At 37.1% G+C, this 144,179-nt stretch overlaps 2 protein-coding genes across 3 annotated transcripts; one reads left to right on the plus strand and one right to left on the minus strand.

Moving 5' to 3' along the window:
- Positions 1–7,676: 7,676 nt before the first annotated feature.
- On the plus strand, positions 7,677–54,213 carry CCDC39 (coiled-coil domain 39 molecular ruler complex subunit; the record flags this gene model as incomplete). Its single annotated transcript, XM_079705550.1, has 20 exons — positions 7,677–7,766; positions 13,899–14,018; positions 15,675–15,821; positions 16,969–17,127; positions 17,890–17,982; positions 18,078–18,206; positions 20,770–20,961; positions 23,560–23,663; positions 24,004–24,136; positions 27,410–27,604; positions 28,687–28,851; positions 31,400–31,537; positions 33,361–33,569; positions 46,286–46,409; positions 50,835–50,994; positions 51,420–51,526; positions 52,205–52,345; positions 52,492–52,671; positions 52,813–52,898; positions 54,060–54,213. The coding sequence occupies 20 exons, from the start codon at positions 7,677–7,679 to the stop codon at positions 54,211–54,213; spliced, it is 2,826 nt and encodes a 941-aa protein (XP_079561676.1).
- A 3,217-nt stretch (positions 54,214–57,430) lies between these two features.
- On the minus strand, positions 57,431–67,482 carry TTC14 (tetratricopeptide repeat domain 14; the record flags this gene model as incomplete). 2 transcript variants are annotated; one of them, XM_079705552.1, is made up of 12 exons in its annotated part: positions 57,431–58,735; positions 59,548–59,657; positions 60,584–60,701; positions 63,245–63,367; positions 63,472–63,591; positions 64,000–64,071; positions 64,461–64,616; positions 64,940–65,069; positions 65,168–65,252; positions 66,423–66,622; positions 66,722–66,846; positions 67,322–67,482. In XM_079705552.1, the coding sequence occupies 12 exons, from the start codon at positions 67,480–67,482 to the stop codon at positions 57,817–57,819; spliced, it is 2,319 nt and encodes a 772-aa protein (XP_079561678.1). In that variant the 3' UTR covers positions 57,431–57,816. The 2 variants fall into 2 exon arrangements, with proteins under 2 accessions (XP_079561678.1, XP_079561677.1); XM_079705551.1 differs by having other exon boundaries at positions 66,722–66,873.
- Positions 67,483–144,179: the final 76,697 nt, after the last annotated feature.

Raw genomic sequence — 144,179 nt, forward strand, 5'->3', positions numbered from 1 at the left:
AAGCTTTCCTTAGTGAGATGCAAAACAAAAGTTATCAAGGAAAAGACTGACAGATTTAACCATTAAAAAATTTAAAACTCCTCTTTTCATTTATATATTTATTCTCTCAGCAGATTTTTATTGAGCATTACCATGTGCAGGTATTGTTCTAGTTTCTGAATACAGTGTGAACAAAATGCATATGGTTCCTACCGTCATGCATATTATAGTCTAGTGGCAAAGATAGAAAATAAGTAAACAAAATAAAAACATAAGTACTAATTATGGTGAATTAGTCTCAATGTAATTACTAAATGTGAAAATTTTGCTATAAGACAGAGTAACAGGTAAAAGCTATATTTGATTGAATGGGCAAGGAAGGCCTCTCTAAGGAGGTTATATATAAACTGAAGAATATAGAGCCCTGCAGAATACTCTAGAACTAGACATTATGGAAGAAAAATATTCCAGGCAGAGGGATCAGTATATATGAAGACCCAAAGGCTGGGAGACTCCTTGGCTTTTTGAAGCTCTAATGAAATAATTAAAAGAATTCAAGGTGACTGAAACATAGTGAATAAGGGGAAAGATGGCAAGAGATGAGCTTGGAAAAAATTTGTCAGAGATAAGATCACATAGGATTTTGTAGACCAGATTAAGGATTTTGGATTTAATTCCAACTAAACCAGGAATCCACTGAAGAGTTTTAACTTGGAAGAAATCTGATTTAAGTTTAAAAAAGCCCCTAAAATGGTACAACTACTTTGGAAAAGGTCTGGCATGTTTTATAAAACTAAACATACACCTACCCTGCTGTCAGCAATTGTACTCCTTGGTATGTATCCAAGAGAAATAAAAACATATGTCCTTGAAAAGGCTTGTACTGAGAGTACACATTAATAATTCTGAAACACATTTAAATGTACTTTGGGGTTGAAAAAATAAGTAAATGGCTGATGGATAGTGGGAGCAAGGTTTCTCACTGTCAGGAGGGAAGTTTCAAATAAATAAGGGAAGGTTAGAATAAATTCTGTGGTACTGGATTGGAGTCAGAGACATCAGTATGTACTAATGTTTAGCGTATACAGATAGACACAAAGATGATTATAGATTTGTATGAATTCTTGGGTTAGTATACATACGTATATTATCTAGTTTTGTCTGCTGAGAGGGCCCAGAAGCACTGACAACCCAGTAACAGCAAACATGCCCAGAGCCCAGATCTTGATTTCTAAATGCCATTCTCCAATAAAAGGAATCAGAGCTCCTTGGAGAAATGGCTAATTCTCAGGCTGTGTAAGGGAAAATATAAGATGGCCTAGAGCACTTTGTAGGCCAGAAAGTAAGGAGGTGCTCAAAAAACAAAAAGATGAAGGCATGTCAAACATACAGGGGCCAATGGCCAGAGCTGGAACAAATTGGGTAACAAAATAGCATAGTTTGGATTATAATCCAAAGTATAAAATATATATGAGTCCACAGTAATATAAATAAATAATTGAATAAAGAAATAAATAATTGAATAAAGAAATAAATAAATGGAGAGGATAGACTCCTACTTACAGAAAAATTTCAAATAATCCATGTAGATACTCTCTTTTTGGGAGGTAGAGTGTAATCTTTCTCCTCGAAGGCAGACAGAACTCAGTGAATCATTTAGAGTATGGAAGGGGAAATAGTAGCTTTACAATGGAGAAACCTGGCAAATGCTATCTTCACAAAATGATCACAGGTAAAGTCACCAGTAATGCCATGATGACATCATGAGCCCTCTGATAAGATGTGATGAGAAGTGTATTTCACCTCTGTGGTTTTCTTCCCCCAAACCCATAACTCCAGACTAATTATGAGAAAGCCATCAGATAAAACATTGAGACATTTAGAGAACTTCTATATGAAATAACTGATCAGTACTTCTCAATACTGTTCAGGTTACAAAAAACAAGAAAAAACCGAGAACTTGTTACAGAGCAAGGAAGACTATGGAGACATGATAACAAAATGCAATGTGGTATGCTAGATTATATCCTGAAACAGATAAAACATGGATGGAAAGACTGGAAATCTGGAGTTTAGTTTATAGTAATGGGCCAATGTTGGCTTCTTTCTTTTGTCAAATGTACCATGGTAATGTGTGATGATCATATTAGAGGAAACTGAAACTACATGAGGGATATATGGGATATTATCTTGGCAAGTTTTCTGTAAATCAAACTTATTCTAAAATAAAAAGTGTATTAAAAATCTTATACAGGAATGTTTATAATCGCTCTATTCATAGTTTCCCCAAACTGAATACAGTCCAGGTGTTCATCATTAGGAGAAGAGATAAACAGAGTGTGTTATATTTACATAAGGGAATACTATTCAGCAATAAAAAGAAATGAACCATTGATACTGCACTATGGATGAATATCAAAAACGTGAAGCTGAGTGAAAAAAAGCCTAACATCAAAAAGTACATATTTTTATCAGTCTGAGTGCAATCAGGAGAGAGAAACCACACAGCAATTTAATAGGGAAGGCTCAATATAAAGACTTGTTAATTGTAACAGAGGATGGGGTAACAAGCAGTTGGCTGTTAAGAAGTAAAGAAAACTCTAAAGAATGGAGATATAGCAGAAATAAGGAGCAGTTACTATCCTTAAAGCTGAGACAGTGTGCCCAGGGAAGAGGCTTCCCACCCTGTCCCTCAGCTAAATGAATGGCAGAGAGATCATTGTGCTGGTCGAACTTGCTGGAAATCTGTTCTCTGTGGTGCCAGGGAAATCTATTAAGGGGGTGATGTCTCACTGGGGGCACTCTGTTGCCAAACTACCCAAGTTGGGGTGGAGGTGAGTGCTAAGGGAAGCTGCTGCACACAGCAGGAGCTGGGAATGGAGAAGCCACAAGTGCTGCAGGAGCCTGATGCTGGAAGAACTGCCTGAGATGCAGGAACTGGACACTGAAGAAGCTGTGCGTGCTGCCAGGTGAGCACACTGGAATCAGGGAGAAAAAAAGGTTTTTCTCTTCCTGCAATGTCTCTCCTGTGCCCTTATTGATAAAGCTTGATGTTGTGCCAGCTGTTGAAAGAGAAATATTTAAAGGGCCCATATCTGTTTTCACAGAGCAGGCAAAATGGGTGAATTTGGAGCTGAGAGGCAATAAATGGTAAATTTAGGAAATATAGCACAATACAGTGCCTTTTCATTGATTTGAAGTTTTAAAAGAGAGGAAACTAATGTATGATAGAGAAAATTTCAGAACAGGAAGTTGCCTCTGGGGGGTTAGGGGATGTGAGAGCAGGGATTGACTGCAAAGAAGCAGGCAGAAACTTTTTGGGGAAGTGGTGATGTTCCATATCTTGAGCATAGTTTAGGTTAACCTGGTGTTTGCATTTGTCCAAACTCAAGATTTGTGTATTTGTTTGTATATAAATTTTACCTATAGAGGGAAAAATGTAAACAAAAGTAAACATATGCATAGTGAAGTCTTTAGGGGGGAAGTGTACTGATTACTGCAATTTACTTTGAAATGCATCAATAAATAACATGAATTGATGAGTGGATGGATAGATGGGTATGTAACAGCAAGAATAGTCCAACATTCACGGTAGGACCTAGGAAACATCTAGATCAGGGGAATAATGGTGCTCACTGTAAAATTATTTCAGCTTTTCTATATGTGGGAAATATTTCAAAATTACATGTTGGAAGTAAAAGATTACCTTAACTGTTGAGGGAGAATGGATTTTGGGGGAACAAGAGTAGAAGCAGATTGTTGAGGATGCCATTGCAGTAGTGCAGTGAGAGATGATTGTTTGGAGTGGTGGCAGTGGACTTGGAAGGGAGTCATAAAAGCAAAGAGAAGAGGGCTTCCCTGGTGGCGCAGTGGTTGAGAGTCCGTCTGCTGATGCAGGGGACACGGGTTCGTGCCCCGGTCCGGGAAGATCCCACATGCCGCGGAGCGGCTGGGCCCGTGAGCCATGGCCGCTGAGCCTGCGCGTCAGGAGCCTGTGCTCCGCAACGGGAGAGGCCACAGCAGTGAGAGGCCCCCGTACCGCAAAAAAAAAAAAAAAAAAAAAAAAAAAAAAAAAAAGCCAAGAGAAGAAAATGTTTTAATAGGGAAGGAATAGTTGAGCTGAATGCAGCCCATATATCAGGTAAGTTGATGATGAACATATCCAGTGGAATATGAAGCATACTGATGACAATGAGAGCAGTTTCTGAGGTGTTGTATAGCAAAATACACTAAACAAAGTTTAAAAAATACCCCAAAAAAACATTAGGAGAAAAATACTCATACACACACACAAACATGCACAAAGAAACTATAACATAAAAAACACTGCCTTAATACAATAAGAAGAGATAACCTAATGGGAAAAAATGGACGAAGGATATGACAAAGAAATTCTTAGCAGAAGAAATGTGATGCTCAGTCTCACTCATAATTATATAATTGTCAATAAACAATGAAAAACCATATTTTACTCTTTAGGTTGTAAAATATTTGATACTTCATAAGAATACTGTCATATTTTGTAGGTATGCAAAGACATTTTGAAAGATAATTTAGTGGTATCTATCAAAATAAAATTGCTTATACCTGTTTTCCATTAATTTTACTTCTAAGAAAATGTCATGCAGAAATACTTACAAAGGTGTTCAAGATTATATCTTATTCACCAAATATAACACTAACTGAAAGATGCATTCCAGTTTTGGAGATATTAAAATGTGAAAATAAGTATAGTCTAGAATTGATGAAATACAGTATTACAAAGGTGTTCATTATAGCATTGTTTATAAAGTTAAAATTGATTGATGATACTGAATTTTAAGCTGCCATTAAAAGACCAAAGATCTAATATACTGACACAGAAACATAGCCACTATTGTTAAGTGAAAAAATGAATTTGCAAAAGAATATTTATGGTTTTATTTCTATAGGAAAAATTAATATATGTATATACTTATAGCTTCATTTTAAAAAATGCTGGTAGGATAAACACCAAAATGGGGCAAATTTTTGAGAATGAGATTGGCATGGAGCTGAGGATATCTTTTCCTTTTACTTCATACCTATATGTATTTTTCTTTCTTATAAAACAAAGATCACGTTATTTTTGCAAAACCCAAAATCTCTTCATATTTTAGCCTTAACAACCTGATCTGGATGAAGTTATCTATTTGGGAATGAGATAGTAAAAGGGTAACATCTACCTTAGCATTTGGGGATTAAATTGATTATTTCATGGTTAGTGACAAGGCTTGTAAAACTTTGGGCTTTATTTCTAAATCTGAATGAATAATGATAGGGTTAGAATCTGGAAGCTGTAGAATTATAAAAGTGGGAAATGGATGATAGGAATACTGTGGTGATGAGGGAGAGAAGCAGGGATATTGTTTAAAGGCAGAAAGGTAGAATTTAGAGGATGCATGGACATTTTGTCCAAAATTCAACATTGTATAATCATTACCCTGAAATTCAGGAAATAGAAGCCTTGAGATATGGGAAATGGGATTCTTTGCAGGGATTTGGCTGCCAAAGTTCTTATGTCCTTGGGGCCTAGAGAAGTACCCAGCAAAGACAGCTGCAGTCATACATTTGGCAGCTACAGCTGACACTAAGAGAGGTGGATCAACAGATTGGCACAGGTGAAGGCAGCTGCCTCAGTATTCACATTTTAAAATAATCATTAAAAAAGGGACATTGCCATAACAATTTTTAAATATAAATAACTATATGTCATCTTAATATATGCTGGATATTAACAATTTCATTAGTAGTGTTGAATAAACTATTATAAAATAAAAGATGATCTCTATTAAGGTTATTTAAGCTGTAAAAGTCCATTATTCCATATAGGTCAACATTCCCTCTACAAGCTGTCTTTCTCTTGACCACCTTGGAAATTTAGGCATTGTAGAACTGGAGAATAAAATGCCTTGCTAACTCTAGCCTTTGAAGACACTATTTCTAAGTCCATAATGCTAAATATATGGAAAACCATGTAAGCACAAAGAGACAAAGCTACAAAAGAAGATTTCAAAAGTATAGCGACAAAGCAAGGGTAAAAAAAGACATTTTCAAGACATTTGAGGAAATATGAATATGAAAAGATACTGGTCATGAAGAGTTACTTTGATACTGTTAATTTTGTCAGATGTGATAATGATATTGTGTTTATGTTATAAAACATTAAACGTTAAACATTAGTGATGCATGCTCCAGTAGTTATGGTGACATGTTATGTTTGTGATTTACTTTAAAATGCTTCAGCAAAAGATATAGATGAAACTAATATGGCAAAAAAAAAAAAGAATGTTAAGTCAAGGTGATGAGTATATAGGGGTTCATTATACCCTGCTCTCTATTCTTACATATATTTAAACTTTTTATAATAAAAAGGTTAACAACGAACAGGTAAAATAAAATTCAAAAGGGCAAAAAAAGCTACATATAGTTGACTATTGGATAAGCAAAATTAATTGATCCTCATGATGCAGTGAGTATTCCAGCCAAGAACACCTCTCATTGCAGACAGCATAGTTTGAGACCTGTTTCCTAGTTTAGGTCCTGCTTACTTTACCCGCTTCACCTCAGGGAGCTTCAGTTCATATATCTAGGAAATGAAAGGATTAGGTTAGTTCACTGTTTTGTGCTTTCCAGTTCTGAGAAGCGGGTACATAAAACACGGGTCATAAACTCAAACTCCTACCGGGGCCAAGCAGTTAATTCAAATGAGTGAATTAGTAAAGTGCTTGCCAGTCTAAAGCGGTTAGACTTTTTCGAGTTTAGGAAGAAATATAGGTGTTTGTGTGGAATTAAAGATGTGTAAATGCTAACAAATGAAAATGTAAAGAAAATAAGGACTTCCCTGGCGGTCCAGTGGTTGAGACACTGCGCTTCCATTGCAGGGGGCACGGGTTTGATCCCTGGTGGGGGAACTAAGATCCCACATGCTGCCTGGACAAAAAAAAAAAAAAAAAAAAAAGGAAATAAAGGTGTGGGAACTCTGCGCTGCAGGTTTGCCATCTCGGGGCAGTTCACGACTGCGGTCAACTAGGACTCTGCAACCGGGCGGAAGAACATTGGGTGGGAGACCAGAAGTTAAAACAGACGAAGATCAAAACATCCAGCAATGATTCTAGGGAGTGAATTGTGCTCAAAATACCTGTCCACTTCAGCCTACAAGATTTCATCTACTAATGAAACTCAACAAACGCCACTTGAAAGGAAAGCTAGGTTTAGTCTTTTCGTTAGCGCTCATCTTCCGCCCGCGATCGCAGCTGCGTAGCGCAATGCAGGTCCGGTGCCCTGTGGTCCCCCGGAGACTGCAGGCGCCACCGATTTTATACCTCCCGGGAGCGCCGAAGGGGCTAACCGGAGCCGCACATTGAAGGACTGTTGTGCCGGTACCTGGCAATCCCAAGGAACCTCTGGAGGAGTAAGTTGATTCGCTTCTCTGGGTGCCCAAGAAGAAAAAGTTGCACTGGATCCTGGGAAGGAGTTCTCAACCGGAAGATTTGCCGGGGGACCTGAGCGCTTCCTGTTTGGTAACTAAGGGCGCGAAACGGTTGTTAGAGCTCCAGTAGCAACTACCCCGGAGCTTTGCGAGTTCCTGGGGTTGCCTCAGGTGCCGCTCACGGGCGATACGAGAAGGTGGATCTTACCTCTGCACCTTTTCTGAGGCCCCCTATCTGTTTGTCATCATGAGTAGTGAATTCCTGGCGGAGCTGAATTGGGAGGAAGGGTTCGCCATCCCGGTGGCGAACGAGGAGAACAAGATACTGGAAGATCTGGTAAGGATCAGGTGAAGAAGGCGGGGGAAGAAGGGGTCTGTTGGGGGACGTTTTCTAGTTGGCAGAAATACCCCAACACTTTTATTTCTCTCCGTTCTTTCCCTAATCCCATCTCTTCTCGGTCTACCTCTCTCCGGCAGCATCTCCTTCCTCCCTCACCTGCTAGTCCTTTTCGGTACTTGCTAAAGCATTAAAATCAATCAATCAATCAAACTGAAACTATAATTGATATTCACAACTATAAAGCTTGAATCTTTACTCCCTCCTCCTCTTCCACTCCTTGCACTCATTTCTAGCCCCCTGAGCAGTAGAGGGAAGGCTGGTTCTCGCGCCCGCTTTTTCCTTCCTCAGAATTAAGAGCAGTTTGCAAAGGGACTTCTGAGGTTTGCGTAGCAACAGTTATTTGCGGATGTTTGTAAACAAAACATGTTATGGTTGACATTTCTTTTTGAGTTACTGCCTATGATGTTTAAAGTGACTCGAAGAAATGTTTTCAAGAGGGATGTTCTAGTAAGTATGTATAATGTGCAATTTACAGCTTTTCAAAGTGAGGATTAAGTTGTCACAGAAATATATAAAATATTTTTGTAAGGAGTACTTTACACCAGCTTGCAACCAATGCATGGTCGTTGTTAAAAATAAAATTGCAACCAGCTCAGGAAACTTTGAAAACCAGTTAGCAGTCAGTCTAAAGTTCCATCACATGGCAATGTGTCGTGCGGAAGAGGGTCCAAGAAGACCGATGATGTTTACCCTATTTTAGAGAATGGAAGAGAAGGTCTTCTCTCCTCTGAGAAATGAAAATGAAAATCCTCCACTTTGTTTTTCGAAAATATGTTTTTCAAACTCTTCTGACTTATTTACTTATATCTAATGTAGATGGCTTCAGATTTTGGTTTTTGTTTTAAGTGAAGGACAGCATTAGGAAATATAAGAGATCTAGCACTGAGTACTGAGGACTAATAATAAGTATCCAGTCTTGGGTTCTGATCCTGCGTACCAGCACTGAGTCCACTTCTTCTTCTGTAAGCTGGAGATAAGTAAAATAATTATCTCACAGGGTTGTTATACAGCTCTAAGGACTTTAATATAGGTTAAGTTCCATTCAAACGTTAGTTTTTGGTATTATTGCCATAATATTTGTCTCACAGGACTTTATATACATATTACTTGTATTAGCTATTTAAAAAAAATATCAAAGAGCAATAAAAAGAATAATGAGGGCCATAATCACTTCACCTGAATAAACTCCAATATTAAAAAAGCAACTCTTGAAAGTTTAAGATATTCAAACAGAAGAGAAGGGTATAAAATAAAAAATTCAAGGTATTCCCTCCCCAAAGTACTCACTATTGACCGTAGAAGTGGCTATCATGGCTTTAAACAAATATCCCAGACATCATGGTCTACAGGTATACACACAGAAAAGACAGGAGTATTATAAAACTGGGATCCTATTACATGTGCTGCTTTTAACATAGAAATTTAAATTTAATTTTACTTGTGTTTAAAAGGAGAAAATGATGGAATTGTTGAATTTCAGTGAGCATTACTTGGTTATAAGAGATAGTGGTTGCTGAAAGATTTCTTTAACATTAAGAAAAGCTAAATGGTTAAATTAATTGTTTTAAAAAAACTTCTTTGCTTCATTTGTAGACAGTATGGGTTGACTCCCTGATCTTTCATTTCTCATCTTTGAAATGAAGAAATTAGCTCTCTTACCCTTCCTGCCACCTTCTTTTCCCCGTTAAAAATAGTGGTTTTATTATTTTTATAGTATCAAGGTTTATTTTATTTTCATTCTATTCAGTGTCCTTAATTTACTCCAAGTGTTTAGTCTTAGTTTTATATTTGAAATGATTTAATGGTTGTTCATGAAGCCACTTTTACTAAGTTTACCTTTTTTTGAATTTTTCACTTTGATTCATCTTTTGACTGGTTGGGTACTATCCATGTGTGGGTTTCAAGAAGGACCCACAGTACTGTGCTTTCAATTCCTCACATCCCTTGCTGCCAGTCTGGTTCCTTGCATTGCCGATTTTACATTTATATTCCTTAAATCGTAGTATCAGATCTTCAAGATACTTTCTCTCTCCCCCTACTCCTTCCTCCTGGAGTCCTGTGTTTCCCAGTATGGACTATTTTCCCACAGGCCTATTTCCCAGATGTTAACTTGAGAATTCCCTTTCCTTTACTGGGTTGATGCTCTATTTCCTACATCACATAGCTTCTTTTTTCTCAGATTATTATTCCCTTATTTTATTTATTTATTTATTTATTATTTTTTTTTGCGGTACGCGGGCCTCTCACTGTTGTGGCCTCTCCCGTTGCGGAGCACAGGCTCCGGACGCGCAGGCCCAGCGGCCATGGCTCACGGGCCCAGCCGCTCCGCGGCATGTGGGATCCTCCCGGACCGGGTCACAAACCCGCGTCCCCTGCATCGGCAGGCGGACTCTCAACCACTGCGCCACCAGGGAAGCCCCTATTCCCTTATTTTAATGAAATACTTTCTTGTGTCTCCCTAAGAAGGGTCTATGGGAGGTAAACACTGTGACTATCTTCACATATGATGGTAATTTGGCTGGGTAGAAGATCCTAGAATAAAAATAATTTTTCCACAGAATCTGGAAAGTATTGCCCTATTATCTTTCAGCAGTGTTGTTGGTGAGTAATATGATATTAAAATGATTTTCATTTCTTTGTAGCTTACTTTTTTAATCTCTGGAAGCTTTTAGGGTTTTATTTCATCTTTACATAGAAATTTTAATTTTGTCAACTATATCAATCATATTTTTAATTTTCAGGTTATTTGCTTATTGCTTTTTTGTATCACATGGTCTTGTTTTAGGAGTACATTATCATTTACAATCTCTCTGAGTGTGTGTGTCTGTGTGTGTGTGTTTAGTTCTTGTCTTTTGTGTCCTGAATTATCTGTTTTCTTTGGGATCTTTTTGTTTGTTTATCTTGATGTCCCTCACATTATGTAAGTTTTCATTATATATCTGGTGGTCCTTGCATGTCCTTTTATATTGAAGAAAGAGGCAATAAAATGTTATTTGGGAACTCTATGGGGAAGGAATTATCAAGTTGTGGAGAGTTAATCATTATGCTTTCATTTAAAAAGCAGATGCTTTTACTCTGGGTTCATTATGCAATGATAAAAATCATAATGAAGAAAATAATCTTGATGAAGAAAATAAAAGTGATAAAGCACCAAACAACACAACAGCTAAATATGTAAAAGTAAAAGCTATTATAAATGCAAGTAGGCCTTGACAAAAATATGTAGTGAGATACTTCAATATTTACTTCCTCAGAATTAGACAACTCTAATAGACAAAAATAAAGATATAAAAAATATGACTAATACAACAAAAATAAGAACATAGAGAACACATATCCCTTAAGTAGAATATGTTCATAAAGCATTTACAAAGGTAGATTATGTACTAGACCAGAACAAAAACCTAAAAATGAGTGATCAACCTTAAATACAGTAGGCTAAGTGAAATAAGCTGGACACAAAAGGACATACTGTATGGTTCCACTTATACGAGATAACCTAGAGTAGTCAAATTTGTAGAAACACAAAGGAGAATGGTGATTTCCAGGGGCTGGGGTAAGGGGAATGGGGAGTTGGTATTTAATGGGTACAGAGTTTCAGTTTGGGAAGATAAAAGATTTCTGGAAATGGATGGTGGTGATGGTTGTACAACATGTGGATGTACGTAATGCCACTGTACTTAACGTACACTGAGAAAGGATTAAAATGGTAAATTTTATGTTTTATATATTTTATAACAATTTAAAAATGAGTGATGGAAAATTTATACGTCACATTTTCTGATCATAAGCCAATAGAATTTATAATAAACAATTTAAAAAATTATCCGCCATTGTTAGGAACTGAATACTTGCGTGCCTTCCCCCCCCACCCCTGCCCCATTCATATGTTGAAGTCCTAACCCCCCTGCCCCACCCCCGTGTGATGGTATTTAGAGGTGGGGCCTTTGGGAGGTAATTAGGCTTACATGAGGTCATGATGACGGGGAAGGGGGAGCATGGGATTACTGTCCTTATGAGAAGAAGAAGAGAGACCAGGGCTCTTTCTGTCATATGAGGTCTTTGCGAAGGCAGCCATCTGCAAGTCAGGAAGAGAAGTTTCACTGGAACGGAATTATCTGGCATCTTGATTTTGGACCCCCTAGCCTCCAGAACTGTGAGAAATAAATTTCCATGTTTTAGCCACCTAGTCTATGATATTTTGTTATGGCAGCCTGAGCTGACTAAGAGACCCATCTTAAATATTGATACTTAGGTGAGTTTCTCAGAAATATATTTCTGGATAGCTTTATATCAAAGAGAAATTGAAAGGAAAAAATCACCTTTTAGAAAACAATAAAAGGGAACTGCTTCATATCCACACCCACGGGAAACGGCAAAAATCTTAGAGAAAACTTATAGCCTTAACTGCCTTTATTTTAGATCAGTGTCTTAGCTTGGGTTACTACACCAGAGTAACATAGACTGAGTGACTTAAAAAGCAGACATTTATTTCTCACAATTATGAAGGCTAGAAGTCAGGATCAGGGTGCCATCATAGCTGAGTACCTATGAGAGCCCTCTTTCTGGCTTGTAGATGGCTGCCTTCTGGCTCTGTTCTCACATGGCTAAGAGAGAGAGTGAGCTCTGGTCTCTCTTCCTCTTCTTATAAGGACACTAATCCCATTATGAGGGTCTTACCCTCATGTCATAGTTTAAACCTACTTACCTCCCAAGGGCTCCACCTCCAGATAATATCACATTGGGGATTAGGGTTTCAATATATGAATTTGGGGGTGACAAATATTTAGGTCATAAAAATTAATAAGACAAAAAGTAAAGAAACTAAGAACTCCTCTTAATAAGTTTTAAAAAAGAACAATAAAGTAAAAAAAAAGAATAAAAACTGAAATTAATGAAATAAAAATACATATTTATTATTGCAGTTGACCTTGAACAGTGTGAAGGTTAGGGGGTGCTACCTGCCCTCCCCGCCCCCCCCCCCCCGGCAGTGGAAAATTTGAGTACTGCTATCTCTGTCTCAAAAACAGGGAATTGATAAATGACTCACCCAAGGGCAGGAAGCTGAAACAGTTTGGATAGAATCAGGAATCAAACCTTAGTTCTTTTGATTCCCCATATTGTGATCTCTAAGCAAACACAAACTTTTCCCCACACTTAGTTAAAGATCTGTAAAATGAAAATATAGGTACTATATTTATTGAAAAAAAAATCCCCATATAAGTGAAACCACAGTTCAAACCCAGGTTGTTCAAGGGTCAACTGTACTTAGTAAGTTTAATAAAATATAGGACATAACAAATGAGTAAATTAGTATTTATTTTTTTTCTTCCTTCATTAAAAATTCAAATATTTCTTCTGCATTTTAGTGGATGGTGTTGTGTACCTCCTGGGTTGTAGCCCCAACATGGGGAACCACAGCTCCAAACACTAAGGAAGCATATTTTTTGTTGTTGAGCTTTTATACTGCTTCGAGGGGTGACATACTCTAGTGGTCCTGAGAATCTGTGTTATAATTTCCTAAAGGTTTGTTTGTTTGCTTGCATTTACAATGTTTTGTTTCTACTCAGGGTTCTTATTCAAAAGGCACACAAAATTTATTAAGAAACAGGTTTTAAGCATGTGAGAGTTAGTTGTTCTGTTCTGTTAAGCTTAGCCTAAGTCTGTTGGTTTTGAATAGGAGTTCAGGGAGGAGCTATTATGCTGCATGTACAGCTACTTTTCAAATTTATGTTTCATGCTGTGTGTTTTTGTTACATCTTGTTGCTATGCTCTGTCTACTTTAGCTGTCTTGTGGTTTACAGAATAGAATCTTATTAAAGTGCATTTTAGCAGTGGACCTGCTAACGCTGTAAATCTGAGAGAGATTCCTATTCTCTTTTAATATGGTGCTAATTTTCCCACAGAGCTATTTTATAATATTTAAAAGATTAGTAGATATTAGAAGTTTAAATGGATATTGCAAGAAGTGAAGTAAATGAGGATTTAATTTTCTTTTGATTTTAGATCCTTTTAATATGGTAAAAACTTACTAGGACTTTGGTTAATCATAGAATTTATTATTTACAGTTGTCAAAGCTGCGGGATGAAAGGTCAAGCTTTCAAGATCAGCTACGTGACTATGAAGATCGAATTAATGCTATGACTTCTCACTTCAAAAATGTTAAGCAAGAGTTCTTATTTACCCAGGTACAATAATGTTGAAATTCACATTGATTATATCATGTGTAGTCATGGAACATTTCACATTGCATTTACATCTATGATTTGATTTTAGAGATATTATAGGAAACTTTCGCATAACTCAATAATTATAAACATAACCTTGAACCTGAAAGTAGGTAGAAAAAAGACTTTCAGGAACTCTACTGCCACCAAATTCAAGGAATAATTAGTTCATTTGAAAAGAGAAATCATCATTCAAACAGTCTGATATAATATTAGTCAGCTGATTTTATGAGAAGGATACAGTGATGGCAGTGAGAAACTATGGCGTTAAGTGGAAGCAGACCTAATAAAACACATAATAGAGTTTCTGTCTACTTTTAAATTTTTCAGCACAACACCCTGGAGCCATTTTGAGTGGAGGCAAATAGTCCACACACTTCAGTAGCCCTTAGGACACGACGGTATTTTAGCATAGTTTAAGAATTGAATTTTATAATGATGATTCTGAGGTAATAGAAAAGTAAAATTATATTCAGGAAACTAAGGTAACTGGGAACAGTACAATGCATTTTAGAAATATTAACACAAATAATAAAAAAACAGAGTGATTAATTAAGTAAACATCTGTTTTATGGACAATCTATTCATGTGTAGAATCTCTTTCCCTGATGATGCCCAGGAAATCAGAAAGCTCTGTAAATCAGCATTGGAGAGTTTACTAACTTCCATCTGAAACTATTTTTTAAAAAATGCATCAACTTTCCTTTGAAGAAGTATGTACTTCATAAAAATGAAAAAAGTCATGTTTTAAATACCAATTTATACTTAATATAGGTAAGTAACTGTTTTATGGGTTTTTACAAGTCTTATTAGAAAGTTATAAATTTAATGAACTTTCAAAAACAATCTCAAGATTTTTGTATCCTGATGTGATTTAGTAACTAATAAGCAGTTTGGAACAACATCTTTTCTTCAAGTTGTTAAACCACTGAGTTGGGGAATTGAGAAATGGAGATTTTCTGTAGGTGTATTTCATTATAGCCAAACCTCAATTAAGTAGGACAATAGAGACAAAAGACAGTAAACTTCCTTCAACACTAACAGCCTTAATAATGTAAAAATAATACAAATGGTGATAACTTTGAAGCCCTACAAGATCAGTAGTCAACAAATATGATTTTATTAAGTAAAACTTAACACAAAGGCATCATTGTATATTAATATACTCTAGGACATATTTATAACCATCACTGTTTACATAATAACTTTAAAATTATCTCTGTTAAATAGAATATATGATCAATTCTTATAAACATACCATTTTCTAAGTATTTTTAGTTTCATTTTTTATTTTTAAATAAATGAATTATATCTTTTAAAGTCTCAGTATATAAATTTTGGTTTTCAGCAGTTTCCCTAGACCAACATAATAACTGAAAACTGCTGACAACATTTTTTCCTAGCATATTCCATGAACTGACTTCTTACAACTAGTAAGCAATACTGACTACACTGAATCACAAAGTCTAATGTGGTGTAGGTTTCAGAGAAGTGGAATTAATAGTACTTGATCTAAGCATTTTGTGGGAACTTTGTTATTTTCTGTCTAGTGGATTATTATGAATATTTTATAATATTAAAATTTAAAAAGTTTCTGTCTTGTATATTATTCTGTAGTCTCTTTGCAAAGCCAGGGAGCATGAGATTGAAAGTGAAGAACATTTTAAGATGATTGCTGAAAGAGAACTGGGCCGAGTGAAGGATGAAATGCAACGACTGGAAAATGAGATAACTTCAATACGGGAAAAGAAAAGTGATAAGGAAGTATGTGTTGAAATGTTACTTAAAATTGTGTGCTATTGTTCCTTCTTCCCTCACCAAATAAACTTTTTTTTTTCCCATACGGCAAAGGCATTCTTTAGTTTCCTGACATTCACTTACATTGTTTTTTGGACAATGAAACTCACGTGGAGCTGTAATTTGAATCAACAGTGACAGAATGTTACATTTATTTTCTCAATATTCATTTACCAAAATAGTCATTGAGCCTTACTATGTGCAAACTACCATGCCAGCTGCCTGTTATATACCACACTAGGCATAATTTATAAGTGCTCCATTTTTAACAGCTACATTTAAAAAAGCCACTTGTAATTTTGAATTTCATTGTTCAGTTAAAATTTTTACTTTTCATATTATCAGCTGGTGATTCTAATATTAAACTACTGTAACCTATTTTTTTCTTTCTTAGTTTTTAGTTACAGGGCTGGGAGCTCTTTCCAAATTCAATTCTTATCTTTACATATGTATATACTTATGGAAATGTATATATCTGTATCTCTATATGTATACATGTATGTATACATATGCATACATATATTAATTTGTATGTGTTTGCATATTGATCTGTTTTCTTCTTGTAAACCTAGATTTGTTAAATGAATACATTGACAGAAATATTTTTATCTGCTTAACTACTGTATTTATTTTAAATAGACATGCTTCCAAAATTTCTATATAAGAAGTCTTTTAGAGGCAGCAATCTGATTGGAAATGGGGCTGAAGGGGACTTGTCTTGGGCTTGAGTTAGCATATCAAGTACATTATTTTTATTAAGGTTGTGTATCAGCTTGGGGTAGTTTTGGTGGAGTGACTAATGAGATTGCTCTAGGGGAGCTACCCTGAAGCCTTTTTTTTTTTTTTTTTTGGCGGTACGCAGGCCTCTCACTGCTGTGGCCCCTCCCGCCGCGGAGCACAGGCTCCGGACGCGCAGGCCCAGCGGCCATGGCTCACGGGCCCAGCCGCTCCGCGGCACGCGGGATCCTCCCAGACTGGGGCACAAACCCACGTCCCCTGCATCGGCAGGCGGACCCCCAACCACTGCGCCACCAGGGAAGCCCATGTTTTATTTTAATTTGTACAGTAAATAATGTTTTGTAATTTCCCCATGCCCCCTCTCTTTGGAAATTAGAATTACATATTTAAAACTACTCAAAAACTGGATGGTTTGAAATGTCAGATGAACTGGGACCAGCAAGCACTGGAGGCATGGCTGGAAGAATCGGCTCATAAAGATAGTGATGCCCTCACTCTTCAGAAGTATGCACGACAGGATGATAATAAAATTAGGGTAAGATATTATAAATTGTAGTGTTAGATTTTCTCTGAATCTGTAATATATCAACCATTTAATCTAAATTGTACTTATAATTTTAAAGTAGTTCTTAAACGTTTTGGGTCTAATAAAGCCAATTATCCTGTCTCTAGAAAAATGACTATACTCAAATATCCACAAAATTTTGCTGCAAGTTTTACAGATCCTCTGAAGCCCTTTGTCCATTTAGGGATCTCTGGACTCCCGGTTAAGAATCCTGATTGACAAGGTTTCTCAAAAGCATTTCAGAAAAGAAAGTTTTGTACTAGAACTATGTATAAGTATTTTAACTTCTATTAGTTTGAATGTTACAGATAGTTTTTGCTGATTTGAGACTATAGTGCTATTGATTATTTAATATATTATAACCGTTACTTAAAAATCTACTTGTAATTAAATCTGGTAATATTTTAGTATCATGAAACATGCTATTTTCTAATAGATTAATACCACATGCATTAGTTAAAATAATTTTAGGTGGCAAATTATTGTTTAATCTTTTTTCTAACTTACTTTAAAAAGTATTAAAAGTCTTTTTAGAAACAGTTGGGTTATCATTGCAGCACTATGGGTCTAGAAGATAAAGAATATATGTATTATTTTGTAGTTATTTTAGATGTCAAATAAATATGTATAATATAATATGTATATGTATAATACTTAATGTGAGATATGCTAACAGCTTTTATGTTAATAAAATGATAATTATGAATATTTTTGCATGTAATTACATCATAGGCACTGACCCTGCAATTAGAAAGACTGACTGTGGAATGTAATCAGAGAAGAAAGGTACTTGACAATGAACTCGCAGAGACTCTAAGTGCACAGGTTGGTTTAGTAAAGATTTTTATTTCTTAGTTGTCAAAGTGATGTTTAAAAAGCACTTAAATTCACAGAAATACTATTTGGTCTTCATTTGACAGTTAGAATTGGATAAAGCAGCCCAAGATTTTCGTAAGATTCATAATGAAAGGCAAGAACTCATTCAACAGTGGGAGAACACAATAGAACAGATGCAGAAGAGAGATAGAGACATCGATAACTGTGCCTTGGTAAAGTAGTTGTTTGGTCCTTGCAAGTTCAGCTGTATTTATCTCTTTTGTATTTAACTCATTCATTTCAAATGTAAATCACACTGTTATTTGAAAGTCACTTTTGTAGCAGGATTCAATAGTTTTGGTAAATGTTTTTCAAAGCTGACCCTGTATCCATTTAGAAATGAGATTTTATGAAGATTATTTACTTATGGATATAATGCCGAAGACTGGATCCTGACATCTCTGAAATGTGGGACAAGAGAAGATCAACAGATAATGTTATTGCAGTAAAACAAATGCCCTGACTTATACATGGTTGTCCAAGGTGCCTTGGATTTAACATGTGTGCTATTTGTCTGCTAATCAAAGGTGTAGGGAAAGGAGCCTCATGGATAGCCAAGAAAGAAGGACTGCAATAAATTTTCCCTTTTGAAACTGAGGTACCCATGATGGGGTGAAAGCTCAGAAAGGGAGGAACACCACACTGATTAAACACAGACCTAGTGTTATCTTTTGCTACTTTCAGAGGTAATTTAGGAGAACTTCTTTGGGAAATCATTAAGGGGTAAAATAGTGGTGAGTGAAAATAGGAAGATGATGGAAAGTTGGGAAGGAGAAGGAATTGAGGAGGAAAGAAGGCAGATGAGAAAATGGGCGAACTTCCATTCTGAATATACTCCATGGAAAGGCATTGGCAAGCAGCTCAGGTCACTGGGAGTTTGGAACTCTGATATCTGGATGTGGTTTACTTGTTAAATGTATAACTTACATGTAAAATGTGATTTCTTTATTTTAAACTTCTGTAAGTAATCAACATTTTGTCAATAAAATGGCCTACACCTCCCTAAGGAGGGACTTGGGAGACCCAATCTTAACTATGAGTTCCTCTTATTTCTTAATGCTGATGTTGGTTTCTCTTTCTTGGCTTCATACTGCTTTCAAACATCAAGTCCTGACTGCTTCCTCTGTGTAAATTAAATGTGTCAGATCTAAGACTGCAGATCCATAATCAAATTCTCATACAACCCTGCAGCTAAATTGACTCAGCCTGCTGATTTGGCGGAATCCACAGCTTGTAGCTCTCAGGTCATATCCTCAGTGGTTCCTTATTTATGGGGTGACATTTCCTGGCTGTATGTATTGAAAAAGACTAGGGAGGGAAACAAGAAATTGTTCCATAGGTAGTGGGATGCTTCTAAGTGCTTAACAACTGGCTCTCAACTTGTGGTATTTCTGATTTCGGTGGCATCACCTGTATGAAAACTTAACTCTGAATAGATTGCCCTGTTAAAAAATGTGAACGCTGAAGTAGGAATTAAAACATCTGATTAAGTGGTAGAAAAATTAATATAAGGCAAGAAATTCTAGAATAATCATTTGACACATATAAACTTAGGAAGTTTTGACCTCCTAAGGTTGAATGAACGTAGTAGATAGATGGAATGTTACAATTATAGAATGTTAATTGTTATATAGATGGGAATACTAGATTAAACAAATTTAAAATGTTTTTTAAAATGCAGTAAATCTCAGATATATATTGATTTAATATGCTAATATGTACAATATTGTATGCAGCATTTCTAAAACTTACTGATTTTAGAACACATACTCTCCCCTGACCCAATCTCCTGGGATTAGTTGTTTGATGGGACCCTATTCCAGAAAACTTGGAAGAAATATATTTTAGGGTAAATTTTCCTTCTCCCTCCAATTCAGTTAACATATTGCCATCAGAATCACCCGTAAAAACCACATATGATCTTTTATTCCCCAGCTCTAAAATCTTTATTCCATGTTGCTTAAAAGCTGACCCTCTTTAACATGGCAATTGAAAAGTTGAATTCTTCACCATTTGGCCTTAACCTCTACCTTTCCAGCCTAATCCCTATCATCTGTCTCCAACCTTTCTTATTATGTCCCCATTCCATCCCCGCCCTCCCACCCTGCACCTTAACCATGTTAGAGTATTTATGCATCCCCATTTATCTTTTTAGGCCCGATTCAAATGAAGGCTCTTAGGTAAAGCCTTTTAATGATTTCTCTTGGGTAGATTTCATTATCTCTTTGCTCCCATAGTATTAATACTTTGTCCATACCTCAGTTACCACGTTGTATATTCTAGTTATTTTGTATCCCCAAGACTAGCAAAAAGCCTGCATGAAGACATTCCTACTGAAATCAATAACAAAAATAAAATTCTCAAAAAATGAAAGAAACTGGTCTTGTGAAATATTTGGAAAATTTCATTGAAATCCAACTTTCCATGTGAAAACTATTCAATACTGTTATATTTTTTACATGTCACCTTTTGTTGATGAAAAATTGACATTTTTCTCATCCCTTCAGCAAAGTACCAGATGGATGAAATAAAATACAGAGATCTTTAAAAAATGAGCTTATAGACATTAGTGTGTGGCATATTAATATTTTATTTTATTCATATAAATTAGTCTGTCTTTAAAAAACATTTTCTTAAGTTTTGGTAAAATAAATGCTATAGAAAAACTAAATTCCTTTTAGTTTTAGTTTTGTTTGTTATATTAAATATATATTTAACATGTATTTTAAATCCTAGGCATTAGCAAAGATAAAGCAGGAAATAAGAGAAAAAGAAAATTTGGTGAAGGAAAAGATCAAGTTTTTGGAAAGTGAGACTGGGAATAACACAGAGTATGAGAAAAAAATTTCTGTTGCTGATCGTAAAGTTTTAAAATGTAGAACGGAATATCAATGTCATGAAACTAAGAGAATTCAGCTGAAGGATGAGGTATGTCAACTAAAAAGACTGGTTTGTGTGTTTATAACAACTTACTATACAAATAAGCATAAAGCCTTTCCTTTGATTAAGAAACTGCCTTCTAGTTCTTTTTGTTACATCCCTTCATGTTGTGGCACTTCTAGGATACTCTAATGAGACCTTGCTTGGATGAAGGCAACAGGGGGCTGTCATTCACATCACGGGTGGTGTGAAGGGCTACTCCTGGAGTTGTGCAGTGCCCAACTTGACTGTCACACATAGTGTTCTGTAAGTGACCCAAGGCAAAAGGCTCCTGAAAGGTCTAGGCTGGAAATCATAATTATAAGATAACCGGCAAATGAGCAAATGTGAAGATGAATTATTGACATCGGTGATAACTTGAAGTGTCCTTCCAGTGCTACATGTGTATGGTGGTTTTAACTCTCAAATTCTAGGTGGAACTACCTGCTGAAGTTCAGTTTCTTACCTTGTTAAGAGAAAATATTTCAATGTGGTAGTGGGACAATGTAGTGGTATAATGTCTTTAAACAGACTAAGAGAGAATAAAATTCTCCTGCTTTGTTCTTTTCTTTTTTTTGAGCATACATGCCAACTAGATTATTCCATAGGGAGAGTTAGCAATCCCCTTAGTTAGCAATAAAGGGATATTTATGAAATTTGTGCCTTGAGGCCATGTTATCTGAAGTTACTGCTATTTGGGTGGGAAACTGGAATATTGCAGAGCATTTTATTATATAAGTTGTTATACTTTATATTCCTGATAAAGACGGAAAGATTTTTTTCTGTCTGAAGAAAATAATTAAGATCTTGAAAAAGTAAAATAAGTGAATTTCTTACATAAATTAAATGTCACTGCTAATAGCTCATTCTCAAAAATTTTTAAGTTTAAACCAATTACAGAAAAGAATGCAGGTATTCATTCATTTATAATTTGCTTATTGAGATAGAATTCACATATCAAATACACCCTTTTGAAGTGTACAATTCATTGGTTTTTAGTATTTCACAGAGTTGTGAAACCATTACCACTAATTTTAGAGTATTTTTGTCTTTCAAAAAGAAATCCCATACCCATTAGCAATCACTTTCCTTTCTTCCCTCCTACCAGGCCCTGGCAACTCCTGATCTACTTTCTGTCTCTATGATTTGCCTATTTTGGACATCATACAATATGGTGCATTTTGTGTCATGATTCTTTTACTTACACAATGCTTTCAAGGTTCATACAAGCTGTAGCATATAAGAGTACTTCTTTTTTTTTTCTCAAAATTTTTTTATTGTGGTGAAATACATATAATATAACACACATTTACCATCTTACCTGTTTTCAGGTATACAGTGGTATTAAATACATTCCTAATGTTTTACAACTATCACCATCACTCATCTTCATAACTCTTTTCTTGTAAAGCTGAAACTCTGTACCCATTAAACAATAATTTCCCATTTCCCCCTCCTCCCAGCCCCTGGAAACCACCATTCTACATTCTGTCTCTGTGATTTTGACTACTCTAAGTGCCTCATATAAATGGAATCATAAAGTATTTGTCTTTTTGTGACTGGCCTATTTCACTTATTTTACTTAGCATAATGTCCTCAAGGGTCATCCCTGTTATAGTATATGTCAAAATCTTGTTCCTTTTTAAGGCTGAATACTATTCTGTTGTGTGTATGTACCACATTTTGCTTATCCATTCATCTGTCAATAGCCTTGGGTTGCTTCCATGTTTTAGCTATTATGAATAATGCTGCTGTGAACATGGGTGAACAATTATTTCAGAACTGCTGATCATATGGTAATTATATTTTTAATTTCTTGAGGAACTGCCATACTGTTTTCCACAGTGGCTGTACCAGTTTACATTCCCACTAACAGTGCACAAGTGTTCCAATTTCTCCACATCCTGGTCCATACTTGTTATTTTGGGGGTTTTTGATAGTAGCTGTATTAATTGGTGTGAGGTAGTATTTCACTGTAGTTTTGATTTGCATTTCCCTAATGATTAATGATGTTGAATGTCTTTTCATGTGCTTATTTGCCTTTTGCATCTCTTCTTTAGAGAAATATCTATTCAAGGTCTTTGCCCATTTTTGAGTCAGGCTGGGTTTTTGTTGTTGTTGTTGTTGTTGTTGAGTTTTAGAAGTTCTCTATATATTCTGGATATTAATCCCTTATCAGATATATAATTCACAAATATTTTCTGCCATTCTTTGGGTTGCCATTTTACTCTGTTATTGTTTTTGTTGTACAAAAGTTTTAAATTTAACGAAGCCCAATTTGTCTACTTTTTCTTTTGTTGTCTGTGCCTCTGGTGTCATATCGAAGAAATCATTGCCACATACAATGCTGTGAAGCTTTTGTTCTATGCACTTTTAACTCATATATGTAGGTCTCTATAATATGCCAGGATTTACAAGTTATTTAAAATTTAATATCAGATCAAAAAGAAAAATTGTTAAATATGTATTACAGCAACATGGTTATTATGTTTGTGGTTGTGATGTAGGTTAGAAATTAATGTATTCATAATAGAACTTCTCAGAAATGATATTAATTTATAAGATATAGAGTAAATATTTAATTTCTCTTTGTTAACTAATAAATAGCTAGATACTTTAAAAGCCACTGTGAATAGAAGTTCCAGTGATTTAGAAGCTCTGAGGAAAAATACTTCCAAAATAAAGAAGGACATTAATGAAGAAACAACAAAGTAAGAAAAAAGTTATTTAAATATGTTTATAGTGTTTGACTATTTCTAGAAAAATTATTGAATATTTGATTTTTTGGTTAAATAACTGTAAAATTATAGCTAAATTATTATAATAATACTAAATTATTAAACTTAAAAAAATTTTCCTGGGTTTCTCAGTACAAAGGCTTAGGAGCAATATTTTTATGGCTTATTAAATACACATTGGTAATAAAAAGATTTATGGCAAAAGAAACTTTCAAGTTATATGAAGAAATCTTAGGATAAACTGTTCCTTATGTGTTTGCATTAAATATGTTTTAGACATGTTTTCTATTTTTTCCTTATAAATTCTCTATAGATTACACAAAATTAAAAATCATAATCAGATTGTAAGAAAAAAATTAAAGCAGATAACTGAGAAAACTACGTCTGTAGAGGAGAAAGCTACCAACTTGGAAGACATGCTAAAGGAGGAAGAAAGAGGTGTGAAAGTAAGTTTAGTTTCTTTTTTTTTAAAAAAATCACAGCAGGGCTTCCCTGGTGGCACAGCAGTTAAGAATCCGCCTACCAATTCAGGGGACACAGGTTCGAGCCCTGGCCCGGGAAGATCCCACGTGCCGTGGAGCAGCTAAGCCTGTGCACCACAACTACTGAAGCCTGCGTGCCTAGAGCTGGTGCTCCGCAGCAAGAGAAGCCACCACAATGAGAAGCCTGCGCACTGCAACGAAGACCCAACGCAGCCAAAAATAAATAAATTTTAAAAAAATCACAGCAAATTTAGTAATAGTGAATAAATTAGACTCTTGAGATCAGAGGAGAAGGAGGTCTTTTAAGAGGCTCTGATTTCTGGGGTGATTGCATTTGTAATTAGATTGTTGAGTTGTTGGACCTCTTTTTATCTTCAGCTCCTAATTCTCCATTTGCTTCACTTTCAGCATTTAACTTTGTCTTCTTTTAGAGGTATAGCCCTTCTATCTTAAATTCCATGTCTTCTCAATGCCTACTGTGTCCCTGTCCCTGTTTGCCATTCCTATACTTTTCTTTTTTTTTTTTTTTTTTTTTTTGGCTGCATTGGGTCTTTGTTGCTGCATGTGGGCTTTCTCTAGTTGCTGCGAGCAGGGGCTACTCTTCATTGCGGTGCTCGGGTTTCTCATTGCAGTGGCTTCTCTTGCTGTGGAGCATGGGCTCTAGGCACACGGGCTTCAGTAGTTGAGGCTCATGGTCTGTAGAGCACAGGCTCAGTAGTTGTGGCGCACAGGCTTAGTTGCTCCGCAGCATGTGGGATCTTCCGGACCAGGGATCAAACCCATGTGTCCCTGAACTGGCAGGTGGATTCTTAACCACTGCGCCACCAGGGAAGTCCCTGTATATATGTTCTTATATTGCAAATGCATCTTGAAAAATGCCCGTGTTTTATAACTTATTTCCACCTGATTATCATCTTTTTTGTTTGTGATCAAGTTCCCCCTAGTGGTCTACATTCATTGCATGTATTTCTTCATCATCTGCTATCTCTTTAACCTCTTCCAGTCTGACACCATTTATTGGTAAACAGGCTTTTAAATGCTAACACTTTTACTAACTTCACTGGCATACCCCTTCTAGCTTAACCTCTTTGGCATTCTGGTAGAATTAAAGCCGAATTTTGAGGAACTGGAAAAGGCTCGTTCACCGTTCCCTCTTTGAAAACTTCAAAATGATTTGTGTGACCTATCACTGTAGGCACTACTTTCTGCTTTTACTTTTTTTTTTTTTTTTTTGCGGTACGCGGGCCTCTCACTGTTGTGGCCTCTCCCGTTGCGGAGCACAGGCTCCGGACGCGCAGGCTCAGCGGCCATGGCTCACGGGCCCAGCCGCTCCGCGGCATGTGGGATCTTCCCAGACCGGGGCACGAACTCGTGTCCCCTGCATCGGCAGGCGGACTCTCAACCACTGTGCCACCAGGGAAGCCCTTACTCTTTTTTTTGATGGGGGAAGAGGAGGGGTAGCTGAAGATGGTGGTAAAATCCCCCATTTGCTGAGGCTTATATCAAGTATGGTTTCATTTATATTTGGATAGAATCCAGCTTCCTCAGTGTGCTGTTGTATGTTTAAAATTCCTGAGTAGTGAAGTCGTGCAACAATCTTGACTTGAGTGGTATTTGAGTCCAAATCATACAACATTATTAAAAAAAAAAAAAGTTGTGGATTTTTTTCCCCCTAAGAGCATGATTTTCTGTAGTACATGGAACGGGATAGTATTAGAACTTATTAGAAGTCTGTAAAGACTGTGAAGTTTATATGAAATACACCTTCTGAAGACATAATTAAAAAGTAGTGATATTTTTAAAGAAATTAGCTGAATTAGAAAACAGTAAGATTGGCAGCATGTGTACTGATTGTGCTGTAGCAGGGCTGGGTTCATAATCTTGCTTTTTGTAGTTATTGGGGTTTTTTGTTTGTTTGAAAAAAATCTCAACTCTATATGTTTTGCTGTGTTATTCACCACCAAGCACTGACTTTAAAACTCCGCCAAGCAGTCTCAGAAGGTCTTAAACCCAGTGAAAATTGTCTATTATATGAAAAATAATGTATTTTATAAGGTTATATCAGATTATATTTCTTGATTTGTGAAAATTTAAATGTGCCAGTCACAGACTTCTTTTGTTTCATATTGAGGTTCATTGGATGCCAAAGGGAAATATGCTTATCTGGGTGTAAGAACACAGAGGGAAATTATTTCAACATTTTAAAATGAGAGCTTTCAACAGAGAGCTTGGCATGGGAGATCTGTTTGAAACCTAGAATACATTGATGTGACACTGTGAGATCAAGACGGACCTGCCTCCTGAGAAAGGAGAAGTGGGAATGGGGTACTGGTTTCTATTTCCTAGAGGGCTGCACATGTAGGGAAGTCAACTGCAGGCAAGGTGTGAGTAAGGGATAGTGACAGTGCCAGTAGTGTGTTGGGGCCAGCTCTCACCAGCTCACAAGAGCTGATAGTTAAATATTCTGGAATTTTTTAAGTCAGCTGCTAAATATAGCTACTATTAAAAATCAAATTATATAGACTTACAATTAAATAAATTATATTAAAAATAAAAGTAATATATACTCAGCACATATCACTTCCAAATTATTTTACTGCATTTTACTGTTATCTATGCTTTTAAGGTTACTTAAGACTATTAACATCTGTTAAATCTGTCTAGTAGATATACTGCATAATGGTCTGCTACGGCATATCTCTTCCTAGCTCTGCATTTTAGAGGAATCATGTTAGTAGCTTGAAACTGGCCATAGTGGGAATAAAATAATCATAGAGATCAGCCTCTTCCCCGTAACCTCCCATCTACTAGAAAGCTGATGGTTAAACATTTATCTGCTCACCACTGGATAGTGCCAAAAAGAAGGTGGGAGATTTCTTCCCTAAAGACTCTCAAGACTTTAGTAAACTTTGTGAGCTTAGAAGCTGTGTGTCTTCAGTATATTTTATGTTCTAAGGAAACCAGTGGAATGGTCAAGTTCTAAGGCTAAGGTGACATAGGATAGAATTAAGATGACAGATCAAGGTGCACGACACAGGAATAGAAAACTACTATTCTAGTCTACTAGACTAGAGTAGACTACAAGCAATGTTGGGGATTTGTTGAAACTGTGGGAAGGGCTTTATATTCTTAAGGGCTAAAATGAGGGTTCATTTATGACCCCCAAATTATAATATTCATGCAATAAAACATTACAAGGTATTATATTTCATTAATCATTGTTATTCTTATTATCAGGAAGTAGAAGTTCAGTTGAGCATAGTGAAGGATGTGCTATTTAAGAAAGTTCAGGAATTACAGACTGCGACAATGAAAGAAAAAGCTGTTGTATCTGAAATTGAAGGAACCCGTTCTTCTCTAAAGCACCTCAACCATCGGTTACATAAACTGGACTTGGAAACCTTACAGCAGCAAGAAATTATGTACAATCAGGTAGATGTTACTCTTATGAATGTCTTCATATTGATTTGTTATAATTGTGATGGTCAAGATACTGCAGTGTCCTAAGAAAACAAAGAATTCTAAGAACTCTTGGGTTGGGGGGATAGACAGATGCTGAAGATGGGATATCATGTTAGGTCAGCGAAGGGTGAGGGGGCCTTAAAAGCTATTTTTTTTCTTGATCTGAAATAAATAGAGAAGAGGATTGACAGCTCTAGTGAGGGAAACATGCTTTAAAGGAACCTGGAGCAATTGGACCTGGAGTAAAACAAAACAAGGAATGGGATGTCTGAAACCTAGAAAAACTGTATGTTGGGAATTCCCTGTCAGTCCAGCGGTTAAGACTCCACGCTTCCACTGCAGGTGGTGTGGGTTCAATCCCTGATCAGGGCACTAAGATCCCGCATGCCACACAGCGTGACCAAACAAACAAACAAAAAAAACCCCAAGCCCCTAAGACTGTATGTTGTGCAAACATCGGCATCCCCATCCCCACCCCCACCCCCGGACCAAAAAATGTTTTTAAATTTTTTCCTTTTTTGTTCTATTTATATATTCTGTCTCATGTTAATTTCTTAATGTCCTCCCTCTCTACATCTTAATTTCCCCATCTAATGTGTTCTTAGTTTCTCAAAATTAGACGCTAAAGTATAATTTTCAGAATAATTCTTTAGAAGTTCATCATACTTGAGACCTTCATGGCTAACAGTTTGTGATTCTTTTTTTGTACTCCTTAGAAAATGTACCCTCAAAAAATCCATGTCCATGTAAATCCAGTGGATTTACTGATGTTCCCTCATGGGAGTATGATAAATGACCACCTAGCTGCTTTATTATATTTTCGGACTAGTTCTGTGTTATTATCATGTACTCTGGTTGTTGAAGAATAGTTTCCTCTTTCTCCCCTTACAGTAAGAAGGATTTCATCCTATAAATCACTGAAGGGTGAAAGTGACTTTAGTAAATGGTGACATCAGGCCAAATTCATAAGAAAGTATTTACAGTGTTTTTGCATTTATAGAAGTGGTTTTAACTGTTTCTCCTTACTAACTTATCTTTAAAACCTGTAACAGGATTTTTACATTCAACAAGTGGAATGCCGAATGTCACGGTTAAAGGGAGAAATTAACTCAGAAGAAAAACAAGCCCTTGAAGCAAAAACTGTTGAACTTCAAAAGACATTGGAAGAGAAAAAATCTACATTTAACCTTTTGGAAACAGAGATCAAGAAGCTTCATGTAACTTAGTTAAAATACTTTTTATGCTTCAAATATCCTAGTCATCATTTTGTTTTAAGTCAACATGTTCCTAGGACTTGACTTTGGATAGGATAATTGCCAAGCTACCCATATATATAACAAATGTATGAGCTAATGCTTATATTTCTATACTGACTATGAGAATGTAACATTACCATTGATTATGCGTTTACTGTATGCTAAGTATATGCCTTTAGTTTTTTATTTCATTTAATCCTTATAAATGCCTTGTGATGAAGATATTAATACTTGTTTTACAGATTAAGTAACTTGTTCATGATTACAGCTAGGATTTGATCCGTGGTCCATGTGACTTAAAAATAGTCTTAAATAGTACATGATTTAAAAAATTGATAAATTCCAGTTTTCTACTATGTATCAGCCATAATAACTTGATTGCTTTTTATCTCTGAAGTGGCATCTAAAAGCAGCTGCTCTTTTATTGGTCATCTATTGTTATTCAAATATTTACTTAGTTACATATTTCAGATGACTCAGTTTTGTTAATACGGTAAAAATGCTCTTCATCTTTAGGTACTTTAATGTTTATGGCAATATAAAACCTGTGTTAGGGGAACCTATGTAATATAAAACCTATGTTAAAGTTTAACTGGGAAATAAGAGTGAAGGAGTGAAAACATGGACCTGAATAGGGGGAGAACTCCAAAGGTTTTAAATGTTAAACAGCTGGAAAGGCTAGTGATGAGTGTCCTCTAGTGGTTTTAAGAAGAATTGCCCTGAATTCCTTCAGGGCTACAAAGGTGAAAGGGAGCTACTACTTTTTTAAATTAGGGGGAAAAAAAATTAACATGACAAAATATTGGTTTGGAGTGGTTTGTAGCCTGATTAAATTTTTAAAAGACTGTTTCCTTGGTTTAGTGGAAAAGAGCAGAACCGGTTTTGAATGTCAAGGTTACACCACTAACTGCTATTTTAACTTTTCTGAGTCCTAGTTTACTCATTTTAAAATGGAAAACAATATTTAATATTATTTTAGGGCATTTGGGAGAATTAGAAGCAATATATGTCTTAACACAGTGCTTTTAGTAGGTACTCAATAAATGGTATTGTTTTAATTACATAGAATATGAGAATATTAGTGCTACAGAATAATAGGAGAGTGACATTTATATCTGGACATGTTTTTTGACCCTAGCCTGAATTGTCTGTTTTCCTGTGTGAGGATGGTTCTAGTGTGCCTCCTTTTAGCTACCCTGGGGCTCTGTCCATTATGCAGTAGGCTAGTACTTATGCCTACCTATCCCAGCTGGTTTTGACAGAGAGGTAAATAAATTAATAGAAATGCAAGTGAATTTTTAAAGATATTAAAGCTAGTTAAGCTTCTAATGAAGGTTTTCTCTTCTCAGTAGTAGCATTAGATTGTAAAGTCATTCTGCATTCTCTTTCCCATGCCACTCCATCTATTATTTTGAATAGTAGAGACAAATTTCTTCTGGTTGAAAATTACCTTAAATTAAAAATTTCATTTTAAAAGTTAATTTTATGAAATCACATCTTTATGTGAAAAAAAAATCTTAATGTCTTGCTTCAATCTTAAGTCCTGATAGTTCAGAGAAATACAGGCAGGGAGAAGGGCAGGGGAGGGAAGAAGGAAGGGACAGAGGAAGAGAGAGAGAGGAAGAGAGAGAGAGAAGGGAGACAGATCTTGGCAATAGAAACTTTTTGCTTTATGTCCCCTAAGAGGGACTAAGGGGGGACAAAGGGAACAAATCTTGTTCTGGTTCTGAGTGGGAGGGAGGATAGAAACTGGTATGAAGATAGAAAACTAATATCTGAGTATGTATGACCCATTTATTCATTCAGTGGAATTAGATCTTATCTAGCATTTTTCTCTCCAGCAGTATGTGATTATATATGTAATAATAATAATAATAATAATAGACACTTCCATGTGTCAAACATTGTTGCACATATTCTTTGACAGTAAATTCTTTAACCCTCACAACAACCCAGGTAGGTAGGTATTGTTATCATCTCCATTTTGGAAATGAGGAAACTGAGGAAGAGTATGTTGCCCACTGGGTTTGGTTGGCTAATATATAATTAAGGCTGTCTGATTCCAGAGCTTGTAGTTAACCAAGACCCTATGCTTTCTCAGACTGTTAATGTTTTTACCTTCTGAGACTTGGGTTGAATCAAATAATGAACTCCAGAGGGTGAACCATGTATTTAACCAAAGCTTGAACTCCACCCTCCCATTTCTCCCCATAAATGGCAACCACCTAATAATTCAGTTTGAACTGTAATCATACATAATATTTCCTAGAATTATTGAACTCAAACTGAACCCAAACATCAATAGATAATAAAAATGAAAATGCTTCTATGTGAATATCCATGTATATTCTATTAGAGACATAAGAGCATGAAGGGTGAGATTTATAATATTATATTATTATAAATATTTAATGGAGCATATAGTTTAACGTAAGTCATGTTTAGTAGTATGTATTTAATATTGTTATTTAAAATATATATTTATGTACCTTTTTTTCCCTCTTTACAGAATGATCTTTACTTTATCAAGAAGTCAAATAGTAAAAATCGTGATGAAAAACAGTCCCTCATGACCAAAATAAATGAACTAAACCTCTTCAATGATAGATCAGAGAAAGAACTTAATAAAGCCAAAGCTTTGAAACAGGTGCAATAAAATCATATGTATATATAATATTAAAAACCACATATTTTCATGCTAATTGTAGAAAAATTTTAAATACCAAATTATAAAGAAGAAAATAAGTCACTATAATCACTGTACAGAAGATAAACAGTGTTACATTATATTATTTTCTTTCAGTCTTTTAAAGAAAATTGGCTTTATATATTGTATTCAAAAATTTATAAGTATATTACACATCTCCTAAACATTATCTTTAAAGGCTTCCTACAGTCCATTGCATGAAGTTACCGTAATTTATTTAACCATCTCTTATTTTTGGATATGTGTTTCTAGTGTTTGGCTATTCTAAATGGTGCTATCATGTACTGTGCACATATTTCGTTGTACAGTTGTTCATGTATCTCCTTAGGCTAAATTTCTAGCTGTATAATTATGGTTCAAAAAGAATGAATATTTTTGGTGTCTTGAAACTATTTTCAAGCCAAATTGCCTTCTAGAGGGTTCAGTTAATACTCCTACCAGCAGTGTGTAAGCATTCTATTTTACTCACCACCACCAGGGCTGGATAATATAATTTATAAAATTATTGTTAATTTGATGGGCAAACATGGTATCTCATTGTTTTTAGTCTGCACTTTAGAAATTGGTGACATTTTAAAACATTTTATGTTTAAACATAAAATTTTAAATATTTATGTTTCAATTAAAATGTTTAAACATTTTTTTCTATTATGTTATGTTCCATAATTTTTCTTTTGGATTTCTAGTTCATTTTCTTGCCCATATTTCCATTAGGAGGTTTATATGTTTATTTATTTATTTGGTTGTGCTGGGTCTTAGTGGCGGCAGGCGGGCTCCTTAGTTGTGGCTCGTGGGCTCCTTAGTTGTGGTATGTGAACTCTTAGTTGTGGCACACATGTGGGATCTAGTTCCCTGATGAGGGATTGAACCCGGGCCCCCTGCATTGGGAGCGCAGAGTCTTATCCACTGCGCCACCAGGGAAGTCCCCAGGTGGTTTATATTTTTAAAATGCTTGGCAAAAGATCTTCGTATGTTAAAATATTAACTCATAAATATTTGTCCCATTGTCTTTAAATTTCTATTCAGTTTTTTTGACATAAAAACTTTTTTTAAACATTATATATTTAAGTGTTTTTCCCTGTATAATTTTTATGCTTAGAAACTCTTTCATCACACTAAAAATCAAACAGATATTTACTGTTTCTAGTGGCTGCACTGGTTTAATCTCTTACATTAAGTTCTTTCATTCATCTGGCATTTATTTTTTGTACATATGAGATATGGGGATCTAATCTTTTCTCCAGCTAACAAGCTTTGTTTTGAATTAGTAAAATCTTATATTCTGGAGTGTTTTTTCTGGGCTTTCTATTCTGAAAATTGATCTATTAGTGTGATCTTGTGTCAGCACTCTACTCATGACTGAACTGTTTTAATAAAATGTATTTATACATTATTTTGTAAGATTTAGTTTAGAATATAAAAATGCTCATCCATTGGGCTTCATATATTTGCTGGACATTGTAACTTTCAATTTTAGGAATAAGTTCTTCTTTTTATTTTTTTAGTAAACTTGAATTTAAAATTGAATAATAATAAAAGACTTGGAATAACCATAAACCCTTTCCTTAAAATAAAAATAAAAGGAAAATCAGTCATGACTCAGAGCAATCTAAATTTAACCCTAATTAATATCTTGGTCAATGGTCAAATTAGAAAAAGTTATATTTTCAAGTTTGACTTTTGTAGCAATAAAAAGGAAACATATTTTGGTTTGGATACGCAAATGATTATTTCAAAATTTGACGATTTTGTTATGTTGATAGGATTTGATGATAGAAGACAATCTTTTAAAACTTGAGGTTAAACGTATTCGAGAAATGCTTCACAGTAAGGCAGAAGAAGTTCTTTCTCTGGAAGAAAGAAAACAGCAATTACACACTGCTATGGAAAAACGGACCGAAGAAATTAAAATTCACAAAAAAATGCTTGCATCACAAATAAGATGTGTTGATCAAGAACGGCAAAATATAAGGTAACAATTAGAGTTTTAAAATCCTGCTCACGAATTTTGAAAACGTTACGAGTAATGTCAGAAGAACTGACTGCTCCCTCCACCACCCTGGATGTCCATCTTTTTCTTATTTGTTTGAAAAAGCTTTTAATATAATACATAGGCCATATTTTAGCTACAAATCTATGCTTTTCCCTCTCTTTTTCCTTAGGCTAACTCCTCATTCTTTAGATTTATCTTTTTACCTTAAGATCATTAATCCCCTTGGAACTGATTTTTGTGTATGGTTTGTGGTAAGGGTCCAATAACATGCTTTCCCTTATGGATACCTGACAGCTGCATTTATTGAAGCAATTTTCCCCTAGAGATTTCGCATATCTTTTATAAGATTTATTCCTGGACACATGCTATTTTTTCTTAATGTTACTGTCAGTGTTATCTCCTTTTCAAGCATTTCATTTTCGGTTTGTTGCTGGTGTATAGAAATGCAGTTGATTTCTGTGTATTAACTATTCAGCAGCCTTGCTTAAATTTTTATTAATTCTAACAATTGATCTGTAGATTCTACTTTCTAGGTATTTCACTCACATCATTTGCAAATAACAGTTTTGTGTCTTCCTTTTCAATCTTTATAACTTTTCTTGTTCTTACTTTATTGTCCTTGTTATCTAACCTCCAGTTCAATGCTGAATAGCAGTCGTGATTGCAGGTACCCTTGTCTTGCAGGTGGTTGATCTTAAAGGGAAAGTTTTAATTGTTTCATCTTTAAGTATCAAGTTTACTATAGTGTTTTTTTGAGATTCTCTTTATAATATTAAGTGAGTTCCCATCTATTTCCATTCTTTGCTAAGAGGTTGTTTTAATTTGTTTAATCAGGAATGAATGTTGACTATTATATGCTTTTTTTGTACTCACTGATATGATGTAGCTTCTTCAATCTGTTAATATAATTGAATATATTGATTGCTTTTTCAAAGTTAAAACAAACTTACATTCCTGTAATAAATACAGCTGTTTGTTACATATTACATTTTGTATGTATCTAGATTTTGTTTGCTAATATTTTTATACAATTTTTGCACCTATGCTTATAATTCTCTTTTTCTCTCCTGCCCTCGTCAAATTATCAGGTTATTATGGTTACATCTACTTTTATAAAATGATCTTTGTGCTTCTTATTTTTCTACACTCTGCATAAGCTTGTAAAAGAGCAGAATTATATCTTTCTTGAATTTTCAAATACCTCACCAGTAAAGCCATTGGACATCTGGAGTTTTCTGAGGAGGATTTTCAACTGTTGGTTCAATCAATTTATTGGTTATAGGACAATGAAGATCTTGTATTTTTTTCTTGAGTCTGTTTTAGTAAGTTATATATTTTTTCCTAGGAAAAATTTTCCATTTCATCTAAATTTTCAAAGTTATTACCATAAAGTTGTTCACAATATCATTTTATTATATGTTTAATAGCTGCAGTGTTTGTAGCTTTTCATTCCTGATATTGGTTATTGTGACTTCTCTTTTTTGGGTGGGATAAGTCCTGCCAGTAGTTAATGAATTTTATTACTCTTTGAAAAGAATAAACTCTTGCTGATTTTTTTCTATTGCGAATTCATTTTCTATTTTAATTAATATTGCTGCTCTCACATTTACTATTTCTTTCTTCTATTTTTGTGGATTTATTTTGATGTTCTTTTCCTAACTTCTTGAGATAAGATGCTTAGCTAATTAGTTTTCAACTTTGAAGGCTAAAGCAATTCCCTGAAGTATTACCTAGCTGTATCCCACACAATTCTCTGTAACGGCCAGATAGTAAATATTATAGGTTTTGCTGGCCATACAGTCTCTGTTGCAACAACTTGACTCTGCCACTGTGGAGTGTAAGCAGCCCTAGACAATATGCAAATAAATGAGTGTGGCTGTGTTCCACTTTATGGACACTGAAATTTGAATTTCATAGAATTTTCATATTTCATGAAATAGAAACTTTCTCTTGATTTTTCAACCACTTTACATTAGAAAATGTAAAAGCCATTCTTTTCTCGTGGGCTGTACAGAAACAAGTAGCAGGTATAGGATGGTTTGCTGACCTTGGCTTTTTATCTCTAAGTGGTACTATTCCATTGTATGTGTCTACCCCAATTTATATATATGTTTACCTGTTGATGAATATTTCAGTTGTTTCCAGTTTGGGGCTATTACAGATAAAGCTGCTATGAACATATGTGTTCTTGGTATGGACATATGCTTTCTTTTCTCTAGAGTAGATACCTAGAAGTGGAATAGCTGGATCATATGGTAGGTATTCTATTTGTCTTTCTGTTCTTTCATTGGTTTTACTGAATTTTTTCCCTTTTTTCCTCTTTGTTTGTAGTATGTATATTCTAAGTTAAATTATTTTGTTTATTTTGAAATTCAAAAGAAATTCTAATCTTCCTATCTCTCTGAATACTGAAGATTAGTTACTATTATTTTTTCCTTCCTAAAATAGTTACGACTTTTAGCATGTTTTACTGCTGTATTTCCTTTCTCCATCTTTCATTTATTATTGAAATCACAGATTATAGTTTCGGGTTGTTATTTGTTTTTAATATTATGTCTCTACTTTGAAAAGAACTCCTTTCTTATAACTTGCATTAAACTGTACAGCCAATTGCCAGCAATAATTTCAACCTAGCTACGTGTTTTACTTGTTTCTTGGTTTAATATTCTTTCATGTATCTTTTGTTATTCTATTTCCTTGGATTCTTATTTCATTTCTCTGGAATATGTTTTGAAACTTTTTCTCAAGAACTGATGTTTTCTGAAATTTTCGAGTCCTTGTATGCTTAAAACATATTTATTCTTCCCCATATTTGAATTACAGTCGAAGTTTGAAAGCGTTGTTTCATATTCTTCAAGATTAAAGTGTCGTTTATGAGAGGTCTGGTTCCAGATAGGGAACCTGGTTTTTGCTTTCTTTCTGGAAGCTTTGGGACAATGTTTTTATTTGGGGGCTTTCAGAACTTTCATGTGTGCGTCTGGGTGTTTTATCCTTTTTCATTTTTCTTGTTTGACCCTTGGTGAGCTCCTTCAATTATTTCATTCAAGTCTTTCTTCATATCAGGAAAATATTTTTCTGTTAGTTTTTCAATTTTTTTTCTCACACCACTCTCCGCATCTGTTGCTCATTTTTAGTGGACGCTTAGTCTTCCAGATTTCTTAACTTTTCTCTCATTTTAATTTTTTATTCTTTTTATTCCACTTTTTAAGATATTCTCTCTCTCCCCATTACCATCCTTTCTGTCTTCTCCCCATCCCCTGCCCCTGTCTTTCTCCTCTCTCTATATCATTGATTCAGTCTTTCGACCTGCTTCGTTTCCGACCTGGGCCGGTTCACCCTTCCTTAGGCAATCTGGTGGTCACCCTCTCCTGGGAGGTCACCACATTGAGGCCCAACTTAGTGCGGACACCTGATTGGCATAGCGCACTACAGTACAGAGCTCGTGGGCTCAAGAGATCCTCCTGCCTTAGCCTCCTGAGTGGCTGTCACTACAGGCGTGTGCCCACCATGCCCAGTATTCTTCACTACTTTTAAATTAAAAAGTGGAGATTATTTGAGAGAACTCTTATTCTTTCATTGTTTCTTTCTTTTCATAGCAGTCCATTCTTTTTTTTTTTTTTTTTTTTTGTGGTACGCAGGCCTCTCACTGTTGTGGCCTCTCCCGTTGTGGAGCACAGGCTCCGGATGCGCAGGCTCAGCGGCCATGGCTCACGGGCCCAGCCGCTCTATGGCATGTGGGATCTTCCCGGACCGGGGCACGAACCCGTGTCCCCTGCATCGGCAGGCGGACTCTCAACAACTGCGCCACCAGGGAAGCCCCATTCTTGTTTTATGGGCATTTTTGGATGTAATATCCTTTCATGTTTTAGAAGATACTAATTAGAATACTTTGAAGGTTTTTTTCTATCCCATACATTATCTTTGTTTCTCCTAGGGTCTATTCTGTCTTCGCTCATTTTGTTCTTTTCATTCATACCGTTAGCTTTTCATAAATGCCAATAATCTTTGGCTCTCTGTTATATTTATTAACAAATGCTTAATAATCATGGTGATTGGTATAGCTGGCTGGTATGGGTTTCTTCTGCAATTAGGTAGATTGCTTTTTCTAACAGGTCTCTCCCTTAACTGGGAGGGCTGACTGTAAGCTCTGGGCTAGTCTGTCGTGTAAGGAGCATAAGGGGCTTATTTTGGGCAATGAAAGGTTTCATTTCTGGCTGGCACTGCCTTTCTTTTTTATTAACCTCCACTGTTGTGGAGGCCTGGAATTACTTCATTCCTGGAAGCTTTTCTCTCCAGTTTCAAGAAAAACCTGGAAGCTTTTCTCTCCAGCTTCAACATACAATGTTAGGAACTCTGGTAATTTTGAGGGTTATCACTAGAACATAAATAATTCCTGCCAACATTTCTATGTACTTTGAGGGGTTGAGGAGAGTGGCCCAGAAGTTCTATAGGAAATGCTTTTATTAATTACCTTTACAGTAGCCTCAGAGATCACTCTTGCTCTTTTTATTTCTTATTACTGAGTTTGGATTTTCTCCAGACTTCTTTGGTGAAAAATGGCCCTTATTTCTATATAATCTTCTGAATCTCCATTTTTTTCATCCTGTCAGTCATATCCCATTTGTTTTCCATTTTTCATGAATTCATGAAAAAAATTATCATTCTTTTCCCAGAGCTGTGGTGGGTTTTTTTATTTTATTTTAATATTTTCCATTTTAGGAAGGAGGAGAGAGATGCTTGTGCTCAGTCTACCATCTTAAGCTAGAAGGCCAACAAGACTTGTCTTTCAAAATCCCATAAAGGATGAGTAAATATTTTCTGATGAAACAATAACACTTAAAAATAAGCAAAGCTGTAACTTCTGATACTTAATATATACTACCATCAACTTTCTTTAGGAGTAGGAACCTGGTATGTTGAAGATTTCTTTTCACCATGATTGGAAAGCTTATTTTCATGAAGTTGTAGGAGGCAAACAAGTCACTGTCCATGTTGCTGTGCCTATATTAACATTCTTAGTATTATTATTAAATAAGTTAAAAAATAGTTTAAAAATATAAATTTACTGGAATAGAAGGAAAAAAGTAACCAGCAGATTTAAAAATCAAAATCTTAGGAAACAATTCTCCAAAGGTTTCTCATATTTCTGCATGCCTTGCAAGGAGAGGCACTGGCTTTCCTGTTCTGGAAAGACAAAGGAGCAAGGTAAAAACTTACAAGACCAAATAAATGAAGATGAAATAGGCAACCTACCTGAAAAAGAGTTCAAAATAATGATAGTAAAGATTATCCAAAATCTCGGAAACAGAATGGAGAAAATACAAGAAACATTTAACAAGGATCTAGAAGAACTAAAGAGCAAACAAACAGTGGCAAACAACACAACTACTGAAATTAAAAATACTTTAGAAGGAAACAATAGCAGAATAACTGAGGCAGAAGAATGGATAAGTGACCTGGAAGATAAAATGGTGGAAATAACTGCCAGGGAGCAGAATAAAGAAAAAAGAATGAAAAGAATTGAGGACAGTCTCAGAGACCTCTGGGACACCATTAAATGCACCAACATTCGAATTATAGGGGTCCCACAAGAAGAAGAGGAAAAGAAAGGGTCTGAGAAAATATTTGAAGAGATTATGGTTGAAAACTCCCCTAACATGGGAAAGAAAATAGTCAATCAAGTCCAGGAGGCACAGAGAGTACCATACAGGAAAAACCCAAAGAGAAACACGCCAAGATACGTGTTAATCCAACTATCAAAAATTAAATACAAAGAAAAACTATTAAAAGCAGCAAGGGAAAAGCAACAAATAACATACAAGGGAGTCCCCATAAGGTTAACAGCTGATCTTTCAGCAGAAAAGCCACAAGCCAGAAGGAGTGGGAGGATATATTTAAAGTGATGAAAGGGAAAAGCCTACAACCAAGATTACCCAGCAAGGATCTCATTCAGATTCAATGGAGAAATTAAAACCTTTACAGATAAGCAAAGTTTAACAGAATTAAGCACCACCAAACCAGCTTTACAACAAATGTTACAGGAACTTCTCTAGGCAGGAAACACAAGAGAAGGAAAAGATATACAAAAACAAATCCCAAACAATTAAGAAAATGGTAATAAGAACATACATATCAATAATTACCTTAAAGGTAAATGGATTAAATGCTCCAACCAAAAGATACAGAATGACTGAAAGGATACAGAAACAAGACTCATACATATGCTGTCTACAAGAGACCCACTTCAGACGTAGGGACACATACAGACTGAAAGTGAGGGGATGGAAAAAGTTATTCCATGCAAATGGAAATCAAAAGAAAGCTGGAGTAGCAATTCTCATATCAGACAAAATAGACTTTAAAATAAAGACTATTACAAGAGACAAAGAAGGACACTACATAATGATTAAGGGATCAATCCAAGAAGAAGATATAACAATTGTAAATATTTATGCACCCAACATAGGAGTAACTAATACATAAGGCAAATGATAACAGCCATAAAAGGGAAAATCGACAGTAACATAAAAACAGTACGGGATTTTAACATCTCACTTTCACCAATGGACAGATCATCCAAAAGAAAATAAATAAGGAAACACAAGCTTTAAAGGACACATTAAACAAGATGGACTTAATTGATATTTACCGGACATTCCATCCAAAAACAACAGAATACACTCTCTTCTCAAGTGCTCATGGAACATTCTCCAGGATAGACCATATCTTGGGTGACAAATCAAGCGTTGGTAAATTTAAGAAAACTGAAATTGAATCAAGTATCTTTTCTGACCACAATGCTATGAGTCTAGATATCAATTACAGGAAAAAATCTGTAAAAAATACAAACACATGGAGGCTAAACAATACACTACTAAATAACCAAGAAATCACTGAGGAAATCAAACAGGAAATCAAAAAATATCTAGAAACAAATGACAATGAAAACACAATGACCCACAACCTATGGGATGCAGCAAAAGCAGTTCTAAGAGGGAACTTTATAGCAACACAACCCTACCTCAAGAAACAAGAAACATCTTGAATAAACAATCTAACCTTACACCTAAAGCAATTAGAGAAAGAAGAACAAAAAAACCCAAAGTTAGCAGAAGGAAAGAAATCTTAAAGATCAGATCAGAAATAAATGAAAAAGAAATAAAGGAAACGATAGCAAAGATCAATAAAACTAAAAGCTAGTTCTTTGAGAAGATAAACTAAATTGATAAACCATTAGGCACACTCATCAAGAAAAAAAGGGAGAAGACTGAAATCAATAGAATTAGATATGAAAAAGGGGAAGTAACAACTGACACTGCAGAAATACAAGGGATCATGAGAGATTACTACAAGCAACTATATGCCAATAAAATGAACAATCTGGAAGAAATGAACAAATTCTTAGAAAAGCACAACCTTCTGAGACGGAACCAGGAAGAACTAGAAAATATAAACAGACCAATCTCAAGCACTGAAATTGAAACTGTGATTAAAACTCTTCCAACAAACAAAAGCCCAGGACCAGATGGCTTCACAGGCGAATTCTATGAAACATTTAAAGAAGAGCTAACACCTATCCTTCTCAAACTCTTCCAAAATATAGCACAGGGAGGAATACTCCCAAACTCATTCTACGAGGCCACCATCACCTTGATACCAAAACCAGGCAAGGATGTCACAAAGAAAGAAAACTACAGGCCAATATCACTGATGAACATAGATGCAAAAATCCTCAACAAAATACTAGCAAACAGAATCCAACAGCACATTAAAAGGATCATACACCATGATCAAGTGGGGTTTATTCCAGGAATGCAAGGAGTCTTCAATATACGCAAATCAATCAATGTGATACACCATATTAATAAACTGAAGGAGAAAAACCATATGATCATCTCAGTAGATGCAGAGAAAGCTTTCGACAAAATTCAACACCCATTTATGATAAAAACCCTGCAGAAAGTAGGCATAGAGGGAACTTTCCTCAACATAATAAAGGCCATATATGACAAAGCCACAGCCAACATCATCCTCAGTGGTGAACAACTGAAACTATTTCCACTAAGATCAGGAACAAGACAAGGCTGCCCACTCTCACCACTCTTTTTCAACATAGTTTTGTAAGTTTTAGCCACAGCAATCAGAGAAGAAAAGGAAATGAAAGGAATCCAAATTGGAAAAGAAGAAGTAAAGCTGTCACTGTTTGCAGATGACATGATACTATACATAGAGAATCCTAAAGATGCTACCAGAAAACTACTAGAGCTAATCAATGAATTTGGTAAAGTAGCAGGATACAAAATTAATGCACAGAAATCTCTGGCATTCCTGTACACTAATGATGAAAAATCTGAAACTGAAATCAAGAAATCACTCCCATTTACCATTGCAACAAAAAGAATAAAATATCTAGGAATAAACCTACCTGAGGAGACAAAAGACCTGTATGCAGAAAATTATAAGACCCTGATGAAAGAAATTAAAGATGATGCAAAGAGATGGAGAGATATACCATGTTCCTGGATTGGAAGAATCAATATTGTGAAAATGACTCTACTACCCAAAGCAATCTACAGATTCAATGCAATCCCTATCAATCTACCACTGGCATTTTTCACAGAACTAGAACAAAAAATTTCAAAATTTGTTTGGAAAAACAAAAGATCCCGAATAGCCAAAGCAATCTTGAGAACGAAAAACGGAGCTGGAGGAATCAGGCTCCCTGTCTTCAGACTATACTACAAAGCTACAGTAATCAAGACAGTGTGGTACTGGCACAAAAACAGAAAGATAGATCAATGGGATAGGATAGAAAGCCCAGAGATAAACCCACGCACATATGGTCAACTTATCTTTTATAAAGGAGGCAGGAATGTACAGTGGAGAAAGGACAGCCTCTTCAATAAGTGGTGCTGGGAAAACTGGACAGGGACATGTAAAAGTATGAGATTAGATCACTCCCTAACACCATACACAAAAATAAGCTCAAAATGGATTAAAGACCTAAATGTAAGGCCAGAAACTATCAAACTCTTAGAGGAAAACATAGGCAGAACACTCTATGACATAAATCACAGCAAGATCCTTTTGGACCCACCTCCTAGAGAAATGGAAATGAAAACAAAGATAAACAAATGGGACCTAATGAAACTTCAAACCTTTTGCACAGCAAAGGAAACCATAAACAAGACCAAAAGACAACCCTCAGAATGGGAGAAAATATTTGCAAATGAAGCAACTGACAAAGGATTAGTCTCCAAAATGTATAAGCAGCTCATGCAGCTCAATAGCAAAAAAATAAACAACCCAATCCAAAAATGGGCAGAAGACTGAAATAGGCATTTCTCCAAAGAAGATATACAGACTGCCAACAAACACACGAAAGAATGCTCAACATCATTAATCATTAGAGAAATGCAAATCAAAACTACAATGAGATATCATCTCACACAAGTCAGAATGGCCATCATCAAAAAATCTAGAAACAATAAATGCTGGAGAGGGTGTGGAGAAAAGGGAACACTCTTGCACTGCTGGTGGGAATGTGAATTGATACAGCCACTATGGAAAACAGTATGGAGGTTCCTTAAAAAACTACAAATAGTACTACCATATGACCCAGCAATCCCACTTCTATGCATATACCCTGAGAAAACCATAATTCAAAAAGAGACATGTACCAAAATGTTCATTGCGGCTCTATTCACAATAGCCTGGAGATGGAAACAACCTAAGTGTCCATCATCAGATGAATGGATAAAGAAGATGTGGCACATATATACAATGGAATATTACTCAGCCATAAAAAGAAACGAAACTGAGCTATATGTAATGAGGTGGATAGACCTAGAGTCTGTCATACAGAGTGAAGTAAGTCAGAAAGAGAAAGACAAATACCGTATGCTAACACATATATATGGAATTTAAGAAAAAAAAATGTCATGAAGAACCTAGGGGTAAAACAGGAATAAAGACACAGACCTACTTGAGAATGGACTTGAGGATATGGGGAGGGGGAAGGGTAAGCTGTGACAAAGAGAGAGAGAGGCATGGACATATATACAGTACCAAACGTAAGGTAGATAGCTAGTGGGAAGCAGCCGCCTAGCACAGGGAGATCAGCTCGGTGCTTTGTGACCGCCTGGAGGGGTGGGATAGGGAGGGTGGGTGGGAGGGAGATTCAAGAGGGAAGGGATGTGGGAACAGATGTATATGTATGACTGATTCACTTTGTTATAAAGCACAAACTAATAATAATAAAAAAATAAAAAAATTAAAATTCTATTTTTCCCCACATAAAAAAACAAAAACAAAAATGGGCAGAAGTCCTAAATAGATATTTCTCCAAAGAAGATATACAGATTGCCAACAAACACAGGAAATGATGCTCAACATTACTTATCATTAGGGAAATGATGAGTGATGTTGAGCAGATCAAACAAATCTAAATTATAATGAGGTATCACCTCACACCAGTCAGAATGGCCATCATCAAAAATTTACAAACAATAAATGCTGAAGAGGGTGTGGATAAAAGGGAACCCTCTTGCACTGTTGGTGGGAATGTAAATTGTATAGCCACTATGGAGAATAGTATGCAGATTGTCTAAAAAACTAAAAATAGAACTACCGTATGATCCAGCAATCCCAATACTGGGCATATACCCTGAGAAAACAATAATTCAAAAAGAGTCAGGTACCACAGTGTTCTTTGCAGCAGTATTTACAATAGCCAGGACATGGAAGCAACTTAAGTGTCCATTGACAGGTGAATGGATATAGAAGATGTGGCACGTATATACAATGGAATATTACTCAGCCATAAAGAGAAATGAAATTGAGTTATTTTTAGTGAGGTGGATGGACCTAGAGTGTCATACAGTGAAGTAAGTCAGAAAGAGAAGAACAAATACCATGTGCTAACACATATATATGGAATCTAAAAAAAAAAAAAAAGGTTCTGATGAACCTAGGGGCAGGACAGGAATAAAGACACAGACGTAGAGAATGGACTTGAGGACATGGGCTGGTGAAGGGTAAGCTGGGATAAAGTGAGAGAGTAGTGTTGAGATATATACAGTAGCAAATGTAAAATAGCTAGTGGGAGGCAGCTGCATAGCACAGGGAGATCAGCTCGGTGCTTTGCAACCACCTAGAGGGGTGGGATAAGGAGGGTGAGAGGGAGACGCAAGAGGGAGGGGAGATGGGGATATATGCATGCATATAGCTGATTCACTGTTATACAGCAGAAACTAACACAACACTGTAAAGCAATTATACTCCAATAAAGATGTTAAAAAACTTTTTTTTGGTAAAAAAGAAAATTTTATCATCTTAACCATTTTAAAATATACAGTTAGTAGTGTTAGTATTTTCACATTTTTGAGCAATAGATCTCCAGAACTTTTTCATCTTATAAAACTGAATCTTTTAAAACTTTTTGGTAAAAAACACATAAAATTTACCATCTTAACAATTTTACAATGTACAGTTAGTAGTGTTATATATTTTCACATTGTTGAGCAACGGATGTCCAGAACTTTTTCATCTTGTAAAACTGAAACTCTATACCCATTAAATATTAACTTCCCATTTCCCCCTTCCCCCAGCCCTTAGTAGTCACTATTCTTTCTGTATGAATTTGACTACTTTAGATACCTCACATAAGTGGAATCATGTAGTATTTGTCTTTTTGTGACTGGTTTATTTCACTTAGCATAATGTCCTCAAGTTTCACCATGTAGCATGTGACAGAATTTCTTCTTTAAGGCTGAATAATATTCCATTTTATGTATCTTATTCATTCGTCTGTCCATGGGCATTTGGCTTGCTTCCGCATCTTGGCTTTTGTGAAAAACACATGAACATTGGTGTGCATATATCTCTTTGAGAACCTGCTTTAAATTCTTTAGGATATATACCCAGAAGTGGGATTGCTGGATCATATGGCTCTTCTATTTTTAATTTTTTGAGGAACTGCCATGCTTTCCGTAGCATTTGCACCATTTTACTGTCCCACTAATAGTGCTTAAAGGTTCCGTTTCTCCACTTCCTCACCAATACTATGTTGTTGTTTTTTTGTTTTGTTTTGTTTTTTTGTCTTTTTGATAGTAGCCATTCTCATGGGTGTGTGGTGACATCTCATTGTGGTTTTGATTTGCACTGGACCATCTTTTAAAAGATGTTTGGATAGTGAGCAGCCTTGGGAGCTAGAGATAGTATCTCCCTCTGCAGAAAAGGTTAGGTATGTTTGCTTATTTTCCATTATAAAATATTTGGATGAACTAAGCTTGAGGTTCTTCAGTTGTGTCATAGACCTGCTGTATGTGCAGCATCCATTTGAGCTCCTCCTCACCTGTGGGACACTTTGGGAGCGAGGGGAACTAATGCAAATAGGAGGCTCATGCTACTTGGTATGCCATGAGTGATAAAGGCCTTTTCCTCTGACCCAGAAATCTCGTGTTTTTTGCCAGCATCCATGAAACTGTGGCAGGCTAACTTGTTAGCTTTCAAATTGGGTGAAATCTGAGACCCTTCACACTGAATTATAAAATTGTAATGTGAGAATATATTTAAACTGTTTGAGTTCAGTAGTAACACAGTTCAGTAGTAACACAAAACTTCTGTAAGAACAGTAGTCCTTTAAAAGTATATTGTTTTTAAGTGTTTAATTTTTCTTTTCCTTTTCATACTAGTGCTGAGTTTCATGAGCGGCTAAGTAAAATTGATAAGCTGAAGAATAGATATGAAATTCTTACTGTTGTTATGCTGCCTCCTGAGGGAGAAGAGGAGAAAACGCAGGCCTATTATGTAATAAAGGTAATCTTAATGGATTTACAGTTGTGATAGAATGAAGTATTCATTCTTTCTTAGCTCTTTGTTAAAAACCAAAATGGCAAATTTTTTTTGCCATGAAATTTCAAATTTCATAGCACTCCAGTAGCTATTACACTTAATTAGGTCATAAAACATGAGTTGCTAGATGGAGGTACTGAAGCATTATTAGTTTTATACATGAGGTCAAAGAGAGGTCTGGACCACTCTGACACTATTTTTTTTTTTTTTTTGCTATCATTTGTGTCATGTCTTTTTCCCTCATTTATTCAAGGTTCATAATCTCTTTTACTCCAAGACCCACTATCACTCTGGATGTCCTTAACATGTTGTGACAACCTGTTCAAAACCTCAGGCTCAAAGCTTTACTTCACTGTAGTCATGCACTCATATGACCACAGCCTAGACTTTATTGTCACCTAGAGCTACACCATCTCTGAATCTTACACTCCAGTTTATTATTGCTGTCCTGGTATGGCAGAGAGCCAGAGAGGAAGAGGGCTGTTCCTTTGCTTTCGTTTTAGGTGGGAGACAAACAGATCAGGTGAATCTACTCTGTTTTTTTCTGATGTTTTGAGAGTTGTCTGCCATCTCGTGATTATCTGTACCTTGTAACCCTAAAGGGAAATTTAGAAGTGATCAGGAGTTGGATGCAATTTCCTTCCTGACTACTGCTATATTCATCTTTCCCTTGTAGAAAATACCGTGAACAGGTGTGATTTCCTTTGCAGAGACGTCTGGGAAGTTACTCAAAACAGTTCAAAGAAGGAATGGAGGTTGTAACTTTAGGTCATTTTTCCTGTATCATACATGGATAGGAGTGGGAAAGAGATCTCCAATTCACACCTTTAGAGGATGGCCCTTGTGGATGCACCCCCCATTTGAACTTCTACTTAATCTTCTAAGTTTCCTTCTGTAGCCCTTCTTTAAGGCTGCCCCTAACATACTACACTGTGTGATATGTCTGCCACTTTGCCTCAGGAAATTCCACCAAACCTATATGAGAAATGAGTCCCAGCTCTCAAACCCTTCTTATAACTCATCAGTATTTAGTACGCAAGGCTTCTGCCCACTATTAACAGGACTTTCCTCCTCTCAGGTTTTGAAGGTTCCCAAGGGGTGAATTGTAGGCTCTAGTCTGTTAAATGATGGGAAGTAGATAGATGTTGCAATTCCAGCTAAGTTTCTCTACCAACAAGGGCTCTGATGAGTTACATAAAAGCACGGGTGTTACAGTGCTTTTGTCCATGCATGCCTTGGTTCTATCACTGATTAGGTAGGTGACCTTGAATAAGTTATTTAACCGTTTGGGGTCTTAGTTTCCTCACTTGCAAAATTAGGGTAATATTGTTACTTTTGTTGTAAGAAGTAAATGAGAAAATATATGTAAAGCCCTTAAAACAGTGCCTGGAACAAAATGAGCTCTCAATGAATATTAGCTATCATTACCGTTATTGGTGTTATGATGATGATGTTGATGAAGTAACCACTTCTCAGGAAAACAGGCAAATTTTATGAGGAAGAGTATTCCTTCTATGCCACTATAGTGAATATGTGAAATTAATCGTGGCTATCAGTTGCCTTTCTTAATTTCCTGATGTCATACTTCACTTTCCTCCAGGGTCCATAGCTTGCCACACAGTTATTCCCATTTTTTGTTGTCAGCATATTTAAATGTTTTACTCATAACACTTCACATGTGCCAGATGTGTAAAATTGAAACATTTCTTTATAACTAAAGTCAATCTGGCTTATGTTGAGAAAAATTATCCATGGTCTGAAAATGGGCAAAAGCAATCAGTGGGTGTACAACGATGCCACTGCATGGTGACACCAAAGACTTGGCATTTTCTAGTGGGCCCTCCAGGGATTATCTGATTCTACAGGAGTGCACACCTCTGACTGATTTTCTGTTTACCACTGTTTAGAAGTCTAAGGTTTTTATGGAATTAGATCAGGATTTTGTATAAATGAACAAATTCAACCCATTTATTTGACAAACAAACTGACCTTGGAGTAGGGAAGTAAATGACTTAATGTTACTCAGCTTACTAGTAGGAAATCCACAACTAAAATCTAGCTGTTTTGATTCATTCTAGATCTTTCTCCCACTATATTTTGAATGAAATGTTTGCTAATTCTAGACTCAACTCGAAAGAATTAGATGTAATTTACCTAAGAACGTTATTTTCTTTGCTAAGCTTAATTTATTATGTATTATTTGCTATAAAAATGTGTAACATATCTTGAAGCATAATAAAATAACTGAAAATGTTAAGAACTGAAACATTACCAAAAAAAAATTCCAGTGACCACATTCTGGTTTAAATACAGATACTTGGGATTAAATAAATTTACCAATGAAATTATTAGTTGATTTTGACTAAAAATGGGTTTTGGCACTTCCATTATTTTTTGAAATTTTATTGAAGTATAGTTGATTTACAATGTTAATTTCTTCTGTATAGCAAAGTGATTCAGCTATACATATATATATTCTTTTTCAAATATTCTTTCCCATTATGGTTTATCACAGGATATTGAATATAGTTCCCTGTGTTATACAGGACTTTGTTTATCCATCCTATATGTAATAGTTTGCATCTGCTAATCCCAAACTCCCACTCCTTCCATCCCCCACCCCCCTCCCCCTTGGCAACCACAAGTTTGTTCTCTATATCTGTGGGTCTGTTTCATAGATATGTGTCATACTTTAGATTCCACATATATGTGATATATGATATTTAGCTTTCTCTTTCTGACTTACTTCACTTAGTATGATAATCTCTAGGTCCATCCATGTTGTTGCAAATTGCACTATTTCATTCTCTTTTATGGCTGAGTAATATTCCATTGTATACATGTACCACATCTTCTTTATCCTTTCATCTGTTGCTGGACACTTAGGTTGTTTCCATGTCTTGGCTATTGTGAAAACTGCTGCTATGAACATAGGGGTGCATGTATCTTTTTGAATTATAGTTTTGTCTGGATATATGCCCAGGAATGGGATTGCTGGATCATACGGTAGCTCTATTTTTTTTTTTGCAGTACGCGGGCCTCTCACTGTTGTGGCCTCTCCCGTTGCGGAGCACAGGCTCCGGACACGCAGGCTCAGCGGCCATGGCTCACAGGCCCAGCCGCTCCGCGGCATGTGGGATCTGCCCGGACCGGGGCACGAACCCGTGTCCCCTGCATCGGCAGGCGGACTCTCAACCACTGCGCCACCAGGGAAGCCCTGGTAGCTCTATTTTTAGTTTTTTGAGGAACCTCCATACTGTTCTCCATAGTGGCTGCACCAATTTACATTACCAGCAACAGTGTAGGAGGGTTCCTTTTTCTTCAAACCCCCTCCAGCATTTGTTATTTTTAGACTTTTTGATGATGGCCATTCTGACTGGTGTGAGGTGGTACCTCACTGCAGTTCTGATTTGCATTTCTCTAATGATTAGCGATGCTGAGCATCTTTTCATGGGAGCGCTTTTAAATATATATGCATGCTATCCCTCTCAACCCTTAACTGGAGTTCTTTGGAACTGTTTGGGTACAATTCTAGAAGGCCTAGCCCAGTGACACAGTTAAGCTGGAAAAAGTCACTGAGTATGTTCACTCACTGAGGAATTTTTGGTTTTCAGCAATTTACAGACTTCACTTTTTCTAGCCATATTTATCACAATTATCTAATTAAAACTTTTAAAAATGTGATAATATATACATAAAATTTGCTGTTTTAATAATTTTTAAGTGTACAGTTCAGTGGTATTAAGTATATTCATATTGTTGTACAGTCAACACAGGAGCCATTCCCAGAACTTTTTTTTATCTTTCAAAACTGAAACTGTACCCATTGAACAATAACTCCCCATTTCTCCCTCTCCAAAACTCCTGGCAACCACCAATCTTTGTTTTTGTGAATCTGACTACTCTAGGTACCTCATGTAAGTCGGATCATGCAGTATTTTTCTTTTAAAAAACATGCAACACTTTATGGGTATACTTTTTTCACCTCTTTTACCACTAAGACTTAAAACGAGAGCGTGCCAAGCCACTTTCAGGTGAGAAACATACATTCTATTTAATATCTAGTTTGAAACCTCTTCTAGCTAACCTTCTCTTCTCAGTAAAGTTTATACTTGCTTAACTTTTCATTCATTTTTGTTGGAGAGTTTTCATGTAAGCTTTGGTTGGTTACTACATTGTCATCATGCTTTTGTATCCTATGTGCTATATTTGGAAGGCCTTGAGGATTTGGTCTTTTACTTTAAATCAGGTGCAAGAAATAAATGCTTGGTGCTGCATGTAGGCCCCACGGCAAAGGCAAATTGGCATTGTTGTGTTAACTATTTCCTGCCCTGAAAACAGACATTCTTCCCCATGATACTTTTAACCAATCTATTCCATTTTTCATAGGCTGCTCAAGAAAAAGAAGAACTTCAAAGGGAAGGTGACAGTTTGGATGCTAAGATCAACAAAGCTGAAAAAGAAATCTATGCTCTAGGAAACACCTTGCAAGTGCTGAACAGCTGCAACAACAATTACAAACAATCTTTTAAGAAAGTGACTCCATCTAGTATGTAGGAATTATTAAAACTTTTAAAATATACATGCAATGAAAGCTGTACAATTATTTATCTTAAAAAGAGGAACACTATGAGACAAGGAAAACCAAAGTGTATTATGTTTGATTCAGTTGGAAAAACTAATCATCCCCCTCGTTTAAAATAAGTGCTAAGGTGTTATTTCCATTATTACTGCTAGTGATATGGCATATCACTTCTCTAGGGAATTAATTTCAAATCTGAAGAGAACAGCATATTGGCTGCTCTATGTTGAAAAAATAAAAATAGTTATTTCATGCCCTGTTTTTCAACAACTAGACATAAGGAATTTAACCTTTCATTAAAAAAATGTTAGAAGTTTAACTTATGTAAGACTTTAAGCTTGCTTTCTACACAGCATGTTAAAAATTTAAAGCAAAAATTCTTTAATTTCTAGGTGCTGAGTATGAGGTAAAAATTCAACTAGAAGAACAAAAGAGAGCTGTTGATGAAAAACACAGATACAAACAAAGACAAATCAGAGAACTACAGGAAGATATCCAGGTAAATTCTACAGGCTTTAGTAACAAGACCTTAGTAAAAGTTAACTATCATTATTCTTTCTTGTTATCTTGTACAAAGACAATGTTTTAGAGAATTAGATAGTGAGAGATGTCTCATTTAAATGAGAAAAAAATAAGTGATCAAAGTATTAACTAAATTAGTTAAAATCCCAGTGCTAAAGTGTAGGTTAGACTCCTGATAATTACTTGTAGATTAGCTGATGAATCATAGCTAGCTAATTATGATCTATCCACTAACCTTTTAATGAACTTTATTTCACTTAAATCCTTTAAGATCACCTTAAAGATTGTTCCTTAAAAGTCTGAAAGATAAGAAAACAACGTGCTTGGTAATAAGCAGGCTCTATAAACATTTAGGTTTTTTTTTTTGACTAATAAAGTTGAAGGAACAGGTGATATGAATTAGGAATCTTTGAAAATTGTATGCTTTCAACAGTCATTGTTTGAATTGTTTATTTTTCTCCCAAATACCATAAAAATACTTTCCAGTGGAATTATATATAAAACTTAATCCATAAAGCCATTATACTTATTATCTACCAACAGAATGTACATTGCATACAAAAATAAATGAATCGAAATTAAATGCATACTTGGAAGTTATAAAAGTTATTTCTGATCCTAACCAATAAGTATGTTAACACTTTATTTTCTGCAGAGCATGGAAAATACTTTAAAAGTTATAGAACATTTAACAAATAATGTCAAAGAAAAAATATCAGAGAAGCAAGCTTACACACTTCAACTAAGGAGAGCAACTGAGGAGCAGAAGCCAAAATTAGAGAGAGTAACTAAACAGGTATTGATAACTTTTAAAAACTGACCTGTCATATTTATATTTTTTTGGAGTTCCAAATGGTAACCCCAAACCCTCCTTCACCCATTAAAAAATATTAAGTTCTAGAAAACAGGTTTAAATAATAACTGACTACTGTTGACCAACAGTGTGCAAAACTCATCAAGGAAATCCGTCTTTTGAAAGACACGAAAGATGAAACACTAGAAGAACAAGACATCAAACTTCGTGAAGTGAAACAGTTTCACAAGATCATTGATGAAATGTTAGTTGATATCACAGAAGAAAATGCTGAGATTGGTATTATCCTTCAAACATACTTTCAACAGGTAATAAGAGTATCTTCTAGTTAAATATAAATATTTCTTAAACATTTCACAAAAAAATTTATGGTATTCATCATAAAGTGAAGTTTAATGAAAAATATTCTAAAATGCAGTGGTACTGATTGCTATTGACTATCCTTCCAGAGTGGTTTAGCACTGCCTACAGCTAGTACTAAAGGGAGTCGTCACAGTTCTAGATCTCCTTCCCAGACTTCACTGGTATCAGCAAGGTAAGTGGAAGGACAAAACACCATCTCCTTACTTACCTACAACTCTCACAGCTTCCATCCTAAGTGAACTCAGCTACTTCCACATGCCACAGCTATGGCATATGTCAGTGTCACATACACAGAAAACAGCCAGCAGGGCAAGACTCTTTCCTTCTGACTTCTGTCTGGTGTTATTTTCATTTTGGCATAAGTGCTTTGTGACTAGCAGCTATCTCAGTAGGATAAAGCAGGGTGAGATTTTGGAGGGTACATTTAGCATGGTCATCCCTGAGTATGGGGAGAATTTATTAAACCATAAAAGGGCAACTTGGTTGTACAGACTTATTATTAAAATCCACTGTAAAATCTTCAGGAGTCAGAAATTTATGCTGCTTAATTTTGCTAAAAAGGAAATTATTCTTTACTTCTGCAGTTTAGTTTTATACAGAATTCTATCATCAAGTAGACATTTAGTCAACACTCTTGTGCTTTGCTGACAAAATAATAATTATTAATGATGATCCTAATTTTAAAATTCCCCATCTCCCACATTCAGCAGCCATATTACTTTTCATTACTCTGCGAAGAGATGTCATGAAAGGATTTCCTAAGATAGTGCTTAAGTAAAACAAAACAAAAACACTTTCTATGTAAACACGGTGAGCAGCCACTTGAACATCCCAGTACTTTCATAAAAAGATATATTTAAAAATCTTAGTATTTACAATTGTATGGATAGTTACCACCACTTTATCTTGTCAATAGGCCCTTCACTTTCTTCTTTTTGGTTTAAATTATATAACCTATCATTTTAATCACTCCTGCCAGCACCCAACTTCCCATGCCTGTTGTTACCTTTTAATGATTTTTGCAAACTTTTAATACCTAATGATTTTATCTCTAAATTGGTTATAGTTGAAAACATTTTTCATATATCAATAGAAAGATATTTGTCGAACTATTTTTCTACTGGGTTGAAACTTTATCAGCTTTTCCTTTTTAAACTAATTTCTTGATATACTAATGGTGATGCTTTTAAAATTATTAGCACTATTAATAGTATATCTTTTTTTGATCTCTTTAATTACTTGTGGGATTATGGCATCTTTTGCCATTAATGAGGGGGTCTCTACTAAAATAAAAATTTTGAATTAAATTACAGTAATTCTGGTTTTATTCTAGGTCATCTAAGAGTACAAGTACTTCTGCTTCTCAGACTTCAATTAAAGTATTAGAGCTGAACTTCCCAGCCTCTTCACTAACTGGCAGCACTTCTAGACCAACTAGTGCTAGCAGTGGCTCCAGTAATGGTAAAAGCAAAAAGAGCAGCAAATAAACATTTTAATCTCTCTTTTGAACAAGTTGTAAACACAAAACCAAAAATCTCATAATTTTAAAATAGTATATCCCACTCTATGCTTTTGGGTGCCTTATACTGATATACAGGCCTACTGAAATAGTGTTAGAAATACAATATGACCAGACAAAAGTTTTATCCAGTGGAAAATATAAAAACTGTTAAAAAAAAAAAAAAGTCAAGCTATTTGGGTCCAAATAAGCCAAAGAAATGTTTAATTTTCTTAGCTCTTTTCCTACTATTTTTTTCACAGAGGGAAAGCAGTAAGAACAGATTCTTAACAAGGATACGTGTTATACAAGCATAGGGTTATGATATTTCCCACTTTTGTTTGTTGTATCTCTTTTACCCTGGAAGATCCTGAAATTAGGTTTTATTAAAAGAAACATACTTCCCAGACTTTGGGGGAAGAAATCTGTTAGTTTCTTCCTTTAGTATAATTAAAAAATTTTTAGTCAAAAAATGGCATTACCTCTCCCCCTCCCCCCAACGAGAGAACAACTGATAGGAAAGAGAACCACTGTATCGATAAAAGTGCAGCTTCAATTTCTAGGAAGTAGTCCATTCTGATCTTGAAGGAAGTCACACATTAAAGATTTTGCTCTCAAGATACAACCAAGAATGTGTTTTCAAGATTTCCTTGATTTAATAAACAATTTAAAGAAAGCTAAGCGCAATTAGATTTGCAATAGGAATTCCATAAATTTGCAGTGAAGGTAGACTACCAGATTAAGAATTAGTTATTTCAGTCAATACTCTATCATAACATGTGCCCAACAGTTGGAATTCCTGAAGTATGACTATGATGTTATAAAACTGTTTTCAAATAAATTTATCAGGATCTATGTACCTAAATGAGTACTGTCTCCTTCAAACCTTGGAAAAAAATATTTGTTATGACAATTGTCATTGTTTAGAACTGTCACTTGCAATTCCTTCTGAAAGGCAGTAGTTTCTCCTGACCACTAGAGTATTTTATTATCATTTTTAGTAATAGCCAGCAAAAGGCATGGCCAAGTCCAATGAATAAGATGGGTAAAAAGCTGAATATTGTTTCGTAAAACACTGTTCTGCTAAGTGAGATTTATAAGATCTAAAAACTGATTAATCTTATGGTCACTTCAAATGTTCAGAGTTCTCATTCTCTGCCCTATTTTACTTTGTAAATTATTTGGAAGTTGAAATATTAAACACTGTATTCTATGAAGGCAGGAATTGTATCTTACTAGTTCTCTGACCTTGGGAAAGTTACTTTATGCTTTTTTCCTCATTTGTAATATAGAGACAGTAAGAGTTATCTGTATCAAAAGTTTATTGAAATAATCAGATAATATATACAAAGTGCACAGGGCCTGATACATCGGAATTGCACAGTAACTTCTACCTATTATTGAGTCACCAACCAAAGCCTAGCACAGTATTTGTGGAATGGTTAGGTTCTCAAGCCAGCATGCAAGTCTACATTTAACTCTTAAATAAAGTAATAGTTCCAAGTTCAGTGTAATAATATTAAATGGTGAAACAAGGGATCAACCCCATTATCTCCAAATCTAGAGTTATCCTAACATTCACCTGCTGTGTTAGAAAGTCATCTACTTATGCAAACCAAGATACTGCCTGGGTACGTACAAACTATAGACATAATGTTCAGGGAAAAAAAGTGCTGAAGATACCACTAGAGATTCTTCACAAGTCAGTCTCCAATAATATATTTTTTTTTCTGTGATGGGCTTCCTGAATATATCCTTATAAATTGTCTTATATAATCTGCTTAATATATCCCAGGAAAGAAGCTTTGGGGAAGATGGAATTTCTAAATTCAGGCAGGCTGTGGTATAAGATACTATCCTAATTTTTTGTAACTGAATGTAACATTAAGCCACAAAAACGCTTTGGAAAATGACAATGCTGGTTGATAGTGATGCTCAAAGAGATTTTATTAAAAAAGTGTGTGTAAAATCCTGAAGCTGTGCTAGCAATTCCTAAAGGTCAAGGTGTAGTATGTCAAAAGAGTTTCCACTCTAAAAACACCACTATGTAGGACTACATAGGGATGATACCAGAACTATTAATACACAGAAAGAACTAGGGACTCTTTTCAGATAAATTTCTTGGTGCAAAGACTAATGCCCAAGTGACTGACTGATTTCTACTGCCATTACCTATTGTTTTTGACCAGTTTCTTTTTCTGTTCCATTGTAAAACAAATTTGAGCTTTTTCATTAGGCTCCCATCACTGAAGTCTGAAGGTCACAAATAGTCCACATCCAGTTATACTAACTTTTGGTATTTTACTGTTGGCAGAAACTCCAAGACAGAACAAGGACTGTCTTCTTCCTCTATCATTCTCTGTCACTTAGACCTTTGTAGATGGATACTCACTACCCTCCAACCCACCCATCCAGTGTCATCATGAGTTGGAAAGATTCTAAAGCCCATTATAAACACCTATGACTTCTATTTATATCTATCTCTATCCCTATCTATACTGTTTTCAATAATTTGGGGAGGATCCTTATGATCCAAGTCCATTCCTTCTTCAGCTCTAGTTGCTGAAATTTATTCTAAGCCCAGGCTCTGTCAGCCTGGTCATTTATTCAGACTCTAAGAAAGGAGGTATCAGAGGAGAAGTGTTAAGGAAGAAAAGCAGAAATGCAGGCCAGCTCTAGGCTATTTAGAAACAGGCCCAGTGCCTTCCCAACTGGACATCTGCAATACTAGGACAGTTTCCTAACTTCCTTTCCCATAGTGGAAGACCAGATTTATAGTGTGTTTCACTTGCCGCTGCTGTTTTGCTAAAAGAACTCTTTCCTACTCTGATCTATTTTTGCCTGGAATGTAGTCTCTTAGGGTCCTGCCAATATTTAAAGAAATTTCTTAGTGCTATATTGCTAGCAAGAAGGGGGGAGAAAAAGAGAAATAAGAAAAATGGGCCCCTAGTCAACTTTCATGGTTTTATTCCTAAGGTACCTGTTAAACAGCTGATACATAAACCATTTTAATTAAATCAGGGTTTAGAGGTCAATTAGACAAGACAGATAATCTACCATTTTAAGATAAAAGTTATGCAAAAAACTTAATATTTAAACAATGAATATAAAATGGTACTTAAGAAACATTCAAATATATTTGTTTCAAAAGTCAAGAGCTTTTAATTTAACAGAGGAGAGAATGAAATAATTTTTGATAAAAACGATCCAAGTGTTCACTGCACAAATTTAATATTCTCTCAAACAGCAGGATAAGGTGGACCCAAGAAATTCTCACACACCGTAATACAATGAAGAGACAATACTTTGAGAGTGTTATCTTCAGGTGAAGAAGTTTAAATCATCAGAGTAAGAAATAACTGTACATAAACATACACAAGAAAAGCCTGAAAAAAATCAAGCTATGAAAAGGGGACCTACAACTGAAACAAATATACTTTGAGGATCGCTATAAAAAGCACTTGATTTCTGTCGTCTCTACAAATAAAATAACTGCAGGAGCAGATATTTCTGCACTGGACTGTTATTACTAAAAGACCAAAACCTTTTATTAAAAGCCTTTAGTGTTAATGGTGCTGATCGCCTTGACATATTAATTTTTTGGCTTATTTCCTTTTTCTTTCTCAAATGCAGCTATCTGATTAAATATATTGAGTAAATTTTGAGGTAAATTTTTTTTAACTCCACTTTCTGAATGCTCTTTGCTACTCAGTCCCTCTTCTGGAACCTCTGTTTTAATATCCTCCTCATAATTACCCTCTCTTTCATATTCTCCTTGGTTTTTATTTAATTGATATCTTTGCTCATGTCTACTGAAATTACGTGATCCAGAATAAGTGTATTTTTTATATTTTTCAACTGACTTCCAAGAGTTGTCTGAGCTTGCTGGTGAAGTGGAATATCTCATGGAACCTGGCTCCCACCTTCTGTAGTGTTCTTTTCTTCCTTCTGTATCTTTCTCAAATCTTCTATAACCATAAATTTTTATCTTGTCCTCTGAATTCCTATAGAAGGAATCTGAGGAATCCCTTCTACTGGAAAAATGTCTTTCTGATTTATGTGGCTTTTCTGTTTTGCTACTACCTGTCTGAGTTTTATAGCTATTATAAAAATCTCTTGGATCTTCAGACCTACCTCCAAAATCATCCGGAATTTCAACTGAAGATGAAGAAAGAGGGCATCTATCTTTTTCTTTTACCTGTTTCTTTTGATATGGTAACCTATCCTGCTTTTCCAGTAGTTTTTCCACTTCTTGTTTTTGGTTAAGAAAAGATGCTGAAGTATTGGCTGGAACTGGGAAGCACTCATCTTTCTTATTCTGATCTACCTGATTTGAGGATGCCTTAGCTGAATGCCTTTTGGAACTTCGAGAAGACTCTGAGCGATTCCTCTTATGTTTCTTATGCCTTTTGTGACCAGAAGAGGAAGAGGATGAAGAAGAAGAAACTGATTCATCAGCAGAAGAAACACTTGAAGAGGAAGAAGTTGATTTTCTTCTTTTTTTCTTTAGCCTAAAAAAATGTAGTTAACTCATCAGATATGTTGAGTATAAAAATGTTTAATTATCCATAAAGATTTTAGTTCTATTTTATTCTAAATATTTTCATAGAAGTTGTGGCTTAGATAAGGAATTATAATAATAATCCTAGTTACTACAAGATCCAATTTTACCATGTCATGACTTTTGGAAAAAAATACTTGTGTAGACAGTTGTCACTGTAAGCAAATACATCATTTCTGAAAGACACAGTGACATTTCCCATATTACCTTAAAAATTTAAGACCATATGAATACATAAAGGAGAGAATTGAGGTTTTATATTTGGCTACCTCTAGTTCTTAGTTTTTCCACCTCAGTACTATTAACATTTTTGGCCCAATAATTCTTTGCTGGGAGGGTAGGGTGGTGGTGGGGGAATCCTACATCATTGTAGAAAGTTTAGCAGCATCTCTGACCTCTACCCTCTAGATGCCAATAGCACTCTACCAGTTATGACAACCAAAAATGTCCTCTGGGGGACAAAACCGCTCCCAGTTGAAAATTACTGCTCTAGTTCTAAACCATTTCTCCCTAAAATACAGATAATTAAAATGACTTACATATTTTAATTCTAAGACTAATTTTTTTTTTTTTTGCAGAATTCTAGCCTTCCATTCTACTTTATCTCTTTTATAGAAAAATTTATGGTATACATACTTGCTAAGAATCATTGATTACGACTTGAAACACTTTTATGTTTTACTTACTTTACCTCCCATATGGCACTTTGGTTCAACTCAGTACTTGCTTTTAAGTTTAAGAATACTGAATATCATAGTTTACCTTTTCTCCTCTTTTAAAAGCTTACGTAACTTTTCTGCACTTGTTTCTATTTTCCTTGTTTTCTGCTTTTCTTCCTTTTCAGCTTGTTTTTCTCTTAATTCCAAAGATTTCTTTTAGAACCCAGGTATCGGAAAAAACCACACGTTAAAAATAGCAGAACATATAAAACCCAGTTTTCAAAAGACCAACCCCCCAACCAGAAACCAAATGTGGTATACCCAAATCACCATATATCCAGCATTAAACAAATATTTTTAACATATAAAAATTAATCACACAGGTGTTTGGCATTAATCATTGGAACAGCCAGAACAGTATTGAGGACCAATTGCAGTTGGTATTCCATGAAAAAAGGGGAAGCCATTGCATCGAAACCCATGACCCAGAGTGCAAGAAAGGGAAAAAATAAAATACATGAAAAATTATTAAAAACCATTAAAAATTTAAACAGGACACAAATTTTATAAATAAAATTCAAATAAAGAAATTCCATTAAGGTGAATTGAGGGGGAAATCACCATGTTCAAATACAAACCATTTAAAAAATAGCACAGCCCAGTTGGATGCATGATTATATAAGAAATCATTTTCCAGTTTGAGGATGGGGATGAGCAGCACCAGATGTCACAGACACAGCAGCAATGGTCCAATTCAGAAGAAAATGCATGAGAAAACATCATCATCAGTATTACAGGAAAAGACAGTTTAAAATATTTCTCAAAAAGGTTTTTTAAAATTAGCTCAATTACAGTAACAATACTGAATTCTGTAACCACCAGGAAAGCTCACTATAAGGACAGTTCTCAAATCCACATACCAAATTTAGGCAATGGGAATTTTTTCACAGGGCTATTTTTACTTTTGAGTATTAACAAAACTATGAAGCAATGTCAAACCCAATTAAGAAAAGCTCTATCTAAAAAACTTTTCATAATGCCTTAATTAAATGATCTAGAATAGTTTTCCCTAGAAGAAAGTTAAGTTTTGGCATTAATTTCAAATCTCATTAAATTTCTAAGAGGAAATAAAGAATCACCTGCATATATTTATGAAGCTTCTGCAAAGCATCCTCTGCATCTTTAAAAGTTTCATCCAAAGCCAAAGCTTTCTTATAGTAACTTTCAGCATTTAAAAACTTTTCTTCTTCTTCTAACCTAAATTAGAAAGGAAAATTTAGCTTTTTTGGGGGTAAAAATTAGAAGTCCTCAAATATGCATATACGGCAGAGGTGTATATGAGAGAATTTATTAGGGGAAAAACCATGTTCAGCAAATTACTTTTTTTAAAAATAAATTATTTATTTTACTTTTGACTGTGTTGGGTCTTCACTGCTGTGTCGGGCTTTCTCTAGTTGTGGTGAGCAGGGGCTACTCTTTGTTGCGGTGCGTGGACTTCTCATCGCGGTGGCTTCTGTTGTTGCAGAGCACGGACTCTAGGCTCGCAGGCTCTAGAGTGCAGGCTCAGTGTTGTGGCACACGGGCTTAGTTGCTCCGCGGCATGTGGGATCTTCCCGGACCAGGGCTTGAACCCATATCCCCTGCATTGGCAGGCAGATTCTTAACCACTGAGCCACCAGGGAAGCCCAGCAAATTATTTTCAAATTGAACAATACTTAAATATTGTACTTTTACAGCTATTTTTTTTTTTGGTAAAAAGACAATATAAAACCACATAAAACAAATCAGAAAAACTGAACTCAAAGATACAGAGAACAGACTGGTGGTTGCCAGACGTCGGGGTGTGGGGGGTGTGGGCAAAGTAGATGAAAGTGGTTTATCTTATAAACTTCCAGTTATAAGATAAAGTCCTGGGGATGTAATGTACATCATGGTGATTATAGTTAATACTATATTGTATATCTGAAAGTTTCAAAGAGAGTACATCTTAAAGTTCTCATCACAAGAAAAAAAAATTTAACTATGTATGATGATGGAAGTTAACCAGACTTACTGTGGTCAATACTTCATGATATTTACATATATCTAATCACATACTGCACATAACCTGAAACTAATATAAAGTTATGCATTAATTATATCTTAAACAAACAAAAAAATGAATAGGAATCTATTACTGATAACTAAAGCCATACCGTAGGTCAAGCATTGGCATTTTAGTACAATACGTGAAAACACATGATCAACTGATATCCTCTGTAAATTTACTATGATCTTGAGCTTTAGTACAGAATTATATAGGCTGGCTTTTCCTAGTAATTTATGAAGAATTTTCCTTTCTACAGAAAAATTTTCCCAGAAAATTCACTGCTAAAGTTGGAAATACCAAGGCATACGTGTATATCACAACCAGCCTGTAGATAGGATAATTATTAGATGATGTTCACAAGTCTATGTTGTGAAAAATGAGAATTAGAAAGTTTAGATACACAACGGTGAAAGGATTTTGCAAAATATTTTCAGGTTTTAGAAAGTACGAAAAATTACTATAAAACAAATTTAAAAACCAGTGGGTTCAATGGAATCACTTGTGTCAGACTGGATGAGGGGGAGTAAGGGACCAAAGACGATCAACATTTTCAGCCTGGATGATGGAATAGATGGTGTTGTCATTCACTGAGCTAAAAATCACCAATATGTGAATAATAAGACAACCACATTTAAGTAGGTACTAGCTTATGTACCTAGTGAGAAAGTAAAAAGCTGCTCCAAACACTTGGGTCCAACTAGAAGTTCGTATCAGTTAAAAACAAATATTATAAAACTTTATTTATATGGAGTTCCGGAATGATCATACAAACTGGAATGATCAGGCAAATTCATGAAACAGAAAAGAGATGATTCTATTTAAAAAATTAACAGCAAAAAGATGCTATTAATCATAAACTGGTCTTTAATTATTAAAGCAGACTGTTAGCAAATTATTTATATTTAAAGTATTATGTTTCTTCAAAATATTTTATAAATTAGACTAGTCTATTAGTCATTAAATATTTATGATAAAACTACTATGCCAAGTATTATGCCAGTATCTCAGGACAGTAAGATAGGTTATAGGGTTTGTTCTTAATGTTTTGCTCTTCGTTTAATCTAAGTTTTGTGGATTTCACTGGACAAAGTAGAGCAATAAGCTGAATACAACAGTGAAATCTTATTCACCATTGACTATAGAGTTCTCAACTTATACTTCTGGCATTATAATTACTAAAATGATGAAATGAATTAGAAATTTCTGTCTATTAAACAAAAACTTCTAGTGTATGTCCAGGAAAAGAATATTTACCTAATTTCTTATTTTATTTTATTTTATTTTACTAGTTTCTGCTTTATAACAAATTGAATCAGTTATACATATACATCTGTTCCCATATCCCTTCCCTCTTGCATCTCCCTCCCTCCCACCCTCCCTATCCCACCCCTCCAGTCGGTCACAAAGCACCGATCTGATCTACCTAATTTCTTGTATCTTTACATTTATATTTCTGTGTAATGAAAATATTCAGAACAGTGAAGTCAAGACACTAAAACATTTCCAATCTTAAAGAACCTAAGTAATAAAGAAGGAAAAAAAGAACTAGAAAATGTATAGAGGACTATATTTAAAAAACATTTTCAACCAAAATTGAAACTAAGAGTGTCTGAACTGAGTTACAGATGCTATTTCCTTATGTTAAGTCCAAGATTTTATAGTAGCTGGTTGAATATTAGATCTCTGCTGTTAAACAAAATCTGACACTTACTGCCCTCCTCTTTCTACAAGGGTCTGGCAGAGATATTTTCTTGCATTCCTGTGAGTTGGACAGTTTTCCAATGCAAGCTCAAAATCTTCTATTGCTTTGTTCAGACTTCCTTTTGTTGCATATCTATAGATATGAGACAAAATTAGAGGAATTAATCTTGTGAGCTATTCATAAATCTTATACACATTTACCTTGTAAATATTCCTTAAAACCCATTATCCACTTACAATGCTCCACGAGCTACCAAAGCTTCCACATTTTGTTTATCTATTTCCAGAGCCTTATTGTATTCATTCATAGCATCCACATGGCGTCCAACCTTAAAATAATCAACTCCAATCTTCACACTAAAAAGGTGTTTGTAAAGCATACATAATAAATATTTCACAGAATATCCAAACAAAATGCCAGCACGAATAAAATTTTAAAGCAAATCAAATTTGTTTAATATGTAGTCTTTGATATTCTCAACATAACTAAGAAGTATTCTGTCTTTGGATAATTTCATAACAAATACTTATGAAATCCAGATATCGATATACTAATTCCTTTTTTAAAAAATTAAAAATATTGGCTAAAATTTAAATCTTTAAAGTTTACAACATAACACCATTTACACCTTTAAAAAAGCTAATGTCAAAAAGGTATCATTTAAATTCATTTATAAACAAATTTGGTCTTAAAGATGACATAAGCATGCTTGCCTTAACCTAACCTTTTAGACTAATGCAAGTGTTGAAAGACAGTCTTCATACCATTTTAAAGCCCAAGATGCAGACTGCTTCTTTCTTAATGCAGAAGCAAAATCGTCTTCAGAGAAATTTTTGCTATTAAAGAAAATAAAAGTCAAACTGTAAATACTTTTTAGGGTAACTATATTTCTCCACCTGATAGATGAAAACTGAATCCCAAGCAAGAAATTTGTATTCTATTTACAAAGCAAAATTCTTGAACTCTCAGGAATGACTATTATTGTTAAATATTATTTTTTTCTGCATCTTTTTCTGCACCTTATAAATTTTTTCTGCATCTACCTGGTCAAATGGCACACATCAATCACTGATAAAAGACTCCATTCCAGAAAGAGGGGATCACCTAGTTCATTCAAACTTTGGCAGCAAGCTTAGGATAATCGAGTATTTTCTTCAGTTATGCAGCTTTTGACTTCAGCACCACTGACCTCACCACTTAATAGAATAATACTGATTTACTATACCTTTGCAGGCCTCGCATTAAAGATGGTGGATTAGATTCATCTATTCCTAGTTTTCCTAAAAGGAATTCAACTACTCCTGGATTAACAAATCCCAAAGAACTCTGCATGATATTCTCATAGGATTCTGAAGAATTGCTATTTAGTTCAACGCTTCTCCTTAAAAAAAAAAAAAAAAAAAAGTCACAACAAAAATATAAAAATGATTAACACGATTAGCATGTCCCATTTTCATTAAGGAAATAACATTATCACATGGGATTTAAATACTCAGACCATTTTTGTACATGAAGGTGTGGCAATAATGACTTGGTTCCTTTTGCCAAGTTTGAAGAAATTTAAGGGTTATAAAAATAAAACTGGCATATTTGGAAATAAGAGAAACTAGAATTCTACTTTGTTAGAAGTTGGGCAAAATTTGCTATTTTTTAGCAAAGAAATTGTTTTCCAATTAACTCGTTGAGACAACGTGGATAAATTACCTGTAGTACAAAGGAAGTTCTTCGGAACTAATTACACCTAATTTAATACCAGATAGGTGTGGTGGAAGAGATGAGCTATATAGAGATACAGCAAGCTTTTCATGATATCTGTCAATATCCTTGATTCCAGCTTAAAAAATAAGAAAATTGAGTTTATTAACAAGGCAATGCAAACTAACATAAATATGACAACTGTTACTTTTTTATTAATATGATGAAACTGATTACCTCGAATGATGTCACCAGTTTGGTAATATGATAAAGGATCCCCGTGGTTACTGAGAGAAGGCACGTCTCTTAGTGGACATAGAGCCTGCAATGAGAAGTATTGTAAAACACCAGACATTCTATTCTTTGGTGAGAAGTATCTTCTTTTATTCTAGCTGTTCAGTATAAACAGCTAATAGTTGACAGGAACATTAAGAAAACAACTAGCACCCAAGAGTCTAAATTTAAATAAGGATTTTCATAATTTCTGTGCCTAAATAAAACAAGTTTTCTGATTCAGGTCAAAAACTAAAATCTCATGAAATTTGCAATTAGTTTTAGGAACCACATATAAGTATGGATGATGAAACAAAAAGTTATTTTGTGCTTGTTAAATATAAAACTAAAAGCTTGTAGACCGGCTTTCATCGCCCAATCGGGTCCGTCCTAAGCTCGTGGCCATACATCCTCCGAAAAAAAACCCAAGGATTCCCTCACTCGCCGGTCTGTAGGTGGAGGGCGAGGAAACTTAAAAAGGGACAGCCGCGGCAGATACACAAGCCAAAGGGATTTTAGCTAAAGAATCCGCGCCTCTGAGTTCCAAAGAAAATGAAATGTGAATTCTTCAAAGTTTAGGTCTGTTATCCAGTTTGTGATACCTTCTGCTTTTCTTCCCTTTCTATCTGCCTTAACACACAGTAAATATCTAACCTTTTAAATTAAAGTGACATACTATTTCAAATTTAGGTCTATTCACCTTGGGCAAAGCATCTTATTATAATGTACAAACCACTTAATTTAATTATTGTAAATACATATTGAATAAATAAAACAAGAATTTGTTTCTAAATTGTCCACATACAAGTATCTAATGCTAAATACGAAATAATTAAAGACATGTTCAACTAGAAGACATAACCCCAGGCTACTAATCAATCTCACCATCTCCACTGATATCTCTTTGAGTGTTTAAAAAAGGACCCCACCCCTGCCACCCAAAGGGAGCAAAACCCCCCAAAACTAGAAATGGTGCCGGAAACTGTAAGTAACTCTATTACTGCTGATTATTTTTTAAAAAGAAAAGGTGCTTTATATTTATATTTTTTACTTACTACTTATTTAATTAATTGTTACAAATTAATACTTTTTTAATTCTCAAAACTATGTCTGTAGGGTACACTTGATTACAACTGGATGCAAAGACGTAAGTTTTGCATTGAGATGACATTTTATCCAAAACAGAAACAATCAAATAACTGAAAAGTGAATAACTTACTGTGATTTCTAAGTGGGATATATCTCTCATAATGCCACTGCCTAAACAAATCAACACCATGAAAAACCCAAATTCCCGAATGGAACTAATTCTTCCAATCACTATATCACCACGCTCAATATCTCGAAAAAAGAGCTCTCTCCGGTCCATACTAGGTATCTCCATGAATTGCTCTAAAGGTGGCATGACTGCATAATGCTCTGAAAAAATAATTAACAAAATTACTAACAATAGTTTTGTGTTCATCTGAAGTGCTGTTAAACCAAACCGCAATCAAACGATTTTAAGATTAAACTCACCTTCATCGTCTTCATTAACTTCAGAAGTTGTAGGTGCATCTGATTTCCAGGAAAGTGCAAAAAGCAGATCCGCTTTTTTGGAAATGAATTTTTGTATTTCAACGTTTTCAACTCTCTTCTCTTTTCTTAAAAAGAAACAAAATTTGTGAAAACTGGTTTACCTGCAAAACCTTTTAGTAAGTCCAAGCTTCTGCTCACGGCTTTCATCGCCCAGTCGGGTCCGTCCTAAGCTCTTGGCCGTACATCCTCCGAAAAAAAGTTTTAACCAAGGATTCCCTCATTCTCCGGTCTGTAGGTGGAGGGCGCGGAAACTTAAAAAGGGACAGCCGCGGCAGATACACAAGCCCAAGGGATTTTAGCTAAAGAATCCGCGCCTCTGGTAGTGCAGTACCAGATTTAAAAAGTTCAGCCCGCATCCTGCATTGCCCTCACACCAGGAGTGGGCACCCTCCCCCATCCTGCCCTCGGAACTAGCGCCGCAGTTCTCACGGGCTCACGGCCTCGGCTCTGCTCCTTCAGGACTCAGCCGCCCGACTGCGATAGTGGAGCCCGGAGCTGCCTCCCCTCCCCCGTCTCGCAGCGGCGCCGCCGTCCCATTACCTGCCCTGTAACTGCTGCTGGGGCGGCGGGCCCCGGGCAGGCTCGACCACCGACCCCAGGAGGCTCCGGAAGTGCGGATTGTCCTGCTGTTCGCTCCTGAGCAGGGAGAGCAATGACGGCCCGTGGAAATTCAGTGACTGCCGCATAAGGTCCCGGTCCATGGCTAGAGACTGACGGGCCCAACGACCGGGGGCTGCCAGACCCCGTTCCGTGCCCACTACTTCAGCCCGAAGGTCCGGGAGGCTGAGGAAGCAGCCAGGAAGCCGCCGGAAGCAGACACCCAGACACTTCCCCACAGGAGCCTCCCGGAAGTGTTCTGGAGCCGCCCCCAGCGGCAGTGCCGCGGAACTCAGCCTTAGTCTCGCGGAGCTCAGCCTTAGTCTCGCGAAATTGAGCGAGGTTACGGAAGCCGAAAGGATTGGGCCAAGCTTCTCTGGAGCTAAGGGACGACTGCGGCTTTGAGGTAGTGATGTGTGAAGCAAGTTTGCTTTGTAAAATTTCCGAGGTATTAGTACATTGAAATGGCCCGAGCTCTAATCTGTGGTAGATAATAATTCATCGTCTTATTTAGTGAGGCACTTCTAAGTGCGAGTGTTAGGAGAACTCCAAACGGGTTACAAAGTTTCTTCCCACCAAGTATTCGCTGCATAAGTCACTACCTGCGCCTCAGGCATAATCACGTTAAAACGACTGCTCTGGGAGATTTCCTGGTAGGCTAAAGGGCAGAAGAAAGGCAGGACACTAACATTTACTAAACTCTGGAGCTGTGTTCTCTAGCCATACCCTGTTCACTATTAGTGATTTTAGAGTTAAAACCAGAATGGCCTTAATGCCTACATGTACGCATATATACATTCTTTTTTATTTCTTCAGTTTAAGTGGTTTCTCAAATTTTAGTGCCCATAAGGTTTACTGTATAGTGTGTATACTAAAGTCAATATGCTATACTTAAGGGTAATTCAAGTGATTTTTCAAAGGTAATTGTGACAGGCCTCCCCCCCCCCCCCCCCCCCACACACACACCTTACTTACTGACTTGGGAACCTAACCACTGTACCTCATCGTATTCTCATTTTGGAGATTGAGGAAACAGGCCCAGAGACTCTCAATATATTTGCTCAATATCACCAGCTGGCAAAAGGCTAGTCTGAATTTCAACCTACGACGGAATAGATCTTCACTGGCAGAGTTGCTGGAGGAAGTATTTTTATCATATAGAAGGTCTAACTTACTCTAATATTGAAATAATGTGGCTTTGTTTTATTACAATATATTAAAGTCTGTATTACTTAAGTTGTGTAGTTTAGCCTAGTCCTCTTGAACAAAAATAAATAGGAGCAGTTATTCTGCCACCTTCTGTAGCTTTGCATATTTGGGCAGATTAGTTTGCCTTTCATTGTCTCACCACCCAGCCAGAGTATAGTGAATGCCTTCACACTATTTTGGTTTACAATTACAGGTGTATTTGAATTCATTTTCTGCTGGGATGGGTACCTTTGACTTTGAAGGGGACAGGGTATGGGATCTTTGAGGTAGGACTGGAGGGAGAGAGGAGAGAAAGTGAGGAACTAGTTTTGCTTCTTATCTTGGAGAAACCAGTCCCACAGATGGAGGACATCAAGGTGGACATAGAAAGAAGACACTTTTATTTTCACTTCTTGATTTAAGTTTTTTGGTTATTGGTTTGACTGTTAAAATTATTTAAAAAATATTTTCCAAGTCATTTTTCCACATTAAGCAGTACGAGTGATTAAGTGAATATATGGGAGGTAAGAGAGGGCAGGGCATTCAAGACAATCATATCCTTGGTGTCTTCACCCTGGGCCTATTTTTACTGTGATGTCAAATTCCATTTCTAAATAAACATATATGTACATCTTTTAACAAATGCTCTCTAGGCCCTGGAGATATAAAGATAAACAGAACAAAACGAAACAAAAAAAAAACCTGGTTCTTGCCTGGCACACAGTTCAATGGAGGAGTAGACATAAGAAACAAATACGGCACAGTGGTAAGTACTATTGTTGTGGATACCTGCTATGTGTCTGCTTAGTTCCCTTTTTTTTTTTTTTCTGGGAAATGAGGTAGTGGGAACTGATGAAGGTAAGAGAGAAGAGGAGGAGGCAAGGCAAGTATGTGCACTTCAGGATGAGGGAGCAATAGGATTAAAGGAGTAGAGATGTGAAAAAGCAAAATGCTTTCTGGAGACTGCAAGATTGAAATTGAGTTAGGGATATTTTAGTTATGGACATTTTGGTTGTTTAAGTGTGTCATTTCAGATATTTTTCCTATAACGAGGCCACTTGGTTTCTTCATAAGTACGAGGTGCAAGAGGTTTAGATTACAGCTTTGTTACCGTATAAGGTAGCTTTGTTCTATTCAAAGTTCTATTCGAGGGACTTCCCTGGCGGTCCAGTGGTAAGACTCTGAGCTTCCACTGCAGAGGACGCGGGTTTGATCCCCGGTCAGGGAACTAAGATCCTAAATGCCTTGCGGTGCAGCCAAAAAAAAAAAAAAACTAAACACCCTCTCCCCCAAAAATCCCAAAGTTCTATTCAAAGTCCCCCTAAATTAACTCAAGAAAGAGTGAAGAATAGTAAATGGAAAGTATGGCTAGACCAGCCAAAAATCCATCCTCGTTATTAAAGAAATAATTTAAACTACAAGCCCTGTGATTAGGGTTGGTACATCTGCATTCATTCAGTAATCTTTGTTTCCACCACCTTCTCTTTTCATTTTTTTCTATCACAGACCAAGACATCTCTTTAAGAAAAACATTGCTAGTCTAGTATTTATCCACTTGAGTGTGCTCTAAGATCATTATGAGTATCAGATTTTCTACCCTTTACCAGAAAACCAACTGCCAATTAAACAAAGATTCAGGGATGGGAAACTGTGACCTATCATATAAAGTCATTTTAAGATAGTTGTGTCTCTAACACCTTCTCCATTTTTTAGTTACTGGTAAATGTTTTGAGGATATTATTTTAATGTAAATCAGTTCATATATCATTGTCTAAGATTGATTAGCTCAGTCATTTTGAATTACTTTTTCCAAGAGGAAAGATCATTGGTTTTAGTTCCAGTCTGCGCTGGTTAGATTGAACAGACCCATGGGTGAATACTGCACAACTCTAGGGAAGGGTGGTGGTGGTGGTACTGGTGCATTTACATCATAATCCATGTACAATACACATGGCACTTACAGAGATGTGCAATGCTTGACCATACACAGTGGCCACCTGCATTGCTATTCCCAGCCAGCTATTTATCCATGTTGTTTACGAAAAGGACTTGGAAATAGAATGAGGATATTTAAGAAAAAATCCATCATGATTGTTGAAAAAACAAACCAGTTGAAAGATGTGTAGAATACTTGCATGGAATAGATAGGTCAGTATGCTTACTCTCAGGTACTTTGTCATGACTGCTTATAAAGATACGTGCGCACACACACACACTTCTTAGATTCTCATTTTGTGGCAATTTCTCATAATACTGTGCAAGAGAACATGTCAAGGTTATAACCAAGAAAAATTGACAGCTTAATTGATGCTAAATAAATAGTATTCCTTGTCAATACATTCTGGGTTGGTTTGATACTCATTTTTAATGCATTTGGGTGTTTCTTTGAAAAAGAGTAGTTGATCATCTTTTTATTAATTTTTTTTTCTTTTTGGCCCCACTGTGCAGCTTGTGTGATTTTAGGTCCCTGACCAGGGACTGAACCTGCGCCCTTGGCAGGGAGAGTGCAGAGTCCTAACCACTGGACCTCCAGGGAATTCCCTGATCTTTTTTTTTTTTTTTTTAATTGCGGTACACGGGCCTCTCACTGTTGTGGCCTCTCCCGTTGCGGAGCACAGGCTCCGGACGTGCAGGCTCAGTGGCCATGGCTCATGGGCCTAGCTGCTCCGCGGCATGTGGGATCTTCCCAGACCGGGGCATGAACCCATGTCCCCTGCATCGTCAGGCGGACTCTCAACCACTGTGCCACCAGGGAAGCCCCCTGATCATCTTTTTTTTTAAATTTATTTTATTTATTAAACTATAGTTGATTTACAATATTGTATTAGTTTCAGGTGTACAGCTTCAGATTCTTTTCCATTATAGGTTTTTACAAGATATTGAATATAGTTCCATGTGCTATACAGTAAATCCTTGTTGTGATCATCTTTTAATTATTAAACAGTAACTCCTTTTCATTTTATTGATGGTAACACCAAAGAAGAATTTCAGAGACTAGAAATGTATTATTGCGTTAGTATATTTCCCTCCTTAATGGAATCCATTGGAAGAGCCAACCTATCTGGGTAAAGATTCAACTTTGATCCTACTCACTTTAGATATGACATTTTATTATTGGTAGACATAAAGTGGTCAATTTTCCAAATGCAATTAATTGAATGAATGAATTAATTCATCCAGCAAATATTTTTTGAGGGTTAGGCAGTCTTTCAAATGTTAGGGATATAATAGTGGAAAAATACACCAAGATTCCTGCCTTCATGGAGCTTACATTCTGGTGGAAAGACACAGACAATGAATAATAAACATAATAAGTGAATGTTAGATGGTGTTAAATCCTATAGAAAAAGAAGAAAGTCAGGGTTAGGGGCATTGGAAGTGAAGACGGTTGGGTGTAGTACTTTTAAATAGAATGGTCAGGGCAGGTCTCATTGAGAAGATGACATCTGAGCAAAGACTTGAAGGAGATGAAGGAATTAGTCATTCAGCTTATTTGGGAGAAGAAAGTTCCAGGCAGAGGGAACAGCCAGCACACAGGTCCTAAGGCAGGTGAGTACTTGGTATATTGGGGACAGCAAGGAAGACAGTGTGGTAGGAACAGGGTGAGAATGGAGGTGGAGGATTTGTAGGCTATTGGAAGAACTGGCTTTTACTCTTTGTGGAATAGGAGTTGTTTCAGGGTTTTAAGCAGAAAGGTATTATGACTTTCATTATAAAAGGATCATTTTGGCTGCCATATAGGCTGAAGTTAACTAAATACCTATTGCTTTTAATGGAAAGGAAAAAGTTTTATAGAAGGCTATCTTTGATTTCTTGGAAAACATAATTTCTTTTTAAAGTTTATCCATGATTGCATAGAATGAGAATATGAAGTTTTAATGGCTGCAAGAAGATTAAAAGTGTGAGCAACTATTACCACGATGTAGGGAGTTATCATAGTGGGAACAGTTTAGCCCAAGAGTCCTGGTTGTATTTTGGGAGCAGACCATCTAATCTCCCAAGCCTCTCTTGTCACCTTTAAAACTCAGGGATTGGACACAATGAACTTTCAGATCTAACCTTTAACATTCTCTGTCTGTGATAAAAACAGTCCAAGTGCTAAAACTGCATGTGTGTCTTTAAGCCACTATGCTTCTTTTTATATGAAGAAGGTAGGAAGTTCTTTTCCTATCATATTGCATTGCTGGTAAGTGTGGGTTCCTACTGTGGATAGTCCCTTTAAATGGATGAGATTCTCTAGTTTCAATTGGTTGTGGATAGAAAAGAGACCAGCCACAGAAGTCACAGACATTGGTTAGTCACTCTCAGGAAGCCTGAGTGTGACAGTTCCATGAGGTAGTCATTGCACTGGGGGATCCTGGTTTTCAAGTGCAGAAATTAATTAGACACTGATTTAGAAACCTCATGGATGATGTTTAATGGTGAAATATAAATGTCATGTACACCAGAAACTCATGGAGTATCAATATATTCTCCCATGAGAAGCCAGCTCTTGTCAGTAGAAGTTTGTTTGTGAGCCTGGAATCAGAGCAAAAGCAGGCTGTTGGGTGATTTTAATGACTAATTCCATCAAACTATGTAGTCTTATGCATTTATTTCCTCTATATGAGTATCCTGCTAAGGCTGTCCGATACTCTGCTCACCTAGGAACCCCCTCTGTCTCTCCCTCTTTCTCTCTCCCCCACCCTCTTTCTCTTTCCTTCTCTCCCTGTCTTTCTCTCCCTCTCTCTCTCTCTCTTCCTGCCTCATATATATATATATACATATTTATATAGTGTCCATATATATAATATATATTAGTTATATTCTCCATATATGTCATTATACATATGTAATTATAGTTTCTGTTTTTGAAACAAAGATATTTTTTAACCTTTTTTGAAATGGAAGCCCAATGTACAAAACAGGTAACAACATAACTATCTTTGTTGGAACATTGACAGGAAGATATTGAGCAATCTATTAACACCTCCCCCATTTCTCCCTGCCCTGCCATGGCTGGAGAGGTACCTTTAAGGAATATCTCAGACTTGTTAGCAGATTACTCCTTCAGGCAGGGTTCAATATCATTGATTATGTTTCAGCTTAAGTTATACTCATATTCTACTCATTGTTCTCTATGTCTATACTGTAGTCTCTCTGGAATTGTATATTTTTCAAAGTTTCCAGCCATACACACACTTTCTTTTCTGCTTGTAACCACTTCCACAGGTGGTGATTCTTGTTCGTTGTGCTTTGATTCTTCCTGGTTTCACTTTTTAGAAAGTAATCTGGTTTCCAAGTTCAGGAGGGTTCCATTCTGTGCCCTAATAAATTTCACTATGAAACCCTTTATGATCTGGTCTCTGCCTACGTATCTTACCTCATTTTCAATCCTCTCCATCATCATCGGGATTCAACCACATGGATTTTCTGATATTTTCTAAACACTCCAAGTTTTTCCCAGTTCAGAGCTTTTGTACTTGCTGTTTTGAAATGCTCTTCCCTTACTTTTCTTTATTTTATTTTTTTAAATATTCAGGTCTTAGTTTGAAGGAGACCTCTTCTGTCTTACAGCACTCCATTTATTTCCATCATAACAGTTATTATAATTTATTTTCTTACTGATTATTTGTCTTTTCCACTAAAATATAAGTCCATGAGGACAGGACCATATCTATCTTGTTCATGACTGTGTGCTCAATAGCTAGATCAGTGCCTGGCACATATATTTGAGTGAATGAATGACAATATACAAATATTTACATGCAGATATCACACTCAGAGTAAGGGATTAGACATAGTATGTCATATATGTCACATATATGGCTGAGCAAGGCTTAATTAATCAGGTTGCTGAAGGGGACCTGGAAATAATTTCCAATTCTGGGCCATGGGACCACCTTTTGCTTTGGGAGGTAGTTATGGCAAGCAAAACATGTCATCTGGAAATTATAGCAACAGACAAAAGGTGGTATTCCAAAAAAGTGGTTCATATTATTGGTTCAGCATGGAATAAAAGTGTTTCCTGGACAGGTGAAGGGAGCATGGTAACTGGATACTCCAGAAGCAGTTGGGTTGATTTTTTTAAAAAACTTCAAACGAGTTCTTTTCTCCTTTTGCTCAGTTATGAGTTAAGCGGTGTGATAGCTAAAAAAGCAAATGTAATTTTCTTTCTTCCTCCCTTTATATTTTTCTTCTCCCTGGTTTACATTTGGTTATTGTCTTTTATCTTGTAATAATCTTTGTTGATTTCATTGTATCTGTGATTAAGGACTGCCCTCTCTGAGGTGTGACTAGGAATAATCTCTCTGCAGTATTCTGTGCATATAGGACAAATATCTGCATGTGTGTTGTATTAGTCAGGGTTCTCCAGAGAAACAGAAACAGTAGGATGTATGTATATATATAGAAAGTGATTTATTTTAAGGAATTGCCTCATGTGATTATGGCGTCTGACAAGTCCAAAATATGCAGGGTGGGCTGGCAGGAGAGCTGATGCTGCAGTTCAAGTCTAAAGGCAGAATTCTCTGCTGGCAGAATTCTCTCTTGATTGAGGGAGGTCAGTCTACAGTGCTAGTCTGGCCTTCAACTGATTGGATGAAGCCCACCCATATTATGGAGGGCATTCTGTTTTACTCAAAAATCCACCAACTTAAATGTTAATTTCATCCCAAAGCACCCTCACAGAAATATCCAGAATGTTTGGCTACATATCCAGGCACCATGGCCCAGCCAAATTGACACATAAAATAACTATCACAAATGTGTTGTACTTCAGTGCCACATTTTAAGACAATGATGCTTAATTGGAATAGTACAACTCCATGATGGCAAAGCATCTAGAGACCATGTTATGTGAAGAACAGCTGAAGAGATTGGGAATGGTTAGAAACTCGGCATCTAATAAAGAAAAAAGAGTGAAGAGAATTGAGGACAGTCTCAGAGACCTCTGGGACAACATTAAACACACCAACATTCAAATTATAGATGTCGTAGAAGAAAAAGAGAGGGTCTGAGAAAATATTTGAAGAGATTACAGTTGAAAACTTTCCTAACATGGGAAAGGAAATAGTCAATCAAGTCCGGTAAGTGCAGAGAGTCCCATACAGGATAAATCCAAAAGAAACATGCCAAGACACATATTAATCAAACTATCAGAAATTAAATACAAAGAAAAAATGTTAAAAGCAGAAAGGAAAAAGAAACAAATAACATACAATGGAATCCCCATAAGGTTAACAGCTGATCTTTCAGCAGAAACTCTGCAAGCCAGAAAGGAGTGGCAGGACATATTTAAAGTGATGAAAGGGAAAAACCTACAACCAAGATTACTCTACCCAGCAAGGATCTCATTCAGGTTCGAGGGAGACATTAAAACCTTTACAGATAAACAAAGGTTAAGAGAATTCAGTACCACCAAACCAGCTTTACAACAAATGCTAAAGGAACTTCTCTAGGCAGGAAACACAAGAGAAGGAAAAGACCTACAAATAACAAACATAAAACAATTAAGAAAATGGTAATAGGAACATACATATTGATAATTACTTTAAATGTAAATGGATTAAATGCTCCAACAAAAACACAGACTGGCTTAATGGATACAAAAACAAGACTCGTATATATGCTGTCTACAAGAGACCACTTCAGACCTAGGGACACATACAGACTGAAAGTGAGGGGATGGGAAAAGATATTCCATGCAAATGGAAATCAAAAGAAAGTGGAGTAGCAATTCTCATATCAGACAAAATAGACTTTAAAATAAAGACTATTATAAGAGAAAAAGAAGGACACTATATAATGATCAACGGATCATTCCAAGAAGAAGATATAATAGCTATAAATATTTATGCACCCAACATAGGAGCACCTCAATACATAAGGCAATTGCTAACAGCCATAAAAGGGGAAATCAGCAGTAACACAATCAGAGTAGGGAACTGTAACACCCCACATTCATGGATGGACAGATCATCCAAAATGAAAATAAGGAAACACAAGCTTTAAATGACACATTAAACAAGATGGACTTAATTGATATTTATGGGACTTTCCATCCAAAAACAATAGAATACAATTTCTTCTCAAGTGCTCATGGCACATTCTCCAGGATAGATCATATCTTGAGTCACAAATCAAGCCTTGGTAAATTTAAGAAAATTGTAATCGTATCAAGTATCTTTTCCGACCACAACGCTATGAGACTAGATATCAATTACAGGAAAAAAACTGTAAAAAATACAAACACATGGAGGCTAAAGAATATGCTACTAAATAACCAGGAGATAACTGAAGAAATCAAAGAGAAAATAAAAAAATAAATAGAAACAAATGCAATGAAAACACAATGACCCAAAACCTATGGGATTCAGCAAATGCAGTTCTAAGAGGGAAGTTTAGAGCAATGCAATCCTACCTCAAAAAACAAGAAAAATCTCAAATAAACCTAACCTTGCCCCTAAAGCAATTAGAGAAAGAAGAACAAAAAAACCCAAAGTTAGCAGAAGGAAAGAAATCATAAAGAGCAGATCAGAAATAAATGAAAAAGAAATGAAGGAAACGATAGCAAAGATCAATAAAACTAAAAGCTGGTTCTTTGAGAAAAAGAAAAAGTCTCACAACCTTCTGAGACTGAACCAGGAAGAACTAGAAAATATAAACAGACCAATCACAAGCACTGAAATTGAAACTGTGATTAAAACTTCCAACAAACAAAAGCCCAGGACCAGATGGCTTCACAGGCGAATTCTATCAAACGTTTAGAGAAGAGCTAACACCTATCCTTCTCAAACTCTCCCAAAATATAACAGAGGGCGGAACACTCCCAAACTCATTCTAAGGCCACCATCACCCTGATACCAAAACCAGACAAAGATGTCACAAAGAAAGAAAACTACAGGCCAGTATCTCTGATGAACATAGCTGCAAAAATCCGCAACAAAATACTAGCAAGCAGAATCCAACAGCACATTAAAAGGATCATACACCATGATCAAGTGGGGTTTATTCCAGGAATGCAAGGATTCTTCAATATACGCAAATCAATGTGCTACAGCATATTAACAAACTTAAGGGGAAAACCATATGATCATCTCAATAGATGCAGAAAAATCTTTCGACAAAATTCAACACCTATTGATAAAAGCCCTCCAGAAAGTAGGCATAGAGGTAACTTACCTGAACATACTAAAGGCCATATATGACAAACCCACAGCCTACATCATTCTCAATGGTGAAAAACAAACCCTTTCCTCTACGATCAGGAACAAGACAAGGTTGCCCACTCTCACCACTCTTATTCAACCTAGTTTTGGAAGTTTTAGCCACAGCAATCAGAGAAGAAAAGGAAATAAAAGGAATCCAAATCGGAAAAGAAGAAGTAAAGCTGTCACTCTTTGCAGACGACATGATACTATACATAGAGAATCCTAAAGATGCTACCAGATAACTACTAGAGCTAATCAATGAATTTGGTAAAGTAGCAGGATACAAAATTAACGCACAGAAATCTCTTGCATTCCTATACACTAATGATGAAAAACCTGAAAGCGAAATCAAGGAAACACTCCCATTTACCATTGGAACATGAGAATAAAATAAGTAGGAATAAACCTACCTAAGGAGACAAAAGACCTGCATGCAGAAAACCCTAAGACACTGATGCAAGAAATTAAAGATGATACAAATAGATGGAGAGATAGACCATGTTCTTGGATTGGAAAAATCAAGATTGTGAAAATGCCTATACCCAAAGCAATCTCCGATTCAGTGCAGTCCCTATCAAACTACCAATGGCATTTTTCACAGAACTAGAACAAAAAATTGCATAATTTGTATGGAAACACAGAAGACCCCAAATAGCCAAAGAAATCTTGAGAAGAAAAACGGAGCTGGAGGAATCAGGCTCCTTGACTTTAGACTATACTACAAAGCTTCACTAATCAAGACAGTATGATACTTGCACAAAAACAGAAATATAGATCAATGGAACAGGATAGAAGGCCCAGAGATAAACTCACGCAGATATGGTCACCTTATTTTTGATAAAGGAAGCAAGAGTATACAGTGGAGAAAAGACAGCCTTTTCAGTAAGTGGTGCTGGGAAAACTGGACAGCTACATTTTAAAGAATGAAATTAGAAAACTCCCTAACACCATAACCAAAAATAAACTCAAAATGGATTAAAGACCTGAATGTAAGGCCAGGTATTTTAAAAACTCTTAGAGGAAAACATAGAACACTCTATGATATTAATCACAGCAAGATCCGTTTTGACCCACCTCCTAGAGAAATGGAAATAAAAACAAAGATAAACAAATGGGACCTAATGAAACTTAAATGCTTTTGCACAGCAAAGGAAACCATAAACAAGATGAAAAGACAACCCTCAGAATGGGAGAAAATATTTGCAAACGAAGCAACTGACAAAGGATTAATCTCCAAAATATCCAAGCAGCTCATGCAGCTCAATATCAAAAAAACAAGCAGCCCAATCCAGAAATGGGCAGAAGATCTAAATAGACGTTTCTCCAAAGAAGATATACAGATTGCCAACAAGCACATGAAAGGATGCTCAACATCACTAATCATTAGAGAAATGCAAATCAAAACTACAATGAGGTATCACTTCACAATGGTTAGAATGGCCATCATCAAAAAATCTACAAAGGGGCTTCCCTGGTGGCGTAGTGGTTGGGAGTCTGCCTGGTGATGCGGGGGATGCGGGTTCATGCCCCGGTCCGGGAAGATCCCACATGCTGCGGAGCAGCTAGGCCCGTGAGCCATGGCCACTGAGCCTGCGCGTCCGGAGCCTGTGCCCCGCAATGGGAGAGGCCACAACAGTGAGAGGCCCGCGTACCACAAGAAAAAAAAAAAAAAAAAAAAAGAAGAAGCCTTATTGCCGAAAAAATGCTTACCATCATCTGACAATGCAGAATTGTAACAAACCATAGTATCTGTGAAGCACAATAAAGTGAAATGTAGTAAAACAAGGTATGCCTGTAAATTAATTGCCTACCAGAACAAAACTCAATTCCCTTTAATGAAACACAAAAATCACTCAACAATAAAATTCTTCATATTCAACATTCATCAAAAATTGCTAGACACGTGGAAAATGATGAAAATGTGACCCGTAGCCAGGTGAAAAAATCCATCAATAGAACAAGACCAAGAAATGACATAGATGATGGAATTAACAGACAAGGACGCTTAAAGCAGTTATTATAAATATATATAAAGATTTGTAATGGTAATGGAGATAGAGGAAAGAAAAGGGAGCTTTGTCATTTTCTATGTAAATGAAATGAATTCCCTTGGGATGAATTCTGGGGCAAGTATAGGGAGAGGAGAGAATGGTGGTAAATCCTTCTTCCTGTCTTCCTCCGATGGGTTTACTGTCTGTGAATCACCCTTTCTTTCTGGGACTTTGGTAGGTTTGCTGAGGTTCACCACACTATGACAACTGGAGAGCAATGGAACAGAGAATTCTGAAGAGATGGTATGGCACAGCAAGTGCCTGCTGACAACCATAGAACCTTTGTGGTCCAAGAGGTATATGAAAAAACAGTGAATTTCTTTGTGCCCACAAGAAAGAAAGGGCCCAGAATATAGGTGAGAAAGACAGACTTGGCAGACTTGCAGGAGGTTTACCAGTCTTTCAGCCTGGGTGAGAAGAATCCCAGGGAGATGGGAGAAGGTAAGAAGAGGATGCTGCCACATCCCAATGGATTATCAACAACACAGTGGTGAAACATGATCTCCAAGGATACCAGTTTCCAAAAATGAGACCAATTAAAATACAAAGTGGATAACCCTTCTACCCAGATGTCACAGTGGCATATTAAGTTCCCCAGCTCAGCAACAATCAGGGTAGAGGAGGAGGACAAAGGGAAAGTAATCTTAAATAGGAATGAGTTTTCATTTTGGTACATCTTAGTTTTTTGTTAAGCAGGCTAAAAAAATGATTTCCTGCTCCCCAGTTGCTTTTCTAATCATCTAGCTTTAGATTTGTCACTGGATAATTTTAGAGATGTACTCATTTCTGTAGAGGAATAAATGTGAAGCCAGCCTATAAACCTATGAGAAGTTAATGTGCTTTGTGTAGATAAGTGATTTAAAAACTAATATGTAGGTACATTATTGAGAGGAAAGGTAAAAGGGCACAGTAGAAAGCTAAAAATAGATGATTTTCTGTATCATTTTCGAGATGTGATGATTAAGTACTTGCATTCTTTGCTTTGTCTTATCAGCAAATACACAGCTGCAAAAAAAAAAAAAAACTCCATTTACCCTATAAATGTGATCTGAAAGAACTAAATCCTGTGTCTACCTGGTTAAAGCTTTTCTTCCTTAAAACAGGATGATTTAAGGGGAATATACATCTAGGCTCAGCCTTAGTAGTCCCTTGCCACTCACATGATTAAATTTACTGTGGGTTGCAAGTTCATGTAGTGTCCCTGGCTAAAATATAGAAGCTCTACTAATATTACCTCATCATACTATAATTTCTCTGGGACATAGACTTTCATTTCTTCAAGATTTGATTTTAAAATGTTATCTAGTTTTTAGGTCACTTGAACTTTGTTGGTTCTCAGTTTCTAAAATAATCCAGGCCTTTCCAGCTTTAAATTTCTGTGATAGTGTGATTTATGTTTGAAAATAAAAATACTTCCCTTTCAAAGAAAAATACCCCAAAGTATAATTTTATCATTATTAGCACCAAATTGAGACTTCCCTGGTGGCACAATGGTTAAGAATCCGCCTGCCAGTGCAGGGGACACAGGTTCGAGCCCTGGTTCTGGTAGATCCCACATGCCGCGGAGCAACTAAGCCCGTGCGCCACAACTACTGAAGCCCACGTGCCTAGAGCCTGTGCTCCACAACAAGAGAAGCCACCGCGGTGAGAAGCCCTTGCACCGCAATGAAGAGTAGCTCCTGCTTGGCACAACTGGAGAAAGCCTGCACACAGCAACGAAGACCCAACGCAGCCAAAAATAAATAAATAATTAAACAAAAACAAAAACACCGGGCTTCCCTGGTGGCGCAGTGGTTGAGAGTCCGCCTGCTGATGCAGGGGACACGGGTTCGTGCCCCCGTCTGGGAAGATCCCACATGCCGCAGAGTGGCTGGGCCCGTGAGCCATGGCCGTTGAGCCTGCGCATCCGGAGCCTGTGCTCCGCAACGGGAGAGGCCACAGCAGTGAGAGGCCCGCGTAACGCAAAACAAAAACAAAAACAAAAAACAAACAAACAAACACACCATATTGACTCATTAATTCGTCTTTCTATGCCAATAGTTTGGAAAGAAGTGACACTAACAACTAAAAAAGAAATGGCTCCCTTTTGTTCAAGAACTGGTGACCTAAAGAGAATGCTTATGTTGTGCACTACTTATAGATCTAGAAAGCTAATATAAATGTTTAATAGCACAACAAATCAAATTATTGCAAGATGAGAAGTTTTATATACATACTTACATGGATAGCAGTATCTACATATATGTTCATATAAATATATATATATGAATAAGTGTGTCATGGCTTCATTGGCATAAAATGTGGAAATTGGAAGAAAGGTGGAAGTTTTTACCATATTTTTCTAATGCTATGTGGTCAACCTAAACTGGTGGATTCATATATTCCTGAACATCATGATAATTAGAGCTGAGAAGTGAATTAGATTACCAAATAGGCCTCAGTAGTCATTTGTTTTCTTTTGGCTGCCTAACATCCATTTTTCCTAATTTTGGTAACAGTACCCACTTTTTCCCCACCCTCTGTCCTTGGGCTTTGTGTGGCCTAAACAACTGAGTCTAAGAATGGCATGTGATTCAGTACAGGCCAATCATCATGTTTCATTCCTCTGATTAAATTGATTGGTTTAGGAATGGGCAGGTGACTTGATTTAGTCCACTGAGAGTTAAGCCCAGGAACTCTGATTAAACTGTTGAAAGGACCTTGTGTTTTTTACTTTATTATTTTTATTTTATTTTATTATTCTTTTAGTATTTTTTCTGGACTTCAACCTGAAACTGCTATCAGATATCTTGCCACTTCGAATAAAGTCTACACATAAAAGAACAGAGCTGAGAGATGGAAAGATGCTGAATCCCAATGACATCCTTTGAAATGCTGGGTGAAGCTAGGCCTGAAGATAGAGCTACCTCTATAGTTTTCAGATACTTAAGTCAATAAATACTCTTGTTTGCTTAGATAACCTTGAGTTAGATTTTTTTTTTTTTTTTTTTGCGGTATGCGGGCCTCTCACTGCTGTGGCCTCTCCCGTTGCGGAGCACAGGCTCCGGACACGCAGGCTCAGCGGCCATGGCTCACAGGCCCAGCCGCTCCGCGGCATGTGGGATCTTCCTGGACCGGGGCACAAACCCGTGTCCTCTGCATCAGCAGGCGGACTCTCAACCACTGCACCACCAGGGAAGCCCTTGAGTTAGATTTTATATTACCTCCAAAAGAGTACTATATTGGATATTTTCCATTTGCCCTCCAAATTCACTCTCTACTCTTCTCTACCCTCTCTGTGCCCCAGGGGACTAACCTATCTGAATTGCATCAAAGAGTTCTGTTGCCCTCTGGTTTCTGGTTGTGTTCAGCCAATGGAAGTCTCTCTGGAGACTGAAGTCAGGGCAATTATTCCCCATTTATTCCTAGGGGCTCTCACTGGTAGATACAAATAGGTTGGCTGGTCCTTCTTGCAGAGGCTGTAGATCCTGTCAAGCGTCCTTCTCTCTCCAGATTTGAGTAGCTTTTTTCTCCCTTCACACCATCGATGTAGGGGAGTAGTACCTCCCTACAATTGCTAGTGCTGGATTAAAACATTATGCTTAATTGATTTCCTGTAACCCTTCCCATACTTTTGTAGTCTCTCTATTAAATTCTCCTCAGTTACCCAGTTTGAGGCAAATCCAGAGCCATCTCTTTCTGCCAGAACCTGAGTGATACATACTCCATTTGGTCTTCAAAATAGAGGAAAATGAGGTAGTTTTAAAAGACATAATCAGATTTGCCATTTGAATAATTTATTGCTTGGTGGTGAATGCTCGGTTGAGTATCACAACAAGGCTTTAGACTTTTTGCAATGCATTAAAGGAAGTCTTTGGTAAAGGGAAATGAGGCCTGTTGGCATCTATATGAGCTAGGACTTACCTTAAGATTTTGGATTCTTTTCCAGTCTGTCACTCCCAGAAACTACCTTTTAGTGCAACCATGGTGGGATTCTTCTTTGTTATCCATAGTAGCTCTAAGTAAGCATCACAATGCTCTCACAAACTTACATTTTCACTTCTGCAGGTCTAAAAAGAGGGCTACTTGAATTTCTGTGAATAAATGAATAAAGAAATAATCTAGAAATGCACACCAAATTAAATGGCAGCAATCTATATGCAAGTAAAGCATTCATTTACATTCATTGAATTTATGTCCTGTGATTATTTGCTTTAATTTTTTTAGTACTGTCTCTGTAAAAAGGGTTTCCTGAGAAAATTAACAATATTAATAAAACTAGCAGGTTTATGTTAAAAACTACTCAGGAAAACAAACCTTCCATGGGTCTTTATATACTTCAGAAGGACATAGCTGTAAATATGCCAATTTCAAATTATTCATTGAAGTAATTTCTCAACTAGGTATCATATAATTACTGCATATATTTTAAGTAGTAAGTTTACTTTAATGTAATTTATCTTTTAAACTTTTTGCCACATTAGCCTTTTCTTCAGTTAGTCTGAATATGAGCACTGATGAGCTTTTTTAGTGATAAAGTGTTAAAAGAATTAACCATACTGAATATACATAATAGAATTATAGCAGGTAGCTATTCAGTATTAACCTGAGGGTATGGAGTATATTCAGTAGTCAAGATGAAGCAAAATATTATTTATACTTTAAGTTGAGAATACTTTACTAAGTCAGTCAAGATACTTTCCACCTCATCTAGGTTTTCCTGACTCTTCACTTACAGCACAATTTTTACACTGGACAGCAGTTCGAACTAATAATAAGTATATGGTTGCTATATTTTTTCGAACTATAACATCTGTTTATGGTGATAATGGAACAAAATATTTGAAATTGCCTCAACCTAAGGAAAAAAAATCTAAGCCATAAGGTTGCTATGTGTACAATGTTTTATGTGTAACACATTTCCTCTCAATCTCTTTTGTGAAAGGAAAATCAAAATGGAGTCAGTATTGCTAAGAGAGCTTTCTAAAATGTAGCTGGGAGACCACTGAGGAAGTGTGACTTATGTGCATCTCAGCCCAGATGGAATCTCACCTTTTGAACACTTATTGTCCTACTCAAGATACTTATCCGTCATGTACCCTAAAATAACTTGTGACAACCTATCTGCTTATTGAATCCTTACCCTAAAACGACTCATGATTCCTTAAGGACAAATATCCCCTGACTTGCATCAGAGTCGATCACAATTCTCTCGCAAGTTAACAATCTTGTGGCTTTTGTCTTTTTAAACTCCTGACTGCTTTTCTTCGGAGCAGTCTTTCGGTTTCATCCGAATCGAATCTGTGTCTCCCAAATTGCAATTCTTAAGACTCCAAAGCTCTTTGTTCTTTGCAGCCTCAATACTGATTATTGTTTGACATTTTCAACAGCACAACTGCTTTAGAAGTATGTACCAGTCTCCACAGAAATCTAATAGATTTAAGAAAATATGTGTTATAATAATAGTTAATAATACCCAAGAGTTCTGTAGCATGAATTAGTGCTTCACTGTGCTAGGCACCCTTGTTGATTAAAGGATACAATAAAATACGGTCCCTGCTTTTAAGGAGAATAAAATTTAAGAGAAGTGAGCTATTGACACTAGGCAGTATAAGAAGCCTTGACATTTCAAAGGACAGACTTGCTGAGGACTATTAGATGAAGAAAGGCAGTGTGTGCAGACTGCTGGCTATGGTGGTAATCTGGGCTTTAGTCCTGGCTACATGATATGCTAGTTATATGACCTTGACTAAATATCCTGAGACAAGGTTCTCAAAATGAAGATGGTTACTTACCTGACTACCCCACAAAATCACTGCGAAGATCTGTCTTACACCCTCAATTTTTCCCCACTAAATCCTTTTTTTCTTTAGTTTCCTTTGATATATTATCTAGAATTCCATCCTCAGCTGTCTTATCTTTTCAATTCCGTAATGTCTTCCAAAGAAACAGCCTGGATATACCAAAGGTCCCTTAAGCCCCACATACCCAAAAACTATATCAATAATCAGATTTATTAGACAGAGCATGTTTAAGATGATAGCAGAATTTTCCCCGTTGTAATTTTCACACCTACAACTTCAATTACCAGTACATTTAAGTTGGGAAAATAAATAAAATTGTGATCATATTTTCATTTTCAAAAAAGTAACACTCCAGCATCAGAGTGCAGGAAAAAAATAGAGGGAAAAGGAATGGAGCATCCAGGCAAAAGATTATGAGCTCAGGCAATGGTAGTGGGCATGGATCATAGTTAAAAAGGTATTTAGGAGGAGGATAGGCAGATTTTCTCCCTCTGTGTTTTGGAACATAGAAGCATTGGGATAATCTGATCTTCGAAGGTTTGCTAGAATTCCCTCGTGAAACCATTTTGGCCTTGTGCTTTTTGTGGGCTAGTGTTTTGAAAAACTGTCTCTATTTTATGAAAATTAGTTTGTTTCACATTTTATATACACCAGGGTTAATATTCTGAATGTATATATTTCATCTAGGTGTTACAATTTATTAGCAGAGCTGTACCATGCAAACTCTCATGATTTTTTTAAAAAATCCTGTTTTTATGGTTGTTTACTTGTCATTTCTTATTTTGTATATGTGTTTCTTTTTTGCTTGGTTAATTAGCTAGTGGATTCTGTATTTTGCTAATATTTCCAAAAAACCAGCATTTTAACTTTTTAATTAAATCTTTTTTTCTGTTTATAACTCATTATTTTTGCCTTGTTTTTAAAAGATTTTTTTGAGGTGGACCATTTTTAAAGTTTTTATTGAATTTGTTACAATATTGCTTCTGTTTTATGTTTTGGTTTTTTGGCTGCGAGGTATGTGGGATCTTAGTTCCCCAACCAGGGATTGAACCCGCACCCCCTGCCTTGGAAGGCAAAGTCTTAACCCCTGGACCACCAGGGAAGTCCCTTTTTGCTATTATTTTTAATATTCCAATTTTTTCTGTTTTCTGGTTATTTTTGACTGCTCCCCAGTAAAATTTTATATATTTGTGAAGAATTGACATCTTTGTGATATTAAATAAGTCCTATTTAAGAACAAGGAATGTCTATTAATTCAAGTGGATATTTATTTATTGTCATCCTTTCATTTTTTTCTGTATAACCATTTAAGGCTTTTTTTTTTTTTAATGTAAAAGGACATTTTATTTATTTATTTTTTTGAATTTTATTAAATTTATTTTTTATACAGCAGGTTCTTATTAGTTATCTATTTTATACATATCAGTGTGTATACATTAATCCCAATCTCCCAAGTTGTCCCACCCCCCCGCCCCCCCACTTTCCCCCCTTGGTGTCCATACGTTTGTTCTAGGCTATGATTTTTTTCTCTGATCTTCATTCATTAATACTGACAAATAGTGTCATCTTTTCCATTATTTTTACAAATAATTCTGAAATTTCAGTTCCCCTTTGCCTTGAGAGTTGTCTAATAGAGAGTTAATTAACTTTAGAAAGGCCTATTTATGTTTTAATTTTGCTATTAATTTCTATATTTTTTATATGAGAGAATTATTTTTGTATCATTTCTACTTTGTTAAGCTCATTGAGATTTTCTTTGGACCATAATATATTGTCTATCTTCATGAATGTTTATGTGCTCTTGGAAAGAAAATGTATCAATATTTGGGATGCAAAGTCTGATGTATATTCACATACTTTATTGCTTATGTTGTTTAGGGCTTCTATATCTTTATTTTTTGTCGACTCCTCTTGGACTGAGAGTGATATATTAAAATTGTGCATTACTGTGTGCTTCTGGCTATTTCTCCTTACAGCTCTTGTAGTTTCTGCTTTATAAAGTGATTGCTATGAAATTTGGTGCATAAATATTCAAAACTATTAATTTTTTTTACATAATGACATGTCCTTTATTGTCACTTTTTTTAATGCTTAAGGTACTGAATTCTAGCTTGTCAGATATTAAGATCGCAACTCCTTCCTTCTTTTTGTGTGCTGTTTTTTTTGTGTGTGTGTACCTTTGCCCATCTTTTTATATTTAAACTTTCTGAATAACTTTTAGGGATTTCTCTTATATATGGTATAGCATTGGTTTTTACCCTGTAAACTAATGTAACTTTTTCTTTTAATATATGAGTTTGAATTTGTTAATGTCATTGATAATTTTGGTCTCTGTCATTCACATTATATTATGTTTTCTTTGTTCTTTCTTTATATTGCTTTTGGTATGTAGGAAGGTTTGTATTTTTATTCCAGTGGTTACCTTTATACTAATTCTAATAATTTTCTTTATATAATGCCCTTAGTACCACTTTTTCTTACTTAAGCTTCTGTTTTGTTTATGAGTTTCAGATGCCATTCTTTGATTCTCACCTATTGCCTGTGTTGGTGCATAGACATCTTGTAATTTAGTTTTAATTGTTGACATACTTTTTTTCCCCAATTTTTCCCATTGTTTGGCTAACTATGACTTCACATTTCTCTGTTCCTTGTTCATTTCTAGACTTAGTTTTAATATTTTTTATATCTACAATTTCTTGTTTAATTATATTTAATTTATATTGAAGCATTGTTAGTTTGCTCTGTGGTTGGCGTCTTCCTTCCTTTTTTCTTTCTGCCTTCCTTTTGTATTTTCTGCAGCTGAAAACTTTTGATATCTCTTCAGTTTTGGATGAGAAAATTGGAGGTACAGAAAAGTTAATGATGAGTTTGCGGACACAATACTAATTGTGAAAGAATAGAGATTATGACTCAGGTCTTTTGACTTCTAACATTCCTGAGCTACACTAGATCCAAAAGTACAGTCTTACAATGAATAACAGAAGCAAGGCTACTGAGAGACTGAATATACAAATGGATGATGGCCAGATGATATATATGAATAGATCTCTGACCCACAGTTTGCAGCAACCTGCCCAGAAAACTGACTCATTATCTATAGTAATCAGCCCAGGAAGCCAGTTTGCTATAAATCAGACTGGTAGGAAGTCAGGGGCTGTAACTAGTAAAAAACAAAAAAAGCAAAAAAACAAAAAAACACACAACCAAACAATAACCCCTGTTACAATCTGCCCAGAATGCCCAGAACTTGATTAATAATTGACAGCTTCCCTAATTTTTGCCCCTGATTCCAATTTAGGACCAACCAGAAAAAACCAAATATGTACCTCTAACGAATCACATAGGATGCCCCACTTCTAGTTAGCCAGCCTACAACCTCCCCATGCCAACAGCCTCCATTCAAGGCATACCTGAAGCCTTCCCCTTTTTCTGCTACAAAGCTTTCCCCACTCCTTTGCCTGCTTTGAGTCTCAGCCAAAATGCAAGTAGCAGTGGCTAACTCCTTTTCTATAGCAAGCTCTGAATAATAGCCTTTGCTTGTCTTAATTTGGCTGATCTTTATTTCCACACTGCTGTTCCTCATAATCAAATATTCCCTTCAACATAACTCAAATATGACTCTCTCCTGATAGGACTACCTTCCCCTTAACCCTCTTACAGTGGACTCATCCTCATTTCTCATTCTCCTCCTAGTGTATTGAACATGACGGAGGTGGGCTTCTAGCTTCCAAATGTCATTTCTAGGACCTTTATCGGCCACTGTCATCCCACTTCTCATCTGAGGTTCAGATAATCCATTTAGGATACCTTATCCCCACTTGAAATTTTGGTTACTGGCTTCCAGAACCCATTCCTGTCTTCACTGTGTTACATGGGGCATATTTACATTCTCTGACTCTGTTGTCCAATAAGGAAGCCACTATTCATATGTGGCTATTAAGCACTTAAAATATAGCAACTAACTTGATATGTGATGCAAGTGTAAAATACACACTAATTTTTTTATTAGTTTCTGCTTTATAACAAAGTGAATCAGTCATACATATACATCTGTTCCCACATCCCTTCCCTCATGCATCTCCCTCCCTCCTACCCTCCCCATCCCACCCCTCCAGGCAGTCACAAAGCACCGAGCTGATCTCCCTGTGCTCTGCTGCTGCTTCCCCCTATCTATCTACCTTACGTTTGGTAGTGTACATATGTCCATGCCTCTCTTTCACTTTGTCACAGCTTACCCTTCCCCCTCCCCATATCCTCAAGTCCATTCTCAAGTAGGTCTGTGTCTTTATTCCTGTTTTACCCCTAGGTTCTTCATGACATTTTTTAAAAAATTCCATATATATGTGTTAGCATACGGTATTTGTCTTTCTCTTTCTGACTTACTTCACTCTGTATGACAGACTCTAGGTCTATCCACCTCATTACAAATAGCTCAGATTCGTTTCTTTTTATGGCTGAGTAATATTCCATTGTATATATGTGCCACATCTTCTTTATCCATTCATCCGTTGATGGACACTTAGGTTGTTTCCATCTCCGGGCTATTGTGAATAGAGCTGTGATGAACATTTTGGTACATGTCTCTTTTTGAATTATGGTTTTCTCAGGGTATATGCCTAGTAGTGGGATTGCTGGGTCATATGGTAGTTCTATTTGTAGTTTTTTAAGGAACCTCCATACTGTTCTCCATAGTGGCTGTACCAATTCACATTCCCACCAGCAGTGCAAGAGTGTTCCCTTTTCTCCACACCCTCTCCAGCATTTATTGTTTCTAGATTTCTTGATGATGGCCATTCTGACTGGTGTGAGATGATATCTCATTGTAGTTTTGATTTGCATTTCTCTAATGATTAATGATGTTGAGCATTCTTTCATGTGTTTGTTGGCAGTCTGTATATCTTCTTTGGAGAAATGCCTATTTAAGTCTTCTGCGCATTTTTGGATTGGGTTGTTTGCTTTTTTGCTATTGAGCTGCATGAGCTGTTTATAAATTTTGGAGATTAATCCTTTGTCAGTTGCTTCATTTGCAAATATTTTCTCCTATTCTGAGGGTTGTCTTTTGGTCTTGTTTATGGTTTCCTTTGCTGTGCAAAAGCTTTGAAGTTTCATTAGGTCCCATTTGTTTATCTTTATTTTTATTTCCATTTCTCTAGGAGGTGGGTCCAAAAGGATCTTGCTGTGATTTATGTCATAGAGTGTTCTGCCTATGTTTTCCTTTAAGAGCTTGATAGTTTCTGGCCTTACATTTAGGTCTTAAATCCATTTTGAGCTTATTTTTGTGTATGGTGTTAGGGAGTGATCTAATCTCATACTTTTACATGTCCCTGTCCAGTTTTCCCAGCACCACTTATTGAAGAGGCTGTCCTTTCTCCACTGTACATTCCTGCCTCCTTTATCAAAGATAAGGTGACCATATGTGCGTGGGTTTATCTCTGGGCTTTCTATCCTGTTCCATTGATCTATCTTTCTGTTTTTGTGCCAGTACCACACTGTCTTGATTACTGTAGCTTTGTAGTATAGTCTGAAGTCAGGGAGCCTGATTCCTCCAGCTCCGTTTTTCGTTCTCAAGATTGCTTTGGCTATTCGGGATCTTTTGTTTTTCCAAACAAATTTTGAAATTTTTTGTTCTAGTTCTGTGAAAAATGCCAGTGGTAGTTTGATAGGGATGGCATTGAATCTGTAGATTGCTTTGGGTAGTAGAGTCATTTTCAGAATATTGATTCTTCCAATCCAGGAACATGGTATATCTCTCCATCTATTTGTATCATCTTTAATTTATTTCATCAGTGTCTTATAATTTTCTGCATACAGGTCTTTTGTCTCCTCAGGTAGGTTTATTCCTAGATATTTTATTCTTTTTGTTGCAATGGTAAATGGGAGTGTTTTCTTGATTTCATTTTCAGATTTTTCATCATAGTGTACAGGAATGCCAGAGATTTCTGTGCATTAATTTAGTATCCTGCTACTTTACCAAATTCATTGATTAGCTCTAGTAGTTTCCTGGTAGCATCTTTAGGATTCTCTATGTATAGTATCATGTCATCTGCAAACAGTGACAGCTTTACTTCTTCTTTTCCAATTTGGATTCCTTTTATTTCCTTTTCTTCTCTGATTGCTGTGGCTAAAACTTCCAAAACTAAGTTGAATAAGAGTGGTGAGAGTGGGCAACCTTGTCTTGTTCCTGATCTTGGTGGAAATGGTTTCAGTTTTTCACCATTGAGGACAATGTTGGCTGTGGGTTTGTCATATATGCCCTTTATTATGTTGAGGAAAGTTCCCTCTATGCCTACTTTCTGCAGGGTTTTTATCATAAATGGGTGTTGAATTTTGTCAAAAGCTTCCTCTGCATCTATTGAGATGATCATATGGTTTTTCACCTTCAATTTGTTAAAATGGTGTATCACATTGATTGATTTGCGTATATTGAAGAATCCTTGCATTCCTGGAATAAACCCCACTTGATCATGGTGTATGATCCTTTTAATATGCTGTTGCATTCTGTTTGCTAGTATTTTGTTGAGGATTTTTGCATCTATGTTCATCAGTGATATTGGCCTGTAGTTTTCTTTCTTTGTGACATCCCTGCCTGGTTTTGGTATCAAGGTGATGGTGGCCTCGTAGAATGAGTTTGGGAGTGTTCCTTCCTCTGAAATTGTTTGGAAGAGTTTGAGAAGGATGGGTGTTAGCTCTTCTCTAAATGTTTGATAGAATTCGCCTGTGAAGCCATCTGGTCCTGGGCTTTTGTTTGTTGGAAGATTTTTAATCACAGTTTCAATTTCAGTGCTTGTGATTGGTTTGTTCATATTTTCTATTTCTTCCTGATTCAGTCTTGGCAGGTTGTGCATTTCTAAGGATTTGTCCATTTCTTCCAGGTTGTCCATTTTATTGGCATAGAGTTGCTTGTAGTAATCTCTCATGATCTTTTGTATTTCTCCAGTGTCAGTTGTTACTTCTCCTTTTTCATTTCTAATTCTATTGATTTGAGTCTTCTCCCTTTTTTTCTTGATGAGTCTGGCTAATGGTTTGTCAATTTTGTTTATCTTCTCAAAGAATCAGCTTTTAGTTTTATTGATCTTTGCTATCGTTTCCTTCATTTCTTTTTCATTATTTCTGATCTGATCTTTATGATTTCTTTCCTTCTGCTATTTTTGGGGGTTTTTTTTCTTCTTTCTCTAATTGCTTTAGGTGCAGGATCAGGTTGTTTACTTGAGATGTTTCCTGTTTCTTAAGGTGGGATTGTATTGCTATAAACTTCCCCCTTAGAACTGCTTTTGCTGCGTCCCATAGGTTTTGGGTCGTGGTGTCTCCATTGTCATTTGTTTCTAGGTATTTTTTTATTTCCTCTTTGGTTTTTTCAGGGATCACTTCGTTATTAAGTAGTGTATTGTTTAGCCTCCATGTGTTTGTATTTTTTACAGATCTTTTCCTGTAATTGATATCTAGTCTCATAGCATTGTTGTCAGAAAAGATACTTCATACAATTTCAATTTTCTTAAATTTACCAAGGGTTGATTTGTGACCCAAGATATGATCTATCCTGGAGAATGTTCCATGAGCACTTGAGAAAAATGTGTATTCTGTTTTTTTTGGATGGAATGTCCTGTAAATATCAATTAAGTCCATCTTGTTTAATGTATCATTTAAAGCTTGTGTTTCCTTATTTATTTTCATTTTGGATGATCTGTCCATTGGTGAAAGTGGGGTGTTAAAGTCCCCTACTATGATTGTGTTACTGTCGATTTCCCCTTTTATGGCTGTTAGTATTTGCCTTATGTATTGAGGTGCTCCTATGTTGGGTGCATAAATATTTACAATTGTTATATCTTCTTCTTGGATCGATCCCTTGATCATTATGTAGTGTCCTTCTTTGTCTCTTCTAATAGTCTTTATTTTAAAGTCTATTTTGTCTGATATAAGAATTGCTACTCCAGCTTTCTTTTTTTTTTTTTTTTTTTGTGCGGAATGTGGGCCTCTCACTGTTGTGGCCTCTCCCGTTGCGGAGCACAGGCTCCGGACACGCAGGCTCAACGGCCATGGCTCATGGGCCAAGCTGCTCCGCGGCATGTGGGATCCTCCCAGACCGGGGCACGAACCCGTGTCCCCTGCATCAGCAGGCGGACCCCCAACCACTGCGCCACCAGGGAAGCCCTCCAGCTTTCTTTTGATTTCCATTTGCATGGAATATATTTTTCCATCCCCTTACTTTCAATCTATATGTGTCTCTAGGTCTGAAGTGGGTCTCTTGTAGACAGCATATATATGGGTCTTGTTTTTGTATCCATTCAGCCAATCTGTGTCTTTTGGCGGGAGCATTTAGTCCATTTACATTTAAGGTAATTATCGATATGTATGTTCCTATTCCCATTTCCTTAACTGCTTTGGGTTCGTTATTGTAGGTATATTCCTTCTGTTGTGTTTCTTGCCTAGAGAAGTTCCTTTAGCATTTGTTGTAAAGCTGGTTTGGTGGTGCTGAACTCTCTCAGCTTTTGCTTGTCTGTAAACGTTTTAATTTCTCCATCAAATCTGAATGAGATCCTTGCTGGGTAGAGTAATCTTGGTTGCAGGTTTCTCTCCTTCATCACTTTAATTATGTCCTGCCACTCCCTTCTGGCTTGTAGAGTTTCTGCTGAGAGATCAGCTGTTAACCTGATGGGGATTCCCTTGTGTGTTATTTGTTTTTTTTGCCTTGCTGCTTTTAATATGATTTCATTGTGTTTAATTTTTGACAGTTTGATTAATATGTGTCTTGGCGTATTTCTCCTTGGATTTATTCTGTATGGGACTCTCTGTGCCTCCTGGACTTGATTAACTATTTCCTTTCCCATATTAGGGAAGTTTTCAACTATAATCTCTTCAAATATTTTCTCAGTCCCTTTCTTTTTCTCTTCTTTTTCTGGAACCCCTATAATTCGAATGTTGGTGCGTTTAATGTTGTCCCAGAGGTCTCTGAGACTGTCCTCTGTTCTTTTCATTCTTTTTTCTTTATTTTGCTCTGCAGTAGTTATTTCCACTATTTTATCTTCCACCTCACTTATCTGTTCTTCTGCCTCAGTTATTCTGCTATTGATCCCATCTAGAGTATTTTTCATTTCATTTATTGTGTTTTTAATCGATGCTTGATTCATCTTTAGTGCTTCTAGGTCCTTGTTAACTGTTTCTTGCATTTTGTCTATTCTATTTCCAAGATTTTGGATCTTGGAAATAGAATCTTGGATCATCTTTACTATCATTATTCTGAATTCTTTTTCAGGTAGACTGCCTATTACCTCTTCATTTGTTAGGTCTGGTAGGTTTTTATCTTGCTCCTTCACCTGCTGTGTGTTTTTCTGTCTTCTCATTTTGCTTATGTTACTGTGTTTGGGGTCTCCTTTTTGCAGGCTGCAGATTCGTAGTTCCCGTTGTTTTTGGTGTCTGTCCCCAGTGGCTAAGGTTGTTTCAGTAGGTTGTGTAGGCTTCCTGGTGGGGGGGACTAGTGCCTGTGTTCTGGTGGTTGAGGCTCGATCTTGTCTTTCTGGTGGACAGGTCCACATCTCGTGGTGTGTTTTCGGGTGCCTGTGGCCTTATTATGTTTTTAGGCAGCCTCTCTGCTAATGGGTGGGGTTGTGTTCCTGCCTTGCTAGTTTTTTGGCATAGGATGACCAGCACTGTAGCTTGCTGGTCGTTGAGTGAAGCTGGGTGCTGGTGTTGACATGGAGATCTCTGGGAGATTTTAGCCGCTTGATATTATGTGGAGCTGGGAGGTCTCTTGTGGACCCGTGTCCTGAAGTTGGCTCTCCCACTTCAGAGGCACAGCACTGACTCCTGGCTGCAGCACCAAGAGCCTTTCATCTACCCAGCTCAGAATAAAAGGGAGAAAAAGTAGAAAGAATGAATTAGTAGAAGAAAGAAAGAGAGGAAGGAAGGAAGGAAGGAAGAAAGAAAGAAAGGAGGGAAGGAGGGAGGAAGGACGGAAAGAAAGAAAGAAAGACAGGAGGGAGGGAGGGAGGAAGGAAAGAAAAAGAAAGTGAAAGGAAGCAGGGAGGGAGGGAGGGAGGAAGGAAAGAAAGAGAGAAAGAAGGAAAGGAGGGGCGGAGGGAGGGAGGGAGGAAGGGAAGGTAGGAAAAAAAGAAAGAGCAGGTAAAGTAAAATAGAATAAAGTATAAAATATAGTAGCGTTATTAAAATTAAAAAGTAATTATTGAAAAAAAAAACGGACAGATAGGACCCTGGGACATATGGTGGAAGCAATGCTATACAGAGGAAATCTCACACAGAAGAATACACATACACATTCACAAAAAGAGAGCAGGGGGAAAAATCGAAAATCTTGCTCTCAAAGTCCACCTCCTCAATTTGGGATAATTCGTTGTAAAAAGAGGAAAAGGGGGAAAAGTCTGAAATCTTGCTCTCAAAGTCCACCTCCTTAATTTGGGATAATTCGTTGCAAAAAGAGGAAAAGGGGGAAAAGTCTTAAATCTTGTCCTCAAAGTCCACCTCCTCAATTTGGGATGATTCGCTGTCCATTCATGCACTCCACAGACGCAGGGCACATCAAGTGGACCGTGGAGCTTTAATCCGCTGCCTCCGAGGCTGCACAGAGAGATTTCCCTGTCTCTTCTCTGCTCTCACAGCTCCCGGGTCTCAGCCTTGGACCTGGCCCCGCCTCTGCGCGTAGGTCGCCAGAGGGCGTCCGTTCTTCGCTCAGACAGGACGGGTTTAAAGGAGCCGCTGATTCGGGGGCTCTGATTCACTCAGGCGGAGGGGAGGGAGGGGCGCGCAGTGTGGGGCGGGTCTGCAGCGGCAGAGGCCGGCGTGACGTTGCACCAGCCCGAGACGCTCCGTGCGCTTTCCCGGGAAAGCCGTCCCTGGGTCCCGGGATCCCGGCAGTGGCGGGGTGCACAGGCTCCCCGGAAGGCGGGGTGGACAGTGACCTGCGCTCGCACACCGGCCTGTGGCGGCGGCAGCAGCAGCCCCAGCGTCCCACGCCCGTCTCCGGGGTCCGTGCCTTTAGCCGCGGCTTGCGCCCGTCTCTGGTGCTTCTTTAAGCAGCTCTCTTAATGCCCTCTCCTCGCGCACCAGGAAACAAAAGGGAAGAAAAAGTCTCTTGCCTCTTCGGCAGCTCCAGACTTTTTCCCCGGACTCCCTCCGGGCTAGCCGTGGTGCACTAACCCCTTCAGGCTCTCTTCCTGCCGCCAGCCCCAGTCCTCTCCCTGCGCTCCGACTGAAACCCGTTACCCGAGCCTCAGCTCCCAGCCCCGCCCGCCCCGGCGGCCGAGCAGACAAGCCTCTCGGGCTGGTGTGTGCCTGAGGGCACCGATCCTCTGTGCCGGAATCTCTCCGCTTTGCCCTCCACACCCCTGTTGCTGTGCTCTCCTCCACTACTCCGAAGCTTTCCCCCTCCGCCACCTGCAGTCTCCGCCCGCGAAGGGGCTTGTAGTGTGTGGAAACCTTTCCTCCTTCACGGCTCCCTCCCACTGGTGCAGGTCCCGTCCCTATCCTTTTGTCTCTGTTTATTCTTTTTTCTTTTGCCCTACCCAGGTATGTGGGGAGTTTCTTGCCTTTTGGGGAGTCTGAGGTCTTCTGTCAGCGTTCAGTAGGTGTTCTGTAGGAGTTGTTCCACGTGTAGATGAATTTCTGATGTATCTGTGGGGAGGAAGGTGATCTCCACGTCTTACTCTTCCGCCATCTTCCTCCGGGCCCCCCCACACTAAATTTTGAAGATGGCAAAAGATAAAAAGAATGTAAAATTCTCAATAATTTTTATATTAACTACAGATTGAAATTTTCCAGTTTAATTTTTGAAATTGGATTAAACAAGATATATTATTAAAACTAATTTCATTTATTTTTTACCTTTTTAAAAATGTGGCTACTACAAAATTTTAAATTATATATGTGATGCATATTATCTTTCTATTGGTCCATGCTATCACCCATCTTGCCCACTTCCTCATTACCCTAAAATCTGGCTCATATTAATAGCCTCTGAATTTCTAAACCTAATTTTTTTTCTTGCTTCCCATTCTCATTGGTCTTTTTTCTTGTGTTTCACACAATGGGGATCCCTGCTTTCTTGATTTTCTTTCTCCCTTGACCTCTATAACTCTGAGTCAGTATAGTTCTTATCCAGTTTCTTTGATCACTGTTCTCTTGTCCCTTTCACTGGCTTCTCTTCTTCTTCATACCTTAAATGTCCATCCATATGCTCTGCTTGTCTTTCTTCGCTCCTTCTCTTGAGATGTTTCATTCACTATAATGCTATAACCATTGCATAAATGAAAATGATCAAATCACCCTCTCTGGGCCTGCCTCCTCTCTTTAACTGCAATATTGTATCTGCAGTTATCTGCTAGACATTTCTATTTGAACATCCAGTCATCAGTTTTAAAATTCTACCTCAAGGAAAATGCATCATTTTGCTCTCAAAACCAGTTCTTCTGTTTTCTATTTCTGCTGGTGGTGTCATGATTCTCTTTAGCCCAGCTTGAAACCTCTGATTAAGTTGGACTCCTTCCCCTCTCTCTAGCCTCTCCTATTAATTCAGCCAGGAAGAACTGAAAGCTCTTTCTTCCTAATGGATTCCCATGTATCCATTCCTTCTGTCTGGTGCCACAGATGGATGTCCTCACATGCTGCTCAGGCAGCTGCTTCTTTCTGAACCCAGAGTACCTGGGAATGTGGCATGGGTATGATACATCAAGGGATTGGGTGGGGAGTGATGATGACCATTTCCTAGATAATTGCTCCGAAGTGATTTATTCACAGTACTTTTAAAAAAATGCTAACAGATATCATTTTATCTCATCAATGAAACTACAATTTAAAGAAAGGAACTGTTCTTATATGGGTTCAATCAGGGGCAGCATTCTTTATTTGGAGGTAAAGAGTTAAAAGTAGACATACAGGCAGAAAAGACAGAATGAAGGCATAGTATAGACATTAGAAAAGTTGAAGAGGAGAGAAATGAGCCTTACCACTCAAACCACATTGACTATGAAACATATTGCAGTCTCAATGTTCTGAAATCCTCTTTATAGGATACATATTGGGACTGTGAAAAAGACTGTGAATACTAAAGCTTTTGCATTACTGACAGTATTTTAAACTATTTAATATTTTGTTGCTTTGGATTTTAGGCCCTCCTTCCCCCCCCTCTTTTTTTTTTTAACAGAAATATTGTTCCTAGAAAGATAAAAAACATTTTATGCATTCTTTCAATTCCTTTGACACTTTCTACATATATGGTATTTTTTGGCCCCAGGAAGACACTCAACAATTCTCAAAGACGTGAGACAGAAAACTTCAAGGAAGCAAAGCATAAAGATCTTTGGGTGGCCCTGGATAGAAGTTACATAAGAATTCAAATAAAATGTAAACACTATATAATAATGCAAAGTTCTATCTGAGTTTGGACTGGCTGGTCAAAGATGAAAATGCCAGGGGACTGTGCCCTGTTCCTGTTCCTGCCATTGAAACATGTTGACCTAAAACAAATAGACTGCCAGATATTTCTTCAGCAAAAATGGGTTTATTTGGGATCAACAAAGAATTGCAATTCAGGGTCTACAATCGTGGGGAACCACAGTGCAAATCTCCACACAGCAAGGAGAGAATGCTTTCAAACAGTGGGAAATGGAAGTTGGGAGGGCTGTAGTAAACAATGAGTCCATAGGAGGAATTGAGGGCTCAAAGTATAGTGGCTGTTCATTGGCTGAATTGTGACAGTCATTCATTGGCTGACTTCTTGCCTGGCAAGAAGAGGAAGTCTTTCTTCTTCCTGTTGGGCTCTGCTGTTGTCTGGCCTTCTGACTATTTTAGTTGAGGTTTCTGTTTTATTAATTTTTACACACATGACACACTATGCTTTTCCTTCAAGTTCTACAAAACACTTCACAAAGACAAATTGTTCCCTTCAGTGTACCTCCCCATGAAAGTTTTTACTTCTTTGTTGTTCTGGTATTTAAATCTGTGACATCATCCCGATGTTGTCTATCTTAGTTAAAGAATCAGTGAGTACGGGCAAAGACATTGTAATTTTGATTTCGGTGTATACAGTCTCATGTTTCTGCCCTCTGATCAGATTCCCACCTGTCTGTCATCTTTTCCTGTTTGTCTAAGGAGATATAACTGGTATTATTTACTTTTCTTTTAGTTTAGTGGTTCTCAAACTTCAGTGTACATTAATTTAACTTAGAGGAGCTAATTTAAAATGCAGGTTACAAGTCATCAGCCCAAAGATGCTGATTCAGTATGCCTAGGATAAGAATTTTAATAGGTTCTCTAGTTGTTGTAATGCAAGACACTGTAAGATCATACTGTCAGCAACGCTGGCTTAGTTAATTGAAGAAAATGTGTTCCCTTTCCTAAGTTGTCTGTGCATATTAATTCCTATTTTCTATTGTAGAATACAATTTTTATGTCCCTATACATGGAATTTCAGATATCAAAAGGTATGGGAAACATCTAGGGGCAGAATAAGTAAAAATCTACCTGGTATGTGAAGGTTAAGTGATTTAAAGAAAAGTTTTTAAATGATATTAAAATATGTATTTCCTCTAGATATCTTTTTTTTTAACACCTTAAAAAGAAAACAATTAGGTAAGTCTTATTTGTATAACTCATTATTGGAACAGCTAGGCTGGGGTTAGCCAAGTGAAGAGATGGGCAGAATCCATCTTTAGTTTCTCTTTCATCTTTTTGTTACTTTTGAGGAAGAGAGAAGTATTATTGAGAAAGTCCCCCCTTTTTATTGTGGTAAAATATGCATAACATAAAATTTACCATTTTAACCATTTTTACATGTAAAGTTCTATGGCATTAGGTACATTCACATTGTTTTACAGTCACTACTATCTTACATATCCAGAACTTTTTCATCTTCCCCAAATGAAACTGTATACCCATTAAACACTAACTCCCCATTCCTGATTCCCTTCCAGCCCCTGGCAACCGCCATTCTACTTTCTGTCTCTATGAATTTGACTACTCTAGGTCCCTCATATAGTGGAATTGTACAATATTTGTCCTTTAGTGAATGGCTTATTTCACTTAGCATAATATCTTGAAGATTCGTCTATGTTGTAGCATGTGCCAGAATTTCTTTTCTTTTTAAGGCTGAATAATATTTCATTGAGTGTATATGCCACATTTTGTTTATTCATCTGTTGATGGACACTTGGGTTGCATCCACCTTTTGACTCTTGTAAATAATGCTGCTATGAACATTGGTATACAAATATCTGTTTGAAGGAGAAAGCCCCTTTTCTAATTTAGAAAAAGAACACTGTAAGTTTATTTCTATGCTTTTTAGATATATAAAGTTTCTTTATCCTCAGCCACCTACTCATAGAGTGCATATAATACTACCACTACCTTGCAGAACACAATAATCCCTGGGTGAATGTCTGCTGCAATATTATTTATTTATCTTCTGTCCTGACACAGATAACATACTTGCTCAACAGACAGTGAAGTCTGAAAGTGAAATACCACTCTGGAACTAGAGTACAGGTTTGCCAACCAGTGACCTGGAACCAATCCATATGCAGTAGCACCACAGCATACATAATACAGAGGTATAAGAAAAAAATAAAAATACATCAGAGTACCCGTTAAACTGGAAGCAGATGTGTTTCTAGCTCAGCCCTTTCTGCCCTTATGAGAAAGAAATGAAGAAAGACTTACAGTTGAAGCAGAACCAAAAGGATTGGTTCTGTGGATGTGCTTTCAAAAAGAGAGGTAAATATAGTCAGAAGGAAGATAAAGAGAGCCAGAGCTTTGGCTGGATCATTGGGTTAAGCAGAGCCTTAGGAATGAGAGAATGTTGCTTTGTGGTATCTCCTTTGGGCAGTCTTTCCAAACCCCCCAGTCTGTGTTAGTGCTGTCACAACACCCTACCAGTAGCTCCTCATAACATCCCTCTCCTAGTTTGAAAGGAGATAAAGCACTCTTCTAGCTTTCCTGGAGTTAATTCTTTGATTATGGAGAAGAGGAACAGTTCAATAAAAGTAAAGCAACCAAGAAACAAGAGATATAATAAGTGGTGGAGACAATGATGCTTTAGAGAAAAAGGGAATCGATATGGGCTGATGCATTTGGAAACTGACTCAGGCAGAATTTGCAAGGGGAAGGACTTCAGCTGGAATTGGAAGAACAGGTAAGATCTGGAGATCTGGATAGGTGGAAAGGGGCTCTCTGAGAGATGTTAACTTGTGTAAGTTAGGCCAAAGATGGAAGGCAAAACAGATTTTTTTTGCCAGTACTAGACTGTTTATTCTCAAAAAAAAATTAGAAAGAAAGAAAGAGACACTTTAAGCAGTTCTCTGGAAGCTAAAGCTCTCTCCTTTACAAACACTTCCACACATACAAAAAAAGCTTCCTTTCCTTAAGTTTTTGTTTTTTTGTTTTTTGCGGTACGCGGGCCTCTCACTGTTGTGGCCTCTCCCATTGTGGAGCACAGGCTCCGGACGCGCAGGCTCAGTGGCCATGGCTCACGGGCTTAGCCGCTTCGCGGCATGTGGGATCTTCCCGGACCGGGGCACGAACCCGTGTCCCCTGCATTGGCAGGCGGACTCTCAACCACTGCGCCACCAGGGAAGCCCTTTGTTTTCTTTTTGACATAACTAGACATCACAGCTTGACAAGATTATCTCTTTTCAAGGACTTGTTATAGTGTCAGAAACAATTTAGCCACCTTTTTCAACTTTGCAAATTGGGTCAATCTGTGTAGAACTTGCAGGTTAAATTCTGAGTACATATCAGAGTATCAGGTTGGGGGTTGGCAGAACTGGGTCTTTAGATTCCTTGACAACTGTGCAGAGGTTGCCAAAGGAGTTAAGGGCATAAAGGATTTCAGGATCTGGTGAACTTTTTGGTAGTTTTGCAGTTTTCCTCTTATCTTTGAATCAGCAGTTCTATTGAGCAGCTTGCCAGTGTGCACAATAAATACTCACTAAAGAGCAATTAGAACAAATAACCATTGAGCATTCAATGAAGAGGAAGTTTACACATTTCCCTAAAGTAATTAACATTCTTTTTCCTTATTTTGTTTACATTTTGTTTTTACCTAAATTGCCTTAATGCTGCCTTTAGTGAAATAGTTTAAAATAAGAGTCGTTGGAATTGGATTTTTCTTGCTTAAATGCTAGAAATATTGAGGTTAAATAGACCAAAACTGTATCTAAAGCTGTTGAGTACAGATCAATGGTCCTGTTTTCCAAGAAAGTCTTTCTTATGTTTCACATTAGGCCTGGATTTTAAGACCTGGAGGTTGGCACCATCATCCCTGGGGTTCCATTTTGCACCTGCATGTTTGTAAAAACAAAGCACACAGAGGGCTAATGACCTCGAAGCATTATCATGAGCTGGGAGAGCTCCTTCCTTCTCACATCTTGTCTTGGAAACAAGCTAGTAAAAGTTGCATGACCCCAAGTGGAGCTGAGATGAGGCTTAGCAGAAACGTTCTGAAAGTCTAGCCTTGAGGTAGAGAAGAAGCATGAATATCTAGAAGTTAAACGTCCCTGAACCAAAGGGTGTAGACTAAAAGAGATCATCCACAAAGTACATTTCTTGCAAATACAAAGGCTTTCAAACCTTTTGACCATTTTCCATTGGAATAAGAACTTGTAGCTAATAATAAAGTGTCCTTGTTAAACTTCCCCTCTTCTATCCTTCACCCCGTCCCCTCAGGAGTGAATTTCATATAACTGTTTAACAGTAGAAGTGTGAATGACTTATATTAGAACCACATTTCATTCTTGTCTTAAGACCTGTCAGTTCAAAATTATAGACCCAAAATACTGGTAGTATAAGCATAACATCATTAGGAACAGTAGGGTAAACCATTAACAAACTGGATTGATAATGTTAAAGCTAAATGAAAAGTTCTTTATAATAAAAAAATAAGAATTGAAACAGTTAATGACCAGAAGCAATTCATTTCGTTCATTCAGCCCACAAATATATACCAAACACCTACAATTTTCCAGTTATGCTATGGACTGGGTACATAGTGGTGAAAAAAATAGACATGACCACTGATCTTACAGAGCTTATAGTCTAGTGGGAGTGACATACTTTAATTAAAGAAATTAATTACAATTATGGTAAGTGGTATGGAGTAAAAGTACAGTGTGCTATGGTTATGATGTACAATGTCTCTGAGGTAATTTGGGTGATATATAATCTTTGTAAAAGCTAAAAAGACTAAGAGGTGGGGAAAATTCTAGTATTGGATCAGTTTTAGTTTTTTATAACTAAATATAAATAATGTTTAATAAGTTATTAGTAGGCTACTAGTAAGTAGGCTCACACGTACATAACAGTAAGTCTGCAGCATTTCATGTCATTTATTCATCTATAGCAACCAAAGAAGGAACTCACAATTTTGAATCACATACCATCAGGAGGAACCTTGCAACTTCCAAGGTACCAAAGACAACTGTTTAAGAATTATCAGCCTAGACCAAGGGTTAGCAAATTGCAACCTGTTTCTGTATGGCCCAGGAGCTAAGGGTAGATTTTACATTTTATTTATTTTTAAAAAATTAATTAATTAATTTATGTATTTGGCTGCATCGGGTCTTAGTTGCAGCTTGAAGGCTCTTCATTGTGGTGCACAGGCTTCTCTCTAGTTGTGGTACGCGCGGGCTCTAGAGCATGTGGGCTTAGTTGCCCCATGGCATGTGGGATCTTAGTTCCCTCACCAGGGATTGAACCTGTGTCCCCTGCATTGGAAGGCAGATTCTTAACCATTGGACCACCAGGGAAGTCCCAAATTTTACATTTTAAATGGTTGAAAAATAAAAGAAAATGAAAAATCTTTTATATGTGAGAAGTATATGAAGTTCAAATTTCAGTGTCCATAAATAAAGATTAATTGGGACTCAACCATGCTTTTTCACTATGTATTATCTGAATAGTTGTGACAGAGACCTTATGACCTGGAAAGCCTAAAATATTACTATCTGGCCCTTTACAGAAAACATTTCCTGGCCTAGACTGTAACAATTTACATGACCCTCTATTAGCAGCATCACCAGTCTTCAAATTTACAAGTTTTCTTAAAAGGTCTTAGAAATATGATCCCCAGAATAATGACCCAAAGTGTTTGTGATGGTTAATTTTGTGTCAGTTTGGCTGGAGATATATATCTATATCTATATCTATATATCTATATCTATCTATATCTATCTATCTATCTATCTATCTATCTATCTATCTATCTATATAGAGAGAAGGAATTGGCTCATGTGATTATTTAGGCTAGTGAGTCCAAAATCTGAAGGGCTGGCAGGCTGGAGACCCAGGAGAGCCAGTGGTACAGATGAAGTCAGAAGGCAGTCTGCTAGATAATTCCCTTTTGCTTGGGGAGGCCAATCTTTTTGTTCTATTCAGGCCTTCAACTGATTGGATGATGCTCACCCACATAAGTAATCTGTTTACTCAAAATTGACTGATTTAAAAGTTAATCTCATTCAAAAACACCCTCCAAGTTGCTAAATTAAATTAACCTTTATATTAACTACGCCAGACCTTGGTTTGATTTGGATATATAGCTAGCATTTGTTAAGTGCCTACTGTTTGTCAGACACTTTATTCCTGTTTGAATCATGCAGCAACTAGCAGGTTATGCAATACTGTATTATTTTACTGATAATGAAACTTAAGTTATGTGAAGTTAAAAACATTGGTCAAGATTATACAGCATGTAAATGACAGGCGCAGAATTATGAGCTCAGGCTTGTTTGATTTCACAGTCTATGTTCTTTCTACTGTGCCATAGTACCTGAGAGATCAATTTCAGCTTCCTAATTCTTGGTTAAATGATGCCATATAGGACCAGTAAGTACAATTTACTGATATACAAAGCCACAGTCCATTCAACTTTGTCAGCTATATTTTTTTGTACTCAGAGTGGAACAGGGCAGATGTCAGGAAGCAATAGACATCTGCTGTAGCCAGAAAATGGCACCCACATAAACATCATTGCCTAAATGTTTTCTTTCGTATATCCTGATATTTCTCAGAAGTACACCATCTGCTCATCAAATAGATACCAGAATAAGTCCGTGGCAGTTTTTCTTGTCAAGTTATCTCTCTTACAGTGCATTACTTTGGTTCTTATGCATAATTAATCCAATCCAGTACAGAAGCACAGAAGTACAATACTTGCTGGTTCATTCACCCCAAAGGAAGGGGGCATATGTCACATGGATTAAACATGGGGAAACCAAATGTATGGAGATTAATTTGGTCTCTGGTATTTGATAGGCCTGGTTTAAAAGTCTGGTCTACCACTTACTAGCTCTCAAATTTAGCAATTTACTCTAAGCCTTTGTTCCCTCATCTACAAAATGAGGACAGTGAAAATAGTGCTTACTGCGTAGGGTTTTAGGAAAATTAAATATTTGTAACACAGTGATTATCTCATAGTAAGAACTCAGTAAATATTATCTATTTTTATAGTTTTCTTTTTCTACTTGCACAACTTTCTCCTTTATTGTGAGTAGACAGTAATTGGCCTTGTATCGTATGTAACATTTTAAAATCAAACTAACTTCTCCATTCATTTGTTTATTAAAAAATATTTAATATGTATCTAGTATTTTTTTTAGGTTTCAGCTACTATATATATATTTTTTCCATAGTTTTAACACCTTTGTTAAATCTAATAACTTTCATAAAGAGCCTGGCACACCTTAGGGAAGCATGAGCTTATTAAATATTAGCTAACCTCATTTTATGACCAAATCTCCCTTTTCCTGTTGCTCTAATATTTATTTTATCAATTATTATTATCTTTTTTTTAAACATCTTTATTGGAGTATAATTGCTTTATAATGGTGTGTTATTTTCTTCTTTATAACGAAGTGAATCAGCTGTGCATATACATATATTCCCATATCTCCTCCTTCTTGCATCTCCCTCCCACCCTCCTTATGCCACCCCTCTAGGTGGACACAAAGCACCAAGCTGATCTCCCTGTGATATGCAGCTGTGTCCCGCTAGCTATCTGTTTTATATTTGGTAGTGTATATATGTCCATGCCACTCTTTCACTTCATCCCAGCTTACCCTTCTCCATCCACGTGTCCTCAAGTCCATTCTCTATATCTGCGTCTTGATTCCTGTTATGCTGCTAGGTTCTTCAGAACCTTTTTTTTTTTTTTAGATTCCATATATATGTGTTAGCACATGGTATTTGTTTTTCTCTTTCTGACTTACTTCACACTGTATGAGTCTCTAGGTCCATCCACCTCACGACAAATAACTCAATTTCGTTTCTTTTTATGGTTGAGTAATATTCCATTGTATATATGTGCCACATCTTCTATATACATTCACCTGTTGATGGACACGTAGGTTGCTTCCATGTCCTGGCTATTGTAAATATAGCTGCAATGAACATTGTGGTACATGACTGTTCTTGAATTATGGTTTTCTCTGGGTGTATGCCCAGTAGTGGGATTGCTGGGTCATATGGTAGTTCTATTTGTAGTTTTTTAAGGAACCTCCATACAGTTCTCTATAGTGGCTGTATCAATTTACATTCCCACCAACAGTGAAAGAGGGTTCCCTTTTCTCCACATCCTCTCCAGCATTTACTGTTTGTAGATTTTTTGATGATGGCCATTCTGACAGGTGTGAGGAGATACCTCATTATAGTTTTGATTTGCATTTCTCTAATGATTAGTGATGTTGAGCATCCTTTAATGTGTTTGTTGGCAAGCTGTATATCTTCTTTAGAGAAATGTCTATTTAGGGCTTCTGCCCATTTTTGGATTGGGTTGTTTGTTTTTTTGATATGGAGCTGTATGAGCTGCTTGTAAATTTTAGAGATTAATCCTTTGTCAGTTGCTTCATTTGCAAATATTTTCTCCCATCCTGAGGGTTGTCTTTTCATCTTGTTTATGGTTTCCTTTCCTGTGCAAAAGCTTTTAAGTTTCGTTAGGTCCCACTTGTTTATTTTTGTTTTTATTTCCATTTCTCTAGGAGGTGGATCAAAAAGGATCTTCCTAAGATTTATGTCATAGAGTGTCTGCCTATGTTTTCCTCTAAGAGTTTGATAGTGTCTGGCCTTACACTTAAGTCTTTAATCCATTTTGAGTTTATTTTTGTGTATGGTGTTAGGAAGTGTTCTAATTTCATTCTTTTACATGTAGCTCTCCAGGTATCCCAGCACCACTTACTGAAGAGGCTGTCTTTTCTCCATTGTATATTTTTGCCTCTTTTATCAAAGATAAGATGACCATAGGTGCATGAGTTTACCTCTGAGCTTTCTATCCTGTTACATTGATCTATATTTCTGGTTTTGTGCCAGTATCATAGTGTCTCTGAAGTCTGGAGCCTGATTCCTCCATCTCCATTTTTCTTTCTCAACATTGCTTTGGCTATTCAGGGTCTTTTGTGTTTCTATCCAAATTGTGAACTTTTTTGTTCTAGTTCTGTGAAAAATGCCATTGGTAGTTTGATAGGGATTGCATTGAATCTGTAGATTGCTTTGGGTAGTAGAGTCATTTTCACAATGTTGATTCTTCCAATCCGAGAACATGGTATATCTCTGCATCTGTTTGTATCATCTTTAATTTCCTTCATCAGTGTCTTATACTTTTCTGCATATAGGACTTTTGTCTCCTTAGGTAGGTTTATTCCTAGGTATTTTATTCTTCTTGTTGCAGTGGTACATGGGAGTGTTTCCTTAATTTCTCTTTCAGATATTTCATCATTAGTGTATAGGAATGCAAGAGATTTCTGTGCATTAATTTTGTATCCTGCTACTTTACCAAATTCATTGATTAGCTCTAGTAGTTTTCTGGTATCATCTTTAGGATTCTCTATGTATAGTATCATGTCATCTGCAAACAGTGACAGCTTTACTTCTTCTTTTCCAACTTGGATTCCTTTTATTTCCTTTTCTTCTCTGATTGCTGTGGCTAAAACTTCCAAAACTAAGTTGAATAAGAGTGGTGAGAGTGGGCAACCTTGTCTTATTCCTGATCTTGGTGGAAATGGTTTCAGTTTTTCACCATTGAGAATGATGTTGGCTTTGGGTTTGTCATATATGGCCTTTATTATGTTGAGGAAAGTTCCCTCTATGCCTACTTTCTGCAGGGTTTTTATCATAAATGGGTGTTGAATTTTGTCGAAAGCTTTCTCTGCATCTATTGAGATGATCATATGGTTTTTCTCCTTCAATTTGTTAATATGGTGTATCACGTTGATTGATTTGTGTATATTGAAGAATCCTTGCATTCCTGGAATAAACCCCACTTGATCATGGTGTATGATCCTTTTAATGTGCTGTTGGATTCCGTTTGCTAGTATTTTGTTGAGGATTTTTGCATCTATGTTCATCAGTGATATTGGCCTGTAGTCTTCTTTCTTTGTGACATCTTTGGTTTGGGTATCAGGGTGATGGTGGCCTTGTAGAATGAGTTTGGGAGTGTTCCTCCCTCTGCTATATTTTGGAAGAGTTTGAGAAGGATAGGTGTTATCTCTTCTTTAAATGTTTAATAAAATTTGCCTATAAAGCCATCTGGTTCTGGGCTTTTGTTTGTTGGAAGAGTTTTAATCACAGTTTCAATTTCAGTTCTTGTGCTTGGTCTGTTTATATTTTTTTATTTCTTCCTGGTTTAATCTCAGAAGGTTGTGTTTTTCTAAGAATTTGTCCATTTCTTCCAGGTTGTCCACTTTATTGGCATATAGTTGCTTGTAGGAATCTCTCATGATCCTTTGTATTTCTGCAGTGTCAGTTGTTACATCCCCTGTTTCATGTCTAATTCTATTAATTTGAGTCGTCTCACTTTTTTCCTTGATGAGTCTGGCTAATGGTTTATCAATTTTGTTTATGTTCTCCAAGAACTAGCTTTTAGTTTTATTGATCTTTGCTATAATTTCCTTTGTTTCTTTTTCATTTATTTCTGATCTGATCTTTATGATTTCTTTCCTTCTGATCACTTTGGGGTTTTTTTGTTATTCTTTCCCTAATTGCTTCAGGTGTAAGGTTAGGTTGTTTATTTGAGATGTTTCTTGTTTCTTGAGGTAGGATTGTATTGCTATAAACTTCCCTCTTAGAACCGCTTGCTGCATCCCATAGGTTTTGGGTCGTCATGTTTTCATTGTAATTTGTTTGATACTCGATACTATTGATACTTGATAAAATTGATATATACTTGGTACAATTTCAATTTTCTTAAATTTACCAAGCAAGGTTTGATTTGTGACCCAAGATATGGTCTATCCTGGAGAATGTTCCATGAGCACTTGAGAAGAAAGTGTATTCTGTTCTTTTTGGATGAAATGTCATATAAATATCAATTAAGTCCATCCTGTTGAATGTATCATTTAAAGCTTGTGTTTCCTTATTTATTTTCATTTTGAATGATCTATCCATTGGTGAAAGTGGGGTGTTAAAGTCCCCTACTCTGATTGTGTTACTGTTTTTTTTTCTTAAACATCTTTATTGGAGTAAAATTGCTTTACAATGGTGTGTTAGTTTCTGCTTTATAACAAAGTGAATCAGTTATACATATACATATGTTCCCATATCTGTTCCCTCTTGTGTCTCCCTCCCTCGCATCCTCCCTAACCCACCCCTCTAGGTGGTCACAAGCACGGAGCTGATGTCCCTGTGCTATGCAGCTGCTTCCCACTAGCTATCTATTTTACGTTTGGTAGTGTATATAAGTCCATGCCACCCTCTCACTTTGTCAGAGCTTACCCTTTCCCCTCCCTATATCCTCAAATCCATTTTCTAGTATGTCTGTGTCTTTATTCCTGTCTTACCCCTAGGTACTTCTTGACATTTTTTTTCTTAAATTCCATATATATGTGTTAGCATACGGTATTTGTCTTTCTCTTTCTGACTTACTTCACTCTCTATGACAGGCTATAGGTCCGTCCAGCTCATTACAAATAGCTCAATTTCGTTTCTTTTTATGGGCGAGTAATATTCCATTGTATATATGTGCCACATCTTCTTTATCCATTCATCTGATGATGGACACTTAGGTTGTTTCCTTCTCCTGGCTATTGTAAATAGACCTGCAATGAACATTTTGGTACACGACTTTTTTGAATTACGGTTTTCTCAGGATATCTGCCCAGTAGTGGGATTGCTGGGTCATATGGCAGTTCTATTTGTAGTTTTTTAAGGAACCTCCATACTGTTCTCCATAGAAGTTGTACCAATTCACATTCCAACCAGCAGTGCAAGAGTGTTCCCTTTTCTCCACATCCTCTCCAGCATTAATTGTTTGTAGATTTTTTGATGATGGCCATTCTGACTGGTGTGAGATGATATCTCATTGTAGTTTTTATTTGCATTTCTCTAATGATTAATGATGTTGAGCATTCTTTCATGTGTTTGTTGACAGTCTGTATATCTTCTTTGGATAAATGTCTATTTAGATCTTCTGCACATTTTAGCATTCGGTTTTTTGTTTTTTTGTTTTTGAGCTGCATGAGCTGCTTGTAAATTTTGGAGATTAATCCTTTGTCAGTTGCTTCATTTGCAAATATTTTCTCCCATTCTGAGGGTTGTCTTTTGGTCTTGTTTATGGTTTCCTTTGCTGTGCAAAAGCTTTGAAGTTTCATTAGGTCCCATGTGTTTATTTATTTTTTTATTTTTAAATTTTTTTTAATTAATTTATTTATTTTTTGCTTTATAACAAATTTAGTAGTTATACATATACATATGTTCCCATATCCCCTCCCTTTTGCGCCTCCCTCCCACCCTCCCTATCCCACCCCTCCAGGTGGTCACAAAGCACCGAGCTGATCTCCCTGTGCTAAGCGGCTGCTTCCCACAAGCTATCTACCTTACGTTTGGTAGTGTATATATGTCCATGCCACTCTTTCGCTTTGTCACAGCTTACCCTTCCCCCTCCCCATATCCTCAAGTCCATTCTCTAGTAGGTCTGTGTCTTTATTCCTGTCTTACACCTATGTTCTTCATGACATTTTTTTTTTAAATTCCATATATATGTGTCAGCATACAGTATTTGTCTTTCTCTTTCTGACTTACTTCACTCTGTATGACAGACTCTAGGTCCATCCACCTCATTACAAATAGCTCAATTTCATTTCTTTTTATGGCTGAGTAATATTCCATTGTATATATGTGCCACATCTTCTTTACCCATTCATCCGATGATGGACACTTAGGTTGTTTCCATCTCCGGGCTATTGTAAATAGGGCTGCGATGAACATTTTGGTACATGTCTCTTTTTGAATTATGGTTTTCTCAGGGTATATGCCCAGTAGTGGGATTGCTGGGTCATATGGTAGTTCTATTTGTAGTTTTTTAAGGAACCTCCATAGCGTTCTCCATAGTGGCTGTATCAATTCACATTCCCACCAGCAGTGCAAGAGTGTTCTCTTTTTTCCACACCCTCTCCAGCATTTATTGTTTCTAGATTTTTTGATGATGGCCATTCTGACTGGTGTGAGATGATATCTCATTGTAGTTTTGATTTGCATTTCTCTAATGAGTAAAGATGTTGAGCATCCTTTCATGTGTTTGTTGGCAGTCTGTATATCTTCTGTGGAGAAATGTGTATTTAGGTCTTCTGCCCATTTTTGGATTGGGTTGTTTTTTTTTTTGTTATTGAGCTGCATGAGCTGCTTATAAATTTTGGAGATTAATCCTTTGTCAGTTGCTTCATTTGCAAATATTTTCTCCCATTCTGAGGGTTGTCTTTTGGTCTTGTTTATGGTTTCCTTTGCTGTGCAAAAGCTTTGAAGTTTCATTAGGTCTCATTTGTTTATTTTTGTTTTTATTTCCATTTCTCTAGGAAGTGGGTCAAAAAGGATCTTGCTGTGATTTATGTCATAGAGTGTTCTGCCTATGTTTTCCTCTAAGAGTTTGATAGTGTCTGGCCTTACATTTAGGTCTTTAATCCATTTTGAGCTTATTTTTGTGTATGGTGTTAGGGAGTGATCTAATCTCATACTTTTACACGTCCCTATCCAGTTTTCCCAGCACCACTTATTGAAGAGACTGTCTTTTCTCCACTGTACATTCCTGCCTCCTTTATCAAAGATAAGGTGACGATATGTGCGTGGGTTTATCTCTGGGCTTTCTATCCTGTTCCATTGATCTATCTTTCTGTTTTTGCCAGTACCATACTGTCTTGATTACTGTAGCTTTGTAGTATAGTCTGAAGTCAGGGATCCTGATTCCTCCAGCTCCATTTTTCATTCTCAAGATTGCTTTGGTTATTCGGGGTCTTTTGTGTTTCCATACAAATTGTGAAATTTTTTGTTCTAGTTCTGTGAAAAATGCCAGTGGTAGTTTGATAGGGATTGCATTGAATCTGTAGATTGCTTTGGGTAGTAGAGTCATTTTCACAATGTTGATTCTTCCAATCCAAGAACATGGTACATCTCTCCATCTATTTGTATCATCTTTAATTTCTTTCATCAGTGTCTTATAATTTTCTGCATACAGGTCTTTTGTCTCCTCAGGTAGGTTTATTCCTAGATATTTTATTCTTTTTGTTGCAATGGTAAATGGGAGTGTTTTCTTGATTTCATTTTCAGATTTTTCATCATTAGTGTACAGGAATGCCAGAGATTTCTGTGCATTAATTTTGTATCCTGCTACTTTACCAAATTCATTGATTAGCTCTAGTAGTTTTCTGGTATCATCTTTAGGATTCTCTATGTATAGTATCATGTCATCTGCAAACAGTGACAGCTTTACTTCTTCTTTTCCAACTTGGATTCCTTTTATTTCCTTTTCTTCTCTGATTGCTGTGGCTAAAACTTCCAAAACTAAGTTGAATAAGAGTGGTGAGAGTGGGCAACCTTGTCTTATTCCTGATCTTGGTGGAAATGGTTTCAGTTTTTCACCATTGAGAATGATGTTGGCTTTGGGTTTGTCATATATGGCCTTTATTATGTTGAGGAAAGTTCCCTCTATGCCTACTTTCTGCAGGGTTTTTATCATAAATGGGTGTTGAATTTTGTCGAAAGCTTTCTCTGCATCTATTGAGATGATCATATGGTTTTTCTCCTTCAATTTGTTAATATGGTGTATCACGTTGATTGATTTGTGTATATTGAAGAATCCTTGCATTCCTGGAATAAACCCCACTTGATCATGGTGTATGATCCTTTTAATGTGCTGTTGGATTCCGTTTGCTAGTATTTTGTTGAGGATTTTTGCATCTATGTTCATCAGTGATATTGGCCTGTAGTCTTCTTTCTTTGTGACATCTTTGGTTTGGGTATCAGGGTGATGGTGGCCTTGTAGAATGAGTTTGGGAGTGTTCCTCCCTCTGCTATATTTTGGAAGAGTTTGAGAAGGATAGGTGTTAGCTCTTCTCTAAATGCTTGATAGAATTTGCCTGTGAAGCCATCTGGTCCTGGGCTTTTGTTTGTTGGAAGATTTTTTATCACAGTTTCAATTTCAGTGCTTGTGATTGGTCTGTTCATATTTTCTATTTCTTCCTGATTCAGTTTTGGCAGGTTGTGCATTTCTAAGAATTTGTCCGTTTCTTCCAAGTTGTCCATTTTATTGGCATAGAGTTGCTTGTAGTAATCTCTCATGATCTTTTGTATTTCTGCAGTGTCAGTTGTTACTTCTGCTTTTTCATTTCTAATTCTATTGATTTGAGTCTTCTCCCTTTTTTTCTTGATGAGTCTGGCTAATGGTTTATCAATTTTGTTTATCTTCTCAAAGAACCAGCTTTTAGTTTTATTGATTTTTGCTATCGTTTCCTTCATTTCTTTTTCATTTATTTCTGATCTGATTTTCATGATTTCTTTCCTTCTGCTAACTTTGGGATGTTTTTGTTCTTCTTTCTCTAATTGCTTTAGGTGCAAGGTTAGGTTGTTTAGTCGAGATGTTTCCTGTTTCTTAAGGTGGGATTGTATTGCTATAAACTTCCCTCTTAGAACTGCTTTTGCTGCATCCCATAGGTTTTGGGTCGTCGTGTCTCCATTGTCATTTGTTTCTAGGTATTTTTTAATTTCCTCTTTGATTTCTTCAGTGATCACATCGCTATTAAGTAGTATATTGTTTAGCCTCCATGTGTTTTTATTTTTTACAGTTCTTTTCCTGTAATTGATATCTAGTCTCATAGCATTGTGGTCGGAAAAGATACTTGATACAATTTCAATTTTCTTAAATTTACCAAGGCTCGATTTGTGACCCAAGATATGATCTATCCTGGAGAATGTTCCATGAGCACTTGTGAAAAATGTGTATTCTGTTGTTTTCGGATGGAATGTCCTATAAATATCAATTAAGTCCATCTTGTTTAATGTATCATTTAAAGCTTGTGTTTCCTTATTTATTTTCATTTTGGATGATCTGTCCATTGGTGAAAGTGGGGTGTTAAAGTCCCCTACTATGATTGTGTTACTGTCGATTTCTCCTTTTATGGCTGTTAGTATTTGCCTTATGTATTGAGGTGCTCCTATGTTGGGTGCATAAATATTTACAATTGTTATATCTTGTTCTTGGATTGATCCCTTGATCATTATGTAGTGTCCTTCTTTGTCTCTTCTAGTAGTCTTTATTTTAAAGTCTATTTTGTCTGATATGAGAATTGCTACTCCAGCTTTCTTTTGGTTTCCATTTGCATGGAATATCTTTTTCCATCCCCTTACTTTCAGTCTGTATGTGTCTCTAGGTCTGAAGTGGGTCTCTTGTAGACAGCATATATATGGGTCTTGTTTTTGTATCCATTCAGCCAATCTGTGTCTTTTGGTGGGAGCATTTAGTCCATTTACATTTAAGGTAATTATCGATATGTATGTTCCTATTCCCATTTTCTTAATTGTTTTAGGTTCGTTATTGTAGGTTTTTTCCTTCTGTTGTGTTTCTTACCTAGAGAAGTTCCTTTAGCATTTGTTGTAAAGCTGGTTTGGTGGTGCTGAACTCTCTCAGCTTTTGCTTGTCTGTAAACGTTTTAATTTCTCCATCAAATCTGAATGAGATCCTTGCTGGGTAGAGTAATCTTGGTTGCAGGTCTTTCTCCTTCATCACTTTAATTATGTCCTGCCACTCCCTTCTGGCTTGTAGAGTTTCTGCTGAGAGATCAGCTGTTATCCTGATGGGGATTCCCTTGTGTGTTATTTGTTGTTTTTTCCTTGCTGCTTTTAATATGATTTCTTTGTGTTTAATTTTTGCCACTTTGATTAATATGTGTCTTGGTGTATTTCTCCTTGGATTTATTCTGTATGGGACTCTCTGTGCCTCCTGGACTTGATTAACTATTTCCTTTCCCATATTAAGGAAGTTTTCAACTATAATCTCTTCAAATATTTTCTCAGTCCCTTTCTTTTTCTCTTCTTCTTCTGGATCCCCTATAATTCGAACGTTGGTGCGTTTAATGTTGTCCCAGAGGTCTCTGAGACTGTCCTCTGTTCTTTTCATTCTTTATTTTGCTCTGCAGCTGTTATTTCCACTATTTTATCTTCCACCTCACTTATCCGTTCTTCTGCCTCAGTTATTCTGCTATTGATCCCATCTAGAGTATATTTTATTTCACTTATTGTGTTTTTTTTTTTTTTTTTTTTTTTTTTTTTTTTGGTGGTACGTGGGCCTCTCATTGTTGTGGTCTCTCCCGTTGTGGAGCACAGACTCTGGACGCGCAGGCCCAGCAGCCATGGCTCACGGGCCCAGCCGCTCCGCGGCATGTGGGATCTTCCCGGACCGGGGCACGAACCCATGTCCCCTGCATCGGCAGGCGGACTCTCAACCACTGCGCCACCAGGGAAGCCCTATTTCACTTATTGTGTTTTTAATCGATGCTTGATTCATCTTTAGTTCTTCTAGGTCCTTGTTAACTGTTTCTTGCATTTTGTCTATTCTATTTCCAAGATTTTGGATCTGGGAAATAGAATCTTGGATCATCTTTACAATCATTATTCTGAATTCTTTTTCAGGTAGACTGCCTATTACCTCTTCATTTGTTAGGTCTGGTGGGTTTTTATCTTGCTCCTTCTCCTGCTGTGTGTTTTTCTGTCTTCTCATTTTGCTTATGTTACTGTGTTTGGGGTCTCCTTTTTACAGGCTGCAGGTTCGTAGTTCCCGTTGTTTTTGGTGTCTGTCCCCAGTGGCTAAGGTTGGTTTAGTGGGTTGTGTAGGCTTCCTGGTGGAGGGGACTAGTGCCTGTGTTCTGGTGGATGAGGCTGGATCTTGTCTTTCTGGTCAGCAGGTCCACGTCTGGTGGTGTGTTTTGGGGTGTCTGCGGACTTTTTATGATTTTAGGCAGCCTCTCTGCTAATGGGTGGCGTTGTGTTCCTGTCTTGCTAGTTGTTTGGCATAGGGTGTCCAGCACTGTAGCTTGCTGGTCGTTGAGTGAAGCTGGGTGCTGGTGTTGAGATGTAGATCTCTGGAAGATTTTCGCCATTTGATATTATGTGGAGCTGGGAGGTCTCTTGTGGACCAGTGTCCTGAAGTTGGCTCTCCCACCTCAGAGGCACAGCACTGACTCCTGGCTCCTCAATTAGGGATGATTTGTTGTCAATTCATTTATTCCACAGATGCAGGGTACATGAAGTTGATTATGGAGCTTTAATCCGCTGCTTCTGAGGCTGCTGGGAGAGGTTTCCCTTTCTCTTCTTTGTTCTCACAGCTCCTGGGTCTCAGCTTTGGATTTGGCCCCGCCTCTGCGTGTAGGTCGCCGGAGGGCGTCTGTTCTTCGCTCAGACAGGACAGGGTTAAAGGAGCAGCCTCTTCGGGGACTCTGGCTCACTCAGGCCTGGGGGGAGGGAGGGGCACAGAGTGCAGGGCGAGCCTGCAGCGGCAGAGGCCGGCGTGACGTTGCACCAGCCCAAGGCGCGCCGTGCGTTCTCCCAGGGAAGCCGCCCCTGGATCCCGGGACACCGGCAGTGGCGGGCTGCACAGGCTCCCGGAATGGCGGTGTGGACAGTGACCTGCGCTCACACACAGGCTTCTTGGCGGCGGCAGCAGCAGCCCCAGCGTCCCACGCCCGTCTCTGGGCTCCGCGCTTTCTTCCGCAATTCGCGCCCGTCTGTGGAGCTCCTTTAAGCAGCGCTCTTAATCCCCTCTCCTCGAGCACCAGGAAACCAAGAGGGAAGAAAAAAACCCATGTGTTTATTTTTGTTTTTATTTCCATTTATCTAGGAGGTTGGTCAAACAGGATCTTGCTGTGATTTATGGCTCAGAGTGTTCTGCGTATGTTTTCCTCTAAGAGTTTAATAGTTTCTGGCCTTACATTTAGGTCTTTAATCCATTTTGAGCTTATTTTTGTGTATGGTGTTAGTGAGTGATCTAATCTCTTACTTTTACATGTCCCTGTCCAGTTTTCCCAGCACCACTTATTGAAGAGGCTGTCCTTTCTCCATTGTACATCCCTGCCTTCTTTAGCGAAGATAAGTTGACCATATGTGCGTGGGTTTATCTCTGGGCTTTCTATCCTGTTCCATTGGTCTATATTTCTGCTTTTGTGCAAGTACCGTACTGTCTTGATTACTGTAGCTTTGTAGTATAGTGTGAGGTCAGGGAACCTGCAGCTTCCTTTTTCGTTCTCAGGATTGCTCTGGCTATTCGGGGTCTTTTGTGTTTCCATACAAATTGTGAAATTTTTTGTTCTAGTTCTCTGAAAAATGCCAGTGGTAGTTTGGTAGGGATTGCATTGAATCTGTAGATTTCTTTGGTAGTAGAGTCATTTTCACAATGTTGATTCTTCCCATCCAAGAACATGGTATATCTCTCCATCTATTTGTATTCTCTTTAATTTATTTGATCAGTGTCTTGTAATTTTCTGCATACAGGTCTTTTGCCTCCTTAAGTAGGTTTATTCCTAGATATTTTATTCTTTTTGTTGCAGTGGTAAATGGGAGTGTTTTCTTGATTTCACTTTCAGATTTTTCATCATTAGTGTACAGGAATGCCAGAGATTTCTGTGCATTAATTTTGTATCCTGCTACTTTACTAAATTCATTGATTAGCTCTAGTAGTTTTCTGGTAGCACCTTCAGGATTCTCTATGTATAGTATTATTTCATCTACAAACAGTGACAGCTTTACTTCTTCTTTTCCGATTTGGATTGCTTTTTTTTCCTTTTCTTCTCTGATTGCTGTGGCTAAAACTTCCAAAACTAAGTTGAATAAGAGTGGTGAGAGTGGGCAATCTTGTCTTGTTCCTGATCTTAGAGGAAATGGTTTCAGTTTTTCTCCATTGAGGACGATGTTGGCTGTGGGTTTGTCATATATGGCCTTTATTATGTTGAGGAAATTCCCTCTATGCCTACTTTCTGCAGGGTTTTTATCATAAATGGTTGTTGGATTTTGTCGAAAGCTTTCTCTCTGTCTATTGAGATGACCATATGGTTTTTCACCTTCAATGTGTTAATATGGTGTATCAGATTGAGTGATTTGCGTATATTGAAGAATCCTTGCATTCCTGGAATAAACCCCACTTGATCATGGTGTATGATCCTTTTAATGTGCTGTTGGATTCTGTTTGCTAGTATTTTGTTGAGGATTTTTGCATCTATGTTCATCAGTGATATTGGCCTGTAGTTTTGTTTCTTTGTTACATCTTTGTCTGGTTTTGGTATCAGGGTGATGGTGGCCTCGTAGAATGAGTTTGGGAGTGTTCCTCCCTCTGCTATATTTTGGAAGAGTTTGAGGAGGATAGGTGTTAGGTCTTCTCTAAATGTTTGATAGAATTCGCCTGTGAAGCCATCTGGTCCTGGGCTTTTTTTTGTTGGAGTAGTTTTAATCACAGTTTCAATTTCAGTGCTTGTGATTGGTCTGTTCATATTTTCTACTTCTTCCTGATTCAGTCTTGGCAGGTTGTGCATTTCTAAGAATTTGTCCATTTCTGCCAGGGTGTCCATTTTATTGGCATAGAGTTGCTTGTAGTAATCTCTCATGATCTTTTGTATTTCTGCAGTGTCAGTTGTTACTTCTGCTTTTTCATTTCTAATTCTATTGATGTGAGTCTTCTCCCTTTTTTTTCTTGATGAGTCTGGCTAATGGTTTATCAATTTTGTTTATCTTCTCAAAGAACCAGCTTTTAGTTTTACTGATCTTTGCTATTGTTTCCTTCATTTGTTTTTCATTTATTTGTGATGCGATCTTTATGATTTCTTTCCCTCTGCTAACTTTGGGCTTTTTTTCTCTAATTGCTTTAGGTGCAAGGTTGCGTTGTTTATTCGAGATGTTTCCTGTTTCTTAAGGTGGGATTGTATTGCTATAAACTTCCCTCTTAGAACTGTTTCTGCTGCATCCCATAGGTTTTGGGTCGTTGTGTCTCCATTGTCATTTGTTTCTAGGTGTTTTTTAATTTCCTCTTTGATTTCTTCAGTGATCACTTCTTATTGAGTAGTGTATTGTTTAGCCTCCATGTGTTTGTATTTTTTACAGATCTTTTCCTGTAATTGATATCTAGTCTCATAGCATTGTCGTCAGAAAAGATACTTGATATGATTTCAGTTTTCTTAAATTTACCAAGGCTTGATTTGTGACCCAAGATATGATCTATCCTGGAGAATGTTCCATGAGCACTTGTGAAAAATGTGTATTCTGTTGTTTTCAGATGGAATGTCCTATAAATATCAATTAAGTCCATCTTGCTTATTGTATCATTAAAAGTTTGTGTTTCCTTATTTATTTTCATTTTGGATGATCTGTCCATTGGTGAAAGTGGGGTGTTAAAGTCCCCTACTATGAATATGTTACTGTCAATTTCCCCTTTTATGGCTGTTAGTATTTGCCTTATGTATTGAGGTGCTACTATGTTGGGTGCATAAATATTTACAATTGTTACATCTTCTTCTTGGATCGATCCCTTGATCATTATGTAGTGTCCTTCTTTGTCTCTTCTAGTAGTCTTTATTTTAAAGTCTATTTTGTCTGATATGAGAATTGCTACTCCAGCTTTCTTTTGGTTTCCATTTGCATGGAATATCTTTTTCCATCCCCTTACTTTCAGTCTGTATGTGTCTCTAGGTCTGAAGTGGGTCTCTTGTAGACAGCATATATATGGGTCTTGTTTTTGTATCCATTCAGCCAATCTGTGTCTTTTGGTGGGAGCATTTAGTCCATTTACATTTAAGGTAATTATCGATATGTATGTTCCTATTCCCATTTTCTTAATTGTTTTGGGTTCGTTATTGTAGGTCTTTTCCTTCTGTTGTGTTTCTTGCCTAGAGAAGTTCCTTTAGCATTTGTTGTAAAGCTGGTTTGGTGGTGCTGAACTCTCTCAGCTTTTGCTTGCCTGTAAAGGTTTTAATTTTTCCATCAAATCTGAATGAGATCCTTGCTGGGTAGAGTAATCTCGTTTGCAGGTTTTCCTCCTTCATCACTTTAAATATGTCCTACCAGTCCCTTCTGGCTTGCAGAGTTTCTGCTGAAAGATCAGCTGTTTACCTGATGGGGATTCCCTTGTGTGTTATTTGTTGTTTTTGCCTCGCTGCTTTTAATATGATTTCTTTGTATTTAATTTTTGACAGTTTGATGAATATGTGTCTTGGCGTGTTTCTCCTTGGATTTATCCTGTATGGGAGTCTCTGTGCTTTCTGGACTTGATTAACTATTTCCTTTGTCATATTAGGGAAGTTTTCAACTATAATCTCTTCAAATATTTTCTCAGTCCCTTTCTTTTTTTCTTTTTCTTCTGGAACCCCTATAAATAGAATGTTGGTGCATTTAATGTTGTCCCAGAGGTCTCTGAGACTGTCCTCAGTTCTTTTCATTCTTTTTTCTTTATTTTGCTCTGCAGTAGTTATTTCCACTAATTTATCTTCCAGGTCACTTATCCATTCTTCTGCCTCTGTTATTCAGCTATTGATCCCTTCTAGAGTATTTTTAATTTCATTAATTGTGTTGTTCATCATTGCTTGTTTCATCTTTAGTTCTTCTAGGTCCTTGTTAAATGTTTCTTGCATTTTCTCTATTCTATTTCCAAGATTTTGGATTATCTTTACTATCATTATCCTGAATTCTTTCTCAGGTAGACTGCCTATTTCCTCTTCATTTGTTAGGTCTGGTGGGTTTTTATCTTGCTCCTTCTCCTGCTGTGTGTTTTTCTGTCTTCTCATTTTGCTTATCTTACTGTGTTTGGGGTCTACTTTTTGCAGGCTGCAGTTCCCGTAGTTTTTGGTGTCTGTCCCCAGTGGCTAAAGTTGGTTCAGTGGGTTGTGTAGGCTTCCTGGTGGAGGGGACTAGTGCCTGTGTTCTGGTGTATGAGGCTGGCTCTTGTCTTTCTGCTGGGTAGGTCCACATCTGGTGGTGTGTTTTGGGGTGTTTTTGGACTTATTATGATTTTAGGCAGCCTCTCTGCTAATGGGTGGGCTTGTGTTTCTGTCTTGCTAGTTGTTTGGCATAGAGTGTCCAGCACTGTAGCTTGCTGGTCGTTGAGTGAAGCTGGATGTTGGTGTTGAGGTGGAGATCTCTGGGAGATTTTTGCCACTTGATATTATACGGAGCTGGGAGGTCTCTTGTGAACCAGTGTCCTGATGTTGGCTCTCCCACCTCAGAGGAGGCACAGCACTGACTCCTGCTTGGAGCACCAAGAGCGTTTCATTCACACGGGTCAGAATAAAAGGGAGAAAAATTAGAAAGAAAGAGGATAAAAGAAAATAAAACAAAGTAAGATAAAATAATATAAAGTTATTAAGGTAAAAAATAATTATTAAGAAAAAAAAATTTTTAAGTAAAAACAACAACAACAACAAAAACGGACAGATAGAACCCTAGGAAAAATTGTGAAAGCAAAGCTATACAGACAAAATCTCACACAGAAGCATACACATACACACTCACAGAAATAGGACAAGGGGAAAAATAAATCTTGCTCTCAAAATCCACCTCCTCAATTTGGGATGATTTGCTATCTATTCAGGTATTCCACATCTGCAGGGTACATCAAGTTGATTGTGGAGATTTAATCCGCTGCTCCTGAGGCTGCTGGGAGAGATTTCCCTTTCCCTTCTTTGTTCGCACAGCTCCCGGGGTTCAGCTTTGGATTTGGCCCCGCCTCTGCATGTAGGTCGCCGGCGGGCGCCTGTTCTTCGCTCAGACAGAACGGGGTTAAAGGAGCCGCTGATTCGGGGGCTCTGGCTCACTCAGGCCGGGGGGATGGAGTGGTATGGAGTGCGGGGCGAGCCTGCGGCAGCAGAGGCCAGCATGACGTTGCACCAGCCTGAGGCGTGCCATGCGTTCTCCCGGGGAAGTTGTCCCTGGATCCCGGGACCCTAGCAGTGGCGGGCTGCACAGTGTCCCCAGAAGGGAGGTGTGTAGAGTGACCTGTGCTCGCACACAGGCTTCAGCAGCCTTAGAGTCTCATGCCGTCTCTGGGGTCCGCGCTGTTAACCGCGGCTTGCGCCCGTTTCTGGAGCTCCTTTAAGCAGTGCTCTTAATCCCTCTCCTCGTGCACCAGGAAACAAAGAGGGAAGAAAAAGTCTCTTGCCTCTTAGGCTGGTCCAGACTTTTTCCCGGACTCCCTCCTGGCTAGCCGTGGTGCGCTAACCCCTTCAGGCTGTGTTCACGCCACCAGTCCTCTCCCTGCACTCCGACCGACCGAAGCCCGATCCTCAGCTCCCAGCCCCACCACCCCTCGGCAGGTGAGCAGACAAGCCTCTTGGGCTGGTGAATGCTGGTCGGCACCGATCCTCTGTGCGGAAATCTCTCCGCTTTGTCCTCTGCACCCCTGTTGCTGCGCTCTCTTCCGTGGCTCCGAAGCTCCCCCACTCTACCACCTGCAGTCTCCGCCCGCGAAGGGGCTTCTAGTGTGTGGAAACCTTTCCTCCTTCATGGCTCCCTCCCACTGGTGCAGGTCCCGTCCCTATTATTTTATCTCTGTTTATTCTTTTTTCTTTTGCCCTACCCAGGTACGTGGGGGCATTTCTTGCCTTTTGGGAGGTCTGAGGTCTTCTGCCAGAGTTCAATAGGTGTTCTGTAAGAGTTGTTCCACGTGTAGATGTATTTCTGATGTATGTGTGTGGAGGAAGGTGGTCTCTGCTCCTTACTCTTCCACCATCTTCCCCCTCTCCCTGTGTTATTGTTGATTTCCTCTTTTATGGCTGTTAACATTTGCCTTATATATTGAGGTGTTCCTATGTTGGGTGCATAAATACTTACAATTGTTTTATCTTCTTGGATTAATCCCTTGATCATTATGTAAGGTCCTTCTTTGTCTCTTGTTATAGTTTTTATTTTAAAGTCTATTTTGTCTGATATGAGAATTGCTACTCCATGTTTCTTTTGATTTCCATTCGCATGGAATATCTTTTTCCATCTCCTCACTTTCAATCTGTATGTGTCCCTAGGTCTGAAGTGGGTCTCTTGTAGACAGAATATATACGGGTCTTGCTTTTGTATCCATTCAGCCAGTCTATGTCTTTTGGTTGGAGCATTTAATCCATTTACACTTAAGGTAGTTATCAATATGTATGTTCCTATTAACATTTTCTTAATTATTTTGTGTTTGTTTTTATAGGTCTTTTCCTTCTCTTGTGTTTCCTGCCTAGAAAAGGTCCATTAGCGTTTGTTGTAAAGCTGAATTCTCTTAGCTTTTGCTTGTCTGTAAAGGTTTTAATATCTCCGTCAAATCTGAATGAAATCCTTGCTGGGTAGAGTAATCTTGGTTGTAGGTTTTTCCCTTTCATCACTTTAAATATGTCCTGCCACTCCCTTCTGGCTTTCAGAGTTTCTGCTGAAAGATCAGCTGTGAACCTTATGGGGATTCCCTTGTATGTGATTTGTTGTTTTTCCCGTGCTGCTTTTAATATTTTTTCTTTGTATTTAATTTTTGATAGTTTGATTAATATGTGTCTTGGCATGTTTCTCCTTGGATTTATCCTGTATGGGACTCTCTGTTCTTCCTGGACTTGATTGACTATTTCCTTTGCCATATTAGGGAAGTTTTCAAATACAATCTCTTCAAATATTTTCTCAATCCCTTTCTTTTTCTCTTCTTCTTCTGGGACTCCTATAATTTGAATGTTGGTGCGTTTAAAGTTGTCCCAGAGGTCTCTGAGACTGTCCTCAATTCTTTTCATTCTTTATTCTGCTCTGTGGTAGTTATTTACACTATTTAAGCTTCCAGGTCACTTAGCAGTTCTTCTGCCTCAGTTATTCTGGTATTGATTCCTTCTAGAGATTTTAATTTCATTTATTGTGTTGTTCATCATTGTTTGTTTGCTCTTTAGTTCTTCTAGAACCTTGTTAAACATTTCTTTTATTTTCTCCATTCTATTTCCAAGGTTGTGGATCATCTTTACTATCATTACTCTTAATTATTTTTCAGATAGCCTGCCTATTTCCTCTTCATTTGTTTGGTCTGGTGGGTTTTTACCTTGCTCCTTCATCTGCTGTGTATTTCTCTGTCTTCTCATTTTGCTTAACTTACTGTGTTTGGGGTCTCCTTTTCACAGGCTGCAGGTTCTCAGTTCCCATTGTTTATGGTGTCTTCCCCCAGTGGTAAGGTTTGTTCAGTAGGTTGCGTAGGCTTCCTTGTGGAGGGTACTGGTGCCTGTATTCTAGTGGATGAGGCTGGAACTTGTCTTTCTTGTGGGTAGTAACCCTTATGGTGGTGTGTTTTGGGGTGTCTGTGACCTTATTATGGTTTTAGGCAGCCTCTCTGCTAAAGGGTGGGGTTGTGTTCCTGTCTTGCTAGTTGTTTGGCATAGGGTGTCCGGCACTGTAACTTGCTGGTCATTGAGTGGAATTGGGTCTTAGCATTGAGATGGAGATCTCTGGGACAGCTTTTGCCATTTGATATTACGTGGAGTCAGGATGTCTCTGGTGAACCAATGTCCTGAACTCGGCTTTCCCACCTCAGAGGCTTAGGCCTGACACCTGGCCGGAGCACCAAGACCCTGTCCACCACGTGGCTCAGAAGAAAATGGAGAAAAAGAAAGAAAGAAAGGAAGGAAAGTAGGCAGAGGGAGGGAGGAAGGGAGGGTAGAAGAAAGGAAGAAAGAAGTAAAATAAAATAGTTATTAAAATTAAAAAAATTATTTAAATTAAGTAATAAAAAAAAGAAAGAGAGAAAGAAGAGAGCAACCAAACCTAAACACCAATCCACCAATGATAACAAGCGCTAAAAACTATACAAAAAAAAAAAAAAAACCCATGGACTGACCCTAGGACAATTGGTAAAAGCAAACTATACAGACAAAATCACACAAAGAGGGATACACATACACAGTCACAAAAGGAGAAAAAGGAAAAAATAAATACATATATAAAAGAAAAACAAAAAAATAAAGGAGGAGAGCAACCAAATCAATAAACAAGTCTACTAATGATAATAAGCTCTAAATGCTAAACTAAGATAAACGTACAACCAGAAACAAATTCAATGCAGAAAGCAAACCCCAAGTCTACTGTTGCTCCCAAAGTCCACTGCCTCAATTTTGGGATGATTCGTTGTCTATTCAGGTATTCCACAGATGCAGGGTACATCAAGTTGAATGTGGAGATTGAATCCACTGTTCCTGAGCCTGCACGGAGAAATTTCCCTTTCTCTTCTTTGTTCACAGAGCTCCTGGGTTTCAGCTTTGGATTTGGCCCCTCTTCTGCGTGTAGGTCGCCTGAGGGCATCTGTTCCCCACCCGACAGGATGGGGTTAAAGTAGCAACTGATTAGGGGGGCTCTGGCTCACTCAGGCCTGGGGGAGGGAGGGGTACAGAATGCGGGGTGAGCCTGTGGCTGCAGAGGCCAGTGTGATGTTGCACCAGCCTGAGGCGCACCCTGTGTTCTCCCGGGGAAGTTGTCCCTGGATCACGGGACCCTGGCAGTGGCGGGCTGCACAGTCTTCCAGGAGGGGAGGTGTGGATAGTGACCTGTGCTTGCACACAGGCTTCTTGGTGGCTGCAGCAGCAGACTTAGTGTTTCATGCCTGTCTCTGCTGTCCGCGCTGATAGCTGAGGCTCGTGCCCATCTCTGGAGCTCGTTTAGGCAGTGCTCTTAATCCCCTCTCCTCGTGCACCCTGAAACAATGGTCTCTTTACTCTTAGGCAGGTCCAGGCTTTTTCCCGAACTCCCTGCCAGCTAGCTGTGGTGCACTAGCCCCCTTCAGACTGTGTTCACGCAGCCAACCCCAGTCCTCTCCCTGGGATCTGACCTCCAAAGCTGGAGCCTCAGCTCCTAGCCCCCACCTGCCCTGGCTGGTGAGCAGACAAGCCTCTTGGGCTGGTTAGTGCTGGTCGGCACTGATCTTCTGTGCGGTAATCTCTCCACTTTGCCCTCTGCACCCCTGTTGCCATGCTCTCCTCCGTGGCTCCAAAGCCTCCCCCCAGACACCCCCCGTCCGCCAGTGCCGGGGCTTCCTAGTTTGTGGGAATTTTTCCACCTTCACAGGTCCCTCCCAGAGGTGCAGGTCCCATCCCTATTCTTTTGTCTCTGTTTTTTCTTTTTTCTTTTGCCCTACACAGTTACATTGGGAGTTTCTTGCCTTTGGGGAAGTCCGAGGTCTTCTGCCAATCCTTCTGTAGGAGGTGTTCCACATGTAGATGTATTGTGGGGAGGAAGGTGATCTTCATGTCTTACTCTTCTGACATCTTGAAGGTCCCCCCTCTAGTATTTTTCTAATTGCTAGGAAGAAAATGGTGAGCCAAAGGACAAGGTGGAAGTCAAGGCCTTAGACCCCTCAGGGCTTTGGTCTAATGTGAGAAGGAGACATGAAGCAAATACCCGTTTACACACATATATAATTATAGTGAGGGGAGAATGAGAACAGGAGGGAGGGGCATTGGGAGGGAGCTTTTGACTTTATAAGTGACATTTGAATTGAGTTCTGATGGATGAGTAGGATCTCACTAAGGGAAGAGAAATAGCAAGATAAAAAAATATTTTAGAAGAACTGATACTGATTTCAGGAGACAGTAGTGAGCACAGCTGGAAACAAGACCAGGGATTGAGCCCTGGTCGAGGTGATGAGAGCCTTGAATCCTAACCACTAGACCATGGGCTAGAGTCTGGGCACCAGTTCTTGTCTGACTTCAAAAAAATGTTGATAAGGAGACAGAGACAGAGAGTAAAGTAAGGTGTTTATTAGAAAAGCAGAGTACATCCTGACAGATGCATGGGTGAGCTCAGAGAAAGTCACACCTTTGGGAAAGTTTAAATCCTTTATAAGGGGGCAGTCTTCTGGGTCTTTGTTTTCCTCTGGCCAATTGTCTTGCTATGTTCTTTGACTCAGGGCCCTTCCCAATACGTGCATGCATCCTTTCGCCAAGGTGGATTTCAGCACAAGGGCCTTTGGAAAGTTAGCAAAACTTATTATGGTCTGGCATCCCCTCCCTTTCTGACCCCCGAGGAGCGTTTCTGTGCATGAGCAGTCCAGCTCTCCATGACCCCAAGGATGAGAAATAATGTGATATCTTGATCTTTTACCTAAGCAGGGCTTAACCCCTCTCTCCCCTGCCATTACTGTTATCTTAAAGTGTCCACAGGAGACAGAGTCCAGCCATTTACCCTGTTCCTCTTGTTATTTCTGTCTGGAAATATAAACATGAGGCTGGTTGTAAATGTCTATCCTGGAGTCCATCTATCCCCTGCCTCAATATGTTCATTGCTCCCCCCTTCCCTTCTTCAATTACCCAAAGCTCATGGCAGTATTAAGGGTAATGTTCAATTGGTATGCATTGTATGGCTCTTCCAGGGGTTAAACATATAAAATACTTTTTTACTGATTAGTAAAGAGCCTATACTCCAAGCTCCTTTAGTGGCCCTACCCTCATCCCTGCTGGCTTGACCCTAGGCTCTCCCCCAGAACCTACCGGACTTCCCTCAAATCAGCAACTAAATGGTTGATGCCTGCCACAAAAGGGGCCCTCAAAGACACTACTTCCTCATTCTGGCAGGATGGAGTCTATTCTACTAGGTCAGTGCTAATATAATATTGGTTGTAAAATATCTTTAATATCATGCCTGGTTAGGATATCAACAGTTCAGTCTCTTTTATCTTCTGGGAGAGATATGAAGTAGTAGTAAAATGACCTAAATCAGTCTCAAGAGTTATGTTTACTCCCTTTATTTCAATTTGCTTATAGTTTTAGTTTATTATCTACAATCTTTGAAGCTAACAGCAGGGAAGCTAACTTATCCTTTGAATGAATTACTTAGTATTTCACATTAATTCCTCGGTTCATTGTGATTATATTTTGCTTTGGAGCTGTTTATTTTAATGACAGATCCACAGAAACTGTAATCTATGCTCCAAATAGAGTTTAAAATGTGTAGATCTAATCTTAGTAGAAGGTTAGCGGAGGATACAACTTCAAATCTGTTTCTAGAGAACTAAATGCTCAGTCCTAGTTAGCACATAAAAAAGGCCGTTGCTCTTAATGCTCTTTTGGATATTGAGAGCTAACTTGTTTCAACTCCTATGACTGAGCTAAGAAATCAGCCAATTTAGAAATTTTTAGTTTTATTATTGTCTGTACATGTGGAGGTCAAATCATGGATGTTGCAGTAGGCTATTTAATGAAAAGAAAATGGATCATATCCATTTTATGGTCTTTAAAATCACTAGATAGTCATTACTTCCATAGATGTTTAAGGGAGAAATTAATGCTTTCAGAACATGTGAATGGAATCTTCAAGAGCACTTCCCTGAACTATCACTAGAAACAAGGGCTTCTTTTTTAACTTTTGTGTGTTAGCTGTGTTTGACCTATTTGATTTCCCATGATGAGGAAATCAGGTTCTGGGAAGCAGCAACTTTTCCTTTCCATACACTATGTACGTTTGCCACTAACTTACCACAGGTTTTAAAAATAAATGGTATCATTAATTATTCCAAAGTTTCTATCTGAATTGACAAACATCAGTCTTAGCCAACAACTTATTATTTGTAATGGTGAATAGACGATACCTAGACAATAAAAACCTGCTGAGCAGGTATTCTTTGTCACTTAAAAAAAAAAAAAAGAATTCTCAGGGCAGTCTAGGAAGTTTCCATAGATTGTGAAGAGCAAAGGAAGCAGCAGGCAGCTTTCATTTCTGCATCTCCACATGGCATGGGATTTTAATGTAGTAATTATCTTAGTGTTTAATGCTAATGAGTTAACTCTCTTCCAATAAATACATAGCCATTATATTTTGGTGGGAAAAAAGTTCAGAACATCACAGGAGAAGCTCAAAGACTTCAGGAAGTTTATTCAGATGGCAAAATATATTCCATAAAAAAGAAGTGGATAATCTATGAACCAGGAAGCCCTCGCCAAGCACCGAATCTGCCAGTACTATGATCCTGGACTTCCAGCCTCCAGAACTGTGAGAAATAAATTTCTGTTGTTTCTAAAAAAAAAAAAAAAAATGTGGATAACAAGTGCATGAGGACCAGATCATGTAGAGTCAGGCCTTAATAAGGAGTTTAGATTTTATTCTAAATACGATGGGAAGCCATAGGAGGGTTTCGAATCCAGGAATGATGTGATCTATGTTTTAAAAATGATTACTCAGCACGCTATGTGGAGATTAAACTGCAGAAGGGTAAGTGTAAAAGCAGGGAGGTGATTTAGGAGGTAATTGCAACACTATAGGTGAAGGTGAAGATGAAGATGCACCAAGTGGTAGCAGTATAGTAGTGAGAAATGGTTGGATTTGAGATGTGTTTGATGGTAGACCTAAGAGGACTTGCTAATGAGTTTTGGAGTAAGAGAAAGGCAAAAATCAAGAATTATTCTTTGATTTTTAATCTGAGAAACTGAATGAATATTGGTGTCTTACTACTATAAACTGTCTAAGAAAACTGCCCCAGGAGGGATGCTATAATTAAAAGTTATCCATTTTGCCTTAGAAGACCATCCAAAATCTCTTAATCTGTCATCAGCCACCCAAACCTATCACTTCACCCATCGTAAGGGGGCAGTATAACAGTGTTTTAAGTGCATGACACTAGAGCCAGGCTGGGTTCAAACCCTGATTCTACCACTCACTATATGTATGACATTGGCAAATTACTTAATCTCTATGCCTCAGTTTCCTAATCTGGAAAATAAGGATGAAAATAATGGTGCTTATCTCATTGAGTTTCTTTGACAATTATTCCATGAATTCACATATATTTATAGCCCTTAGACAAATGCCTGACATATGGTTATTATTCTCTAATTTAGCTATTATTATCACACAGACTTTTATGTATATAAGCCATGCTTAAATCCTAGGCCCTGTTTTTATCAAAATTGGAGTACATCTACATGGAGCTCTGGAGGCTTTATTTAAATCCAGGAATCTTTTAGGTTATTTAGTTCCAACTGCTCCCTTTCCCCCTCCCCTCACCCCCCTCACTGTCCCTTTCCCCCCCTTTTCCTTCTTCTTCTTCTTCTCCTTCTTCTTATGAGGAATCTGGACCACAGAGGTTAAATGAGTTCACTGAGGTTACAGAATTAATTAGTGGCTGAACTGGGATGCCTACTTGTGTAATTTTCACTGTTTTTATATCTCTGCCTTTATTTTAATCTGAATTTCTTAGTTTCGCCTATCCTATCAAATTTAATATCCCTATCAATAAAACCACTTAAAGATTTTTGTAATGTCATCATTGATTATTAACAGTGACTACCATACATAAATTGTATCTGACAATTTTTGAGCCATATACTGTCAGAGATGTATAAACTATTGGGCATTGCATTTTTTGTTTTGTTTTGTTCTTAGCAGTGAAAGTCAAGACATAGAAGTCCAACAAACAAGATACTCACTTCAGTAAGAGAGATTTACTGAGCAAGCTATTTGGGAAATATAGTCTGATAAGAATATAATTTCATGAAGTCTTGTGCAAGATAGAACAGTAAGTAAGGAAAGCTGCATGTGTTCACATTATAATAGAACCAACACTGCTCAGGGAACAAAGCACTGAACTAGGCATGTTCATGACATGGATTCTAGTCCTAATCTGACCTCTAACAGGTTGTACTATGTTAAGGAAGTCATTCAACTTCCCTTCACCTTAGTGCTTTGCATGGGCAATGAAAAGAGGAGACCAGATTATCTTTGGATCTGTGCTGATCACTGGACCACTAATGTAAGATCTAAGTGATCTTGTAACCATTTTTGATTGTGTTCATTGAGTCTTATTCAAAGGAGTCATCCACAGAACTGTTTGAAAAATATTGGCCATAGATAGTTTAGGAGTTGAGGAAAAAGGTAAAAATAAAATCAAATAAATGGATTTTCTCTGAGCAAAAAGCAGTCATCAGTTTCACAGAATTCAAGGACTGATATAAGGAGTGAGCAGCAGGGTGATTTTAAGAGCTCTTCTTGGGAAATTTTGTGATTATCAGACTCAATATTAGTCCAACCTTGCTGTGTCCTGCCTTGAACTGTGTGCCATTTGTAGTTACCGACTCTAGAGTCTGACTTTCTTCTCCCAAACCCAGCCTACAGACTTTACTCGCCTGCAGACTTCCATGAAGTATAATGCTGTCACAGACTCCCTCCTCTAAGCAAGCTCTCATAAGGAGGGCACGAAGTGGTTACTTCTGGAAGCTTCCATCTAACCCACCTATCTCACTTCCCAGGATACTTGGTGCATCTTGATGATTGTATTTCCTTTCTCTGCCCAGTCTTTTTTATCTCCTAGTGTAGGCCCACTAAGTGGGACCAATTAGTCCATTCCTACTGGAACTCCTGAGCCCATTCTGACAGCAGGGTCTCAGAGTTTTTGATCTTCTCCACAGTTCCTGGGTCATCTTCTCCACAGTTCCTAGTACCACTCACAAGTACTTCCCAGCATCACTTCCAAAATTCTGCTTGTTCATCATGAGCTCTCTGGTGGAAGGCTCATTCTAAAGCAATTATTTTCAGAAAATGAGCTGAAATCCGCTAGTGTTATACTAAGGAGCATCTGGTACCATTCCTTAACATCCTAGCCATCCGTTCAGTTCTACTCACTCTCATGGAAGCAGTCAGTTGCTATGGCTTGTTTAAAAAGTCAGATGGTGGGTTTGGCATATTGTCAGGAGTAGAACCAGAGCTTCTGACCCGCAGGCTACTGCTATTTTTTTATGGGTGCTGCCAAAGGTTTGAAAGAATATAGAGTTCATTTATTCTAATAACAAACATTATTATTATTTTAGCACCAACAATGTGCAAGGCATATATGCATGGGGTTAGGGATAAAAAATGGGGAAAAAGGCACGTGTCCCTCCTGTTAAAGATCTGATGTATTTAGAGGACTGGGAAGTAGGTATACATTCTCTCCACATGTCTTCCTTAGTGCATGTATACAAATTGAATCATAGAAGGGTCCTAAACATGCCATATTTGCTCAAGATAGATAAGTAAACTATTATTGGTTACATTTTCTTTGAACAAATGTCCCTGTAACATAGATTGCATTAATAGGTACTCAGTAAGAGATTATTGTATAACTAAATTAATAATCAAATGTTTTTATGAAATGATCATGCTCTAGTCCACCACCATGGAAGTCAAAATGAGGGAGAACTGAGTAGTTCTCCCAGCTGCAACTCCTGGCTATTGTTTGGCAAACACATGGGAGAGAACCCAGTCTTGGCTATTATGCAGACTCTAGGCATTTTCATTTGAGGGGTAACTCCTCTAACAGAGGAACCAGTGGGAAATTTCCACACTGGCCAATGCAATAATAGTTTTTCAGTTACCCCTGTAAAATTCACTGTGATGTTGGCTGTTGGCAAGTGCTACAGATGAGATTGGGAAATACCGCTTTCAACAGAATAATTACTTTAATATTTATGCTTTTGACCCCAAATGAAATTTTCGTGACTAACTTAAGAATGATTCATATTTATTTTAACAGAATATTGATTTGTGCATTGTTAGGCACTCTACATATTTGTATCCCTTCAATTTTCAAATGTTTTTAAGTAGTTCGTATGGTGTAGTAGAAAGAAAACAGGGTCAGTTATAAGTTCAAATCCCAGCACAGCCACTTATGAACTTATTATTTAACCTCTTTAGCTTCCTAGTTTTCTTCTGTAAAATTGGGATAATAAGAATATCTATTCATAATAATTTTAAAATAATGTATATAAAATAGCTAATATAGTACCTGGCACATAATAAGTACTCAATGAATGTTGATTATTTGTATTAATACAATACCTTACATAAAATAGATTCTTGTAAACATTAGTTGAATGAAAAAGGAATAACTTTCCTATCACAGAACTCCAGGAATATTTTATCATTTATTATAATTTTACTGAGCTCTTTTTCATAGATCCGATATATCACATTTTTTCTTCTGTGAATATGTATTCTCTTTCTTAGCCTCAGCCCTTCGGTGCCATGACAGGGAAGTTGTGGAATATCATGTCTCTGAGGCCAGGCTTCACTGGCCATTTGTCAAGGGGTAATCCTTCCTTTATCTGGGAACAAAGTGGACGTAAAGTTTCTGTATACAAGATTTGGGATGTTTCCTTCCCAAAAGATAAATTAAAAACATTAAACATGGGAGTAACAAGAACTTGAGGGGTTCCTCATATTTCTTCATATCTTGCCCTGTATCATGAGGATTTTGTCATGCTTGTTATTTTGAAATATTTCTGTTGGAGGAGATTGGAATGTCCATTTCAGTGTCTCAAATGAGACCAGAAAAGTGGCACTTGGATATTGTCACTAATGATCATGTTTGGTATGAAACAGGGAGACAGATCACCTCAGCTCTAAGGAAGCAGTAACTATGGACAAACCCTTCTTTGTCCTCTCATCTTACAATTAGATGTGGGTGGGGGTTCTTACTGCTGGGAAATTTGAAACAATAAAAGGAAAGAACCCTCACAAGAAAGGGTTGAGGAAACAGTGTAGGTAATATTTGATTATTTCTTAGTATTGTAGTAAATAGAAAATAAAGAGGACTTTATTGAAAAACTGTTCTGACTGATATCTGTTCCTGGGAGTTCTGAATCTTTTTTGTATTGTTTTATACAAAAACCTGATTGATTAATTTCTGGTCTTTTAAGAAGAGGGTCTCCCTGATCAATGTCCAGGTAGTTCCCCAAGACAGTGTCTCACGTACTATGGTCTAATTTTATATTCCTTCTAGCTTTCTTTCTTTATGTTCAGTAGTTGCTTTTTTTAATATATTATTTTTATATAAAGAAAAAGCCTTTACTTTTAATTTCTGATTTGACTGAATGGCATTGGCCAAAACCAGGATAGTATCAAGGAGGGTCAGTTGCCTGTTAAGAGGTTTCTATTATGATGCATCCATACTGGTTTAGCTCAGCCTCTTCTTCTTGAAGGACAAGAAACTTGAGCATGTATATATTAAGTTGTATGACAAGAAAATGCTTACAAATGGCTGTTTTTGGCTTATAAGACTGGCAGTTTCACATAGTTCAACCTAATTCACTTGAGGTGGATTTCTGCCTCAGGGCAGAACCATTTCAACAGGTTCATAGAAATTGAAATATAAGACAACTTTCACAAGTTGTAATGGCCACCATAATTCCCATGGCACACTCTGGCCAGAGTGACAGGTCCACACTGTAGGTGGACTAACACAAGAAATCAAATGGTAAGCCAGTTCTTATCAAACCTACATTCTATATTCTATCAAAGAATGTATATATCTCTTTTGAAGGAAAAAAAGATTAAGAAAGAAAACGTCTTAAAATATGTACAACCCTAAAACTAAGTATAAACCCTTTAGATGTCCAAGACTTATGTAAAAATAAAACAAAAAACTGCAAATCAAATACAAACAAAAATACAAAACCAACACAATTTAAATGAACCACATTGATTTCATAAGACAGTTTTTTTTTTCTTCCAACTAAATCACAGATTGCATTTTTAATACTGATTTCAATAGTGGAGAGTCTTTTGAGTCTTCATGGGTAACTATCCATAGGCATGTGACCACTCAGTTTTCTCAACAGTCATCTCTACGGTGAAACCTCCATTCCTGCAGTGTACTATTTGGTCTTCCCTTGGCATGGATGTGTCTTTAAAGCATTAAGACTGCCTCTGCTCTTTTGGACAGAGGTTGGGCATTTCACAATTAAAAATAACTTTCACTATTAAAAGGTACTTTTTGGTGACAGAACTACCCCAAACACTAACAGAAATGCCTCTTTATTTCTATTCACCATTACAGGGGCTCAAAGGGTGTAATTCTGTGGGGATCCAGATTTATGTAGGGATCTTCTGTTAGATTTACCTTGTCAGGAGCCCTATGCCTTATCTGCAACATTTTGCTTGTCTTAATATAGAGGACTGTTTAGAGTATCTAGTAAGTAAGATGGCTAGAAAAAGAAGTTTTTAGTTGCTATTATTTTAATAATAAATAAATATCTCTTTGAAATTAAGTTCCCATCTACAATTTCAATCTTGCCTTAGCTGATATTGTATCCCTTGCTTTTCCTTTCAGTAGTCATTTTTCTTCTCAAATATCATTGTATTAGAAAAAATTATTGTTTCCATCTAATCATTCTATCTCATAATTGCTGACAAAGGATGATGGACTTCAGTCTTTATGAATGTTAAAAAGATAAATAATGACTCAGGAATTAAGTAACTGTGCAGATTTTTTAATACAAATTTTGCAATCTGCCTTGCCAACATATCACTTTATTAAGAATAAACAGCAGCAAATGAATCTTTTTAAAAAAAAGCCTATTGTATCAAAGATCACCTTGTGGTAGGTTTTTTTTTTTTTTGAAGAAAAGGTGTCCAAAATCAATTATAGTCATTCTTTTGATTTATAGTTGGTGAGTAGATAAAGGGCTCTTGGTCAAAATTTCAGCTGTTTCTTAGGATATAAAGCAAGGAAAAGATTTAATACTCTTAAGAGGTGGTGATTGTCTCTCTGGAAGGTCTCCAGAATTAGCTCATAATTATTAGCTCATTAGCTAATAAGTTAATAAATTATTGATCAATTACTAATGAAATTAAGGAATTCCAAGATGATTTTAGGAAGCAACATCCTAAGATGTAACTGATAGGAAATTAGTCACTTTTGAAATTTGTAATATATCATTATGTTGTAATAGTAGACTTTTAGTGACTAAAATACGGGAGACAAAGAACAGTGAGAGAGAATGAATTTTTTTTTATAACTCATTCATTAGTGTATTCAGCAGACAAAAACTGAATATTTAGCCCTTGAAATGTATTCCAGGGATACAAACAACTCAGTGGCTTTGCATACATAATTTCTTCCAGGAATGCCTTTCTACTAGTTCTCCATCTGGAAAATGACTTATTCTTCCAGATTTAGTTCAAAAGAAATTCCCTGTACAGAGATGATTAGTTGGTCATGCCTCTGTGCTTCAACATATTACTCGCATGTTGCTGTAATATGCAAGTAATTTAGTAATATATTGCATATCATATATTACTTACATATTGCTAAAAAGATTTAAATAACGTACTTACCAACTCAATGTATCTACCAGTTCAAGTGTGAACACTTCAAAGACAGGTACCACTGTTAAACTTTTGGTATCTCTCCTTCTTGCATTTTTTTTCCATTACAGTTTATTACAAGATATTGAATATAGTTGCCTGTGCTATACAGTAGGACCTTGTTGTTTATCTATTTTATATATAGTAATTTGTATATGCTAATCCCAAACTCCTAATTTATCTCTGCACCATCTCCTTTCCCCTTTGGTAACCATAAGTTTGTTTTCTATGTCTGCCCGTCTGTTTCTGTTTTGTTAAGTAGGTTCATTTGTATCATATTTTAGATTCCACATATAAGTGATATCATATGATATATGTCTTTCTCTGATTTGCCTCACTTAGCATGATAATCTCTGGGTCCATCCATGTAGCTGCAAATGGCATTATTTCATTTTATGGGTGAGTAACATTCCATTTTATATATCTCTATATCTCTATATATCTATATATATCTATCACATCTTCTTTATCCATCCATCAATGGACATTTAGGTTGCTTCCTTGTCTTGGCTACTGTAAATAGTGCAGCTATGAACATTGGGGTGCATGTATCTTTTTGAATTAGTTTTCTCTGGATATATGCCCACGAGTGGGATTGCTGGATCATACAGTAGCTCTATTTTTAGTTTTTTAAGGAACCTCCATACCATTTTCCATAGTAGCTGCACCAGTTTACACTCCTACCAACAGTGTTGGAGGGTTCCCTTTTTTCCACACCCTCTCTAGCATTTATTATTTGTAGACTTTTTAATGATGGCCATTCTGACTGGAGTCAGGTGATACCTCCTTGTGGCTTTTTTTTTGTTTTTTCCAGCTTTGAATATTTATTTATATATTTACTTTAACATCTTTATTGGCGTATAATTGCCTTACAATAATGTGTTATTTTCTGCTGTATAACAAAGTGAATCAGCTATATGTATACGCATATCCCCATTATCTCCTCCCACTTTCATCTTCCTCCCGCCCTCCCTATCCCACCCCTCTAGGTGCTCACAAAGCAATGAGCTAATCTCTGTGTGCTATGTGTCTGCTTCCCATTAGCTATCTATTTAACATTTGCTAGTGTATATGTGTCCATGTCACTTTCTCACTTCGTCCCAGCTTACCCTTCCCCCTCCCCGTGTCCTCAGTCCATTCTCGACGTTTGCATCTTTATTCCTGTCCTGTCCCTAGGTTCATCAGAACCATTTAAAAAAATTATATTTAGAATCCATATATATGTGTTAGCATATGATATTTTATCTCTCTCTGACTTACTTCTCTCTGTATGACAGTCTCTAGGTCCATCCACCTCACTACAAATAACACAATTTCGTTTCTTTTTATGGCTGAGTAATATTCCATTGTATATATGTGCCACATCTTCTTTATCCATTCATCTGTCAATGGACACTTAGGTTGCTTCCATGTCCTGGCTATTGTAAATAAAGCTGCAACGAACATTATGGTACATGACTGTTTTTGACTATGGTTTTCTCAGGGTATATGCCCATTAGTGGGATTGCTGGGTCATATGGTAATTTTATTTTTAGTTTTTTAAGGAACCTTCATACTGTTCTCCATAGTGGCTGTATCAATTTACATTCCCACCGACAGTGCAAGAGGGTTCCCTTTTCTCCACACCCTCTCCAGCATTTATTCTCTGTAGATATATATATATATATTTTTGTGGTACGAGGGCCTCTCACCGCTGCGGCCTCTCCCATTGTGGAGCACAGGCTCTGGATGCGCAGGCTCAGCGGCCATGGCCCACAGGCCCAGCTGCTCCGCGGCATGCGGGATCCTCCCGGACCAGGGCATGGACCCGCGTCCCCTGCATTGGCAGGCAGACTCCCAACCACTGCGCCACCAGGGAAGCCCCTTTGTAGATTTTTTGATGATGGCCATTCTGACAGTTGTGAAGTGATACCTCATTGTAGTTTTGATTTGCATGTTTCTCTAATGATTAGTGATGTTGAGCATCCTTTCATGTGTTTCTTGGCAATCTGTATATCTTCTTTGGAGAAATGTCTATTTAGGTCTTCTGCCCATTTTTGGATTGGGTTGTTTTGTTTGTTTGATATTGAACTGCATGAGCTGCTTGGATATTTTGGAGATTAATCCTTTGTCAGTTGCTTCGTTGGCAAATATTTTCTCCCATTCTGAGGGTTGTCTTATCATCCTGTTTATATTTTCCTTTGCTATGCAAAAGCTTTTAAGTTTCATTAGGTCCCATTTGTTTATTTTTGTTTTTATTTCCATTTCTCTAGGAGGTGGGTCAAAAAGTATCTTGCTGTGAATTATGGCCTAGAGTATCTGCCTATGTTTTCCTCTAAGAGTTTTATATTGTCTGGTCTTACATTTAGGTCTTTAATCCATTTTGAGTTTATTTTTGTGTATTGTGTTAGGGAGTGTTCTAATTTCATTCTTTTATGTGGAGCTGTCCAATTTTCCCAGCATCACTTATTGAAGAGACTGTCTTTTCTCCATTGTATATTCTTGCCTCCTTTATCAAAGATAAGGTGACCATATATGCGTGGGTTTATCTCTGGGCTTTCTATCCTCTTCCATTGATCTATATTTCTGTTTTTGTGCCAGTACCATACTGTCTTGATTACTGTAGCTTTGTAATATAGTCTGAATTCAGGGAGCCTGATTCTTCCAGCTCCATTTTTCTTTCTCAAGATTGTTTTGGCTATTCAGGGTCTTTTGTAATATAGTCTGAATTCAGGGGGCCTGATTCTTCCAGCTCCATTTTTCTTTCTCAAGATTGCTTTGGCTATTCAGGGTCTTTGGCTATTCAGGGTGTTTTCATACAAATTTTACAATTTTTTGTTCTAGTTCTGTGAAAAATGCCATTGGTGGTTTGATAGGGTTTGCACTGAATCTGTAGATTGCTTTGGGTAGTATAGGTATTTTCACATTGTTGATTCTTCCAATCCAAGAACATGGTATATCTCTCCATCTGTTTGTATCATCTTTAATTTCTTGAATCAGTGCCTTATAGTTTTCTGCATACAGGTCTTTTCTTTCCTTAGTAGCTTTATTTTATTATTTTTGTTGCAGTAGTAAATGGGAGCATTTCCTTAATTTCTCTTTCAGATTTTCATCATTAGTATATAGGAATGCAAGAGATTTCTGTGCATTAATTTTGTATCCTGCTACTTTACCAAATTCGTTGATTACCTCTAGTAGTTTTCTAGTAACATCTTTAGGATTCTCTATGTATAGTATGATGTCATCTGCAAACAGTGACCGCTTTACTTCTTTTCTGATTTGGATTCCTTTTATTTCTTTTTCTTCTCTGATTCCTATGGCTAAAACTTCCAAAACTATTTTGAATACTAGTGGTGAGAGTGGACAACCTTGACTTGTTCCTGATCTTAGAGGAAATGGTTTCAGTTTTTCACCATTGAGAATGATGTTGGCTTTGGGTTTGTCATATATGGCCTTTATTATGTTGAGATAAGTTCCCTCTATGCCTACTCTCTGCAGGGTTTTTATCATAAATGGGTGTTTAATTTTGTCGAAAGCTTTTTCTGCATCGATTAAGATGATCATATGGTTTTTCTCCTTTAATTTTTTAATACGGTTTATCACATTGATTGATTTGCATGTACTGAAGAATCCTTGCATTCCTGGAATAAACCCCACTTGATCATGGTGTATGATCCTTTAATGTGCTGTTGGATTCTGTTTGCTAGTATTTTGTTGAGGATTTTTGCATCTATGTTCATCAGTGATATTGGCCTGTAGTTTTCTTTCTTTGTGACATCTTTGTCTGCTTTTGGTATCAGGGTGATGGTGGCCTCGTAGAGTGAGTTTGGGAGTGTTCCTCTCTCTGCTATATTTTGGGAGAGTTTGAGAAGGATAGGTGTTAGCTCTTCTCTAAACGTTTGATAGAATTCGCCTGTGAAGCCATCTGGTCCTGGGCTTTTTTTTGTTGGAGTAGTTTTAATCACAGTTTCAATTTCAGTGCTTGTGCTTCGTCTTCCTGGTGCAGTCTCAGAAGGTTGTGCTTTTCTAAGAATTTGTCCATTTCTTCCAGGTTGTCCATTTTTTGGCATATAGTTGCTTGAAGTAATCCCTCATGATTCTTTGTATTTCTGCAGTGTCAGTTGTTACTGCTCCTTTTTCAGTTCTAATTCTATTGACTTTAGCCTTCCCCCTTTTTTTTCATTATGAGTCTGGCTAATGGTTTATCAATTTTGTTTATCGTCTCAGAGAACCATCTTTTAGTTTTATTCATCTTTGCTATCATTTCCTTCATTTATTTTTCATTTATTTCTGATCTGATCTTTTTGATTTCTTGCCTTCTGCTAACTTTTGGGTTTTTTGTTCCTCTTTCTCTACTTGCTTTAGGTGTAAGGTTAGGTTGTTTCTTTGAGATGTTTCTTGAGGTAGGGTTGTATTGCTATAAATTTCCCTCTTAGAACTGCTTTTGCTGCATTCCATAGATTTTGGGTCGTTGTGTTTTCATTGTCATTTGTTTCCAGGTATTTTTTTATTTCTTCAGTGATTTCTTGGTTATTTAGTAGTGTATTGTCTAGCCTCCATGTGTTTGTATTATTTACAGATTTTTTTCCTGTAATTGATATCTAGTCTCATAGCGTTGCCATGGGAAAAGATACTTGATACGATTTCAATTTTCTTAAATTTACCAAGGCTTGATATGTGACCCACGATATGGTCTCTCCTGGGGAATGTTCCATTAGCATGTGAGGAGAAAGTGTATTCTGTTGTTTTTGGATGGAATGTCTGATAAATATCAATTAAGTCTATCTTGTTTAATGTATCATTTAAAGCTTGTGTTTCCTTATTTATTTTCTTTGGTACAATGTGTCCATTGGTGAAAGTGAGGTGTTAAATTTCCCTAGTGTTATTATGTTACTGCCGATTTCCCCTTTTATGGCTGTAAGCATTTGCCTTATGTATTGAGGTGTTCCTATGTTGGGTGCATAAATATTTACAATTATTATATCTTCTTCTTGGATTGATCCCTTGATCATTATGTAGTGTCCTTGTTTTTCTCTTGTAATAGTCTTTATTTTAAAGTCTATTTTGTCTGATATGAGAATTGCTACTCCAGGTTTCTTTTGATTTCCATTTGCATGGAATATCTTTTTCCATCCCCTCACTTTCAGTCTGTATGTGTCCCTAGGTCTGAAGTGGATCTCCTGTAGCCAGCATATATATGGGTCTTTTTTTGTATCCATTCAGCCAGTCTGTGTCTTTTGGTTGGAGCGTTTAATCCATTTACATTTAAGGTAGTTATTGATATGTATGTTCCTTTTAACATTTTCTAAATTGTTTTGTGTTTGTTATTGTAGGTATTTTCCTTTTCTTATGTTTGCTGCCTAGAGAAGTTCCTTTAGCATTTGTTGTAAAGCTGGCTTGGTGGTGCTGAACTCTCTCAGCTTTTGCTTGTCTCTAAAGGTTTTAATTTCTCTGTCCAATCTGAATGAGATCCTTGCTGGGTGGAGTAATCTTGGTTGTAGCTTTTTCCCTTTCATCACTTTAAATATGTCCTGCCAGTCCCTTCTGGCTTGCAGAGTTTCTGCTGAAACATCAGCTGTTAACCTTATGGGGATTCCCTAGTGTGTTATTTGTTTCTTTTCCTGTGCTGCTTTTAATATTTTTTCTTTGTATTTAATATTTGATAGTTTGATTAATATGTGTCTTGGCGTATTTCTCCTTGGATTTATCCTGTATGGGACTCTCTGTGCTTCCTGGATTTGATTGACTATTTCCTTTGCCATATTAGGGAAGTTTTCAACTATAATCTCTTCAAATATTTTCTCAGTCCCTTTCTTTTTCTCTTCTTCTTCTGGGACCCCTATAATTTGAATGTTGGTGTGTTTAATATTGTTCCAGAAGTCTCTGAGACTGTCCTCAATTCTTTTCATGTTTTTTTCTTTATTCTGCTCTGCAGTAGTTATTTCCACCATTTTATCTTCCAGGTCACTCATCTGTCTTTCTGCCTCAGTTACCCTGCTGTTGATTCCTTCTAGAAAATTTTTAATTTCATTTATTGTGTTGTTCATTATTGTTTGTTTGCTCTTTAGTTTTTCTAGGTCCTTGTTAAACGTTTCTTTTATTTTCTCCATTCTATTTGCAAGATTTTGGATCATCTTTACTATCATTACTCTGAATTCTTTTTCAGGTAGACTGCCTATTTCTTCTTCATTTCTTTAGTCAGTTTGGTTTTTACCTTGCTCCTTCATCTGCTGTATATTTCTCTGTCTTCTCATTTTGCTTAACTTAGTGTGTTTGTGGTCTCCTTTTCGCAGGCTGCAGGTTCATAGTTCCCGTTGCTTTTGGTGTCTGCCCCCAGTTGGTAAGTTTGTTTCAGTGGTTTGTGTACGCTTCCTGGTGGTGGTGACTGTGCCTGTATTCTGGTGGATGAGGTTAGATATTGTCTTTCTGGTGGGCAGGACCACGTCCACTTGTCTGTTTTGTGGTGTCTGTGAACTTATTATGATTTTAGGTAGCCTCTCTGCCAATGGGTGGGGTTGTGTTCCTGTCTTCCTAATTGTTTGGCATGGGGTGTCCAGCAGTGTATCTTGTTGGTCGTTGAGTGGGGCTGGGTCTTAGCGTTTAGATGGAGATCTCTGGGAGAGCTTTCACCATTTTATACTACATAGGGCCAGGGGATCTCTGATGGTTCAGTGTCCTCAAGTCGGCTCTCCCACCTAAGAGGCACAGGCCTGACACCCGGCCGGAGCACCAACACCCTGTCAGCCACACGGCTCAGAAGAAATGGGAGAAGAGAAAAGAAAGGAATTAAAAATAAAATAAAGTTATTAAAATAAAAAAATATAAATATTATTAAAAATAAAAAAGTAATAAAGAAAGAAAGAAGAGTGAACCCAAACCAATAAACAAATCCACCAATGATAACAAGCTTTAAAAACTAAACTAAAAAAAAAAAGAAAAATGGACAGATAGAGCTGTAGGACAAATGGTAAAAGGAAAGCTATACCGAGAAAATGACACAAAGAAGCATATACATACACACTCACAAAAAGAGAAAAAGGAAAAAATATATATATATATAAAAAGGAAGAGAGCAACCAAATCAATAAACAAATCTACCAATGATAATAAGCTCTAAATACTAAACTAAGATAAACATAAAACCAGAAACAAATTAGATGCAGAAAGTAAACCCCAAGTCTACAGTTTCTCCCAAAGTCCACCACCTCCATTTTGGGATGATTTGTTGTCTGTTCAGGTATTCCACAGATGCAGGGTACATCAAGTTGATTGTGGAGATTTAATCCAC

The sequence above is a fragment of the Hyperoodon ampullatus genome (genome assembly GCF_949752795.1).
Source record: "Hyperoodon ampullatus genome assembly, chromosome: 5".
Classification (NCBI taxonomy): Eukaryota; Metazoa; Chordata; class Mammalia; order Artiodactyla; family Ziphiidae; genus Hyperoodon; species Hyperoodon ampullatus.